This window comes from Felis catus, chromosome B3 (genome assembly GCF_018350175.1).
Source record: "Felis catus isolate Fca126 chromosome B3, F.catus_Fca126_mat1.0, whole genome shotgun sequence".
Classification (NCBI taxonomy): domain Eukaryota; kingdom Metazoa; phylum Chordata; class Mammalia; order Carnivora; family Felidae; genus Felis; species Felis catus.
Window position 1 is genome coordinate 46638301 of NC_058373.1, and position 144179 is coordinate 46782479.

Below are 144179 nucleotides of genomic sequence, written 5' to 3' on the forward strand. Positions count from 1 at the left end.
TGCTGGGACCATAGGGCAAGAAGATGGTGCTCTGGTTCCTTCCTTTCCTGCATCCTCAATGTGGAGTCAGGGGCTATGGCTCCTGAATCATAGACTATGGGAGCTGGACGGGACCAGAGCAGGCATCCCTGCCGCCACCGTGCCCAGCCCGGGCCCTGGAGCCAGCGAGCAAGCCCTCCCACCCACCTTCAAGCAGGGTGGCTCCACCTTTATGTGTTTCCTGTCATGAGGTCCTGTGAAGGATTTTGAGAAAAGGATGCCACTGCTGAAAAGATTTAAGAAGTAAAGTTTTGAAATCCACGGATTTAGTCCAAGCCTCTCGTCCTTATTTATGGATAAACTGGGGCCCAGAGGAGTTATGTGGTGAGCCAAGATAATATAGCTGTAACTGCGCAGCCGGTCCCACGCCGGGTCTCCCACCTTCAGCTAATTTCCCTCTTAAATGAACCTCCGAGGAGGAGGGGCAGGGCCACAGCAAGGGCGAGGCTGCTGGACACAGATTCGCCTATCTTCATCCTCCCAGAATCTTACAGCTGCAGGTACTTGACATGGGACCTGAGGCCCAGAAGGCCTCTCTGGTTTCCCAGAGGCATGAAAGTATGCCTTTCCAAGTCTAGAGCAGAGCAGTTTCTATGACTTTGGGGATAAAGCATCATCAGTATTTCCCTCTGAGCTGCTGGGACTGCTTATGCCATCTCTGTAGCTACACGCTGAGCTCCCTTCTCCCCGGAGATAGCAATCCTGGAAATCATTGAGAGAAAGAGAGAGAGAGAGAGAGAGAGAGAGAAAGGAAGGAAAGAAGGAAGGGAGGGAGGGAGGAAGGAAAGAATGAAGGAAGAAAGAAAGTAAGAAAGAAAGAAAAAGAAAGAAGGAAAAAGAAAGAAAAGCAAAAACATAAAAATCTATTTGTCAAATAGGACTTACGACCCTCTTATTCCTGATGAATAGTCTGGAAAATGGAGAGGTAAAGAAGATAAATGCTTTTGGCCAGCTCCCACCATATGTCAGAACTAAATATTGAACTGTAATGGGACATTTTCATTTGATAATATTCTACAAGAAGACAAAAGCAGAGAAAATGAAAACCCGGGAAGAAAACATGACGCTGAAAGTGCGCCATGGCAGGGGTGTCAGGAGAAGCCAAACATCTGGGCAGGGAGGTGGCAGGACCCAGGGTGTTGATGGAGATGCTGCCAGCCTGTGACCGGAAAGGGTGAAGCCTTCTCCCAGGACTGGGGCCGAACCAGGGCAGCCCTCACCCTCCTCCTCCCAGATGTCCTTCCCTCGGCCCAAGCATGAGCAACTTCTGCTAGCACATGGTGTTTTCTTTTTCCTGAAATAAAATATCATCACCTGATCTTAGCTAAGTAACTGTGAACTTGTAAAAGTCTGTTTGTTGTTCCCCAGAGACCCATTCAAATGGTTTTTCAGATGAATTTGTTCATTCAAACACTTTGCCATGTTTCTCTAATTATTTCTCACAGCCCTACCATGAGAGATCATTATTCCCTCTCCCTCACTCAACCCTGCTGCAGGTGAGTAAACTGAGGCTCATGGGAGGGGTGACATGCGAGGTAGAAACCAACCACTGATCCATCCTCCTGACCCTTAGACGCTTGTGGGCATTTTCCAAACCCAGAACTCGCACAGAAATGACAGATTGCATGCTTCCAGCTCACCCTGGACCATCAGACCAGGCGGCTGTTTGCTTTGGCCAGGACGCAGCGTCCTGTTGATAACCATTAAGTAATTTTACAGTGTGTCAGGAGCGTCAGTGAAGCTAGTACACTTCAATCTCAGAAAACTAAGAATTCAGGAGATGGAAACTAATGAGAACAGGGTTCTAAGGAGTCTTTAAAGATATTGGAAACACCTAAGAAAAGCATTTGGGGCAATATATTTGGGATTTGGTTCTCCTCCTTATAACTCGTGAACTACATGGCTCAGGAGCCTTCTCTGTCTCCCTTGGGGTTTGGTCCTGCACAAGTATATGGGGATATAGTAATTAGAACTAATAAATTAACATTAATTATAATATTTTAAGTTACATATTATAATGTATTATATGTCATGTATCATCATGTATTATTATATGGAATAGATAATGATAGTATATATTATATATACATTATTTTATATAGTATATATGTATAATAATGTCATTAAGTATATAGAATATGTAAATAATCATATAAATAAATAGAACATAAATATTATAGTAAAAATAGTATGATAATATAATAGAATAACGTATCATAAATATTAAGCAAATATCTGGTGCTATGTGCAAAGCACCCGTTGCTGGTGATGTGTATATGTGTCGGGAACGCAAAGCTGAATGAGCCCCTCAGAAACAGGGTGGGTGGGGCTGGGAGTCATTCAAGTCTAAGGCGGGAGAAGAGCATGGACCCACCAAAACCCTCCCTTAACGGTTGAGCTGGAACTCCCCCATGGAGGCTGCTGCTCAGCCAGGTGTCGCAGTGTGGTGACATTAAGGGCTCTCAAGGAAGAAGTCATGAAAAGTTTTCCAGGATCAGGGAACTGCACAGAAGGACATTTCCCCCCATCACCTCCAGCATTTCCACTCCGTACTAGATTGTGACCCTTTACCTCCTGGGCACAGGGAATCTTAACTGTGCTGCCTGGAACCCAGCGCTAGGGCGGGGCTAGAGGGGGAGAACAGCTATTGTAAGAGCTGCTCGAGGAAAGCGTGCCGGCCTCGTTCTGAGGGGCGGGCTGTCTGAGGCCAAGGGAGGAGGCGGTTGGCTGTCAGGGAGGCAAGAGTCAGGAATTTCCGGAGGTGGGTAGTCAGGGCGTAGGTTGGGGGAAGGCGACCTGGCCGGACAGTTCAAGGGGCAGGGGAAGGGGCAGGCTCCAGTGCGATGGAAGAGCCTTGCCCTGAAGACCTGGGAACGCCCAGGTTTATCCAGTTTCTGCCTCTAACTTACTGTGTGATATGGGAAAAGTCACTTCTTCCTGGCGTTGGTGCCCTCTTTGGTGAAATGTAAAACCCTGTTCCTTGGACTAGGACTCATTTTCCTTCCTGCCCTCAATTCTGTGATTCTGCCTGGACCCTGGCAAGAAAGAACAGCGATGCGCGGAGTTACCCAGGAGTAAAGACACTGCTCGGTTCTGGCCCAGGACCATATTTTGCGTAAAGAAGCAAACTGGCCTGGAAGCAGGAAAAAATGGGTCTGGCCCCACCTTGGATGCTTATTCAGCATGAACTTGGACAAATCATTTCATTTCTTTACTCAGCAGAAAAATGACAGTATTGATCTTCAGACATTTTGTGGCTATTTTAAACGATTTTATTTTTTAGCAGAGAAATCTCTTATCTGTGTTGGGACAAAAACAAAAAAACTTGCCCTGATTGAAGCAGCAGGAAAGGCTCTTGAGTCTATCCCTGTGACTTTGGGGAGTCATTTCATTTTGCTTGGGCCTCTATCTGTAACATGGGAATAAGAACTGCTCTTCTGATCTCATAGTTAATTGGGGAAAATGAGACAAGATATGTGGAAAGATTTTGCAAACTCTAAATTGAGGTACAAATGTACAAATTCATACTCAGGCCTGGTGTCAACCCCTTCATCACCTCTTCTGGTCCAGAAGTCAAGTCCTCCCAAAGGCATTCCCAAAGCTCATGGCCATGGAAGGAAAAGATGTCTGTTTCTCTCCAACCCAAAGCATGGTATGGGGCTGGTAGCCCCGGAAACCAGAGTCAGCATCTTCCAGGTATGTAGATGGGGCCCAGGGCTGCTACAGTTAGGGATACATGGGGACAGAAGGTGGAGCCCCTGCTGCCCCCACACGTACCCATGCAAGGGTGAATGAACAGTGCAGAAAAGGAGACTGTCTTCAGGAAAAAGAGGGTTCCCTGGGCTGGGACCAAAAGTAGGTAGAGTAGCAATGTCTGGCTATAACATGTTTCTGTGTACGTTTCATGAACACGTTTGTCTGGGATTTCTGTGTTCCTCAACTCCTACACCCCCAGCTGGTTATCCTGGTGATCACCAGCATCTCTGCCCTAGGAACTAGTTCCCCAAAGAAGAGCTGTGATTTCCCCCGAAGTCAGCCACCTTGCCTTCCTGCCCAGGCCCCGTCTGCTGCTCCCCTGGTGCCCTCAGTGCTCCCTGTGTTGTCCCTCATTCATCCTGTGCTTTGGTTTTGACTGGGCTCCAGCCTCTCGGACTCCCCAGGTTGGGCTCTAGCAAGAGGAGGTGGGTTTGGTTTAGCCTGCTCTTTGCTGCCCTCACTCTTTTGCTCCTCTTGCTTCAAACAGACCCCTGCTGGCTTTAATTAAGCTTGTGGAGCCTCCCCGAGGGCTGGCCCTCACGAAATGAGGTGACCCAGCTCACCAGGGCTGCTCCCCAGAGGCCCCTCAGCTCCGGGCTTATCACAACAATTTCTGCTTCACATTTTCCATAGAACATTGTAACCTGCACAGGAAAACATAGCCTGAGACTGCAGGAGCCAGCCAGGGCACTAGATTCCAAATAGGAAGGCTTTGGATACTCTTGGTGCCCAAAGGGCCTGGCCTTTGGAGAGATTGCCAGTGAGAGACTTAGCTTCTCAAAACCAAGGAAAATGGCTCCTGGGTAGAGCCAGAGGGAGCTCAGTCACAGAGTGTAGAGTTTTGCAACTGGGCCACTACCTCTCATAGTTCTTTCATAGATTGAATCCAGGATGTCCAGCTCTGTGGAATTCCCAGTCACCTAGCCAGTGGCATCTGTACTTCTAAGTCTGGGATTCAAGACCCTCAGCAGCTTTCTCTTCTTTGCTGTTCCAGGTTATAATCTGAAACCCTTACACAGATTCTCAGGTCTTGCAAAAGGAAGCTACTGGGGAGTGCAGCATAGTGGTTGCATGTATCAGTCAGAACAGGTTACATTATGCTATAGTAACAAACAGCCCCAAAACCTGTGGCTTAACATGCAGAAGTTTATATTTCACATAGTCATTCCCAGGCTGACAGAGTTTCCACTGTTTTGTGTTGGGATCTTGTGGCACCTCTGCCATAGTGGATAAGGACACAAGCTTTGGAGTCAGATGCCCCCTGACTCATACCATGAGTGGTTAGGGTTAGGGTTAGGGTCAGAGCTGAATTCACATCCCAATTTTACCACTCACTAATTCTGGATCTCAGTGAACTTAATCTCTGAATCTTGTGTGTGTGTGTGTGTGTGTGTGTGTGTGTGTTTTCATTAAAAAAAGTAAGATATAGTACACATACACATACAGTCAATTAACCATCTTTAATGTATAGTTCTGTAAGTTCTGATAGATACAGCAGGATAACTACCACCACAATTTAGGTCTAGAATAGTTCCATCGTCCCTCCCTCCAAAACTCCTGGCAACCACTAATCTGTTTCCTGTCCTTACAGTTAGCTTTTTTAAGAATGCCATTTAAATGGATTCATACAAGGTAGCATTTGACTCTGGCTTAGTTTAATACACCCGAGATTCATTCATGTTGTTCTGTGCATTAGTAGCATATTCCTTTTTCAATGCTGCATAGTGTTCCTTTGTATAAATATACCGCAGTTTGTTTACCCAAGTTTGGAAGACATTTGGTTCCAATTTTTGCCAGTTATGTGTAAGGCTACTGTAAACATTCATGTACAAGTACTGTGTGAATATTAGCTCTTATTTCACTTGGGTAGATATCTAGGTATATGTCTAGGAGAAGGATTGCTATGTAGCATATGTTTAACATTAAGAAATTGTCCAACGGTTTTCAAAGTGGCTGTACCATTTTGCATTCCTACAAGAAATGTATAAGAATTTCATTCTTAATACTTAGGGGGTTTTGTTGGTGCTGTTGTTTTATTATCCTCTTTAAAAGGTGGGTAATGTTAACACATTGTGGTTTTAATGAACATTTCCCTAATGATTTACAATGTTGAGCATCTTTTCATGCTTTTTGTCACTTACGTTTCTTTGTTGGTGAAACATCTGTTTAAATATTTCCCCCAACTTTAAAATTTTGTTTCTTACTAACTTTTTAGGGTTCTTTATACATGTGGATTCAAGTCCTTTATCAAATATGTGATTTACAAATATTTTCTCCCAATTTTGACTTGTATTTTCATTTTCCTGACTGTCAAAAGCAAAGGTTCTTGATTTCGATGAAGTCCAGTTTACCAATGTTTTCTTGGGCAAATCATGCTTTTTAGTGGTGTTTCAAGGAAATGAAAGTTAGCAAAGGTTTTCTTCTAAGTTTTCTTCTGAAAGTTTTATAGTTTTAGGTGTTGTATTTATATCTCACCAATTTTGAATTAAGTTTTGTATATGTTACAGGTATGTATTTAACTTTATTTTTTTCCATATGGTCATCTGTTTGGTCCAATACCATTTATTGAAAACATTGAATTGGCTCTGCACCTTTGACAAAAATCAGTTGAGGTAAATATATGGGTCTATATATGGTTTCTCTATTCCATTACATTGGTTTATTACATGTCTATTCTTCCATCAATACCATACTGTACTGATTACTGAATCTTATGGAAAGTCTTGAAATTGGGTGGTGTGAGTATCCAATTTTATTCTTTTTTTTTAATTTTTATTTATTTTTGAGGGGAGAGAAAGGGGCAGATAGAGAGGGAAACAAAGAATCCCAAGCACAGATAGCGCAAAGCCTGGCACAGGGCTTGAATTCATGAACTGTGAGATAATGACCTGAGCTAAAACCAAGAGTTGGATGTTTAACTGACTGAGCCACCCATCCAGGGAAAAGTTGAGTTCCCCGTCCAACTTTTTTTTTAATTGCTTTGACTATTCTAGTTCCTTCAGCTTTCCATTAAAAAATTTTAATGAACTTGTAGATTTCCACAAGAAGATTTCGCTGAGATAGCTTTTGATTGGAATTGCAATGAACCTATAGATCTATTTGGAGTGAATTAACATCTTAATGATATTGAATTTTCTAATCCATGAACATGGTGTTATCATTTCATCATTTATTTAGATCCTTTGATTTTCCCATCAGTGTTTTGTAGTTTTTTGTATGTTTGTCGTACAGATATTACACATATTTTGTAAGATTGATACATAAATATTTCATGTATTTCAGTGATATTGTAAACTCATTTATTAGTTCTCGTGACTTAAAAAAATTTTCCTTAGCATCTTGTAAATAAATGATCATGTCTTCTTAAAATAAAGATAGTTTCCTATCTGGATGCCTTTTATTTATTTTTTTGCTTTATTGTACCTCCAGTACAATTTGAATAGGAGTGCTGAAAGCAGACGTACACACCTTGTTCCTAATCGTAGGGGAAAGCATTCTGTCACTCACCATTAAGATATTAGCTGTTAGTTTTGCCATAAATGGCCTTTATCAAGTGGAGGAAGTTACTTTCTATTCCTACCGTCCTGGGAGTTGTTGTTAATCAGAAATGGAGTAGCATCTTCTTTTCTTTTCTTTTTTGCATTGAGGTGATTATATAGTTTTTCTTTTTTACTCTGTCAATACGGTTAATTGCATTGATTTTTGAATTTTAGACCAAGTTGCATTTCTGGAATAAGCCCCATTTTTAATGATATATTATCTTTTTTTTATGTATTCTTGGATTTCATCTGTTAGAATTTTATTATGGGTGTTACATCTATGTTCACGAGATTGGTTTATAATTTTGTAATGTTTCTTTCTAGTTTTCATATTAGAATAATGCTGGCCTCATAGACTGAATGGGAAAATGTTCCTTTTCCCTTCTCTTCAATTGTCTTGAAAAATTTATATAGAATTTATATTATTTCTGCCTTAAATGTTTCATAGAATCAGCAGTAAATCCATCTGGGCCTTGAGGTCTTTGTTTCTGCAATGGGAAGGTTCATAACTCTAGACTTTGTCTCTTTAGCATATATATAAGGATTTTCAGGTTCTCTATTTCTTCTTGAGTGAGTTTTGGTTGTTGGTGTTCTTCAAGGAATTTGTCCATTTCATCCAAGTTGTCAAATATATTGGCATAAATGTGTTCAGATTATCTTCCTTTTGTTAATTTCAATGCCTTTAAGACCTGCAGCAATGGTACCTCCTTCATTCCTGATATTCTTAATTTTTGTTATAATTTTTTTTATCAATCAAGGCAGATATTTATTAACTTTATTAATTTTATTAAAGAATCAAGTTCTGTCTTTGTTGATTTTCTCTATGGTTTTTCTCTTTTTTTGTTTCACTTATTTCTGCTCTTATCTTTATTATCATTGCTCCCTTTTTCCTAGTTTCTTCATATGGAAGTTTAGGTCATTTGTTCAAGAGCTTCGTTCTGATATAGCATATTTATTAGCTTATAATACTGCCATATATATTTCCTTCTAAATACTGAGTTAGCAATATTTATATTGCTAAGTTTTATATGCTGTGCTTTCATTTTAATTTAGGTCAAAACACTTTCTAATTTCTAATTTCTCCCTTAATTTCTTCTTTGATCTGTGGACCCATGGCTTATTCAGAAATGTGTTAGTTTCCAAATATGGGGTTTTCCAGATATATGTTATTTCTCATTAATTTCACTGTGGTCAGGCAGAGCAAAAGCTTTGTAGGATGCTAATCCTTTTAAATTTATTGAAATTTGATTAATGACTTAGAATACAGTCTATCTTGGTAAATGTTCTATGTGCACTTAAAAATAACGTGTATTCTGCTGTTGTTGGGCTGTTTCAATGACATGCAAGCAGACAGAAAACGTACAAATGAGCTTAAGCCTGGCAAACTATTAAGTAGCGCAGTCATGGAAGAATTTTCCAAACTATATTTGTAAGTTATGAACGTCAAGGTCTCTTATAATTCAGCAAAAGGACAAGGAATTTTGTTCTAAGCACTCATAGATATAATCTCATTCAATTCACATAACAGACTTTCAGGATAAAAACATCCATTCTGGTTTTATTGATTAAGTTACTTGGACTTGTAGCAACTGAATAAATTGTCTAAGTTCATAGAAAGGGGCAGGGTGGAGCTTTGAGCTAGAACCTGAAAAGTCACTCTCCTAACTGTAGTGCTGTTGTGCTTGAGGTATGGAGAAAGCCTAGAATTTGGAATCAAAAGTCAAGTGTGTCCTTTGGGCAAGTCAACCTCTTTTTGATCTATGCAATGAGGAGAAGGTTCTTCCTAACTCTTAGGATTTCAGTGTGGCTCAAATAAGATGAGTTACGAGTGCTTTGAAAGCTCTGAGGTAAATCAAGAGGCATCACTACCTGATTAACAGCACTGTCAGGAGGGGCATGTGAAGGTAGTGGGACTGGATGTGAACAGACAAATTGACTAAAGCTCAAATCTACAGAGGTGAAGGCTGGGGAAAACCATCTCCAAAATTATAAATTGTGTAAATCCAAAATTTTAAATTACACAGTATCTTTGAAAGATTGAAAGGGGCAAGTTCAGGACAAGTAAAAGAAAAAATTACCTTATAGATAAAGTGATAAATTTATGTAACACATTACCCCTGGGGTGTTGTACATGCTGAAAACACAAATGGATTAAAGAGAGTTTTGATAAACTTGCAGGTAATAGTTAAGGAATTATTAGGAGGTGCTATGATTCTTCAGTACACACCCCTAAGCTCTCAAGATTGAAATCAAGAAGATTCCTTAAAGTCTCTCAGTGCTATCAAATTAAAAACAGAGCTGGTCAGTAAGTAGTTATAAAATGAATATATATATTCAGGACTATCACAGTGGTTGATAAGAGACCCTGGAACAGAACTGGGCTTAATTCTGAATTTGACATGGGCGAGTGGGAATTTATAGCCAAGGAGTGGGGTGGAAGTCAGTGGATAGAAAATTGCTGAGAAGAAACATCAGGGATAGAGAGATTCTGACTCAACTGACCTAACAGGATTCTTGCTGAAGACAGGCCAGGGTGAGCAGACCCCCTGGGGGGAGGGGGGAGGATGTGGAACCCCATCAGATATCCAGGGCAGGGGGTCCTGGTTAAGTGACTTGAGCAGTTCTTGCTAAAACTGGATTTTACAAGAAAGTGCACAGGTAGGCCTAGGAAAAGGTTCAGGAGACTGACTAAAGTTTGGACAAGCATAGAATCTTTGTCAGTGCCTCTGTCAGAAAAGAGGGCTGGATGAGGCCTGGGTCAACCTCCCTGGACAGAGCTGATCTGAGAACAGAGCACCTGTGGCAGCTGTATCAACTGTCAGCTTCTTTCACAGGACCTTTGGGATAGCTTTAATGATAGAAATGTTGAGTTTGAATTATGGTCAGAAAAGAAGAATAAGGGGTAGGCCACCGTGCACTCCTCCATCACCAAGTGGGATCCTGGCAAGGGCCCCGGTTTCCCTACCCAAAGAGCAAGCTGTGGATATATTGTTAGTCTCATATTACACTCTTCTTTAGCTACCCACTTTTGAGGCCACCGTGGAGACTGTGTTATCTCCCAGAACTGCTCCACTTCTAAGGTTTCAAATCCCAAGTGTCTCAGCGTCTGACCCCAGCATCCTCCCTTCCAGGCCTTTGACTCTTCAACTCCTTCATGGCACCTGGTTTTCTGCCTCCTGCTTTTTTGCTGTCACCCAGCCTTCTCTGACTCTATTTCTGCCTCCTCCAGTCCAGATCCTTCTAACCAGCATCTTCAACTTCTGTACCTCATTCCTCTGCCCACCTTCTTGAGAACCTCCAACTCTGAGTTATCTCAACCAGCCCAGATCGCCATCCCCAAACCTAGGCTGCCGAGTGACATTAGCAAAAGTCCCACACAACCTTGGGTGGAAATCAGCACTCCTTCACTGGCTTCCGCACTGCTCTGCAAAGCTTCTCATCCCCTAGGTAATGCTCCCACTTCATATAGGGCCACCAAGAATCCCCACTACTTCTCAACCCCCCAGTAACATCCTCTGCTCTCGCTCAGCAGATGACTTTGACCCCTGCTGTCAGGTAGCCCCCTCCACTTCTACCTACACTCTGTCTTCGTGCACCTGCACCTTCATCCCTTTCCCATCCATCTCAGAAGAGGTGATGTCCTTCTGATGTCCACGGTTAATTGCTCCAACCGAGTTGTGTACCACAAACCATCCTATTCCCATCAGGCTTTTGCTCTATTATTCCTTCTTGTAAACATTTCCCCCTTACTTATTCAACCTCACTTTCTTCACTGTCTCCATCCGCTTACCCCATGAACACAGTCAGGTGTCCTCTATCTTAAAATTAAATAAACAAAGAGCCTGTCTTGGTTCTTGGACATTGTTAACTACTGTGAGGATCTGCATTCCTTCACAGCTGCTATTCTGGAACTTGTTGCCTACACTCACTGTTTCTGCATTTCAACCTTCCATGTTTTTCTCAGTACTTTCATGATGCTGAGAGATTATCTTTCTGAGAGCCACAGACCTGGTTGTAAGTGGGTATAAGGGAATGAGGCCCACTGTCATCAGTGATCTGTGACACCGAAGCAAAGAGGTTTGGTGCTTTAGACAAACTGTTTTGTCCCCCAATCTCGGTATAATGAAGATAACTTACTTGCCATGCCTGTCACCTAGGACAGAAGGTAATAAACGGGAAAGCATGTGGAAGGAATATAAGCCAAAGTTTGTTTTTTATGAAGCTCTCCTTTCTCTCTTGCTTCTAAGCAGCAAACACTTTGAAAATGGGATGGTTCATGGGGCGCCTGGGTGGCTCAGTCGGTTAAGCATCCAACTTTGGCTCAGGTCATGATCTCATGGTCCATGAGTTTGAGCCCTGTGTTGGGCTCTGTGTTGATAGCACGGGAGCCTGGAGCCTGCTTCAGATTCTGTGTCTCCCTTTCTTTCTGCCTCTCTCTCTCTCTCAAAAAATAAACCTTAAAAAAAGAAAAGAAAATGGGATGGTTCAATCTTGAAACAGACAACCAACGGGGGTTGTGGAATATTCCAAAACAAAGTATGGAATCTTCAACTGCGGTGAGGCATTGTTGCCTGGAGGCAGCAGAATCAGCTGGATGACCTTTTGAGGTCCCTTCTAACATGCAGCCCCTCTGAACCCCAAGGAACAAGGACTGGGGAACAGTGTGAAGGAAATGTTGTTCGCACCTGTCCAGTCTGGGGCCCAACTGGTAAAAGGTGAGAACACACTGGAGAAGTCAGGAAATGGCTTGAAGTTTTCTCATTTTCCATCCGTTTTGGATCCTGACTCCATGTGTCGGGGGTGCAGGAGCTCAGATTTCATAAACAGGGTCTGTGGAGGCAGGAAGCTCACGCCGTGTGAGCTGTTTGCTTCCCTCGCTTGCCCACGTCTTACAATTCTCTTTCCTCCTTTCCCTTTCTGGTTTCTCACCCCCTTGCCTCTGGCACTGTAAAATCTTGGCAGGCCCTGGAGCCAGATTTATTTGGGTTGAATAAACAGTTAAATGAGGTTTTATTTTCTTGTTTCTGCCCTGAATTGGAGGAAGGGGAGTTACAATGCTAAGCTGGCCTCTTGGGAAGCCATTACATAATTCTGCTATTCCTCCAGGAAGATCTCTTATAAATAACCCTTATTTACAATAAATCATCAAGATGTTGAGGAAAATCAGGTCATTTCATACAAGAAAGGTGAGCAAATTGAAGGAAATGAGCCAGAGGCCCACATTTGGAAAAGGACACCTCTCTGCATTTGTCCAGCCAGTTCTTTTGAGCAGCCGCCCTGGACTACTCCTTTGTCCTTTTCCTAAACAGAAAAGCTGCCCTTGAAAAGGGTCACTTTGACATGATTGATCATGGAAGCTAAGAGGTGTCTCATAATTTATTTCTTTTAAAAATGCTCATCAAAGAAGTGACTTAGTTGGTGGCTGTAAGTAAAAACTTGTTTATTAATCATATTTTGCTCTTTTTAATCACAATTAAAATAACTTTAGAATCAACAATATTTGTTTATTAATCAAAGACTCCAAGGGTTTGGATACATTCAGGGACGATTCCATCCAGTCATTACCACCCATTCACTAGGACACCAGAGACTCTTATGAGTATAAGGAGCGTGGGTGGTTTTGTTTCTCTTTGTACATTTCTGTACCAATGATATAGTGAAAGTGATGAAGATAAAAAAGGTGGTGCGTGTGTGTGTGTGTGTGTGTGTGTGCATGTGCTCATGCATGTTTATGAGTATGGATGTCCCAGGTAGTTTCATTAAAAAATTTTTATATTGAACTATGTAATTGACATACAGTATTCAATTAGTTTTACGTATACAACATAGTGACTCAACATTTGTGTACATTGCAAAGCCCCAGGTAGTTTCATTTAAAAATTTTCTTATCGGGGCACTTGGGTGGCTCAGTCGGTTAAGTGTCTGACTTCAGCTCAGGTCATGATCTCACAGTTCATGGGGTTGAGCTCCGCATCTGGCTTTGTGTTGAGAACTCAGAGCCTGGAGCCTGCTTTGGATTCTGTGTGTGTCTCTCTCTCTGCCCCTTCCCTGCTCATGCTGTCTTTCTCTTTCTCAAAAATAAATAAACATTTAAAAAAATTTAATAAAAAATTTCTTATTGAACTATATAGTTGACATACATTATTTAATTAGTTTTATGTATTCAACATAGTGACTTGACATTTGTGTACATTGCAAAGTGATCACCACAGTTAAGTCTAGTTATCATCTGTAACCACCAGATAGTTTCATTGACAAGGTGACTTACCCACTGTCCAAAAGAACAATTCTAAAAACACAGCAGGATCATAGATGTGATATCACACAAAATAATGGATAACACAAAATAATCCATTTCTCTTTCCACCATCATCCGTACTCCTTCAGGCTTCATCTGATGATAGGCTACCATCCAACAAAGAGTATATCCAAGTAAGACACACACACACACACACACACACACACACACACACCTCCTACATAGACATTTTTCAAAAGGAAAAATCTCTCCACAATTCTTGCCAGCGTCTAACAACCCACACTGCCCTGAGGGTTTTCAGCAGAGCTAGTCTGATGTAAAGTTCACTTGTAGCAGTTCTGTTTTCAGGGGAGAAGCCAAGTGGCTGTTTTCCAAATATTTATATTGCATTAGATAATGGACAAGAGAATGCCTAAGGGCCACGGTGAAGAATCTTGAGCCATTAGAAAGTCTAATTTCTGGTGAAGAAGCCGATGTATAAGAATGAAGGTAGCTCGGTTAAGCTCTTTCCAACCAGTGGAGGAAGTGGACAGGCCAAAGCTGAAGTTCTAGTTTGAGTTCTACAGACTAATGTGCTATCAAGTCCCTTGGTCTACATTTCCTCAACAGCAAAAATAAAACAATAAAAGAAAAAAGAAAGAGAGAAGAGGCTAGACTTGACTATCTTTAAAAATCCCTCCTCTTCCAATGTTCTGGGGTTCCAGAAAATATTCAAGGCCTGGAGACCTTGTCATTTTGTGTGGAAGAAACAATGGAGGCAATCAACTGCTGGCCTGTGAGATCAAATCTTTATGTCTTTTGAGAGCATTTTAAGAGTTGCCTCATCTGCTTGGCTAAGGAAAGCGACAAATGGCATCCTCCTCCACCCTCCTACTCCAGTGTTAGTCCCATCCGTCCCAAGAGGATCCTGCAGAAACCCCTATTAATGTCTCCTCGATTGTGGCCAATAATAATGATGGTAATGATAATGATAATGTAATTATCCTGGTTTATTGATGTCAAGTGCATGTTGATTACAAATGGAACAGGAAGTATTTACTTGCCTCCTGCTTCTCCAGGCTGGTTGTGAAATCAGAGCTGGGCTTTGGAGCAAGCATGAAGCCTGCACCTTTCATAATTGTAATGGGATCCAGATGTGGCTCAGTCCCACGAAGGCAAGTGATGAAAGCAGTAAATGGGTCCCATGCACATATGCTCTGCCCAGGTGGGGTCCACTTCCAGCTCCCTCTCTGTGAGCCAATATTGTTCTGCCTTTCCTCCAATTAACTCTGATGATGGAAAAAAGATTAAAATGCATCCCCTGCGGTGGCTTGCACATAGTAGGTGCTTGATCACATTTATTCATTTATGTTCCAGTGATGGCAGGGCATCTCAAGGAAAGTGGTCTGAAAGCCTGTGTACATGTGCTGTTCTTAGGGTGATTTGGGGTGAGATGGACATTTCTGGATATCAGAATGGATTAGTGGGAGACCAGCACCACAGTGAAGGAAGAGCCTTGCAAAGGAACCACAGCCGAATGCTAAGAACTGAGCCCCAGGGATGGTGAAAAGGGCAGAAGCCAAGTGTGAAGAGCTGGGAAGTCAAAGGGCACAGCATCTTGGAAGCTGGGAGGTGGGAGTGTCAGGGAGGGAAGGGTGTCTCTCTTGCTATTGGAAGCCCTGAACCTCTCACTGTCCCATTACATTCATTTCCCTGTTGGAAGGCAGTGGGCAAGGCTTTCCTTCTTTCCCTCTTTTATTTTCCCGTGTATTCACCATCCTGTCTCTCTACGTACCTCCACCCAAATTTTAAAGTGTATTTCTGTGATATCAAGTTCATTGTTTAAAAACATTTCTGTTTCCTCAGCTGAATACAATAAGAAAAAGTTGTGATTTGACATGGTTTATGGGCAGGCAGGTCTTCATTAAATTTTTAGGAATATCCACCTTTCACAAAAATGGGGACGAATAGGAATTCTTTTTTTTTTTTTTTAATGTTTATTTATTTTTGACAGAGAGAGAGAGAGACAGAGTATGAGCGGGGGAGGGGCAGAGAGAGGGAGACACAGAATCCGAAGCAGGCTCCAGGCTCTGAGCCGTCAGCACAGAGTGACCCAGGGCTCGAACTCACAGACTGTGAGGTAACGACCTGAGCTGAAGTTGGACACTGAACCGACTAAGCCACCCAGGCGCCCCACGAGTAGGAATTCTTAACACAAAACACTCCTAGAGAGAAATTAACAAAAAAATTAATTATTTTTTTAAACCAAAAAGAACACATTCAGAGAGTCTCTTTACTTATCATAGAGATCCAATTGCCAAATAATTTAACATAGAAGTGGTTTAATTTGAAAACCACACTATGTTGTAATCTGAGTTAAAAAATATTTGTGATTTTCAGTTTTGCTCTAGTGTTCTAGGGCAATTTAACATTCTATTTGTAAATTGTAGGTTTAAAAAAGAAATTCCATGTTGAGAGTACCTGTCTGGCTCATTTGGTTAAATGTCCGACTTTTGGTCTCTGCTCAGGTCATGATCTCATGGCTCATGAGTTCAAGTCTCACATCAAGCTCCATGCTGACAGTGTGGAGCCTGCTTGGGATCCTATCTCTCCCTCTCTCTCCGCCCCTCCCCTGCTCGCACTCTCTCTATTTCTCAAAATGATAATTAAAACTTTAAAAAAAAATTGAATTCTGGAGGTTTATTGCAATATTTAGATTATCATCAGGAAATTCCATGATTCATAGGATTGACTATTTGAACTGAAGCTGATTTGATCAAGAGGCAAATTTTTTATTTTATTTTATTATTTTTTTTTAATGTTTATTCATTTTTGAGAGACAGAGAGAGACAGAGTGCAAGCGGGGGAGGAGCAGAGAGAGAGGAAGACACAGAATCTGAAACAGGCTCCAGGCTCCCAGCTGTCAGCACAGAGCCCGACACGGGCTTGAACCCACAGACTGCGAGATCATGACCTGAGCTGAAGTTGGCCACTTAACCAACTGAGCCACCCAGACGCCCCAAATTTTTTATTTTTAATTAAAAAATGTTTTTTCCTAATATGCAAATACACATGTTTATTAATACAGAATTTAGAAAATGCAGATAAATCAAAACAGAAAAATAAAAATGAATCCCATCCTTCATAAATTATTCATTCAAGTGCATTTGTTAATATTTAGTTAATATCGGAGATATTGGAGAATGGAAAGGAGCACTAAGGGGCCCACCCTCAGGACGAGAGGCATAAATGGGGATGTCCTAGGCAAACCAGCACATATGGTCACCCTATTTATCAAACACCTACTGTGCCCCAAAATTGTTAGTGCCGTGAAGACAGCAGTAGTCAGAGCCTCTGTTCTAGTGTTAGCATTGGGTATATATTCTTCTAATCACATATATGGACATCTTTTTGTCCCTTTATGTAAAAACATTGTGTATTTCACCATTTTAATGAAAATCTTTTAAAGGGTACAGTGCATGCTCCTGACTTCTTCCACAGAGGATCCTCAACGTCGTTTTGCATTTTCTAAGGAGGCAATGCTAGAAAGAGTAGCACACCAACCCAGGCTCCTGTGTCTTGTACCAACCATGAGGCTTTGTCCTGCTAATTCCTCTTCTTTAGTCTCAGCTTCTTCATTTGCAAAATTTGAGCAGAATTTGGACATATACTCTGCTCAGGTGGGGTCGTCTTTTGGCTCTCTCTCTGTGAGCCAAACCTGTCCTGCATTCTTCCAGTTAACTCTGATGATGGAAAAGGGATAAAATGCATCACCCAACACCAAGACATCTTTAAAATCTGTGACTCTATAGTTTTGTGATCTCTTCTAACAATATGGGCCAGATTTGGATAAGCGGGGATAAATTCTCTGACTTTTCCAACAAAAATAAGAAAGAAAACATTTCTCCATTAAGATGTACTTTATAATGTGATGAATATAATGATTGTATGATGGATATGTTAATTAGCATCTATGTATGTTATTGTTCCATCAAGATGCTTTATTTTGCAAAATGGCTCTCAAATACTTGCCAGGAAGTATTTCTTACATTATTCAGGAGGATAACTTTGTAGGTAAGATGATCAAGTGTAGCAGATGATGCCAGCGCCTGAGCTCTGAGGACAGACAACAGTGTTGTCAACAGTAAACACGAGATGTTTCTCTGCTTTGGGGAGTATTGAAGAAACTCAGTATTGTCTTTGCTTGCGGTGTTATCATAAAGATGCTGACAAACATATTCTTTTCTTCTGAGTCTTTGCAGAGGGAGAGTGAAATTCCACGTTCCATCCGCTTGCCCATGGCTTTCGCCTATTATTCCCATGTTGGCAAAAATGAAGAGACTCCTATTCCATATGATTTGGCAGATTGTAACATGAAAAGTGTTTTGAAATAAATTCAATGAGCAAATCTACAATTATTTGCCAGCAAACTTTTCCTTTAAATTTAATGAGACGTAATTTTATAATGTCTATATATTTTGTAGCACTAGATTCAGTTAATTCTAAACCTGTAAAGGACAACCAGAATAACTATATGCATGCTTTTCAATAATCCTCAAATTAGCATATCCAGTCATAAGAGAAAAGAAATGATTTCTTTTTTTTCTTAATTTTTTTAATGTTTATCTTTGAGAGAGAGAGAGAGAGAGACAGACAGAATGCAAGCCAGGGAGGGGCAGAGAGAGAGGGAGAAAGAATCTGAAGCAGGCTCCAGGTTCTGAGCCATCAGCACAGAGCCTGACATGGGGCTTGAACTCAGGAACCATGAGATCATGACCTGAGCCGAAGACGGACACTCAGACAACTGAGCCACCCAGGCACCCCTGATGATTTCTTTTAGAACTATTTTAACTACCCATTAAAAAAAAATTACTATAATTTAACCTGGTTCTCAGCCTGTTATGTAATGTGTTAATCAGGAGTCTATGTCTAGTCTGCCACTCGTGTGTGAAAGTCCTGTAATTCTCCGGTGAATGGCTGAGTGTCAGTCCTGACGGGACTGGCAGGAAACTGGAGGAAGGAAATGGGGAACCAGGGTGTGCAGGCACCCAGGAATGGGCAGAAATGTGGGCCTGGTGGCCTGAGATCTTCTGATTTATAAAGATAAGCCAGAAGCAGAAGTTACAGTGAAACCTTTTTGATGTTAGCTAATTTTTAACGCATTGTACAATTTCTCCGCCCAAAATCTGTGGGCCAGAATCAGCCAGCGGGCTGCTAGGTGATGACAGCTCTTCCTTAGATGCCCAGCAATGTGAGGAGCCAGACTGGTGGAGATCAAGAGAAATGAAACAGTTGTAGTGCTGGCTGTGTAGGAAGGACCTAAGGCTTACTTGATGGTGCCGAAAGAATGGGGGTTTAAAGGCAGGAGCATAGTCGCAGTTGCCCTGGACTTAGGATTTAAAGACAAGGACTGAACATGGTAAAGGAAGAAGGGAGTCTGTTTCCTGAGATAGTTTATACACGGGCATGAAGGTCTGCCAGTGCAGGAGGGGGCACCCCTCCTCTGGCTATAGCTTCGTTCAACGCAGCAGTGTGTAACAAAGGCAGCATTTGGCCTTGCTTGGGTCAAGGGTCAGTGGAGAGAGATGACTGATGAATGAGAAGCCTGTGGGGCTGATGGACTCTGGCACCAGTCTGAGGAGAAGTCTAGAACCAGCTCAGAAAGAGAGACCTGGGGGTGGAGCGGTAGGAGGTGGGAGTGGAGGTGTTGCTGAGAAAGTGGGAAATAATTACCAAGAGACCATTATAATCATTTTGGAAGCTTCTGGGTTTCTTCATGCTTATTATTCCTTTTACCACCCCTGTTGGTGTTCCTGTGATGGTTAGTGGGAAAACCCTGAAAAGGAAGCAAGAGAGCGTGTGTGCTTATTTGGAGGGCCAGAGAAAAGACGCTGGGAAGTATGAGGACTCTAGGAAAATCTTCCATTGGGATTAGGAAGTGGCTCCATGAAAGGAGAGGAAAGCAGGCCGAGTCTCTGGAGATTTGAGAAATTTGGGAGAGGGAAGGGTTGCGTGAAATACCAAGCCAGGAAGAAGAGCTGAGCCCAGCACTGTGCTGTTTGAAGGCTGGGACTGTGCTTCCCTCCCATCTCATGCTGCCAGGCTCCATATGGGATGCCTAGTTTTGACTGAATTTCAGACAGACCCCCAAAATCTTAGTATCTAAGTATGTTCCATGTGATATCTGGCATGTACTAAGAAATTATTTGCTATTGGGGCGCCTGGCTGGCTTGGTCAGTAGAGCATGTGACTCTTGATCTCAGGGTCATGTATTCAAGCCCCACGTTGGGCATGGACCCTGCTTTAAAAACATTTTTTAAAAGAAATTACTCATTTTTTATCAAACTTAAAGCTAAGTGAGTGTCTTATATTTTCATTTGCTACATGTGGCAACCTTGCTTCTGTTTTTTTTTAATTAAAAAAAATTTTTTTCACATTTATTTATTTTTGAGAGACAGAGAGAGACAGAGCACAAGCAGGGGAGGGGCAGAGAGAGAAGGAGACACAGAATCCAAAGCAAGCTCCAGCCTCTGAGCTGTCAGCACAGAGCCCGACGCGGGGCTCGAACTCAGGAACTGTGAGATCATGACCTGAGCCGAAGTCAGACGCTCAATCGACTGAGCCACCCAGGCGCCCCACTTCTGTTTTTTAACTAGCCCTCCAACTCCACTGCACCGCAGTGTGATCAGGGGCTATGGGAGCCCCCCATCCAGGACAGAAGGCTGACTTGGAAAGCAGCCTGCTGAATTTGAAATGAACTCCCTAACAAAGGGCTACAGACCCAGGGACAGAATCCCCACCTGGGCAAAATGGACACTGAAGTCAGACACTCATTGCTCCGCTTCCTACCAGCTTTGTGACTCTCGGCCAATTATGTGATACCTCTGACTCTCGGTTTTTTCATTTGTAAAATGGAGAAAATTATGCTTCTCACTGGTGTTTTGCAAATATTAAGTGAGATGAGGAAGTAATATTCCTAAAGTGTCCAGATAAAATGCATGATAATATGGTAGGGGTAGTTCTCATTAGTCTGTTCATGGGGTATACTTTTTTGTAAATCACATTCCCGTTAGTAAGGCCTTATCAAGGAAAAACCAGTGCCAGTGCCCTCCACCAGACTTTCCCAAAGGGTGCTGTAGGCTAATTTTGTTCCCTTGGAAGTTTCTGGAAACTTGGCAGATGTAGAGAGGATGGGATAAGCTCATACTCCTCTTCTCAAAAAGTACTGTAATTCAGCGTCTCCTTGTCCATCCCCTGGTTATTGGTCTGGAACAGAGCCAGCAAATACCCTATCTTCATTCCAGGTAGTGAGGGAGAGGCTCGGACCATCACTGTGTCTTATAGTTATAACAAACCAAAGCAGACACACTCACAGTTAAATCTAACACTGAGCTGGGAGGGCAGGTAGCCTTCTTCCTCCCAACATTCCTCTAATAAACTCAGATTCCCCAAAATTAAGTGCATTGCCAAGGAATTTCAAGGCACACAAAGGTGAAGCTCGGAATTTGCAAAGAAGAAATTACTTTTAGCTTGTTTTCCTAAAAAAAAAAAAAAAAAGATTTTTGCTTGAATCTTTTCATCTCTGTCTGGACCACTGTGTTACAAAAATACAAAATTGTCAGGATTTCAACTATATTTCTTTGGGTCAGATTTTAGTAGGAAAAAAGAGGTATGTTTGGAGCCAGAGGGCAGTCAGCTACAGGCAGGGTGACAGGAGCCATCTAAGATGCTTAGATCTTAGATGCTAAGACTCTAGTTTTATGTTCCATCCACAGCACATGAAGGAAATCCAGCTGATAGAGCCTTTTCTCCCTTTCCCATGTATAAGGAGTTTCCAGAGTGATTATCAAAAATGCAGAAGCAACAGAATTTGGATAATACTGATACAGTCTTTCTCTCTAGAAGGCCATGTTGCAGGATAGTAAATGTTGCAGAAGGGGTCATACCAGGCCTATTCTTGACTTTGCTCCATGAGACCTTGAGCAAACTGATTTCTCAGAATTTCTCATCTCTCGTCTATAAAACAGACTAAAATAATCTCCATTCAACCTGCCATAGTGATTATGGTGAGGGTCAAATGAGTTAATGTATGTGAAATGTTGATGTGCCCTAGAAATATACCCTCAACCCTCTCTTCCTTGATCTGTAGTTCCTGCATGTCACCTGTCACCAATACAGTGATGGAATGCTGAATGGATCATTGATTGTATTTCCCACTAATAGGACTGTCTTCTTGGATTTTCCAAAGTTCTCTTATGGCCAACAAATTGAAAACTGAACCCATTACATCATCACCCACACACCTACCCAAACCTGCTTCACTTGCCTGTGATGGATCCAGGTTTCAGTTTGACGGATGGGTCTTGAATAGACCTGGTGCCCACTCAGCTGCTGGATGCCTTTCTCACAACAGACTTCTCCAGTCTCCCCAGAAGGAACTTGGGCAATCATTACCTTGAAGATACCCAGATCCTGTAAAAGTAATGCTTGGACTTGGAAGGTGGAATTAAAATTTTTGCCTCTTGTTTCATAAAAGATAAGGGTTCTGGATTTGAGGAAAACCAATTAAAAACTGACAGGCCGATCAAAACTATGTGGGTTGTCCTACTCTGCTATCTTAGAATTCCATGTGATAAGGGACAAAGAACAGTGCTGAACATAGAAATCTCTTAGACATATGAGTTTGACTGTCTAACTGGGGTGAGCAAAGCCAGATAGAAAATCATGCCATTTCAGGAAAATAATGTAAGATGTTTGAGGCAGGAACTTTGCTTACTCCCCTACTGAATTTCCTGTACTTAAAGCCATGTCAAGAACACAGTGGCAATCAGAAAATGTTTTTTGAATGAACAGAGAAGAGTAATGTGTTCAAAGAGGATCTCTAGGCCCATGAGCAATGGTGCAGACCTGATTTTCATGCATGCTGCACTCTATCCTGTGATCAGGGCTGGTGATATTCTCATGGGCTGCATAAATGTTGAATCCGTTTTGAAAATTACTTTCAAACTCCTACACAAACTCTGATTTCTATGGTTGGACAGTATTCAAGGTTCAAATTCCCCCCCCTGTAAGCCATATAATTTTCATTTCTTAATGTTTGTTTTCTGTGTTTTAAGTAGTTAGTTCAAAAATAATGGTGACCAGTTATTCTTTGCCTCTCCAGAAGATAATCAAGAGCCAACAGACAAACTGAATGTTGACATTTATATTGAGAATTAGGAGAGAAATATTTTTACTAATGTTATGAATGCTGAACTGTGGAATGAGTTGCTTAATCTGGTGGCCTCGACAAAACATAAACTCTGTAATCATTGGTATAGGCTAACTGGGTAGGAATTGTGCCTGATGAAAAGATGCAGGGGTGGAGTGGGGAGGGCATTTGCATGGCAAGCGTGATGGCACTGCAGCTCTCATAGGCATAGCAGTCATCACTATGACGGCAGCACTCTTCCTGCTAACCTCAGGCGATCCTTGCTATTCACGCGGGGTTTCAGGTAGCCATAACCAATTGATCACAGAGTGGCATGGGAGATTTATCCTTTTAACACATATTTACTGAATGCTGGCCATATGCCTGGACTGCAGATTTGCAGAGACTAAAACAGGCAAAAATGTCTATCCTTCTAGAGATTACATTACAGTGGGGAGCAGGAGAGGAGTCAGTAATTAAGATAAGTAAGTAAAATATGTAGTATATTAGGTGGTAATAAGGGCAGTGGAGAAAAATACCAAGAAAGAGGGACAGAATGTTGGGAAGAGACGGGTTACATTGTTTTTGTTTTTGTTTTTTTTATTAAAAAAATTTTTTTTTCAACGTTTTTATTTATTTTTGGGACAGAGAGAGACAGAGCATGAACGGGGGAGGGGCAGAGAGAGAGGGAGACACAGAATCGGAAACAGGCTCCAGGCTCCGAGCCATCAGCCCAGAGCCTGACGCGGGGCTCGAACTCACAGACCGCGAGATCGTGACCTGGCTGAAGTCGGACGCTTAACCAGCTGCGCCACCCAGGCGCCCCAAGGGTTACATTGTTAAATAGGGTAGCCAGGTGTTTCAGTTATCTTTTTCTGAGGAGCACATTATCCCCAAATTGAGTGGCTTAAAACAACATCTGTTATTTCACAACTTTTGTGGGTCATAAAATCACGTGCAGCTTAGCTGGGTGGTTCTGGGTTGGAGTCTATAACAAGGCTGCGATTAAGATGTCAGGGGCCTGCAGTCATCTGAAGGCTTGAATGGAACTGGAAAATCCCCTTGCAATATACCTTACTCTCATGGGTTTGGCAGGAGGCCTCAGACACTTGCTGGCTCTGGAAGAAACAGACCTTAGCTCCTCACCTTACAGGCCTCCACCTTGCTGCCTGTGTCTCCTCTCAACATGGTAACTGGCTTCCCCCGGAATAAATGACCCAAGAGGGCAACATGGAAACCAATGTGTCTTTTGCAACCTAGCCAGGTCATATTCTTTCATTTCTGCTACATTCTATTGGTAGATGATCCGTGTGGGAGGAGACCATGCCATAGCATGATGCCAGGAGGCAGCTATCATTGGCACCATCTTGGAGCCTGGATATCCTAGCAAGGAAGATGGAAAAGAGAAATTGGAAGGAGATGAGAGATTGAGTATGAAAATAACTGGGAAGCAGAACCTCCAGGCAGTGAGAGTAACAAATGTAGAGACTCTGTTGCAGGGACCGGCTTGCTACAGTCAAAGAATAGCAAGTAAGCCAGGATGCCTAGAGTGGAAGGGGGAGGGTGGTAGGAGGTGAGGTCAGTCAGGGCCATAACAAAGAGCCAGATTATGGGAGACCTTGTAGCTACCGTAAGGACTTTGGTTTTTATCCGATGTTCCAGTTACCTTTGTTGTGTAACAAACCACCTCAAAATGTAGTTTCATAAAATAATCATTTTATGATGCATGTGTGGGTTAGGAATTCAGACAGGGCATTATAAGGATGGATTGTTTGTGTTCCATGATTTCCCACAGTGTTTGGGGCACTTAGAATCTGGAAAGATGCAAAGGCTGGTCTAGCCTTGAAAGTTACTTTTATGACTTTTGCCATAGTCATAAGCCTATCCAGATTCAAGAGAGAGAATACAAATCACATTTCTCTAAAGTCATGTTATAAGAAGAGCCTGTGGGATAGAAAATACTGGTATAGCCATGTTTGAAAAATATAATCTCCCACACTCTGTACAATGAAAAACCATTGTATTATTTTGAGCAGAGTAACATGATATGAATCAAATTTAAACAGGATCTTTCTGGGGGCACCTGAGTGGCTCAGTCAGTTAAACATTCGACTTTGGCTCAGGTCATGATCTTGCAGTTTGTGGGTTCAAGCCCTGTATCATGCTCTGTGCTGACAGCTCAGAGCCTGGAGCCTGCTTCTGATTCTGTGTCTCCCTCTCTCTGCCCCTCCCCCACTCATGCTCTTTCTCTCTCTGTCTTTCAAAAATGCTTAAATGTTAAAAAATTTAAAAAAAAACAGTATCTTTCTGGTTGCTGTATTGAGAAAAGACTGAAAAGGGGATGAGAGTAGAAGCAGGAAGACAAATGAAGAAGCTATTACAACGGTCCTGGCAAGAGATGATGAAGGCTTGGATGAGGGGTACGGTGGATGTGTTTCAAAAGAGAGACATAGGTTGGACATAAAATGTTATAATACAGATATTGAAAATTATGAAGTAGAGTGAGATCATCAAGAGTATAGACAGACAAAAGAGGAATTCCAGGAACTGAGCCCAGAGACACACCAATATTGTGGTGTTGGAGGAGATCAAGAGGTGGTAACTCTAGAGACTGAAGAAGAATGGCCAGTGAGGTAAGGAAATGTGTTGCCCTGGTAGCTGATAAAGAGATTTTTTTTCAAGGAGTTATGAGTGAGCAACTTGTTAACTATTGACTCATCAAGGAACATGGAACTGAGAATTTCCATCGGATCTATCAACATGGAGGCCATTGGTTATTCTGATGGAGCAATTTTAGCGGAGTGGTGGGGTGAAGGCCTGATTGAAAGGGAGGCAAGATTGGAAGGGATGCAAGTATAGTTGTGCTATTTGAGGAATTTGAGGAATTTTGCTGTAAAGGGAAGGAGGGAAGTAGCTCGAGAGGGAAATGATGTCAGGAGAAATAGATTTTCCATACATATTGTCATTTGTATTACAGTGGAGATGAAGAAAGAGGTTGGGAGCAAAGGCTCAGGAATCACATTTCCTCATTTTGAATCTTGACTCCACATCTTACTATTTGTGGGAACTTAGGCAAGTCACCTCACTTATCTGTGCCTCAGTTTCATCTGCCACAGGCAGATTACAGTAGTACCTCCTTATAAGGATGTTAAGAATGAGTGAGTTGCTTCATGTAGAGCATTTGAAACAGTTCTTCTTATGTAATGTACACTCATATAAGTGGTAGCCATGTTGATAATGATGATGTGATGGACTAGCCACATTTCCACACCTCTCAGGAACACCTGGAACACCAGAGAAGAGAAGTTTAAGGCTCTACTGATATAAAAGCTGCTGACATAGTCTTTATTCCCTACATTGAATGTGGTTGACCTAGAAATGAGCTTGAAACTGAGCCTAGGGATGACCCAGAAAGAGACATGAGGCTGGGTGGCAGGTACTGGCAATTCTGTTGGTCTATCCACTCAGTGCTAAAGACATACACATTTTCTTTCTTTCTTTCTTTCTTTCTTTCTTTCTTTCTTTCTTTCTTTCTTCTTCTTCTTCTTTTTCTTCTTCTTTTTTTTTTTTTTTTGGATTAAGTACTGCTCAAGGGACAATAGTTTCATGGCAGAACATTTTGTTTATATCTCATTTCCTGAGGATCGTCCTTGGAAGAAGGGATTTGATTCTCTGCTATTTTGTCTTAGGTAGCGGAGTAGATGCTCATGGTAAGACTCAAAAAATAATTGTTTTTTTTCCTTTTTAAATCCAGCTACAATTTTATCTGATGGCCTTTAACAAGTGTGGATTCCTCAAGTGAAAGGGCATTGAGGCAGAGAAGAGTCAACAATTTCCATCAAAAAGTTTTAACTGCCTGAGAGATTTTTAAAAAATTATTGTTGGATTCCTACTGAATCCATCTTAGATCACTTTGCAAATGTTGCAATAGTTGTTTTTAAACAAATATCTTTCCCACTTCAATTTCCTAACCTGACTTCTCACTTCAAAAAATACAAACTTAAAAAAAAAAAAGACAAAACTTATATTCATTGACCTACAAATTAAAACAAAAAATCTCTATACAATTTGTCACCCAAACTGGGACTCTTGTGATTGAAAGGAAACAATCTTAATTATTATACAAGGACAATAGATGTAAAATGAGTTTGTCCTGGGTAATCAGAATATATGCAAGGGAAATCAGAATAATTAGATCTTCCAAATTATACATATCCAGCTTTCAGGAGGAAGAAGTCTCCCCACAGAGGAAAATTGTACATTTAACTCCACTGAAGTAAGTTTTAGTTGATTTAGGATCTCCAGATCATTAAAAACTCATTTCAGAAATCACTGAAAAGATCTTTTATTGATACCTTCCATTTTTTCCTGCTCAGAGAATCCTGAACAAGTATTCAGACTTTAGATGTTTTAGACCAGGAGGAGTGGTTCACTGTTCATTAATAGGACTTCCCCCCATAGAACTGGTCCTCAGAGCCTATGTCCTTCTAAGCATTAACAATATCTTCATTCTAGGCCTGAATTTGGAGGTGTATTACCTGGACCTAGGGGCTGTCCATCAATAAGAAGGAGGTGGGGGGGATGTGGGTGCTTCCTGTTTGAAGATCACCTTGACTTCAGTGTGTTTTACCATTGAGATTGATTGCTCTTTCCTTCTGATTTTTAACCTCTTGAACCAACTGAGCAAAACCTGGCTCATGATGTGAACTTTTGAATGGATGTGTAACCTCATCCTGATAAAAGATCTCTTTCCCCTTGTTGCCATTATAAAGGCTTTCAACAGGTAAAATACTTCCACCAAGTACAGAAGCTGATGGAAGAAGCCTGAGCTATCACAGTGCCATTGTGATTTACTCATTGGACCTGGCCACTCCTAAGCCTGGCCTAGGCTGTCTTGGACGTCTTGTTATAGAATTTCCTTTTAGGCTACTGCAGAGAAAGGTAGTTTGCGAGCTTCAAGGCAGGGACATTCACATGAAATAAGACAGTATATTAATGACATTAATAATATAGTGGTTGATAAGCTCCAAGACAATTAAGGTTGCCCACTGATTCCTGGATTTCATTAGACACTATTAATAGCTCTCCATTCCTCTGCTATGACAGTCCCACATAGCTGAGATCCTCAGAAAAGTAAAGGAAACAAATTCACCTGGCAAGGCTTCAACATTTCAACAATTGAAAACTCATTTCGAATCTTTGCTTATTCCAGCCTACCTTGATCTTACCTATCCAGACAATAATCTAAAATAGTGCTATTCAAGGTGTCATGGTCCATGGACCACCTACATCAAATTTTCTGGGCTACTAAGGAATTGTTAAAAAAGAACAATTCCCAGGATCCTACTGTATCAGTCTTTGGCATTGGTGTTCAGGATTATATTTCACAGAAGCTCTCCAAATGATTTTTATACACATTTAACATTGAACAACCACTAACCTAGAACTGTAGCAGTGGTTCTCAACCTTGGTTGCACATGAGAGTTACCTGAAGAAGTTCTAAAAATCCCAAATGCTCAGACCACTCCCTGGCCCAATCAAATCAAAATGTCTGGGACATGGAATCCATCTTTTGAGCTTCCCAGATGATACCAGTGTGCAACCAAGGTTGAGAATCATAGCAGATCCATCATTCTCAGAAGATGGCAAGGCTTCCCTCTCATGGGGATCACATCTATGAAAGTGACTGTGGTCAAGACCAATTCTCCTGTGTGAATGTGGGAACTGAGGGCTATCTAGGCAGGTGATACTCAAAGCATGGTCTGCAGACCACTGTCGATTCACTAATTCTTTTATTACTGGTCCTCAAGAAGGTTGTACAATCATGTGAAACAATCATATTTTTAAGGGTTTATTTTTTTGGTTTTTAGCTTTTGGGTTTTTTGGTTTTGGGGGTTTTTTGTAGTAAGACTTTCCTTATGAAGTAAGCAGTACATTGATATACATTCTGATACAAGTGACTTATCTCATCATAGACCAGTAACAACTAGTCTGTGGATGGGCGCTTTAAGCAGCCCTGGTCTAAGCCAGCTGTTCAGGCATGAAGATAGAACCTCAAGGGTCCCCATGGCAATACAGCCCAGCCATTGACCCTTGGAATAGCTGAGACCAAGCTGGAAATTCAGCCCCACCATGGAAAGTGTGCTGCATTCTCAGAATGCTGATGCATTGTCCACAGGGATAATCTTCTAGTCCAAAAGAGGCTCAGCTGGAATCTTTCAGGAAGCCTAAACACAAGGGGACAGGCTTGATGAAAATGCTGTGGTCCCAAACTCACAAACTAGGTGTCTCCTAGCTCATCACCCAGCATGGACAACAGAAAGTTGGCAAAAATGCTTGACCAAGGGCCAGAGGACCCCACAGGTGGTTTTAGGGCCTCAGAGCACAGAAACAAAGCCCTGTCTCAGCTACAAGAGACAGAAAAATCAACCTAAACTTAACACAGAAAAATAATTTTTTAGCTTATGTCAGGCTATTCCCACTTAGTGGCTAATATGGCGGCCAGCATATTTACCATCTGACATCTCCCAGATTAGCAACCACAGCAGAACAGCCATGCCTGTTTCCCAATAGTTCCAGCAAAAGTACTGGGACTGACCCTTATTGAGCCAGACTGTGTCATGGCCCTATCTCTAAATCAATCATAACTTTAGACATATTAAAGTCATGTGGTCATCACTGGATCTGGGAAGTGTGGTAAATCCCACCTGAACCACATGGATTGAGATTAAATAAGAGGTGGATCCACCAAAGGACAATTGATAATCTAGCAATAGAAAGGGGAATGGATGATGGGCAGGCAAAGAAAATAGCTGCCTCTATGAAAGCTTCTCAGAATCTCTGGCTTATATGCTACAAAGAGTCCTGAACCCACATTCCAGCACCAACACGCCTCCCTGACCAGCCCCACTAGTTTGTAGAGACATGTGGAGGCCCCCAAGCCAGTGACCAGCCTCAGGAACCATGGCACTCACTTTTGTCCCCCATTTGCTTTAGTGATGTCATTCATAATAGACTTTTTAGGGATTTGTTCTTGTTACTTCTCCAATTCCAAGCACAGTTGTCTAATTTTTTCATTCATTCACTCATCCATTCATGAATTCATTAGACAAATATTTATACTGAGTGCTCATGATGTTGTCAGTTAGAGATACCCAAATAGATAAGGCATATTGCCTTCTTTCAATACTTGCTGCCTTAGTAATTCCCCTTGGATTCAACTTCCTTTTATTTCTGAGTTTCTCTCTCCTCTCAGTCCTGGAGCAGAAACCTAGGGGGAAAAAACTGAAAGCTTCATAGGGGGTCTCTCTGGTAAGAATGTGAAAAATTCTGTCCCCTAGATTTTCTTCAGCCAAAAATGAGATTGTCTGTCTCTATGCTGTTAAATAAAATCCCTTCCCATAAGTTTTCTAAGGAAATGTAACCTGGATCTGGAAACAGTGACTCCTTCTCAAGACTGGTTAGCCAAGCATGACTTACAACTCCCTGTTAAATGAAATTTCAGAAATTATATTGGAAAAAGGTCCACATACTCAAACAAATTACGGCATTTAAAAAATATTTATTTATTTTGAGAGAGAGAGAGAAAGAAATATCAAGCATGAGTGAGCGGGGGAAGGGCAGAGAGAGTGGGAGAGAGAAAATTCCAAACAGGCTCCATGCTGAGACCTCAGATCCTGACACGGGCTCCATCTCATGATCTGTGTGTGAGATCATGACCTGAGCCAAGATTTGGACCCCTAACCGACTGAACCACCCAAGCACCCTAATATGATATCTTAAAATTTTAGACCCATGCAGAATCTGGGGACAAGGATTATATCTACGACCTTCTCCAAATTTCTGTATTTGACTTGAGATGGCACAGCAGATGGCAATGAAATCACTTAGCAAGCAGGCAGTGGAGACTGCAACCTGAGGGGTGGCCCCACATCTACAGATCTGCAATGGAGGGAAGCCTGAGGAGGGGACAGAAGGTAAGACTGTGCTGGCTGCTAAAGGAACTGGGATGGGACATTGTTAGGACCAGAAATCCACTCCATTCTGCTTATCAATTTGGCTGCAAGTTGGCAACCACACTGGAAAAGGGGTCCCTGGGAACCCTAGGGGAGTTAGTGCCCCCATTTCCACTGTGACCTAGTTAGAAACCACCTTGGTTAAAGCCAGTGCCCTAAGTTATGGGCAAAATGCCTACCCTGTTAATAGGGTGTCATTTGTCTGAATTTGTCCAGGATAGTTCCAGTTTGAACCTCTTATCCTGCAATAGCTGTCAGTGGTGTCTTTTGCTATTAGAACAGTCCTACAGTCCCCTGACTACCAGTCTTCAGCATGAATTTCCTTAGCATGAGCAATGTGGCAAGTACATGTCTGCACCCACCCCAGCATCTGGCACCAAGCCTGCCATAAGTTAGGCGCCCAGGAAATGCAGGTTGGGTAAATGAATGAATGCATGAATTTGGTTTAGCACGTGGTAATTTACAAAGCAATGCAATTCACTTTACATCTGGTCTGCCTACTGAGGCTGCCTATTTGGAGGTTCTTCTTATCACCTCTGCCTACCCTTCAAACTTGTCAAGAAGTGAGATTGTGATACCAGAAGGCCAGGACTTGGGGTGAGATGTGCTGAAACTCACTGAAACCAGCCAATGATCCACCCAGAGTGTGTACATGGCAAGAGGTAAAAATCCCAGTGTGGGGGCTCGGCACTACTGAGGAGGACCCCCTTTGGTTGTGTGGATACATGATGGGAAGCTAAGGAAGAAACATTTTCTGGACTCTAGAGAGAGCAGTTTTGCAAAAAGGGGTGTCAGGGGAGAAGGGGAAGCAGGAGGTTGTGCAGATGTGAGGGAAAACCAGAGAGAGAATTACTGTAAAAAAAAAAAAAATCTTTGTTAAGTAGCAAAACCAGCAGCTGGACCAGATTAGCTGTTCCCTTCTCTTTCCTATTTTTGGACTTGGAAAGAAAATGTGCAAAATAATTCCTGTTTTGGAGAAAAGTAGAAAAGGAGGCTGGGGGTGATGGGGATGGGCACGGGTGATGAGGCTGTGGACCAGGCCAGAGAAGCAGAAAGAACCGAGGGGCTGCACAGCTAGGGGGCTCCAATCTTCCCTGGGGGACACGGGGGCACCAGCACTGCTTTCTCTTCCTCCCAGGGGAATGTGAGGGACCAGGTCTCTGCCAGACAAGTGCCAAACCTGTTGTTCTCATGGGGCACAGCTGAGGCCAGGCACAGACCCGACAGCCAGGGACACAACCTTAGGATCACAGCGTTTCTACTGTCCCCAAGTCTACTTTCCCAGCCACAAAGTGCACAAGGTTCTCCTGCCCTGATCTTGACTCTTGTCAAAGTCTCTCAGCTTCCTGAATGAGCACTAACTCCCACACAGTGTAGATAACCAGTAAGGGCATGGGCTCTCCCTGCAGGAAGTCACCTCCAATGACGACACCTCAGATGTCTCTGAGAGGACCAACAGGGAACACATTTCAGGGGTGACAAAGCCTTGCTACTCTCTTGCACTATTGAAGGGAATGTGAATTGATACAAATATTTTGGAAGCTGGTAGCAGTATTTACTACAATCTATGCTCTCCGGGCCAGTAATTCCATTCCTGCTGAAGAGGAGTAAGTATGTACATGCTCAGCAAAATGCATGTACCAGAATGTTCAGCATTCTTTATAATAGTCCCAAATCGGAAACTACCCAAATGCCCATCAAACAAGTAGACTTGTTATATAAATAATACTTTATTCACATATGAGAATGAATCATTCACAACCATGGCTGGATCGCACAAATGCAATGATAAGCCAAAGAAGCTGGGCCCAAAAAAGGACCCAGATTTCTGATTCCATTTACATAAAGTACAAAACAGGTGAAACAGTGGATGCCCTTAGAAGTTGGCATAATGGTCACCCTTGGAAAGGGGGTATTGACTGGAAGAGCTCTCTGGGGAGCTGGTAGCAATCTCTGTGGTCACTACATAGGTGTGGGGAGTGTGTAAAATTTCATAGAGCTGTTCAATTATGGGAATATTTTTCTGAATATTTGTTGTGTTTCAATAAAAAAGGTTTAAAGGCCTCCCAAGGCCCTCTGAAGTTGTACCATGTGAATGGCCGGACTTAAGGTGGGTTCCAGATAGACAGTTTTCCCTATAATCAACAGAAGCTGATTTGTTGCCACGGCAACCCCTTGCCCTGGTCCTGCCCTTGGCAAGCCACAGACATGTGTGATCTCCTGATACCTTCATGTCCCCCTGAGTATTTGTTTCTGGGCTAAGCATGTGCCCTTTCTCAAGCCCACTCAGTGGGATAAGGTTTTTATTCTAGAAATGCCAGGTGTAAAGACCACTCTTCTCTTTGGGAGAGACCTTAAATTGGTCTTGTCAGCTGGTCAGAGTTTTTGTTTGTTTTCTGTTTTCCCTCAGCACTCACTGGAGACAATGCTCCAGCTTCTAGCCCTCCACCAGAAACTGGAGGGGTCAACTTCTTGATCAAGCAGCAAGTTGTGGACCCCCCAGCTGTCTCAGTTCCTTAGGACAAGGTGGGGGCCAAGAGGGACTGGCCCATCACCACAGCCAAGCCTCAAGGCTGGGCCTGGAAATCAGTTCACCATGGGTGGTGGTAGTGGTGGGTGTTCTGACACTTTCAGTCCTTCCCCTGGGTTTCATACTGTATTACCTCATTGAATTAAGGGGTCGGTGCCTCTCCAGGCAGGAAGCAAGCATAATTCTTGCACTGGAAGTGACTTTTCATTGAATCTTATAAACTTGGTCAGGGAAAAAGCACTCAGACCTTAGTGTGGTGGCTCTGAGGACTGAGACAGCAGCCATACTTGGTTGAGCCCATTTGCTTCCCAGAAAAAGGAAAAATAATGAATTCCTTAGCGAATGTTAGCAAGGTCTTCAGGCTCGAGAAGGGAATCTGGCCAATAGTTTCCTAAAATGATTTTTATATTCACTATTTTATTTTGTTGTTTTCTTCTAATAATCCAAATTGGAATGACTTGATTGCTGACCTATTAGGACAACCAATTTCTCATGGCTCCACTCTGCATTAGGCTCAGTCACAAGTCACTTAAAACATCCTTAAGTTGATTACTTTTTTTTTTTTAACAGATAACACAGCTTCTTTATACAGAACTTTTAATAGAAAGAAGAGCGACAACACAGCACTGGCATGTCAACAAAAGAACACTTTGATAGCCAGGTAAGACAAGGCCATTGAGTAGAAATTATACTTTGCCAACTCTTGACTGTTGTAGATTTTGTTATATAACCATCACCCACTGTCCTCTAGACAGGGGACCCCCTTGTTCCAAAATTATTTTGATTTCCCGATGGCGATGACAAACCATTAAACCAAGTCTGGAGCCCTATGTGACTGCGGAGGTTATGTACAGCCTGTGAGGCGGGCCCTGGGTGCAGAAAGACTGCCTGGATGTTCCTTTAAGGTTGAGAACCAGTCAAAATTATTGGTAGCTTACACAACAATAGAAATTCCTGGAAAAACTGAGGTGCCTGGGTGGCTCAGTCGGTTAAGCTTCCGACTCTTGATTTTGGCTCAGGCCGTGATCTCACAGTTTGTGAGATCGAGTCCCCATGTCAGGCTTTGTGCTGACAGCGTGAAGCCTGCTTGGGCTTCCCTCTTAACCCTCTCTCTCTCTCTCTCTCTGCCGCTCCCCCATTTGCTCATGTGCACTGTGAGAGCATCCGCGTGCTCTCTCTCTCTCCCCCAAAAATAAATGAATAAACATTTTTAAAAAATTTTCTGGAAAAATCAATATAATCAACAGAATAAAACTATTAGAATCAATAAGATAGTTCAGCAAGTTGACTGGATACAAGATTAAAACAAGAGTATAAACAAGTGGAGAGAGCAGAGGTGGAGCATGGACTTCTAAAAGGGAGGTGTCTTAGAGCTGCTCCCATCTTGCCACAGGGACTTGGAGGGGTGGGAGGGCTCTAGCTCCTTTGTATCCCTTGCCCAGAGAGGACCTCAATGTGTTTCTTGGAAGTTACACTTTGTATCCTCTGGAGTTTGGGGCATCTTTACACGGGGTCTGCACAGGGCTGATGGATCTCCAGACAAGAGGCTTAGTGTCTGTGGCTACAGGGTGAAGTGGGAGCAGAAGGCTGATGGGGAGAGACCTGTCTTCCTGCTGGTGGCAGGTCTTGTGCCATCATCATAAGGCACAGAATGATGGGGGAAAGAGGTGCAAACTGGGATGGGAATGTTTTGTTTAGGGTCATTTAAAAAGAGATCCAACCCAGGAGGATCACCAGGAAACAGGTATTTCACGTAGAAACTTCTGTGTGGAGAAGATCCTGATGTAGGTCAGGAGATCTTACACTATCTCAAGTCTATACTTCAAATGCTGTGTTCACAAATGCTGTGTAGAGTCAGAAATGCAGGACATAATCCAGGCTCTGCCACATTGCAGCTCTGTGAATCTGTTCAAATCCCTTGACCTCTACAAGCAAGAGTTTTCCCCTCTGTGGGTTTGATGTTATTCTCATAACAATATCAACTCCCCAGGACTGGTGACAAATAATGTAATGATTATCTCTGATAGTCACTGCACGTGGATTGTAATGACAAAGCCTTTCTATTTGTGCCCTTTAATTTCTTTAAGTTTATTGTGTGGGACTAGTTCTTCTCTGCTCCTGGATGAAATGTAGGACAAGTCTCCGGAGTTTTTGTGGTCTCTTTCAGGTAATAAAAGTAGTCTCAGCTCAATAATTCATATTTTCCGTCCAGTGAAAAATTAGACTTTACACATCATCCACAGTTTGGGCTTCTGCATGTTCACAGCCTGGGCTTGGAACAAGGTGGAGGCCAAGATTAGGAGTTTGAGTTCCTGAGCTCTGATCCCGGTCTTGGCCCTCCCAGTCTTGGGAATTCATGGTTTTTCGCCCCTGTAAGATCAAAGCATGAGAGAGTGGGGAAAGGCGGCAGGAAAACTGTGACTTCTTTGACACAGGGATCTCTGGTCTCCGTGGTTCTCAGGGGACAGTGGGTTTCTTCAGGAATAACCCCCCTCTCTGCCCCCAAACTGAGAAAAGCATCTGAAGTTTCTCCATTCAGTGTAACACATGCTGTATGTTTGCATAGATAACCTTTATTAAATCAAGAAGGCTCTTTTTCTACTCTAGGGTCTAAGCAATTGTTTTAAAAATAACACTTGAATCACTACTTTTTCTGGTAGCTTAAGATATCATGTGTTTTCTGTTGTTCAGTCTATTAACGGGGAAAATTACATTGATAAAATTTTTGATGTCAAACCATTTTCATAAACTACTTAATCATGATGCATTTAAAAAAATAATTCAGTATCTGATTTGGTAAGCTAAAACTTTTATTTTGATTTTCACATTTATGTTCATAAGTGAAATGGGCCTATGATTTCCTGCTCATATTGTTTTTATCTGAGTTTTAATTAAAATACACTGATCTCATAGAAAAAACAGGACAAATTTTTTGTTGTTTCTGTTTTCTGATACAGTTTATTTAAGATTAAAATTAACTATTTCTTGAGAGTTTGGTAGAACTTACCTGTAAAACCATCTGGGCCTGGATTTCTGGGGTAGAAGGGAGATTTAACTCTTATTTTAATCTCTTAATACTTACTAGTCAAGTCAAATTCTTTATTTTTTTTCTGGTGCTGATTTTTCCATTTTGTGTTATCTTGGGTACTTGTGTGTGTCACTAAAGTTTAAAATATATGCATGCATAGCATCTCATAATACCTTTTTAAAGAAGAGTTTTATTGAGATGTAATTCACATAACATGATATTGACCCTTTGTTATGTGTATGATTCAGTGATCATTCACAGACTGGTGCTACCACTGCCACTGGCTAATTCAAAACATTTTTGTCATCCCAGAAAGAAATCTCATGCTCATTAGCAGTTCTTCACCACTGTCTCCCACCCACCCTGCCCCCTCCCCAGCCCCTGGTAATGGTGAATGTACTAGAAAGTACATTCTATGTATTATGTAATCCAAATCTCTATGGATTTTCCTGTTCTAGACGTTTCATATAAACAAAGTCATACAGTATGTGTCTTTTTTGTGTCTAGCTTTTTAAACTTACCATAAAGTTTTAAGGCTCTTCCATATTATAGAATTTATCACAATGTCATTCCCTTATATGGTTGCATAATGTCGCCTCATATGGATATGCCACGTTTTCTTTCGCCGTTCTTCATTTGATGGACACTTGGTTTGTTTCCATTTTTGGATGTTGTGACTCATACTACTGTGGACATAATTATTAGTAAACAGTTGCTGTCTTGAGCTCTCAGCAGGATGCCTGAGCCATGGGGCCTATTCCCTAAGAGCCACCCCCCAGCTCCCTCTGAGCACAGAACGAAAGGGTTCATGTTAGGCAGGGCAGGGAGCTCCCAGATCTCTACCACAGGACTGTGGTCAACGTATGTACTGACTGGAGGGACCCAAGCACTTCTGGCTGGTAAGTATTTTAAATATCAGCCTTGGGTTTCTCAGTTGGATCATTCAACTGCTTCATGTTACATTTGAGGAAACTGAGATCCAGAAGAATTAAACCATTTATTCATAATCGCACACATAATTCATTCAGAATCACACGTCAAATAAGTGACACATTCAAGATTAGAAATGATGACTCCGTCTAACGTTCTGCCCACCCCAATCAGAGATAAATCAAATCAAGATGAAGACCTGTCAGCAAAACCCAACAGTTGCTGCTTTCTGATTTATGTCAAAATGTGGGCACGTGAGGTTCTAAAAAGATTTCTTTTCCAGAAAGATAAAACATTAAAAAAAAAAAAAAGACCAAAAAATGTGAGTACACTCACAGGTCTGTCAGTGCCAGAAGTAGGTAAACAAAATTTTTTTTTAATTTTTTTTTTAATTAAAAAAAAATTTTTTTTCACGTTTATTTACTTTTGAGACAGAGAGAGACAGAGCATGAACGGGGGAGGGACAGAGAGAGAGGGAGACACAGAATCGGAAACAGGCTCCAGGCTCTGAGCCATCAGCCCAGAGCCCCACGCGGGGCTCGAACTCACGGACCGCGAGATCGTGACCTGGCTGAAGTCGGACGTTTAACCGACTGCGCCACCCAGGCGCCCCCCAAATTTTTTTAAATTAACATTCCAGTTCCTCTATCACATAGCGTTGGTCATCTTTATCCTGAAGAGAGCCAGACAGCTGCATTCTGTGCTGGCCTGCCACATCCTATGAGAGCCCAGAAAGTCCATCTGAAGCAAATGCTTTCTGGAGCATTTTGTTTGCATTGGGCTCTGGTCCTCCCGCACGTCTGTACACAGGCTCCCGCATTTGCTGAGTTGAGGCCAAGGTCTGGGGTCTTGAATATAAGAGCTTCTTAGGGCTGCAGCATCTGCTGAAGAGTTTGTTTTTGTTCTGCTGTTTCATGTGGATGGCTCTGTGCCAGCCATGCCCAAGGAAATGTATAGGAGCAGAAAGTAGGCAGGGATGTGCTGGGAGCACTGGGGGCAAAAGCCAAGAAGTCCTGCTGGGATGCTGCCCTGGCACAGCGTTTCCCCGTCTCCCTCCGCCATTTGCCTTCCTCACCTTTGCTGCACCCTCTCTTTCCCGGGGTCTCTACCTTCTCCCGGCAGCTGTGTTGCCCTGAGAAAGGTGCGTTCATTCAACTCAAGTGCCAGACTCCCTCCTTCCCCTGGCAGGTGAGGCTGCGGGGTTCCAGCAGGCAGTCCACACGCATGCAGGGCAGGCAGTCTTGCTGTCTCTAGTCACACAGCAGTTCTGTCTTTCTGAGAACGGAGGCCCCCAGGGCAGGCATGTGTAAAAGCCTGACATCGTGTTTGGGGCAGCTGGCATAAATCTGCAACAATTTCTTTCTGGACACAGAGAAGCAGGCTTGAAAGATCAAAGAGTCTGGTTAAATAAAATAGAGGTCTTCCATTCAATGGAATATTATATGACCAACAAGGAATGCTCACTTGAAGAATTTTAATGATGTAGGAAAATGCTTATAATGTAACGTCCTTGACATGAGTAAGCTCATTCCTCTCTCTGCAAGGCTGTGAACTGATACTCTGTGCTCCCCATTTTACATAAGAGCTCACCGAGGCTCCAAAAGGAGAAATGATTTGCCCGGCATCACACGGCTAGTAAACAGTGGCACCCACACACAGATGGAGGCAGTTTGGCTCCACAATCCCTGCTCTGTAAATGTGATGGTACACTGGAAGTCACTAGAAATCTGGAAGGTGTCATTTTGAGCACCTTTTTAAAATACATGACTGCCCAGGCCTCATAGCAAGATGTGGAAAATGACAGGAAAGGTCTACATTTTTACTGCCAGTTCTGAGAAGACTTTGGCATGTTCTGACCTTTTTCTAAAAGCTTTGTCAATGTCACAAGAGTTTTGCTCATTTCGTCCTAAACATTTACTCTTCTAGGCAGGAATAGTCTCTTGATTAACTCTCGCTGCAGGGATATGTAGGAGATTAGATGTGAAAACTTTGACAGTGCTCATGCCTCTCAATTTTCTTCTCCCTTAACTAGTTGGGGTTGTTGTTCAAAATTAATTCAATAAAGCCTGCTTTTCAGAATTGGCAGCTCTTAAGTAATTTTAGAAAAGTAGTTTCACAAAAAAAAAAAAAAAAAGCTTTTTGTGTGGGCTTCACATTACAAAACTACATGCAAGGGCTTCCTTGGTTGTAGAAATAGAAACTGAGAGAGGAAGCAGGCATCAAAGCAAGGTAAACACATTAAATCTCTTTCTCAAAGGCACACAAAACAAATTTTTTTTCAAATGCCAAGAGGAGTAATGTAATGATCTAGATAATACGGGTACCAAATTCCTGCTCTTGAGAAAAGGGATGGATGGAACATTTTAATCTGTGAAGTGACCACAAGGATCAAATTCCTAGATAATTCCACCTCGCCATTCACCTTTGCCCAAATACTTTGCCTTTTGAAACGGAAGGCGTGAATTGAGAAAAGGTCCATCCTGCCCAGTCACCCGTTGTGATGAAAGACACCCAAGCAAGGTTCAGTGGCCAGAGCCCAGTTCAGCTTGCCAGCACCTGGAGTCTCAGCTGGCGGTGCTTGGGCTCTGGTTGGACCCATCACTAAACACACAAGAGACTTAGAAATAAAGCCAAAGGCCAATGTATTGCTTTTCTATGGGAGAACCATCTAGGGAGTTACCTGTAACTGGCTCTTGGCTCAGGGCACTCCTTCCTGATAGGCTAGTCCACTTCGAAGAACAAGATCTGTGTTAGAAGGTTGCTTGGTGAAGAGGGGAAAGAGTGCCCAGGCACAGTGTTCCCAATTCATTAATGTTCTAATGAATGTGGACTTCATTAACTAACCTTAGCACTCCTCCCACTGAGTCCAGTCCTGGTCACAGAATCCTTCTCAACATAGCACTCTACACAGCCAACAACATTGGGGTGTTATGGGACTAAAGAATAACCGGGACTGTTACCCTAGGAGCACGATCCACACTGACTTCTGGGCTGTGCTACATGGTAGGCCTGCAAAATCTTCCCTTCTTCCCCACCCAAGCTCAGAGCCAATTAAGACATAAAAGACAGGCAAACAATGATCAAAATGCTATCTTCTGTTAAGAGTTACCTTTTTTTGGAAGGTGAGGCTTTTGATTTGCGGGCAAAAGCCCTGCTCAAACTCCATCTCTGGATCATTTACCCACCTAGTCACCAGCAGCATTGAAAAACCACAGGCCTTCCCCACAGGAGACTCTGGCCCACTGAGCTTACAGCCTGCCAAGGTCGAAGACCGTAATGCACCCATGTTGCAAATAGCAGATCTGACGCCAGAATCAGAGAAGGCTGAGCCATTCCTTCCCCTGACTCACCCCTCGGACAAGCCCCTCCTTTCTGAATGAATAAGGGGGACCCCCAAGAACCACCTGGAGGGTTTGTTACAACACAGTTTGCTACACCCTTGCCCCCAGTATCTGAATCAGTAGGTCTAGGGTGAGGCCTGAACTTTGCATTCCTGGCACATTCCCAGCTGCTGCTGCTGTGGGTCTGGGGACCACACTTTGAGAGGCACTGCTGTAATGGAAGTTCCTCTCTTTGAAAGTTTCATCGGCGCATCAGGGTTGGCTCATAAAACAGTGCATAATTGCCAGACCTGGCATCTAAAAGAATTAGTTTGCTCAACACCAGATGAAACCAACTTTTGAAAAGATTCTTAACCATAGGTCTTCCTAGGGCCTTTGTAACATGTAACACTCCCATACGTATATTTCTTTAGGAAGGACATGCAGTGTGCAGCGTTTCCCGAGCTTATTTGGATTTAGTCAGAGAATGCCCCTTTAAATATCTACTCTTGCCAGGGGAAGGGGAGCAGCACGCACCAAAGGGGCTCATGTTCCGCTGGCCGCACTTGAGGGGCCATGGAGCTGGACTCGAAATTCCTTCAGTTGCACTTCAGCCCCAGGTGTGTCCTGATAAACATGACGATTCTCTTGCTTCCTCATTAATCCTTTCACGCAATCAGCACAGATTTTGTTCTTACCAAGTCCCTGTTTGGGGTTTGGTAAGCCCCTTGGGGGGTGGTGCTGCAAGGATGAATGACCTGGACTTCAGGGGTTTGGCCCATGAGGGGGATGGAGTCACTATGATGAGCTTGCTATGCCGCCACAGCTCAGCAGTTGCCTGAGTTGTGGGAACAGAGAAGAAGGAGGACGCCCTCCCGATAATGGGGGAATTCAGACACTTCCTGGAGGGAGACACCTGAGCGGAGTCTCAGCACAGTAATAACTGCATATGCCGGCAAGAAGGCTGCAGGAGTGAGCACGGTCCACACGTTAAAGGTCTGAACTGCCGTGTGGCACTTCAACATGTTTACACCCCTGTAGGGGGCTTGCCTCATCCCATTTATGTTGGATTTTAGATGGTCTGGTCCCAGAAGACAACTTCTCCGGGACTGGTCGGCAAGCTCCAGATGACCATGTACTGAAGACACCCTCCTTGGGACAGGCAGGCAGGGATGACTGTCATGGTCTCTGTGTTTTTTGTTCCCTGCTCCGTAGAACTAGCTGGAGATGAGGATTCCTCCATTTCATGTGTTACTCCGGGGGTGGTGCCCATGGGCGTGATGGACCAGAAAACAGGGCATACCCACTTTCTTCCCAGCATGCCCTTCCTCAGGCTGTGCCATGTGGCGGCCAGACGTCATATGGCAGCACCTGTGTGTGGGAGGAGAGCGTTATGGCTCACGCCTAGACACTAGCCAGATGTTGACATGAGCCTGCTCTTTGTCTCTTCACTGGCTAGCTAAGGACAAGGGGAAAAAGACAGTGAGAATTCTATAGAACCTGTGAGTTCCCTTTATAGGCTTGACCTCAAAGAGTATCTGATGCCTGTGTTTTCACAGGTTTTTTTTTTCTTGTTTATTTTCCCAACTAGACTTGGAAATTCTATTTCACGGCACATTTTGCCCATTTTGATTTTCCAAACCAGATTTAGCAATTACATTTCACAGTACATCAGTGATATAAACAGTTGTATTGAACTTCATGCAAACAGCCAGCTCTCTTAGGTCCAATAATAATGCAGCTTTGCTTGGAATTCTGTTAGTCCCGGTGGACAGGGAGGGGAGTGTTTTTGTGTCATTCCTGCATTTTTACTTGGATAAAAACGACACATCCCAAGTCTTGAGTCTGGCATCATTTTGGAAGCTAACCTAACACCAACTTTTATTTGTGGATTATTTGGTAGATTTTACCTTTCTAGAATCAACTGTCCAAATGGACTTCCTGAAGGTTTGAAATTGGTACCTTTCCCTTCCTTTCATATTGTCCAGTCAGCCCTTTAGGAATAGAGAAGGGAGAGGAAGTACCAGGAGAGACAAGATGAAGTCCCTCACTTTAAATAGATGGCATGGCTGTATTACTTCTCATCTTTGTTTCCGTAATAACCTTCAGAGACCAGAAGCTTTTAGGGATTCACCTTGTGTGTGCAATATATCATCCTCAAGGCCATTTTGGCCTCTCAGATGATTACAGAAAGATGAGTGTATTGATCAATCTCTTCCCTATTTTCAAATCTGTATAGATGAAAACGAGGAAAGGCATCCTTTTAGTTAGGGGTGGATTTATGATGATATCTCTCTTCAGCCAAAGCAAGGGTAACACTACAAAGACCAGTGATCACGTGGAGTGAGATGGTTATATGACTCCTCAATGGCTCTCAGAGGGTTTATGGTGGCCAGCTTCCCAGACTGGTGCATATCTCAGTCCACATCTGGTGGTAGGAAGTTTATTGAGAGTCTGGATTTTGTATTTATAAAGCTTCCATTACCTGTTTTAACTAGGTGTTAACTTGATAAAGAACTTCACTGATAGTCAGGATTGTCTTTTTCTCACTTTTACGAACTGCTAAAAATGTTTGCAAGAGTCGAAATGTGGAAGATGTTTTTTCTTTCCTTCCTTCCTACCTTCCTTCCTTCCTTTCTTCCCTTTCTAAATTATGGAACTGGATTTTTGGGTTCATGTTTTGTATTTTTTTTCACTTGCAGCAAAGTGTTTAACATATTTTACAATCCTTAGCAGAAATAGAAGAGGGCTAGCCATGAAAAAAACAGACCAACTCTTCCTTACTATACAAGTTTAAACCAAGTTCCAGCTCTGTTCCAAGCAAGTTATATCATTTTAAGCATGCCATTTAACCTCTTTGACACCGGTTCCTTATTTGAAAAGTGAGGGTAATGAAAATCTGCTTTACCTGCCTCACATAATTGTTGTGAGGATCCAGTGAGATGATCTACGGTGAATGGCTTTTGTGAAATGTTGGTTATGTTATGATTTCAAACAACCCAGCCAACCATTAGCTGTAAATTATTCCCTTTATGTTCATTCATGCCACAGGAGAGTCACATACTAACTCTATCTGACCACATGTGTTCCCCTTTTGGTCAGTATCTTTAACAAATTGCTCATCCCTCCATTATCTCATTTATATATTGAACTCTTGTCTCTTTATGTCCCAAGGCCATAAAAACCAGTTACTCAGTTTGACCACTAGAGGGAGCAAAGCCTTTTTATTTTCTTTTTCTCAAGTCAAGAGCATTCATTCTGTTGAGTCATTAGACAGCACTCTCATATTATGGTACCTACTGAAGCAGTAAATAAATATGGAGAATTACAAGATCATGGTCTGTGTCTCTTTGGAAAATATCTCAGAAGAGAACAAAATTTATATTTTTCTTAACTAATTAAAACTAAATTAAAAGAAATTTGTATATCTTTATGTGACTATATATGTGTATATTTCCTAATTCTGTCCACTGAGAAGATCTAGAAGCAATGACACCCCAATAACAACAAGCACACCTAGCATCCAGATCTTGGTTTCTAAATACCATTCTCCAATAAGAAAAAGGCAAGACTCCTTGGAGAAATGATTGATTCCAAGGCTAGGGCAGGAAAAGTGCAAGATGAGCTTAGAACATCTTATGGTACCATAAAGGATGGAAGCCCTTCAAAAAACTGACTGCGTGTCTAAAGAACACAGAGTCAACTTGAAAGAACTCCTAATGGCCAAAACTAGGACCAAATCAAATATCAAATAATATCAATCAAATATAATGTAATATAATAATATCAAACAATAATGATAATAAAATAAAATAACCACGAATACAACTGATATAAATAAGTAATTGAATAAAATTTTAAAAATTACCATTAGGCAAACACCACAGTAATAGTTATTACTGTCAAGGATCATCTGTGATTGCTAAAATCAGCGGGTAAAAGTTTATGAGAAACAGGATATCTGCACAATCGCCAAGTATCGCCCCATAAGACACTAATTATGAACGGTAAAGTATAGCTTTATAGTGGATAAATCTGGATACCACCTTTTCCTAGTGATCAAAAATAAAATCACCAGTCGTGAGACATATCAACATTGGGTACCTCCTGATACGATGCGCTGAGAAAGACCCAACATTACTTCTGTGGTATTTTTGCCAAGTATACACAACCTCAGCCTAAATCTTGAGGAGTCGTCAGACTAATCCAAATTGAAGGACGCTGTGAAAAACAACTGGCCAATATTCGTCAGGGTGACGTGAAGCCTAAGGAACTATACATTGGAGGAGATTGAGAGGATGTGTCAACTAACTGCAATGCCAGATCCTGGATTTGCCCAGAAAATAGGAGGTGGGTGGGAAAACTGGTGAAATTCAAATAAGATCTGTAAATTATTTAATAGTTCTGTATTAAACATTAACTGGTATTTAACTAGAAACTAGCCATAATGTCCTTGTTTTGATCACTGTATTGTCGATACTAGTGGAAACAGAGCAAAGGGTATAAGTGAACTCTTGTTTCAAAATAAGAAGTTTCAAAACTGGATTAAAATTAAGCATTAGGAAATATTTAAATAGTAGTACTTACCATATGCCTGGCACTGTTTTAGGTGCTTTACATATATTATCTCATTTAACCCTGGCTATAACTATGTGAGAAAGGTATTCTATTACCTCTATTTTTCAGATGAGGAAATTAAAGCAAAAAGGTTAAGTCAATTGCCCAAGGTCACATACCTCACAAGTGGTGGAGCCTGGATTGAGCCATAAGCATCAGGCTCTGGAGTCCCTGCTGTTAATACAACATTGGGCTGCCCTTTGTGTAAGCACTATATACTTAGCTATTCAGCAAAAAATATTTGCTGAGCATTTATGAAGTAAAAACTGGTGTGCTGAATCCGTAGTCTGCAAAGACACATAGAGTAAGTCCCCCTCAAGAAGCTTCTAGTTGGAAAGCAGTCAGGGCGTGATCATCAACCATCGCAACAACCACTTACTAAGCACCTGTTATGCACGTTGTGTATGTAACATTCCAGCTTTAATGGTAATCTGGTAAGTGGCAGAGCCAAGACTAAATGCAGATCTGTATTCGTGTATTTATATTGATTGAGCACCGCTATGTGACACTTAGTGTGTTCCGTGGTGGGAATGCAGCAGAGACGGAGGCATGCCGAGGGACCTGCCCTCAGGGAACCCCAAATCCTGTGTCTTTTCCGCCACTTTTATTAAAGCAGCTAGCATATTGCAGTTTAAGTCTGGTCCTTAACTTCTTAGTGCTTAGCCCCCAGCCATCCACACACCCTTTCTCACTGACTTGGCTTTCTGATATTGGGGCTTCTAAGGAATGAGCAGACACACAGTTTATTCCTTATGATACAGCTTGATGGCAGCCACGCAGCACTTCACAGCAAGGACTCCTGCTTGCCAGAGCCACAGACTGGAGCCTATACTGAACAAAGTCTAACTCCCTTAGTCCTGTTTCCAACGACCGGCTTTCTCGCCAAGTGCCTGGATCACCCTCCAACCCACCGCCTCCCATGGATGATGTATATACAAAGATTCAAGATGGCTTCCCTGAGCCTTGGGGCTTGGTCTTAGCCAATCAGAAAATGAGAGGAACAAAATCTAGCCATCTGGTGCCTTGTATAAGACCCACTCTTTGGCCTAGGCTCCAAAGGTACACTAGACCATAACATTGATGTTTCTCCTTGAAAGTAATTTTTTTTTTCCAGATGCAAATAGGCACGCTGTTCCCTTGGACCTCTGCACCTAAGCTCTACATTGCCCTCAGGGGCCTGATTCCCTGCCTCGAGACCCTACCCAGCACTTCTGGGACCAGATGTTCTGTCGCTTCTTCCTCCCTGGGTCTTGCTCATTGACCCTTGGTTCCTTGCTGCTTGACACCATGTTCTGCCTGTCCCTGCTGCCCATTGTTAGACTGAATTGCTACAGATCATCCATCTATCTGGCTCTCCAGATACAGTGGTCCCGGGACCACTCAAGTCAGTTGCCCTGATATTGGCCATCTCCAATCTGTCACCAATAGATTTACTTATAAATTTCAAGCTCAAATGACTAAGAATAATGATTCTCCATGTTGATATGAACAGTGAAGTCTGAAGAAAAAGTGAGGATGTGTGTTAAATACGATGGAAACAGCACAACTGCTAAAAACAATAAACCAGAGAGGACAATTAACAATGGAGTTTTAAGTATAAAGTTTTTTACGGAAGTTGTGAGAACAAATAAATCCTCTAAGAGACTGTAGCTCAAACCGAGTGTTCAGTTGCTCCGCAGACAACATGGAACCATGGCTCATGGGGACCAATCTAGGCTTTATGTTCAGCAGGTTTGCCCTTTAGCTCGTTTGCAGTGATACAGATTACTGGGTACCCATTCTGATGGGGCAGGTATCTGTTCTGGCTGGTCTCTGCCTTTGCCACAATGATTGTTAAGCAGTTGAGATATCATCCCTGGGTTTATCAAATAGAATATAATGATTGTCTTACACCAAAGAGATACTGCATCAGTGTTAAGCTGTCTCTCCAAATCTTGTCATATTCATTGAGGGATGTCATGTGGCCCCTAAGTACTCCCAGAAGTAAAAAGCAGAAGCAGAATTACCAATTACACAGAAACACGTATCTCTAAATTAAAAATGAAATGACTGTCTGGGCTCTGAAATAATTCTTATAAGTGAGATGGCCTTGAAATGTACTCTTAAATCATTTGCAAATCTTGAACCACTGAATGCTTCATCTAATATTATTTTGACTGGGGCACTAGAAATGAGTACTTTTGAAGTATAACTAGAAATTCCCATTTGATGAAAACCTTTAAAAATCTATGACTTTTCGGGGTACGGAGGTGGCTCAGTCAGTTAAGTGTCTGACTCTTGATTTCAGCTCAGGTTGTGGTCTCAGTTCGTGAGATCAAGCCCTGCCTCATTCTCTGCATTGACAGCACAGAGCATGCATGGGATTCTCTCTCCCCCCTTCTCTCTCTTTCTCTCTCTCTCTCTCTCTCTCTCTCTCTCTCTCTCTCTCTCTCTCTTTCTCTCTGTCTCTCTCTCTCTCTGTCTCTCTCTCTGCCCCTTCCCCACTCATGCTCTCTCTCTTTCAAAATAAATAAATATTTTTTAAAAAATTGATGACCTAACACTTTTGAAGCCAAGATGGCTGTGAACATCTTCTTAACTGGGCCAGAATATTACATGAGATCGGTCTCCTGAAAACTTGTGTTTATTTTTTCCTTAGAAATCACATTTCATAAGCAATTACTTCTTACAAACTCTAAAATAGGGGGGAAATCTAACCTTTTTATGATTTCCAAATAGCTAGTTATAGAAAAGATTATAGCTCTCTCCTCTTATGCAACAAAAATGTTGGACTATGTCCAAGTTTCCTTGCCTGACTTCTTTTTTTTTTAATTTTTTAATGTTATTTTACTTTTGAGAGAGAGGGAGTCAGAGTGCAAGTGGGGAAGGGGCAGAGAGAGAGGAAGACACAGAATCGGAAGCAGGCTCCAGGCTGTGAACTGTCAGCACAGAGCCCCACGGCTGGGCTCGAACTCACAAACCGTGAGATCATGACCTGAGCTGAAGTCAGATGCCCAACTGACTGAGCCACCCAGGTGCCCCGCCCAATTTCTTTTTTAATTGGCAATGATTGTTGAATTTTACCAAATGCCTTGTCAGCACCTACTGAAAGCATCAGTTGTTGCTACTTTAAACTATTAATGTAATAGTTTAAACAGTGTTGGATCATTGTTATATTTCTGGGGTAAAACCTTGTTGGTTAATATGTATTATTCTCCTAATACTTTATTTGGTTGAATTTGTGAAAAATTCACTTAGAATTTTTTAGAATGGTTCATATGTGATTTGGTTTATATAATCTATTTTGTTTGGTATTTATTCTGATTTTATGATGGTGGTACAACATGAGTTGCAAGCAGTGTATGTGTGTTTGTTTCTGATGCCATGGAATAGGTACATGACCTGGCAATGAAATATTCTTTAAAGGCTTTGCAGAAATTGTTTTTAAGGATAAGCCTGTGAACACTGGGTAGAATGGATTTAACTCTGTTTCAGTGTCTTATCAAACTAGTTTTGGTAATTTTTTTCTCATAGAAAATCATTTATTTTATCCAGACTTCAAATATTTGAATAAAAATTATATGCAATTATCACATCTTTTAAAACAACCCTTCAGATCCACACTAAATGCATGATAAAGACATGCTTTATGAGCGTGTCTTTGTTGCCCTTGCTGCTTTTCAACACTTTCCGGAGCGTGTATTTTCTGGCATATTCAAACACCCAGCTTTCATATCCATTTCATATCTTATTGAACCTAATAGTTATCTATAGTTTTAGCATTCAAATAAATTTCTTTTTTTCCCTTTATTCTTTTGTTAATTTCTAGTTTTACTGCATTGTAGTCAATATGGCCACATATTGTGTGTTGTTTGCACTCCTGATTTTGAGCCGTTGCAATTTTTTTTCTTAGTTTTGCTTTTTTTTCTTTCTTTCCTTCTTTTCTTTTTTCTTTTCCTTTTTTTTCTTTATCCCTTTCTTCTGTATTTTTCTGTAAATATTTTATATTCTTGGGGCACCTGGGTGGCTCAGTTGGTTAAGCGTCCGACTTCGGCACAGGTCATGATCTCACAGTTCACTAGTTCAAGCCCCGCGTTGGGCTCTGTGCTTACTGCTCAGAGCCTGCAGCCTGCTTCAGATTCTGTGTCTCCCTCTCTCTCTCTCTTCCCCTCCCTCACTCACTCACTCTCTCCCAGTGTCTCAAAATTAAATAAAACATTACAAAAATTTTTAAATATTTTATATTCTCTCTGAAGTGTTCAGGGTTTTCTCTCTAATACTTGGGGTTCTGATGTCATGTCGTCATCGGGGTTCTTGTTCTGTGTTCCAGAAGACATTCTTGACTTTATCTTTTAAAGTATTAATTTTTGTTCAACTATGTCCACGTTAGGCTTTTTACTTAATTTATTTTAGGTAACGTTTTTGAATTTCTGAGTAATTTTATGGTTCCTCTCTGTTTTCTGGCTACCATACATTCTCATATATCCTGAATACGATTGTCACAATTCTCTTCTTTTTAAGTTCTGTTCTCCTTGATCTGTCCTGCTCTTGTCTTATTGCTACTTGACGCTAATATCATCACCCTCCTCCTCTGAAAACACCTAAATACCAGTTCAAAAACACGGAGTGTTTCCTGAAGTTTTGTGGGGAAACAGAGAGGGGAGTTACATTTCAGACTGAACAACAGCATTTTCCAAAAATCCCTTACAAACATCCCCGAAGTTTCTTTTCCTCTAGGGGATGCCCATTCTGTGCACCCCATAGACACACACACACACACACACACACACTCTACACAGATACACACTTCTTGAGGCACTCTGGGCTCAGCTTTTCTGTTCAGCTTTATTCTTGGCTTCCGTGTCCACACCAGGAACGACAGCTTTTCTCCACACTGAGCACACACACAAATGTTCTTGTTTAGAGAAACTGTTTTCTCCAGTTAGTCCAGCCTAGCGCCATGTAAAGAGGGGTGTAGGGGGGCATCAGAGTGAAGGCACAGCATGAAGAGCTTGTCGCCGGCAGCCCCCTCTGTCCCTGATCATACCAGCTCTGTGATGGTCTGGGTAACTGCTCACTCTGTGTTCAGTGTTCTGCCAGGCTTGAGAAATTCTTACCTCTATAGGACATTCTCCTAGAACTGTTTTGGGACCCTGGGACTTCCCCCTGCTGCCATTGGCATTTTTCCATCTTCACTACTGCATAGAAATTCAGTTTCTGGTAGCACTCATTTCTGTCTTCCAGCACTATTTATACTCTACTTTTTTCCTGTGACTTCCAAAGGATTTTGGAAGAGAAGGGGCTTTGGAGTCAGCCTATCACCTTGAATTTGAAGTCTGAGTCCGGTGTCTATATAAGTTCACCTCAACTACTTGTACCTCTGTTTTTTCTCTTTTCTTTCTATCCCATTCAAAGCACCCATGCCATTCAAAGAATTTTGCCTTTACATCTCCTTGCTTATTACGATTCCAGAGTGTAGTGAGAAAACAGATTCTCACCTCTGCCAGCTATTCCCTTGACATGTTGAACTTCATAGTTGACTCCTTCTGCAAACACTTACTGAAGACCTGTGTGACAGGCACCTCGCTGAGCTGTCAGAGTCAGCTATAACCAAGCATTCAGTTCCTCTGTTAATAAATCACAAGAAAGCTTGCATAATAGACAATATTTGTTCCTTGAAGAATATTATGGACATCTAGAGCATGTTTCAAGGTAAAATCCTCCAAATGCCTACATAGTATTTGAATGCCATGCCTGCAGCAAAGTGAGAAGCTATAGCAGATGTCTAGGTCAAAATGATTATGATGTTTTGAAAAAAAAACCAAAAACCTGGGATTGATTGATATATATCAATAAAATATCTCTGTCTAGACAAAGAAGAAATACTATGGCTACGTCAACCTTGGAGGGTAGCCCTGAAGGCAAGAACTTGAGCTCAGCCAGGTAGGAGAAACATGAAGAATGTTCCTTATCTTGGTTCTTAATTCATTACCTCAGAACAAAGAGTTAATAATTGCCACTGACATCAACAATTGTCTGACCTGTGGAAGTTGTTCTGAGGTTCTTGGACAGAGGACTGTAAAAGCCTGGGGACTCACTGGGGGTTAGGAGATCCATAATCTCTTGGTGGCATTGCCACTTCTGTTTGGTCAGAGGGCAGCAGTCAATTGGGGGACACAGGTTTGGCAGAACCTGTTAGGTAGGAGGAAGGAGGGGGCAGTGAGGACGGCTATGGAAAGACCAAGCAGCAGAGGAGAAAAACCTGTTAAAACCACAAATATCTTATTTAACATTTCAAAGTCTTCCTCCCTGACAGCAATATCCTTCAGAGAAGGAGTGGTAAAAGAATTGAGTGCTCCAAGGCTCAAGTTTCTTGAACATATAGGACTGACATCAAGATAAGGGATTCCCCGGGCGCCTGGGTGGCTCAGTCATTAAGCATCTGACTTGGGCTCAGATCATGATCTCATGGTTGGTGAGTTCGAGACCCACATCAGATGAACTTGAGTCCCACTTCAGGTGAGCCCCGCTTCTCTCTCTCTTTCTCTCTCTCTGCCCCTCGCTCACTTGTGCCCTCTCTCTCTCTCTCTCTCAAAAGAAAAGAAAAAAAAGAAAAGAAGATAAGGGATTCCCTGGTGTCCATCACTTAACACTTAACCAATATTTGACCCATCCTTCCCTATCTCTCAAAGTTTGTGGATGGCATTACCATGCTGTCATTCACCAAAACTTCAATTTCTTTATATGAGCCTTGGCAAAGAAAGGCCAGGAAATGGAAGAGACCAAGATGTTTCACCTGAAAACAGAATAGAAAATGTGGACAACTAAATTCATTGGTATGGCATCCCCCCAAATGAAGCTGATGCGTAGTTTCGGCCATGTACCTTGTTGAAACCCAGTTGAACTTGTAATTAATGATGTAAGGGAATGCAATTGTAGGCATGAAGGATGGGTCATGGGACTTCAGTAAAACCAGCTTAGCCTCCATGCATGCCTTGAGGAAGGATGCTGTGGTGACTGGAGTAGAACCAGCGTGGGCTCCACTTGGCTTGTGCCCGTGCACAACCAGGCAGTTACAGTCCCAGAAATCAGGGCACAGGATAACCACCCCAAGTGAAATGGAGGACCTGGCCTTAAAAGGAAACAAGGAAGTGATGAGAGCCATTTGGCCTGGTGAATTCGAGGTATGACTCTTTACCTCCCTTCCAGCTGGGGAGGATTAAACAGAGGAAACTTTAGTGTTTGAATCTAAAGTTTTCTGCTTAAAGGTGATTAAAACTAACTTTCCTAAAGAAGGCTACTTGTTTTCAATGTTTCCAACACAGGTTTTGGATAAAATGCAGACATTTTAATATAAAATTACTTATCTTTGGTATTTTGAGTTGCCCAAGGGTGGAGAGAAAGTATCGACCCCCTGACCCAGGAAGTGAGCATCAGCAGCTACTCAAATCCCACTTGACTCCAGAAGTGTTCAAAGGGTATAGTGACTTTGGGATCCTAACAACAAGTGACTTAAAATAAATCTGAGCTTCTGTGTTTGCAGTTCAATCACCTTTACGGAGCACCTACTCTCTGCTAGGTGCTGTGCTGGGTGCAAGGGCTACAGTCATAATCAAGGTGGGCCAGGTCTCTGCCCTCGGCTTTTATTCACAAATGCAACTTCTTTGTCTCAGTATTCATTGCTTTAAAGTAGACACTGGTAAGAGAGACCCTGCCTGAGCCCGTTACTTTAGGTGGGCTGGCTCTGGCTCCCCTCCAGCCTCACCCCTGCACATAGGGTGAGGAGCCCATAACTCCCACCTAGGCCTCATTCCAGGTACCTGGCATCCCAGAATTCCCTGCTCAGATGATGAAATCCTAGGCTCCGAATGGCCACAGGGCAGATCTATCCTCATGGTATGGACAGAATTAGAATGTGTGGGCTGGAATATGCCCACGTGTACATTTGAGGCCTTCTGTGGTACAGGATAGAAAGTGAAAGTGAATGGGCCTGTGTCCAAGGGCCACGTGCCCTGGTACCTCCTTGTTTCAGCCGAAAGCTCCAAGAGCCTGGGAACTGTAAATTTCAGCCTGGCCCTTCCCTGTCATTACATTTGTCGAAGTAGAAGGATAGAACGCATTTTATTTAACAGGTTGTTGGTTTGATTTATAACTTTTAAATGTTTAGACACACGGTCTGTGAGCCCTGCAGAGGTGAAGCGTGGGTGAGACCTTCAGAGCAGGGGAGATGAGGCTGAGGAGTGACATCACCTTTCTTCTGGCCCCCAGGCTTTTCCCCATGCCCCGTCAAAGGGCCTCTGTGGATTGGATGTACCTCAAAGGATGCTGGTTCTCCTTTACTCCCCACTCTGGTCACCATTTGCAAGGATTGCTGCAGCATCCCACCAGACTCCCAGGGTCTGGGAGAGGCAGCTGGCTACACTTTGTAGTCCATTTTGCTCACATGCTGACTAAGTGTGCCGGGTCAAAATTCAGCGGCGTCTCCCCATGCCACAGAAATGCATTCCCTCCTTGCCCATTACTAATCAGTGCAGTAAATGTTTCTGTACAAAGCTGATATGTTCCTTTTCCACAAGGCACATTATGCCTAGAACCATGGTCCCGGGAAGTGACAGCACAGTGGTGTGAGACCTGAGATGAAAATAGGCATACTTTCTCCCAGTGACCTTTTGGCTCATGCCTGGATAGGAATCTTGGGTATTTACTGGCCATGTGACTTGGGGGACAAGTTTCTTAGCCCCGCCCCCCCCTCTGAGTTTCTGTTTTCCATCTGAAAATGGGAACAGGAGATTGAATGGGAAAGGGTGTAAAGCAAAACTCAAGAACCTGGTTCATGGTAGATGTTCAAAGGTTGGAGTGGCCTTTACACACCTCACACTCCCCACTGTTGTGTGTCCTCAGACTCAGTCTCTCTCCCTCCCTGGCCTCTACCGAATGCGGTGGGCCCTCCTTCACTCTGCTGCACGCCCCCCCCCCCCACCAGTCATGCTGCACATCTCTGCAAGACTGGCAGTATTCTGTCCCAGGACTGCAGCTACCGTCAGGAGGCTCAGCCTGCCCCATCAGCAAGCATCCTGGCCCTGTCTGCTCATCAGCCTCCAACATCTGGATGAAACCCTACTTGAAAGAAAGTGCTGCAGTGTTGAGAGCTTGCTCTACCTGGAACAATGAAGGCAGATGCAGGTGAGTGCTTTCCCTGGAAATTCGCACCTCAACAAAGAGAAGGGGACAGATGTCAAAGTGCTACGCAGCCCAGGGGCTGCAGACCATAGGCTTTGGAATCAGACTGGCTGGGGCTTGGCTCTGTAACTTAGTGGGTGCATCTGGACAACTGAATGCCTCAGAATCTTAACTTCCTCCTCTGTAAAATGGAGCAAAATCAAAGGAGATTTGAAAGACCTGATATGAGTCCTCTGCTCAGTTTCTGACAGCTAATGAATACTTGAAAGTGGCTGTTTTTATTATAATGATGGTAGGATTATTGAAAACTAAGATGACACAACATGTAAGAGCATAAACAAAATGCCACCTAATGCGGAGGCTTAATTCTGCCTACAGAGGGCAAGAGGGAGACGTGGGTAAGAATAATGTCAGAAAGAAGGTGCCCTTGATCTGGGCCTGGGAGGATGGGGAGAACTTTGGCAGGTGGCAGGGGAGAAGGTCAGGGCATTGTAGAATGAGGAGGCCCAATGCTGTGACAATGGAAGGGATTTCGTGTGGGTCTGGTGTTCTCCCAGTGAGGTAGATGAGGCTGGAGGGCAGATTTGGAAGGACCCAAGGGTTTTCCTGTGCCATGCTAAGATACCAGAATCAATTACTCTGTAATATGATGCTTGCTACTCTTTGTTAGAACACAGGCCAGCAATGATACAGACAATGAAGGGAAGGCCAAGGTTTCATATGCTAAACACAAACACTGAGGCAGACTGTGGAAAGAACTTAGTCATAATCAATATTAATGTTGCCTGTTAGCCCACGTGGGAATAACCCCTAAGAAAACAAGCTGTCTTTAGAGCTCATTTAAAACTACATAGGAGCCAAGGAATTCAACGGTTAATCCTGACTCAGAGGATTTGTGAGAAAATACATCTCTAAATCCTTAACCTAAAAAAAAAAAAAAAATTAAAAGGTCTCAGCAGATTATCAAGATTCAGCCTGTGTGAGCACAAATGTATACTATGCAAGTGTTTAAAAAAAAAAAATGGAGTTGGAAGAATTTTCCCAGAAAGCTCTTTGGTTGAGGAAGGTTGGATTTTTCTTCTTCTCTTCTTCTTTTTCTATTTTGCAGCTGCAGCAGAATAAGTTAAAAGGGGGAAAAAAAAGGAAAAAAAAAAGACACTGTGGCCGGCCAACTTCCTTTCCAAACATTTGTTCCTGAGTAGCTCTTGCAAAGAATAGTCAAGTGCAATAGACGTGTAGGAATGCAGCGATCCATTTGCTTTATTTCTCCAAAATTATTGCTGATTGCAGGTTGGGGGAGGGGATGTGTGGGAGAAATTGGCTGCTCTATTTCGTTGGGTCTCGTTTGGTAGAGGAATGTGCTTCCAGGACCTTCTACCTTTCTCTGCTGAACAGTTCTTTCAGGTCCTTCCCCTGGCCCTGAAGGCTTGATGGTTGGAGGAAATAACTCGAGGCACATTTCTGCTCTTTGTAACAAGGACAATAATACATCATGGGCAGCAGGCCAGGAGATCCTCACTTAGCAGAGAAACCCAGATTAGCCAGAGGTGGTCCTAGAATCACCATTATTGTTTAATCAGCTTGTGTGAGTGATTCAGAAATTAACCAGTAATGTGCTGATGTAGTGTATAAAATACAAATTTAAAAAGTAATGAAATAAGATGTCTATGTATTGACACAGAAGGAGGTATGTTGTGGGGGAAAAAAAGAAAGTGCTGAAGAATATGGAGAGTGTGATCCTGATTTTATGATTTCCAAGGGAAACAACAAACTATGTGTGCTCGGGTAGGCAGGAAAAGATATCTGGAATGACCTACAGATCATACACGAACCTCTTCACTGTGGTTATTCTTTTAGGGAATGAATAAGACAGGAGAGGAAGGAGTGAGGGGGTCTACGTCTGCACTTTGTACACTAAGAAGTATTCTTTTTGTAGTTAAAATTAAAAAAAATAGAATGGAGTACAAAATTATTAAAAAATATTTTATGATATTTTCATTCAGTTTTGAGGGACTCTTTATGAATTATCCCTAAGTATCAAACACACAACTTATGACAGTGTCCCCACCATCGGTGGTGTCACCATGTGTTCAGTTAAAAGAGCTGCCCAGCAAACAAGTAGAAGGAAATCAGAGGTATTTCGGACTGTATTTCCCGGTTCCTTTCACACTTTTCCGGCTTTGTTTTTCTGAGCTGAGGATATCCGTGCTCGCGGGGCTGGGGCTCCAGGACCAGCTGAAGCTTGCATGGAGTGCTGACCACTCTTCCCCGGTGTACGAAAGTGCTCAGCAGCAGGGGTGGACCCTCGGGCTGGAGCTGTGCAGTTGGTCTGTATAAATCTCCAGAACCCAGGCACCTGAAATGGAGCAGCTTGCAGATCTGGTATCATCTAAATCCGTGACACCACCCAGTCTCTCAGAACAATGGCCTGGAGGCATTTTGGTTCTTTGTTTACAGCCTGTTCTTGCGAGCTGAAACACACACACACAGGCATCATCAAAAGAGTGTAGTGGAAAGAGAGGAAAAAATAAGATTGAGCTACCAGACTTTGGAGAGGAAAAAAAAAAAAAAAAAAAAAAGCTGCTCTGGGAATCTAGGTGCTGCTTCATACAGACAGTTTCTTCGGGAATGAATTGGCTCAGTGTTTGCCATCCTAGCCTCTGCTCCATGGTCAGTCACCCTGTGGCTCTGGGAAGGGTAGTTCCTCAGAGGAAAAGCATGGTGCTCTCCCCAGGTGGAGAAGGGAATGGGCATTGGACAGTGAGAATAACAGATGTCTGCTTTAGAGATGGATGTTGCCAGTTAAAGATGCATTCCTCCCCTGTGAGGGAAGGGGAATTCCTGGAAGACTCATCACTCCTGTGGATGCCAGCTTCCACCTTACCAGCTGGACCATCACTTCAGACAGGGAATCCTTCAGGTTTTGATGCAGGGGTCAGGGTATCCCCAGGAATAATGGCACCCTTCCTTTAATCAGTAGTTAATTTATACCAGGGTTTCTCAACAAGGGTGCACTATTAACATTTTGAACTAGATACCTGGCTGTCTTATGTCTTGTGGGATGGTTAGTAGAATTCCCAGCTTCTACCCATAAGAAGCCAGTAACACCCCCTCCCCAATCCAGGATACCTCTAGGCGTTGTCAGATGTCCCCTGGAGACACAATTGGCTCTCGTTGAGAATTACTGTTTCACCAAGATGAATGTACTGTCACACATTGCCAGCCCTGAGGACTGCCAGATGACTGCTTAAGGTGCCACATAATTTCCCTCTAGATCGTCCCCATTCCTAGGCATCAACATGCCTTATCTAAGCTTCAGATGATTCAGAACCACTTGGATCATCCTTGAACACAAAAGAAAAGAAATGACACGATGTAACCAAGGACCGCAGAACACCAAATGTGACTGAGACATTTATGGTATCTTTAAAGTAAGGATTTGCTGTGAGAAGTGTTTTAGAGCCCTGCAAGGCCTGTTGCCCTTGCTTGAAGTTGTGGATGGAGTATTTAGAAACATCTTCTCAGAGCCACGGCAAAATTGTGCTTCTGCGAAAACAATAAATCCTTTTTATTTTGAAAAGTATCTGGCGGGGGCGCCTGGGTGGCTCAGTCGGTTAAGCGTCCGATTACAGCTCAGGTCACGATCTCGCGGTCCGTGGGTTCGAGCCCTGAGTCGGGCTCTGGGCTGATGGCTCAGAGCCTGGAGCCTGTTTCCGATTCTGTGTCTCCCTCTCTCTCTGTCCCTCCCCTGTTCATGCTCTGTCTCTCTCTGTCCCAAAAATAAATAAACGTTGAAAAAAAAATTAAAAAAAAAAAAAGCATCTGGCACATGGACCTCAGCTAACATTTTGAATCTATAGGACAAAAGCAAACAAAGCATTTGATGACTGCGCACAACCTGTGTTTATACCCATTCATTGTCAAGGAATATTCCTAACAAGGTGTGAACTAGAAAACCCTGCCTACCTCCTCCTTTGTAAAATGTGCCTTTTGACGCATTAAACAAACACAGATGTGGCCTGACCCAATCTAGAACTGGGAGTTCGATCAGAGCCACGCTAAATTTCATCTAACTACTTTACACACAGCTCGCCAGGACATAACTTTGCCCCTGTGGACTTCCAGGAATCCCTTTTCACAGGCTTACCTCCAAAGGTTTGATAAGACTAGTTGAAGGTAGAGCTTAATCCTCTAATTCCCAAAAAGGATGTTTTCACTTAGATTTTTCTGTTACTCTTAGTACATCATTTTCGTATGGTCCAAAATAGACAAGAGAAATTTATTTAGGATGGGAAACATTTAAACCTTACTTGCATGGGGTATGGTTTTCTAACATATCCCCCGACACTGAGACACTGGGACATTGCTAGCACTGCTCTCTGGGGGCGAAGTGGAGGTTGGGGGGTGGGGAGCGGCATTGAGGGTTGCAAGTACTCAGGGCATAGCTTATAAGTTGATTGACAGCCTTAAGCTTCCAAAGTAAATTTCTAAAACCCAAGTAATTTTTTCATAGACATGTGAAACTTCAGAATTCCAAAGGGAAAAGAAAGTTTTATTTTTAAAATAAACTTTTAAGTTTGAAAACAAAACCAGACAAGCAGTGCAGAAAAGACTGTTCTAAATTGAATTTCAAAGTGTGACTCTTTGTGTCTGGAACCCCTCTCCTTACTCCTGACCACGGCCCTAATTCTGGACCTCATTTACACTGCTGTAATGACTTCACAGCCGGTTCCTTCCCACTTAGCTATGTTACCCTCTCTGATGTACTTTATCAACTGGTGCTGTCCTCCTCCTAAAGCCCTCTTCAGATAATGCCAGTCTTTTATTCAAAACCTCCAGCCCCACCACTGCATTTAAATGAAGCCCAGACTTGGGGCTATGGCATTCAAGGCTCTCTTGGATCTGGTCCAAATTATTTTTCTAAGTTTTTGTGTCTTATGCTTTACATTCAAGATAAACATCCTTCATCAATTTGCCCTAAGCCAGAAACCTTTCTATTTCTATGCCTTTTCCAGGGCCAGCTTCCTGGGTGTGTGACCTGTGCAATCACACAGGACCCCATGCTCAGAAGGAACTTCAACTTGCTTTAATGCCCCTACTGTTGCCATGTTTAAATTCTTAAATATTTTACCTCTGAGTTGTGTTTATTAAGTGAAATCCAGTGGGTCAATGGAACATGCACAGGAGCCGAGGAGATATATCAAACGTGGGTGTCTCCACTGTTGATTTCCTACCCATCTGCACGGAGTCGTTGTGATGCACCCTTGAGCACAAAATTCTGATGGCCTCTCAATGAGTGGGGAGTGGAACCTCACAGAGACCCAAAGCCAGTGTAGAAGAAGCGTGTTACCTTTATGACTGAGAAAGAGGGTGTGCTGGCAGCCCCGATGGCCATGCCTTTTGTTTGAATGAGAAGTTGGCTTTCAACATGGAAAGAAGACAATAGTGTTCTAAGGAACACAGATGATTGAGGAAGCCTCTCATATCTTCTCTTGTCCCTGTTTTTTCCATGTACTAGCATGTGGAGAAGGAGGACATGGACGGAAAAGGAGCCCACAATTCCTGGTCCTTCCAGTCTCTCCTTACTCATCGGAGAGCTGAATGCAGACTGTTGTCTGTAGAATATGCGCTTGCCAAGGAGTGAAATCAAAGCAGCTGAGTCAGTTTTGTGCCGTGTTTCCATTGTTTCGGGGAAGAAATGCACATGCATGTGCAGACCGTGAAATAAAAATTCCGAAATTGTGATACTTCTGGCAGAGGATTAAAATACTCTTACGTTGGCATTTTAAATTGGCACTGCACGATATAAAAAGGAACCATAAAATCCATGCTAATAAATTAAAACTGTAATTTCTTTCTTTCTTTCTTTCTTTTTTTTTTTTTTTTTTTTTTTTTTTTTTTTTTTTTTTTTTTTTACTTAAAACAACACTAAATAGCAAACAAAAAAAACCCACGATGACAAGTTGGGAAACTGGAAGAAAGGAAGAAGTTTTGTATTTTGGTATCTTCAGTGGCTCTTTTTTCCCTGTTTTTTTTTCAATAAGAGGTCCCGCGTTTTCATTTTGCACTGGACCCCACAAATTTAATAGCCAGCCTCGGCCTCTGCTCTCAAACTTACCTCTTCTTTAGAAACCACCCTCCTTTTTCCTTTCCTCTATGCCACTCCTCAGTCTCTGCCTGTCAAAACCCAAACCTTATTCTTCAAAACTATTCAAATGTGTCATTTTCTAGGGCACCTGGGTGGCTCAGCCCATTAAGCATGCGACTTCGGCTCAAGTCATGATCTCATGTTTGTGGGTTGGAGCCACGCGTGGGGCTCTGTGCTGTCAGCTTGGAGCCTGGAGCCTGCTTTGGATTCTGTGTCTCCCTCTCTCTATGTCCCTCCCCCACTCTTGCTCTGTCTATCTCTCAAAAATAAACATTAGAAAAATTAAAAAAAAAAACTACTCAAATGCCTCATCTTCTAAAGCTGTCCCTGATCCCTCCAGAAAGTATTGCTTCATAGCATTGAGAAACCATGAAGTTACATAGCAGAGCAACTTGGTATATATCCCCTTACCCCTAATAGGTGCCAGTTGAGCTTTCTTGGGGGCAGTGATGGTCAGATTCCTCTTTGCTTCTCTACAGCTCTTTGCAGGGCTTGTCCTTAATGGCCCTAAGTGTCTGAGCTGAGAGTGCAGTCACATGGTCCAGGCTGCTTTTGCTGCCCACAACTCATGTGCATAGAAACAAGGTGGGACCAGAGGGTTATCTCAATTTACTGCCCCCCCCCTCCCCCGCCACAACTGGTGGCTATCCTTCAACTCTCAGGTTCCTTCAACAATATCTGTTTTTAGGAGAAACCTTTGTCAGGTAACTCCAAGACATGAAAGTTCTACTTCCACCCAGATTCAAAGTGGTCTCCTGTTTGTTACAAACTGAATTGCCCACCTCCTCCCCATTCATACGTTGAAGCTCTAACTCTCCATGTGCTTAAGGGATGTAGTTAAGTTAAATGGGGTCATAAGGGTGGAGACCTGACCCAAAAGGATTAGTGTCCTTATAAGAGACACCAGAGAAAACATACCAAGAAAGCAGATGTCTGCAAGCTGCCAATAGAATTCTTCCCAGGAACCAAATCAGCTGGCACCTTCATCTTGGACTTCCTAGCCTCCAGAATGGTGTGAAATAAGTTTCTTATGTTGAAGCCCTGTGGAATTTTGTCTGGCTGCCATGCAGACCCATACCCTCTACGATTCTTCCCACTGATTATAATAGAAGCTGATTGACATGGAAAAGCATTTTCCAGGTGAAAGCAGCTACAGCAAGAAATTTCCTCAGGAGACATGTGGGAGGAGAGGAGACTTTACATTTTGTCATTGTAGAGAAAACTGAAAGTTGTCAATTAGAAATAGCCATAGCTAAAGCAGTATTTCCCAAAGTGTAATTCATTGGTTGCCTATACAAACATATTAAATCTAAACTACGTACTAGATTTCGGGAAGTTGGGCTCCTGAACCTGCACTTTGAACACACACACCTCTGAGTCAGAGCCATGGAAGGAAATCCAGGTGAGGAGGACCCTGGGTGTGAAGGCCGAGGTCATAACTTCTCTATAATTAAGTAACTCTGATACTAGGGGCAAGTGACATGCAACCCAAGGCGGGGTACAGATCAGCAACCAAGAAAGAAGTTGGAGACAGAATGAGGAAAAACATCCTCCTCGTTGCTCCTTGATACATTTCCAGCAATACCCCAACAGGAGTGGGCCAAAGAGACACCAGAATCACGCTGTAATCAGGCCTGTATTCACTGCTCTACCTGATGCTTAAGTGACTAATGAGTAAATTGTACATTTTGAGTCACATGACTTTATACATTCTCATTTCATCTTTCATTTTTAACTTATTAAGTCCAAACATAAAAGACCCACTGGGGTATTTTTTTTTTAAACGTGTCATGCTCCAGGCAGCCCTAGCTTCTCACTATAATCTTGACTCTGGACCCTGGATGAAGGCCAAATGCAAATTGTTTCACGGGCTTATTCCTTCCAGTGTGCACCACAGGGAGCTCCAGAATGCACTTGCCCTGAAGCAAAGGGAGGGGAAACAGAATGGAAAGAGGGGGTATTGGCACACTCAGTGAGGTTGTTTCCATTTGATGCCCAATGTGGGGTATACTGCTACAGGGACCTTCACGCATGGACTATTCATATCCACCTGTCACAGTTCAATTAAGACATACACATGCTGAGAATCAACCAAATGCAAGTCAAGGTCTTGGGGAAAGAGATGCAGATGGGCACCGGGCCTCATCTCTGTAGCATAGTCCAGGCCCAGAGAAAAACAACCCAACCAATTTTAAAAACCTCTGGAAAAGTTAATTCCAAACCACATGTGACAGCTGACCCACCATACACATTTTCTCAAATTTGAATATCACCATAGATTTGGGAAGAAACAACAAAGATTCCACTCTTTGAAACGACAAAATCTTCATCTATTTTAAATTGAATCATGTTTATATGCCCTGCAATTGGATTAAATTTGTTTGGTAAGTGTGATCTTTAATGGAACAGGAATGTTCTAAACTACTGTTTTATTCAGCAGATATTTGCCTGAAGGTGGAGTGGGAAGGAGGTAAATGTAATCGTTACTTTTTGTTGAACTGGTGAGACCTGCATTATGTTAAGAGATCTATCTATTTTTTTGGAAGCTCCTTAAGATAACAGATACTTCTAACTTTGATCTTAATCTAATTTCTATCCCTAAGACTCTCCTTTCCTTTGCCAAGTTTATTTGAGCGGAGGGTTCAGCATTTAAGGTCCACCTGTAGGGAAGTCTTTTGAGTTGGATAATAATCACATTATAATTCTATTAAGTTTGGGTTTTCAGCTCTTACTTTTAGTAATCTTTTTAACCTTAATATCACATAGACAATATCTTTCATTTCTACATTGCTTTATGCATTTTAGAGATTTGGAGGGAGTCCAAAATTTAACCCTTTATCAGATATGTCTCTTGCAAATATCTTCTACCATTCTGTAGGTAGCCTGTTAGTTTTTTTTGATTGTTTCCTTCACTGTGCAGAAGCTTTTTACTTTGATGCAGTCCCAATAGTTTATTTTTGCTTTTATTTCCCTTGCCTCAGGATACTTATCTAGAAAAATGTTGATACAGTTGATGTCAGAGACATTACTGCCTGTGCTCTCTTCTAGGATTTTTATGGTTTCAGGTCTGACACTTAGGTCTTTCACCCATTTTGAGTTTATTTTTGTGTATGGTGTAAGAAAGTGGTCCAGGATCATTCTTCTGCATGTGGCTGTCCAGTTTTCCCACCACCATTTGTTGAAGAGATTCTTTTTCCCACTAGATATTCTTTCCTGCTTTGTCGAAGATTAATTGACCATATAATTGTGGGTTTATTTCTGGGTTTTCTATTCTGTTCCATTGATCTATGTGTCTATTTTTGTGCCAGTACCATAGTGTTTTGATTACTATGACTTTGTTATATAACTTGAAGTCCAGAATGGTGATACCTCCAGTTTTGTTTTTCTTTTTCAGGATTGCTTTGGCTCTTCGGGGTCTTTTGTGGTTTCATACACATTTTAGGTGCTTGTTCTAGCTCTGTAAAAAATGCTGTTAGTATCTTGATAGGGATTGAATTAAATGTGTAGATTGCTTTGGTTAAGTATAGACATTTTTAAAAATTATTTGAGACAGAGAGAGAGTGAACAAGTGAGGGAGAGGGACAGAGAGGGAGACAGAGAGAGAGAGAGAGAGAGAGAGAGAGAGAGAGAGAATCTTAAGCAGGCTCCACACTCAGGACAAAGCCTGATGCAAGGGCTTGATCCTATGACTCTGGGACCACAGCCTAAGCAGAAATCAAGAGTTGGATGCTCAACCAACTGAGCCACCCAGACGCCCCTGGTTAGTATAGATATTTTAACGATATTTGTTCTCCTAATCCATGAGCATGGAATGTCTTTCCATTTCTTTGTATCATCTTCAATTTCTTTCATCAAAGTTTTATAGGTTTCTGGCTACAGATCCTTTACCTCTTTGGTTAAGTTTATTCCTAGATATTTTATTCTTTTTGGTGCATTTGTAAATGGGATTCTTTTCTTAATTTCTCTTTCTGCTGCTTCATTATTAGTGTATAGAAATGTAACAGATTTCTGTACACTGATTTTATATCCTGCATCTTTATTGATGTTATCAATTCTAGTAGTTTTTTGGTGGAGTCTTTAGGGTTTTCTATATATAGAAAGAATTTGCCTTTCTATATATAGAAAGAATTTGCCTCATACAAAGGCAAATTAGCATAATGGTTAAGGGCATGAGGTGTGAAAATGGCATGGATTCAGACTTTGGCTTTGCCATTTAGCTGAATGTCCTTACTTAACTTCTTTGTGCCTCAGTTTCCTTACTAGAAACAATGTGTACATTAATATCTGCCTTAAATGCTACCAACAATAGCCAAATTATGGAAAGAGCCCAATTGTCCATTGACTGATGAATGGATAAAGAAGATGTGGTATGGTACACACACACACACACACACACACACACACACACACACTGGAATACTACTCAGTGATGAAAAAGAATGAAATTTTGCCATTTGCAACAACGTGGATGGAACTAGAGGGTATGTGAAATAACTCAGAGAAAACATATCTTATGATTTCACTCATATGTGGAATTTGAGAAACTCAACAGATGAAAATAGGGGAAGCGAAGGAAAAATAAGATAAAGGAAAAATAAGATAAAGAAAGAGGCAAACCATAAGAGACTCTTAAATACTGAGAACTAACTGAGGGTTGATGGGGGGGAGGTGGGTAGGATGGGCTAGATGGGTGATGGGCATTAAGGAGGGCACTTTTTGGGTGAGCACTGGGTGTCATTTGTAAAAGACGAATCATTGGGTTCTATTCCTGAAGCCAAGACTTTACTGTATGTTAACTAACTTGAATTTAAATAAATTAAAAAAGAACAAGATACAAAAGAAAACACTATAAAGTCAAAGGCTAATAAATGTGACTACATTAAAAAAAATATCTGCCATAGAGGATTGTTCTATAAATTAAATCAGAAGATAATATGTCAGCTACTCTATATAGAGAGTTAAATAAGAATTTCTATAAAGTACAATAGCCTTCAACATGCCATCCATTATTATTTCCATTGATAGTACCATCTATGTCTCCTTATTCCCTCCATATTCTTTATAACTCTGAAAGTCTGATTCTAGTGTATTTGCTTATAATCTTGAGCAACCATTTCCAAAATATAAGCAGTGCTCATGCAGTATCCATTTCCTCTGGAGAGATGGTGTAGAGGGAGCAGACTGGGGAAAAATCACCCCAAAATCTAAGGTGTTGATCAAGCCCATGGTGGAAGTGGGAGGGTCATATTTCTTGGGCCTACAAGACCTACAGCCATTGCCCAGATATGAAACATGAGCTATATGTTGAAAAGTAGAAGAATTCACATTGCAGCAAGGAAAGGAGTTCCCAAAACAAGAATAACTAAATGAAGATAAGAATATTGCCAAGTGGGTTCTCTGGAGGCATCTATTGAAAACTGCCTAACAGGAAACGGCTCAGTTACATTTTCCACAATTACTTACCAATTCACAACAGAAATAGGTTGCTACAAGAGCAACCTATAATGAAAACTAAGTAGCTGATTTTGCTTTCCAGGGGTTTCTATTGTTTTATGCCATGAACCTCTTTGGCAGTATGGTGAAGCCCGTAGACTCCATCCAGAATAACATTCTTAAATACATAAAATACATAGCATGACAAAGGAAATCCATTATATTGAGATACAACTATTAAAATAATACAAAAAACCATATTTGTGATATAGTATTATATAGGGATATATATCGTATGTCATATATCTATATCTATATCTCTCTATGTGCTTTCTTAATGCAAAAATAAGCAAGACCTAGTGGCAGACCTAATAACTACTGTAATCTTCAAAAATTAATGAACATAAATGATTTTAAGAAATATTTACAACTGGAATGTGGTATGAAAATATGTATGATGTCAATTGGTGTCACAGGTACTGCTCCCACCTCTGTGGCTGGTTGTTCATATTCATAATGAAAGAAAAGGATAACATTTTTTTTTCTCTGAGAAAGTCCTTACTGTCAACTTCTCAATAAAAAGACAACTTTTAAGAGAAGTTAAGGAAAATAGAATTTTTTTTTTCTTCTGAGTCCAAGGTCCCCAGGTTAAGAACCCTTGCTTTGGACAAATTGAATCAGAGAAAAGTAGGAGCCTTTCCTCGCCACATTCTTGTCCATTACGATCTCCTCCACCCTCGCTGTGGACAATGCTTCTCAGTAATAGCCTTCATGATTTCCCCCAATTTCGTTTGGGCTCTGAGGACAAGGCCTTCTCAGCAGCATCTTTCTGAGACCAGCTTCCCAGCAACCAGCGCAATTCCTCCGGAGCCAGTATCTAATCTGTTTCTCCAGCTTTGTCTGATGTGGACAAATGGTATTGGTCTGGTCCAACAGGTCTCCTGAAGCCCTTTTTCTCTGCCGCTGATGCTGGTATTTAGCATATCCCTGCATCTGAGAAGAGAGTTGTGGGGAACATGATGCTTATCTGCCTTGTTTCTTTGTGGGAATCTCAGCGGCCACACGTCCTGAGGGACTCCTTGCTGAGGGGACGTGTTGGGCCCGTCTGCCTCCCACCCAGCAAGCCTGAGGATGCTCGGTGCTGGCTCTCTGGGAACCAGCTCTCCCCATGTGATGCTACAGACCCCTTCCCACTTCAGTGGACTGTGGCCCCAGCTTTGTTTAAATATCTTTATCTTAAAGAGGCCACTTTAAAGGCAGACCAAGTGTGGCCATGGAGCATGACTGGAATATCTGCAAAAAATGTTATCTTCTGGCGGCTGACCTTGTCCCAGCACCATATTGCTCACCCTGAACTATCTAGAACTCATCATCTCCTAACCCCCTCCCAGGTATTCAGGGTGTCCACTGCGGGCAGCTAGTGAGTCCTGACCAGAGGCTGTGTATATGCCCAGTTCTTCCTCTTACCCAGCCAAAACCTACTCAATGCCTACTGTCCAATTTTTTTCAGACCTCTGCTTTCAACTTCCCCAGGTGAAGGCTACTTACATGGTACAAAATGAAACGTGACTTAATGGTAGATGGTTAGTCACAGAGGTCCCAATTCCCTGCCTACACGGTGTAGGTGGAGAAAACTCCCTATTTTGGTTGCTTTACTTGAAGAGGTTACACCAGTGGTGACATTAAGGACAAACCAGTGAGATTGGGGAAAGGAAAAAAAAAAGGAAGGAATATAATTATGGCTTATAATTAAAAATAACTATATATAATTTGTAACCCAAACCAGAACAATTTTGAGAATAAAAGGTGATATTCTTAACAATAACCAGACTAACCATAAGCCATGGTGTTTGATGACCCGATCCTTAGAAGGTGTTGAATATGCAAATTCGTGTGTGTGCATGTGAGTTTTTCTGAGGAAGATGGTCCATAATTTTCACCATACCCAAAGAGGTCTGAACAAATAGAAGTTAATTGTCAGTAGAGTCTACACATTAAAAGTCAGGTGGCACAGTAGAGTCAGAAGGGAGATTAAATCTTCATTCCAGAGTTTGTAATTTCAAACAAGTTATTTGCCTCTTAAGGCTGCTGTGTTACTCATTTAAGGAAATGAGGGTAATGCCTACTTTATAAGTGTATATACAAGTAGGTCCCTGTCACCATTGATGTTTAAATGTACAAGTAATTAGTGTACAAATATTGTTTGTCCCTTCATCCACCCCCTAATACTTTTCCCCTCTGATTTTTGTGCATTGTCAAAAAACAAGGTCATGTTGAGATTCAATTAAATCATGAAAAACGTTTACTTATGATTTTACCACCTTAAGACGCTCTTGTTGTCCTTCCTAGTTTCTGACTATTTTTTCCTGCCTATTTTTAAATGTCACAGTCAGTCTGTATACAGGTTTTCCTTGTGCATTATTCTCCACTCAAGGATAGTAAAAATACATTTTTCTTTTATTTTCATAGCATTTCAACAGTCTGTTGGGTTGATATGCCATGATGTATCTTGTTCTTTATATTCTACCTTAACAGTTTAAGTAAGATGGATGTGGATAGCTTTATCTTTGTTTTTCATTTTGAATAATTTCCTTAGTAGTATATCCCAATAAGGAAGTTGAGTTTTCAAAAGATATGAACATTACTACTGTTCTTGATGCGTGGAACCAAATTGCTTTTACAGACCCATTGGGTTAATTGACACTGCCCCACGCTTTTAAGGGTGGAATTAATTTCACTCAAACCTGTTCATCATTGGAAATTATTTTATGCTTTTAATTTAACCTCAGTCATGAACTCATGCCTTAACTTGGCTTAATTTGCATTTATTACCAGAGAAGTCAAATATGAACAACATTGTATATGTACAGGGCTAACTTCCTTTTATGTAAATTATTTTGTCCTTTTCCTATTTATCTATTGATTCTGATGCTTTGATAAATATGAGTTTTCTACAATGGTCGTCACTGGCCTTTTTTATTTTTGTCCTTTTCTTCTTATTTCTGATTATAAAACAAACACTTGTAAAAAAAAAAAGTATTTGTATTGAAGATAATGCAAAAGTAGAAGTGAAATCCACTAGCTGTAAAACTTAAGTTTGATATATGTGTTGATATATGTGTTAGAAAGCATTTTTCTCTGATTGTGAAAATAATGTATATGTTGGGTGCTGTTACACTATAGGGATGTATCATGGTTGTTTCTCTGGTGCAGGAAATTTAGGCTGATCACAGTTTTTTACTGTTACTAATAATGCCTTGCAGACTATTCCTCTGAAGAAAATCCTTTCCTATTTGCAAAAGATAGAGTCTTACAAGTAGAATTATGTGTCAGAGGGAAAAAAAAAAAAAACATTTTAAGATTCTGGGTATATATTGCCAATTTGCTTTCCAGAAAGATAAGAATCAATCTACAGTCTCTTTAGGGTTTGTCTGGCTGTCCCACAAAACCTGTGGTGAGTACATTTTTTTTTCCTGATGTTGCCAGTTTAATAAATTAAAAATGGTGTCTTATTGTTTAAATTGATATTTCTTGGTTGTTAGTGAGGCTGAAAATATCTTCATGGTTTGTATATTTTTTAAGAGTGTTGTTTGTTTATGTCTTTTGATCATTTTCATTTTGCGACTTCAATTTTTTCTTTTGAGAACACTTTACGAATTAAGGATATTAATCCCTTATCATTTGTTGCAACAGTTTTCTTCCAGTTTGTTTGCCTTTTAGTTTTATTTCTGTCTACATATTGATTTTTGAAGTTTTATGTAATAAATTATTTCTGATTTTTTGGATGAGTTTTTTTTCCCTATTACCTTTTGGCTTAACCATTTTCTCCCAACCATATATCAAAAGTTACCTATATTTTCTTCTGTTCTTTTTTACTTTATTTTTTATTCAACTCTTTAGTTTATTAAGCATTTATTTTGAGTTAGAGTGAAAATTCAACATTTAACGAATTTTTCAAATAGTTCCTCAATTTTTAAGGTACCACTCTTGAATTGTACTTCCTTTCTCCACTGTTGTCTTTAGCATATATAAACTCCCAAATATTCCAGGGTCTTTTTCTGAACTATTTATTCTGTTCTATGAATCTTCTTATTCTTAGACCAGAATTGCACCAGATATAGACCCACTTCAACACCTAGGAAGGCAAATTTTGTCCATTGTTATTTTTCAATTTTTTAAAAACTTTTAAAAAGTTGGTTTATACAAATTTAAACTCTCTTAGGATTGTATGTATTAACCCCTCTCCCCTCAATCCTCCTAGAAACTTCATTCTATCTATAAATTAATCTGAGAGCACACTACGTATCTCCATTCATTCAACACTGCTTTTATGTCTCCCAATAAAATGCTATAATTTACTTTGCAGAAATAGCATACTTTTCTTGCTAAAACGATTATCAGGCATCCTACGTGTTTGTTGCTATTATAAATGGGATCCCTTTTTCTGTGCTATTGTCTAACTGATTATTTCTAGGATCGGAAAGCTAGTTGTTTTTTGTATACTTCTCTTCATTGCAACCAATTTACTGGACGCGCTTATTAATTATAAAGCAGCCATTACCAAACTTGTTTGCACGTTAGGGGGGAAAAAAAAGAATCACCTGCTGATCTTTAAATTTCCCAAGCCTAAGCCCATCCCCAACCAGTTAAATCCCAGACTCTGTGGTGAGGCTTGAACACCAGGAGTTTTTCGCATATGCCAGTGATTCCAATTTGCAGATAAATCTGAGAGCCATCACTCTAAAGGATTTTCAACTGATTCTCTTGGGTTTTTGAGGAGTATCATACCATTTGCAAATAACAATGGTTTTATCTTTTCATTTCTAATCATTACATCTTTTAATTTCACGTTTTATTGTGTTACCCACAATTTAAAAGCAATGTCAAATAATAATAAAAGCAAGCAGCCACAAGCATCTTTTATTTTAATGGGAATAAATAATATGTTACCGCTAGTCCCAATGTTATGAACGTTGCAGATGTTAAAGACAAACTTTATTTTGTCAAGGAAGGATCATGTATGTATTACACGCTTAAGACTACCTTTTAAAGTTCCACTTTTTTTTTTATTATTTATTTTTGAGAGAGAGAGAGAGAGTACAAGCTGGGAAGGGACAGAGAGAGGGAGACACAGAATCTGAAGCAGGCTCCAGGGACTCGAACTCACCAATTGTGAGATCATGACCTGAGCCAAAGTTGGATGCTTAACTGACTGGACCACTCAGGGGCCCCTAAAGCTCCACTTTCACTTTTATGTTATTAGGCAGAAGCTCTTAGACTGCCTGTGGGGGTTTTCAATTGTTTCCTCTCCAATTTATTTCATGTTTCCAAAACTTAAAGTTGGTGTCCTTCCAGTGATCAAATATTCTCTTTTATCTTCAGCCTTTTATTTTGAAGTTTAGCTCTCTAACCGATCAATGATAGCAAGATAAATATTCAGATCATAAACCTGAGGACATGCTTCCACCTATGCTATGATTTGCATCACTGCACTAATGAGATACACTGTTAACCCACTGGACCATACCATCACCGATCTTGTAGGCAGCTGCCTGTGTCTCATGCCAGTGAAAGAGAAGTCCTCCAATGTGTGTGGTACCTTCAGATCCTCACTAATCTCTCCCGAGGTGCCCCTCGTCTGCCTGGTGACTGCCAACCTTTGCAGGCATTGGCAGGTGAGGGCTGTGGCTGATCTCTTTGGCGGCTCGGTCAGAGCCTGGTGACCCAACAGCCCTCAGTCTCTGAACTTACAGACCCTCTGAATTCCACCATGTGCCTCTTTCAGCTGGGCTTTCAGCTCGGCTGCAGTCACCAGGCTCCTCCCCACAAGGAGTCCCTAGCAGGATTCCTGGCTTTCCAATTCCACTCCCTTCCTTTCAGATCCTTCCCTAAGGAAGGAGCCTGGAAGAGAGACCCTCCCTGCTCTGGAATGATGCTAGGCGAGGGTACCCTCCTTTATGTTGGTGAAGGCACCACCTGCCTTGTGTAGCTGCCCCCAGAGGTCTACACAAGAGTCCTTGAAGTTCACTCATGTTAACAGATCCCTGCTTACTTATCCCAGCCATCAAAGGCCCCCAAGGAGGAGAGGTTGGAGCAGGTATCTCTTACCTTGCACTCTTTCAAACTGTCTCCCCTCTTCCCACTTCCCTCTCCCTTCCATACCCATGAGTAGGAAATGGTAGGCTTTTACTTCCTCTCTGTCAGATCCTTGCCCCAAACCGCACCCCCCCCCCCAAAGCCTCCTGCTAAAGAGCATCAGCTTCAAGGCCCAGTTGTTCTGTGGGAAAGCTTGGGGAACATTCATCCAGGCTAGTTTCCAAAAGGAAAGGGAAAAAAAGACTTCAAAACATTTCTGCACCCAGCCATAGAAATCAAATATCTGCCTGCTCGTTTGAGAGATGGAAGCCTGTCAGGGGACTGCGATTCAAAAGGGAAGTGAAATTTATTAATTTAATATTTTTCAAAGACATTTTCCATATATCTAATATAATGCTGATTAGGTCTTTGGAATAGATACCCTTCACCATTTTAGGGAAATAGATTTCTAGCCCTATTTAAACTTCTGAGTTTAACCAGTTGAGAGATATGTTTAAAAATTAACCTGCTCTAGGCGCATCTGGGTAGCTCAGTCAGTTGAGCATCTGACTCTTGATTTCAGCTCAGGTCATGATCCTGCGGTCGTGGGATCCAGCCCCGCATTGGACTCTGTGCTCAGCATCCCTCTCTTGTCTCTCTCTGCCCCTCCCCTGCTCATGCTCTCTTTCTCCCTCAAAATAAATAAATAAACTGTCAAAACATTAAATTAACCTGCTATATTAATACATTTTCTTATGTGGAACCTTCTTATATTTGGGGGATAATTACTAGATTTTGGTATATTCATATTTTAATGTGTTAGTAAATTCCATATGCTATTATGTTAATTCAAAAGAGGTTAGTCTTTTTCTTTGTCCTCACTGGTCTCCAATTTTTAATTCTTTTCACTATCTTTATCAGCTTTGGAATGAAGGCCTAGAAATCAGGCAGTTCCTCATATTTCTATACTCTGGAAGGTTTTACACAACGCAGGAACTATCAATTGTATAATGTCTGGAGGAGCAGTCTGGAAGTATTCAACAGTGAACTCCTTGTATGGGTCTTTAACATCCTCAGTTACTTCCACAATTGTTAGTTTTTTCAGGATTTCTACTTTAAGTTAATGCTATTTTTTTTTGAAAAATAATTTCATGGAGGTATTTATACTTATTAATATATCATTTAAGAAATTAGTTTATATTGCTCAGGTTGGTTGTTCCCTTTCTAATATTGTATTGTGTGTGTGTGTTTCTTAGATTTCCTAAAGGACTTCATTTTGCTAGAGTTTGCTAAAAAGCAAATCTAATATTTAGCTCTTAATTATCTTGTTTTTCTGTGTGTCTAGTTTATTTTTACATTTAACATCACACCAGGGCCTCCTCTTTTTTTTCCTTCAGAATGTTTATTTTTTCCCGAAGTTGAATGCATTTTCTTAATGTCTTAAATATCAACTTCATTCCTATATTTCTCCAAAAGGAATAGAATGAAATAGTACAGTTTTATCTATTGTTAACCACAGTAAAGTCCAAAGCTAAAATTGAGAAGTGGTGCACAAACAAACAAACAAAAAAAAAAAAAAAAAAGAAAAGAAAAAGGAAAAGAAAAGAGAGAGAGAAAGAAAAGTAGTGGACAGGGGACAGCTGGCTGGCTCACTTGGTAGAGCATATGACTCTTGATCTTGGAGTTGTGAGTTCGAGCCCCACATTGGATGTAGAGATGACTTAAAAATAAAATCTTAAAAAAAAAAAAAAAAAAGGAAAAAAGCAGAAAATTTGGGAGAGCATCCCTGGAGAATGGGGAGGAGTGGAGAGGGGATTGATGTGTGTTCAGAACTTCCCTTCAAACAGTCCCAAGATAAGCAGATAGCATGATGGGAAGCATGTACAGTACTATTTACTGTTAACTGATTAGCTTCCTCAGGTGGCATATCTTTTCACTAGTAACATATGATGTGAAGCATCTTTTCATATGCTTATTTGCCATCTGTCTATCCCCTTTAATGAGGTGTCTGTTACTGTCTTTGGCTCACCTTTTTTTTTTTTTTTTTTTTTTTTTTTATGTAGGCTTCATGTCCATTGTGGAGTCCAGCTCTGGGCTTGAGCTCATGACCATGAGCTCAAGACCTGAACTGAGATCAAGACAAAGACAAAGAGATCTTGACAGGCCACAAGGAGGGGCAAATTTAAAATGAACTTTTCCAGGACATCTGTGTGGCTCAGTCAGTTAAGTGTCCGACTTCAATTCAGGTCATGATCTCATGGCTCATGAGTTCAAGCCCGGCCTTGGGCTCTGTGCTGACAGCTCAGAGCCTGGAGCCTGCTCCGGATTCTCTGTCTCCCTCTCTCTCTCTGCCCCTCCCCTGCTTGTGCTCTCTCTCTCTCTCTCTCTCTCTCTCTCTCTCTCTCTCTCTCAAAAATGAATAAATAAACTTAAAAAGTTGAAGAGAAAACATAGTTCAAATGCATTTTGTAAACTCTCATCCCTACATAAGTATAGAGAATTATAATATCTATTCTGTCAACACTAAATTTACTTCTTCTATCTTTCCCATCAGGAAGTTATATTGTAAGCCGATCCCAGATTTAAGCAAGAAATCAAACTTAGATCATCACTGTATTTTCCCAAAGACATTCTGAGCTTTTTCAAATGTTCACATTTTCCTTTTTGCTCTAAGTATGAGTGACTTCTAGCAACTTCTCAGAACTGTGAGTTTGTTGACTATGGGGCACCTGCCAGGAATGAGGTTGGGCTCAGAATAGGTGCCATATAGGAGATAATGCTTTGGTGTTAGCCAAGGAGACTAAGGACCCAAGCAGGTTTCCATGCAGAACCACACGGGTAGGGGGACAAAGCAGAGGGTGGTTGGGGAGAGCAAGATGGGGAGCGATTCCTCAGGGAGGGGTGGGGTGCATATATGGCTCCATGGTGGACACACAGGGGGACAGCAGGAGACTGAGATGGAAGGTCTTATCATCAGGAACAAATATATGGTTTATCCTAAGGGCAAAAGAACATATGTAAGGATTTTAAAAAACACATTTAAAGTGTTCTAAAGGAATACTTGGGATTTTTTTTTTTTGTAGACAATATGAAAAAAATAGGTAAAAAAGGAGGGGGAAATCATTTAGTGTTCTACTACATAAAGAAAACTCCTGTTAAGGTTCTACGCTGTTGAAAGAGTCAGTGTCTGGTTTTCTTCTGGTGGCAATGTAGATAAGAGACCAAAGGGGAATTGAACATAAAGCAGTTGTTGCTAACACTTCTTTTTTTGTGTGTTGGAAGTTTGAGCAACTGCATATTATCTACAGAACTCACAAGTAGGACTTCCAAGGTATCTAAGAGATCAGTCCCTTTAACTCCTATGGACCGTTCCGCCTCAATCTCCCCAATTAATCACAACCATCAAGCCATGCCTCAGAAACAATGTGGGCCTCTGGCCCTGCATCTCCAGATATCATTCCCATCCCTCCCAAAGCAGCTGAACCAACATCTTTTGAGGCGACCAAATGGTGGAGACATCACCGGCACATCCAGTGTCCACATTTGGATTTCAGCCTTCTCCTGACAGATTTCTTCAGAATATCCACATAGGGGCCTTCATTCACATGACGGCCTGAAGGGCTGCAGGGTGACATTCCCACCACCCACTTAGGAGAACATCTGGAGGAATGGGATAAAGGGCATTCTTGACACTTCTCGACGATAAAGACCACCAAGGGGCTAGGGAGAGTGTCCAGCGTGGCTTGAGGCCAGTCCAGTTCCTGGGTGAGGAGAGACTCAGTCTTCCACAGTGATGTGGGCATACATCTTACCTTCACATGGGGAAAATGATTTTCACTCTCCCTACCTTGCAGAGTTGTAGTGAAGATTGAGTGAACTTAGTGTTTTGGAACAATACAAAATGCTGTGAATATGGAGAAAACTGGCTCCTTTTTGCCCCACTGCTCATGTGATTGTTGAAATGTCATTTATACCCTGTACAAGTAGCTCCAGATATAGAGGCACCTGCATGGATACATGATAAGATAGATAGATGGATAGATAGATAGATAGATAGATAGATAGATTGAAAGGTAGGTTTATATATGGCTTTATGTATATATTTTTTATATTCATATTTATATGTGAAATTCTAACTTAGGGTAGGCAAAATCACTCTTTTAAACCCCAAGCATGCCTGTTCTTTTACCTAAACTAATAGGCTCCATCCCCACCTACCTTACACACTCTGTTGTTGATCTCCTAGCTCTCTGGGTGGCATTTCCATTGGGGAAAAAAAAGTGATGGAAGAATCCCCTTGAATTAGGACTCGAGATAAACAACAACAAAGAGGCTGGAGGGACTTTATCCAAACATATGACCCTTTGGGGCTCTGAAGCAGGCCATTTGGTGACTGGCATATGCAACATCCATTCCAAATCCCATGGGTGACCTTATTAGCAAGGGGGTGGAGTTGGGGGAGGTATGTAACCAGTATCAACCTCAAAACAAAATATTTGATCAAAGTCTTTTGTAATGATCTGTTATTTCCAGTCTTTTGACTCTGCCAGATAACCTACTCTCTCCAGATGGAGAAACACTTTTAGATTGTGACACATATCATTTTTAGTATGCCCACAATTGAGACCAAATATTTGTGTGAATGAGGGTAGGGATGAGTGTGGAGAGAACATGCTGCATCTCCTAATGAATTGAATTCGACTAATGTATGACAGTGCCTGTGCTGGGTACTGGAGATACCAAGATAAATGATATATCTGGTGCAAACATTCTAGTGATGCTTCTTGTATTGTTGGGAGGGTTTGGTTTTTGTTTTGTTGTTGTTGTTGTTGTTGTTGTTGTTGTTTTTGTTTTTTAGTATAACTGAGCCTGCTAAACACTCTACAAATTGCTACCCTGCCAAAATTCTGCCCGGGCTCAGACTATCTCGGTGATGGTGTTTCTCTTGTATGCCAAGGTATCTACTTCTTAGAAACCATCTTATTAAGTCCTACTTAACTTCTGGGTTCTATGCTGAAAAAGTCTTATTTGGGTTTGTTTGTTTTTTAACATTTTCAGCTTGTTTTAAGAAATTCTTCAACAGGAATTAGGCAGGTCAAGAACTGTGAAGAAACCCATCAGGAATGGCAGTGTGTAATAAGGGACAAAGGAGTTGGGATTTGATCCAGATCTTCTGTCTCCAAGCACAGTCTTCATTCTGTGGCACACAGTAGCCAACTTCAGGACACCGGTTCTGATTGCATGACTACAGAGATTCAAGAGGCTCAAAATGAACCCTGCCACCGGTTTTCGAACCCTGTGAGTTCTTTCTTAGCCTGGGTCTCACCTTATCCCAAAGGAATGTTCTTGTGATGAAGACAAGTTGAGAAGAAAGGCTGGCCCCAGCTCATGCATTACAGTCAAAACCATTTGTTTTGTTAACCTCATGTGAACATTACAAATGTGTGATGGAGCAGAGGCCACATCCTTCTATAGATTAGCAATTTCTTGAGTCAACATGGCCCCTTTACCTTGACCTTCAAAGGAAACACTTCAAAGGAAAAAGCCAAGGTCCTCTTCAGATGGTGGGAACTCTGAGGTGGCTCTTGCTTTTGAACTCAGAGGGCTTGGGTGTCAATGCCAACTGGTTTGATTTTGCTGTATGTGAGCATCTGTGTGGGTGGGTGAGTGGGTGCCTCTCTCTCTCAAATTCCTTCTGTGTTGATGGTGTCCTTCTTTCAAATAATTTAAATGGGAAGTCCTGTGGAACAACATTCTATGGGAAAGTTTCCCACAGATGGGTTTCAGCAAATGAACTTGTGCTTTTATAGAGAGGGACCTCGTGTTTTCTGAGGACCATGTTTTAAACTACAGCAGTCAGGGAAGGAGTCTAATCCCTGGTATTAAAAAAATGTTGAGTCTGGGGGCACAAACAGCTCCATTTTCCTGTCTTTACGTCAGGGGCTCTAACACAGCCGACACCAGCCAAAGTGCCAGCACGTCCCCCACTCCTGTATAATCACAGGAATTCTGAATTTCATCTGGAGCTATAGTTGTGCCTCCTCGTCCTGCCTGTGCACTCAACTTGGGCCCTAGAAAGTTCTTGAAAAAGTTAATAGCATGGTGTAAATATAGCTGTTTTTATCATATTCAATAAGCAGTAAGATAGAAGAGAGGCAGTTAGGCCCACTGATAGTGTATCTAGTTTCTGTTGGGAGCCCCTCCCCATGGAAAGCAAGGCCTTGTGAAAAATAACAAACTTGCATTTGGATTTGTCTCTGCTCTTAATTAATTAAAACGTGGGATTGAAGTGGCAGCTACGACCTTGAGTTCCACAAGGCTTTATCAGCTGGTGAGAAGACCTCTTTTGCCAACAGCTAATCTGTGTGGAAGAATAGCTTGGCACAAAGGACAAGGAAGTGGGCTTGGATTCATATAGCTAGTGCTTTAACTACTACTGCTTTTCAGAAGTTTGATGAGAAGGGGCGCCTGGATGGCTTAGTCGGTTGAGCATCTGACTTCAGCTCAGGTCATGATCTCATGGTTCGTGAGTTTGAGCCCCATGTTGGGGTTGCTGCTGTCAGTGCAAAACTGCTTTGGGTCCTCTCTCTGCCCATCCCCTGGTCATGCTCTCTCTCTCAAAAATAAACATAAAAAAATAATTTAAAACATTTTTTTTCAATGAGAATTGGTCCCTGTCCTCACTCTTCTCTTTTACAACAGTTGCTGATACTCTCCCTTGTTCCTTCTTCCAGATAGCTTTTAGAATCCTTGAGGCAAATTCTAAGAAATTTACTATTGGCATTGGATTAAATTTGTAAATTATTTTGGGAGGCATAGACAGCTTTGTGGCGTATGTTCCCTCTTGTTGAGAAGGATGATGCATCTCTAACGATCAGTTTTTGCAACATCTTCTGTATGTAACCACATACAGGTCTCATTTGAATTATTGGAAGATGTGAGTGTGGCAGAAATGGCACTCTCCTATATTATTGGAAGAAGCATAAATTAGTGCAAATATTCCAGGAAGGTAATTTGGCAGGAAACATAAAAAACGTGGAGCTCTTTTCTAGGAATTTGACCTAAATTAACCATCAGGGCTGTGAAAGAGGGTTTAGGGGCAAGGATATGAATTGTGTTACTATTCATAATAGCCAGGAAAAAAGACAGAAGGAAAGAAAGAAAGAAAGAAAGAAAGAAAGAAAGAAAGAAAGAAAGAAAGAAAGAAAGAAAGAAAGAAAAGAAAGAGAAGGAAAGAGAGAGAAAAGAAGGAACGAGGGAGGGAGGCAAGGAAGGAAGGAAAGAAGGAAGGAAGGAGGCAAGAAAGGAAGGAAGGAAGGAAGGAGGCATGGAAGGAAGGAAGAAAAAGGGAAAAGGGAAACCTCTTAAGTGTCCAACATAGAGGTTAAATGGTTAAATTATGGTACATCCTTTTAATGGAATATTATGCAGCCATTAAAGTTCATATATGAGAGAACTTCATGACAAAGGAGATTATTCACAGTAAATAGTGAAAGAAAGAAAACAAGTTTCAAAATGGTATAACTGTGATCCTAATTCAGGAAGGAAAAAGCATATATGGATAAAAATGTTGAGGCATTCTCTCAGAACAGAAGTTTATGGGAGGTTTTCCTTTCTTCATTGTGATGTTTTAGATTTTTTTTCTCAACATTTTCAAACACAGATACTCTGTAGAAAAGAGAAAGCTTTCCTATGGCCTATAAAGTATTCCCAGGTGATTTATATTTCAGTTGCTAATAGGTAGAATTGAGGGATCTGAACTTTGAACCTAAATTTTAATAAATGCATTGTTTGAAATATATACTTTTTAGTATAAACAAACACCCTTCTGCTTCTATTTTTTGTAATACTTTTATTAAAAGAGATATCACTGTTTTTCAAATGCCTTTTTTAGTATCAAGATGACCTTGTTTTCCTTGTTAAACCTACTGTTGTACTCCATTGTTTCAGGACATGCCCTTGAAATGACCCATCCATGCATTGCTGGAATAGAAGACCTATGTAGTCCTAGAGGGTGGTCACCGTGGACCGTGGACAAGTTACTCACACTCTGGACCTATTTCTTCACCCATAAAAGGTTTCCTCACAGGATGTCATGAGGATTAACTAGTTAGTATATGTAAAGCACTCAGACTACTGGCTGACATATTGGAAGGTCTGTATGAGGGTTGGGTTATTGTCTTATTAAACATTATTATTAATTTATTTGGTATCTTCTTACAGTATATTTGCTTGTTTTTCATTTAAGATCTGTATTCCTAAGAGAGCTTGGCCTATAGGTTTTCTGTCTTTTTTTTTTTTTTTAATGATCTCTTGATCAGTTTGAAGTATCAAGGTTATGTAAGCTTCATGAAATGAACTGGGTAGCTGCCCATCTTTTGCAATGTTCTGGAACAATTTCTATCACTTACATTTACTTCAAAAAAGGAAATACCACCAGTCAATTATACCAAATGGTTAGCATGCCAAGTTATAGAACATGATCCAGCTGCTAATCATACCAGTATTCCCAGCTATGTTACAATTTGGGCCTAATAAATGCAAGTCATTTAATTATATCATTTTCAATTTAATGCCATAGACATTTATGAGATATATTGTTCAATGAGAAAAAGAACTTAGAGAACAGCCTGTGAAATATGACCCGGTTTTTCTTTACAATTCACTTACAGACTCGAATGTGTGGGTGTGAGCCTGAACCTGAAAGCTGCGTGGTCATTTCTAAGAAGGGCTAGTAATTAAGGTAATTTTAAAAATTGTTTTCTCCCTTTTTGTTCACCTGGGGTGGTTGTGTGTGTGTGTGTGTGTGTGTGTGTGTGTGTGTGTGTTTACATTGAATATGTATTATTCACATAATCAAAAGCCAAAAAGACATTTTAAATTTCTATGCAAATTTATGGTTATCTACTCACTACAGACAATGTTCTTGACCCTGCGGGGATGAAAAAGATCCGTGCAATCCAGTCCCTGCTCTCAGGAAGTCTGTAATCTACATCTGGATGAAGTGGAAACAGACAAGGATGACATAGTTGTACAGGAGTACAAGAGCCAAGAGCTGGAGGTGGGGTGACCGACCAGCCTTCTCAGTTTGCCTAGGATCCGGGGCTTTTCTGGGATACCGGGCTTCTCAGGGCCAGAACCCAGACAGTCCCAGGCAAACAGGGTGGTCACCCTGGCTGCAGGACCCTGTGGCCCAGCAGTGCTGACCCAATGTCCATGTGCTTTCCTACCTTCTCCACCCTCCTGTGTAGGTCATTCCAGGCCCTGTGATTGAGCTCCCACCACTGGAAATGTGAGCGGAAATGATGAGGCTGCTAAGAGTGGGCAAGCATTCTCCAGACCTCCCCCTTCACCTCCTCACCCCTGGAAGCAGACACTTCTGAGATGGCAGAGCGGACAGACAGAAGCAGCTGGGACCCTTGAGTCACTGTTGGGGAAGAGTTACCAAGGTGAGCTGCCTGACTCACGTGAAACTGTGGCATGAGAGGCAGATAAGTGGGTCAAGCACCTGAGATTTCAGGACTGATTTGCCAAGGAGAGCTTGATGACATCCTGACATAAAATAAAGAGCAAAGGCAAGATATTAGGGAAGACTTCATAGGAGAAGCGACGTTTATACAAAGCATGAAAACTGGGTAAGATTTCCACATGCATGGTGGGCAAGGACAGTTCAGGCAGAAGCCAGAGGAGGTCTAGACAGGGCAGGGCAGGAAGTAGTTCAAGTGCAAGAAGGAAGGGTTCCTGTGTTGGGAGATCAGGTTCGAAAGGTTGTGCTATTTGAGGAAGGCCTTGCATTCTTCCCAGAAGTGTGAGCTTTATTCCAGAGGGAACAGACAGCAACTGGACATTGCAAGCCATGATGCATCACAACCGGAAGAGTGCAAAGGAAAGTTTGGGCAGGGGTGACAGCGGAGTGGAGCCAGGGGTGAGACCAGTTTGGAGGTGACGACAACTATCAATAGTCCAGCCTGGAAGGAACGAAGGCCTAACCTAGAGCAAGGGTTAGAGCAACATCTGGTAAACAGAAATTGATAGACTTGCTGGCTCCTAATTAGAAGGTCTCACAAAGGGAGAAAGAAGTTGAAGATGATGCTGGGTCTCCCTTCTGCTGATGCTGTTCCCAGAAACAGGGAAGCAAGGACAAGTAGCAAGCCTAGGAGGGAACATGACAAAAGTAGGTTGGGACATGTTAAAGCAGGAGAAGGGAGAGAAGAGGGTGATAGATGCTGAGAAAGAGAGGTCGCAGAAATGGGGAGAGAAGCAGGAGAGCACGACATTCCAGAAATCCAAGGAGGAGAGAATTAAAAGGAAGGAAGAGCGAACAAGAGTGTCACAGCCAGTGGAGACGTCTCAGCCAATGGACCAAGGACTGAGAAGGGACCGTTGACCGCTGCGTTGAGGAAGTTCTTCAGAAGGTCGCTTCACAAGGTGGCTGATACGGAAGGCAAATGAAGATGATGATCGGTGGTGAAAGTGTCATGAATGATAGGAACACGGGAATTCATGTTCAAGGCAGAAGCAGCTGGCTAGCCTGCTCCTTTAACTCAACAGCTAGTTTCGAGCTCCAACTATTTTTTAGGCCTGGTATCTGAAGAATGTAGTGATGAGCAAGATGTGCTTGCTGCCTCAAGGAGCTTGTAATCCGTGGGGCAGAGAACAGACCAGGCGGTTTCAGTACCATCAGGTAAGTGCCAAGATGGGCCGTACGAGGTGCTCTGAGTGTACGTAACAGGGGCCTGTTCTGGTTTCTGGGAGTGAGGGAAGGCTTCCTGGAGGAAGTGCTTTGAAAATCTGGTCTGTCAGCGTGTGAGCCAGGAAGTGTGGGGGTTGGTCAGCCAATGACACAGGCAGAGGGGAGCAGGCGGAGACAGCGTTTCAGGCCATGGACTACAACAGGCGCAGAGGCCGGAAAGAGAGCAGCTGACACTTTCCGGGAACTACACATAGTCTGGTCCCGGCTGGAGCTCGGTGCTAGGAAATGCAGAGGTGAGGAGGGGTGAGTTGTAAGCGTAGGGTCAGGAAGGACCATTTAAAGAAAGGAGAGGAACAAGGGAATGGCTTGAAGGTAATGGAACTAGGCTGGAGTGTGGCTCACTGAACAAGAAGAGGCCAGGGAAACGGGCAGGTTAAAGGAGAGCACATCGTGGGGTTGTGGGGAGACGAAGGGCTGGGCAGGGGAGAGAGGCAGACATGGGTTGGGGGGGGTGGGTCAAGGTGCAGTGTGGCAGCTGAGGACAGACTCTCGTCCTCCCTACAGGAGAGGAAATAAGCAGTTCCCTGGGGTTAAGAGGATCCCTCCAGGGATGGTGGAGGGTGGATAAAAGGAGGAGTGTTGAAATAGCAGCTGCAGGGTCTGTGACAGGGCGCCAACTAGGACGCATTAAAGGCTTGCTGCAAAGTAGCAAGGCCCCAATATTTCCGAGGGCCTTTATCAGCTACAGGAAGTGAAGTTTGGTCTTTTCTCTAAATATTTATTAAATGTAAATGCTAGTACTCTCGAGATACCCCTCCCCACTGCCTGGGAAAGGAGAATCTGGTTTCCACTGGTGGTTTTCCTGTGTGCCCGGGAAGTTTCCCATTCCCTGCTCCGAGCCTCGGGGCCCTCCAGCTGGAGCTCAAGGCCTGCCCCGCCTACCTCCTGTCTGAGGGGACAGGCTGAGCCAGGCCTTCCCACAAGTGGGATCAAGGCGACCTTTCCCGGGGTGCTCTGTGAGGCTGAGCTGCCCCCACTGGAGATGACTGTTCTCTTCCATTACAGTCACTACTTGGGTCAACAGAGTGACTGGAAAAACAGCTTTTAAAATGTAACCTTCCAGGAGATCAAGTCCCAGGTCAACAGTGACGGGCCACGTTGACAGGAGTTTCCCTGGATGTGATGAGATGAGAAGGCGCTTGCCCTCCGTGATCTTTCTCCCAAGAACATATAACCCTGCTGTAATCACAAGGAAAACATCAGACAAATCTCGGCAGAGGAGCATCCTGCAAAATACCTGATAGGTACTTCCCCCAAACTGACCTTGAGGTCAACAAAGACAAGGAAATCGAGAGACTGTCACAGCCAGAAGGAGCCTGGGGAGACATGAGAACTAAATGTGACATGGTGTTGGGTGGGATCCTGGGACAGGATCTTGGGTGCTGGCTTACTCTGCTGGTTCAGCCCTGGTCTCTCCCGTCCGATTTGAAGGTGGCCCCCACCTGCCTTGACCTCTCCTCCTCAGCCACAGCACAGTCTTCCAGCTGCCACCCCGACACTGATTGTCTGGCCCCTGTGCTTCCTAGATCTGGAAGATTCCTTCTAGAGAAACCCCCATTTTATGTGATTTCCTTTTGTTTTAGAAAAGGTTTCTTTTCAGAAAAGTACGATGCATAATCTAGCACACCCACTTTTCCATGAAACGGGATGAACACTGTTGGTATTTTGTCATCTTTGCTTACTGAATTTTTCCTATGTGTACACCTTTTAAAATTATACAATATATGCTTAGATTCTTTCTTAAAAAGTAAAATATTGGGGTGCCTGGCAGGCTCAGTCAGTAGAGCATGTGACTCTTGGTCTCAGGCTCGTGAGTTCGAACCCTGCATCAGGTATAGAGATTACTTACAAATAACATCTTTTAAAAAGTGTAAAAACAGGAGCACTTGGGTGGCTCAGTCGGTACAGCTCTTGATTTCAACTCAGGTCCTAATCTCACTGTTGGGGAGATCAAGTCCCACATCAGGCTCTTCAATAATAGCAGGGAGCCTGCTTGGGATTCTCTCTCTCTCTCTCTCTCTCTCTCTCTCTCTCTCTCTCCCTCTCTCCATCCCTACCCCTCTCACACATGTACGCCCATGCACACTCTCTCTCAAAATAAATAAATTTTAAAAAATAATAAAAAGATAAAAATAAAAAGTAAAATATTGCAGATAGAATTCTCCTGAGCCAACCTAAGTCTACTTTCCTTTTCCCTCTTTCTCCTAAACCAATCACCATCACTCACTATCACTGCTTTGATTTAGTCTTTTGGTTCTCTCTCATACACGCACATCCACAAACAATATAGGATTCTCTTTTGTGTGTGTGTTTTCATTTACATAAATGTTATCACATGCTGTGACTTTCCTTTTTCATTCAACATAATGATTTTGATCTACATCCATATTGAAACATATAAACCTAGCTTATCCCTTTTAAGCATGGTATATATTCCGTCAAGTAAATAAAGTGAAAAAAGTAAAAGTAAATAAAAGCACATTTCACCTATCCATCCACTCTTGATTAAGATGTAGACAGGTTCCAGTTTTTCACCTCTGCCATGAATATGCTAACGCGTGCCCCCTTCTGCACATTAGAAGAGTTTTCTGTTGGGTATTTAACTAAAAGGACTGCCGAGTTCAATCTTTGGCTGAGGGATGCTTTGATGAGCCCAGCTGCCTTTTCTTTTGGGATCGTAGAGAGGCCTCCAATAAAGAACACTCCTCTTCCCTACTCAAGTTTTGAATAGGCTGGAAATAAAACACAGAGCCGATAGAAGCCAATATGGCACTATTGTCGCTGATTGAGCCACATTGGAGGAGGGAACAGAGGAGAGGGAACAGAGGAGAGCCACATGGGCCTGCTAAGGAAAGCCCATTCTCAAGCAGAGTGCCACCCATCACAGACAGCTGGGACCAGGGCAGGATCCCCTCACACCTGTCTTCCCAGCCACCCAGGGGCCAACCCCAAAGGAGCACGAGAATGCATGACCCCTTAGAAGTAGCCTACCCTCAAGAGGATCAGAGCAGTCACTCCCCAGGCAGAGGAGAACCAAGAGGGTATTTCTAGAATAACAGGGGTGGAGTAAAAAAAGTTTCCCCTTAACATGGTCACAGGCCACTAGTCAGCCCTCGTTCATTTGGTGGCCCTTGTGTCAGGAGCACATGCTGGTCTAATCAGGTGTGGCCAAGGAAGGAAGTGGCTCTCCAGAGATAATATATGACCACCCTGCCCATACTAGGGGCTTTGGGTGAGGCGCCTTCCCTTAGAAGAGCTGTGACTGAGAAGATACTACATGTGGGAACTGTATCACAAGCAGACTTCTTCATGATACGCTCCTGATTTGTTCATTTCAGGGACAAGCTATAATGAATGTGTAACGAAACTTGTTTAGTTGAAGCTATTCAGAAATTACCTATCCAAGTACAGTATAGGCAAAGGTGAGCTTCACCCAAACCCCAGAGCCCCTACTTCACTTCCCACCCTAGAAACAAGACCATAAAAAGTGAATATATAGTTCTATACGTTGACATTTGAAGAATAGTAACAGCGTCCTTTTACTGTCCTTTTACCTACTGTGTGCCAGGCATTATCCTAAGTGCATTATATAAAACAATCTGACCAGGAAGGTACTAATCACCCCATTTTGTAGATGAGGAAACTGAGACCCAGGTTAACTTTCCCAAGAAACAACCGCAGTGGGCAAGGGGAAGCCCAGAAAAGAAAGTGGGAGATAAGGAAGGAAGTCGCCGAAGGAACGGAACAGCAGCAAAGGAGCACCAACCAGGGTTGAGAGGAGCCAGGCACCAAGTGCTGCCCTATCCCTGTATGTATCATTTTGCCCTCCTTGGAATTCTATCTGTTACAGTCTAGTTTTGTTCAGAATGTTTCAGTTCACGTTCTGAGTCCTTCAGGGCTAATGATCTCACACCTCATTTGGACAAGCAAAAAAGAGATTCTGTCACTGAGCTGAAACTGAGGCAAAGCCTATTTGTGATTTTCCCCTGCTCAGGCCTCTGGACAGCGGTTTTGAAGACAGAGTCTGGTTTCAGAAACTAATAAGTCCCAGATGAATTTAAGAAATAATTTCGGGTCACTCAACAATGATTCAAAGATGAGCACTTAAATTTTTTATAATTGTAAACATAACAATACATGTTTATTTTGAAAATTTTGGAAATCGCCACAATGTATGAAGGAGAAAATTACCGTTGTTCCTATGGCCACAAGCAAGAAACAATCCTGCTAAAATCCTGCTGTGTTCCTTTCCTTGGTGGATGGGGGTATGTGTGAATAATAAATGACATCAGACTGAGTGTACATTTTAACTCTTTCTTTTTTCACCTAAAAATACACCATGAACACTTAGAATAAGAATGGCAATAACTCGTATTTGTTGTTTACTGCATGCTGTACTTGGGTTATCTCATTTAATTAAACAGAACCCCAAGAACAGTTTCTGAGTTTATTCTGGTTTCATAGATGGAAAAGCCAGAGCTCAGAGAGGGCTGGTAAGGTCATAGTCTTTCTCAGGAATCCTTGTTGGTGCTGAGATTTACTTTTTTATATGTTTGTTAGCCACCTACATCTCATTTTATTTCCTATTTTTCAGCTGAGGAATTCATCTCTTTCTCATTGCTATTAGGAACTTTCTTGTATTTAGGATATTAATCTTTTTGCTCTCAAATAGTTTTTCCTTTTGTCACTTGCCTTTTTAATTGTTTTTTTTTTAATTTCAGCATACAGAAGTTTTTCATTTTTAAATACTCAAACTATCAATTTTCCTTTATGATTTCTTCCCTTTCTCTGCTTAATAAGGGCCTTTTCCACCAAAATATCAAACAGGCTACATTTACTCTCGTTTTTGAAAGGTTTCTTTTTTTATATATATACTTAAATGTAGTACATCTGGAATTTATTTTATTCTGTATGTGAGGCTAAAGATATAACCAATAATTGTCCAAGCCCTGTTAATTGACTGTAATTTCCTCACTGATTTGAAATGCCGTATTTATCACATTATAAATTCTGACATATGCTGTGGTCTGTTTCTGGACTTCTCCATCTGGTGCTATGGCAAACTGTGTAGACTCTTTGCCAACCATTTTTTTTTTTCCTTCTAGGCACACGACCAGACTGCATTTCCCAGGCTCCCTTGCAGTTAGTTATAGTCACGTGATCAATGCCATCCAGACCTGGGAAAGGAATGTAAAGGGAAAGCAATGTGTGACACCTCCAGAATTGCCAATAAAAATAAGACTTCACATAAGCAATTCTCCACCATCTTTCCCCTTCTCAGCTATCTCAGACTGAAAGGATCCCGAAGACAACTTTGGAAACCCTGTGTTGAGATAGGGGATCTATAAGGTGGAAGGAGCCTGGGCCCCTGAGTCTCTCTGAAAAAGAGCTGCTTGCCCATTTGAAATGCCCATTTTGGACTTCCGGTGAATGAGAAATGAACTTCTATTTTGTCTAGCATTATATATTTGAGGGGCCATTTATTAGCCATTACTTGTTCACGATTTTTGAACAATTTAAGAATCATTTTGGGGGCGCCTGGGTGGCTCAGTCGGTTAAGTGTCCGACTTCAGCTCAGGTCACAATCTCGCGGTCCGTGAGTTCGAGCCCCACGTGGGGCTCTGGGCTGACGGCTCAGAGCCTGGAGCCTGTTTCCGATTCTGTGTCTCCCTCTCTCTCTGCCCCTCCCCCGTTCGTGCTCTGTCTCTCTCTGTCTCAAAAATAAATAAAACGTTATAAAAAATATTTTTTAAAAAAGAATCATTTTGGTTATTCCCTTTCTAAATTGTGATTTTTATTGAAATTGCATTAAACTTATAAGATAATATGGGAAGAATTGTCATTTATATGATATTGAGTCTTCCAGTTCACAAACATTCTATGTTCTACATTTACTTACATATTGTTTTATATCCTTTATTAAATAGGGTGATTTTCTTCATATAGAGCCTGCCTATTATATACGTTTAAATGTTATTTTTGTAGGATTTTTTCTTTTATATTATACAAATTATTATTATTGGTGTGTTATAGAACTCTCTCTGGTATATCTTATATCTGGCCACCTTAATGACTTCTTAATTGATTTTTTGGTAGAATCTTTTGATCTACTCTAGATCAAAGGCTGGCAATTTTTTTTTTTTCAGTAAAGGGCAAATAGTAAATATTTTAGACTTTGTGAGAATACAACCTCTGTCAAAACTATGTTACTTCTCAGCCTTTTGGCTAAAATGAAGTGTAGCCTCTATCACAAATATTCACCTCTGCTGAGTATCCAAAAATATTCAATAGCAGCCGTTAGACAGTATGGAAATGAAAGGGCATGGGTATATTGCAATGAAACCTTATTTACAAAAGCAGTCCCCTGGATGGATTTGGTTTTTAGGCCATCTAAATAAATAATCATATTACTTGCAAATAACAATACACGCTTTTTTCTGTTTTAAGATTTACAATATTATCTAGAACTTTTATACTATGTTATAAATACAAAAGCAGTGGTGATAGTATCCTATGTATTTCTTCCTTTAATGAGATTGCCTCCGGTGTCATGGTTAAGAATGGTGTTGCATGGCTATTGATTGGAAAAAGAGGTGTGTGTGTGTGTGTGTGTGTGTGTGATTTTATGGTTGTATTCTCTATCATTCTGTACCAAGTTTATTGAAAGTTTAAAATAGGAAGGATATTGAGTCTTATGCCTTTTGATCATATGGTAAGATAATAATGTGACTTGTTTTTTGACCTATTCATGTATAATTTTCATTCCTGTATTTCCCTTTAGCAAACCATCCATGAATTCTTAGGTACCATAATAAACATTCTGTATATTACTCTTTTAATACAGCTAGATAAAACTTTTGCATGTTTATTAACATGCAAAATTGGACTATAGATTTTTTAAAAATTATCTTTGTCAAATTTTTGTATTACAGTCATGCTGATTTTTAAGTGAATTTTCAAATGTTTTCCTATTTCTTTTTCTCTGGAAAAATGTTATAACCTAGGGATTATTTTGATCCTTAAAAATTTGACAGATTGTCAATCTAGTATGCTTTGTTTGAGGTGGTAATCCTTTAGCAATATTTTTCCATTTCTTCCATAGTTTTTGATGCATTTAGGTTTCCTACTCCTAGGCTGGGTGAATATTTTATTTTATTTTTTTTAATTTTTTTTTCAATGTTTATTTACTTTTGGGACAGAGAGAGACAGAGCATGGACGGGGGAGGGGCAGAGAGAGAGGGAGACACAGAATCGGAAACAGGCTCCAGGCTCCGAGCCATCAGCCCAGAACCTGATGCGGGGCTCGAACTCACGGACCGCGAGATCGTGACCTGGCTGAAGTCGAATGCTTAACCGACTGCGCCACCCAGGCGCCTGGGTGAATATTTTAGAAGAGAGTTATTAGCATGTAAATGTCAAGCTAAAAGGAAAAAGAGTAAAATAGCAAATATTTTAGAAGACACTTGAAATATGGGGAAATTTTTATGAATGCAAGATATAAGAGGCTAGTATCTTCTTGAAAATAATTCTGTTTCCTTAATTTTGTTTGTCTCACATCAGGGCTATTGTAGTCCCTTTTGTTTTAAATGGCCCTGAATAATTCCTATCCATCAATGGCTCATTTCCATAAATAAACCTCAATAGCCATAGTAGTTGAGATGAATTATTATGAAACTATACTGTTTGATGAGCAAAAAGATGAACCAAAGAAAGAAAAAGAAATCTTGAATGGAAATAGAAAAGAAACAAAATTAATAAACTTACAGACAATAATAAAGTGTTTATGTCTCGAAGTCCTTTGACCCCTGTCATGGTCTGCGCTGAGCGTGGAGTCTGCTTACGATTCTTTCTCTCTGTCCCTCTGCCCCTCTCCCCCATTCACTCTCGAGAGAAAGAAAGAAAGAAGGAAAGAAAGAAAGAAAGAAAGAAAGAAAGAAAGAAAGAAAAAGAAAGAAAGAAAGAAAGAAAGAAAGAAAGAAAGAAAGAAAGAAAGAAAGAAAGAAAGAAAGAAAGAAAGAAAGAAAGAAATATTAAAATGCCATCTGGATTTTTTTTCCCTACAAGTCTCTGTATTATACTGTTTGTTTCACCAAACTTTTCTTCATTGATAGCATAATGCTAGCCTGATTGAGCCCAACCTTTGACTAATTTATAAAAATTCCAAAATTACGTACTTCAAATTCTTAGGGTTGTCATCTGTTCTTGACTCTATTTGACAGAGAACTTGCAGAGAGAGACTGGGAATGAAAGCAAGGGAAGAATTAAAATAAGGTGACGATATATCCAGATTTAGTGGGGGTCCCTATTCATGTTGTTGGCTTGGCATGATTACTAGTCATACCTCCTTTTACTCTCCAAGTGTCTTTTTTTTTTTTTTTTTTTTTTTTTGGATAAATCATATGGTCAGATGTGGTAAGGCAACGTGGTAAGACAACAGACCTTTTCTAAATTGGAGACTGAGACTAAGTTACCAGGTTAGGTGTGTAAACTGTAAGCTGAAGAGGAAAGAGCCCACAAGGACAGCAGGTTCTTTGACACCTGTGATTAATCAGGAACTAACGCTTCCATTCACCACAGAGGTGCCGGAGGAAAAAGAAGCACTGTGGTAGAGACAGCGAATGAGTCCACGGAGTCTGTGCTTCAAGATGTGTGAGGAATGGGAAATAGGTGTGAGGGGCTGGGAGTGTGGGTAAGGAGGGCACAGCACTAGGAGGTGGAAGGGTTGGGGCGGTAGCGAGTGAAAGAGCACAGTAGGAAACCAGAGAGAGAGAAACGTAAAGTGAAAGCACCAAATGGAAATTTCTCCCTAAGAGCTGGGTTCACATTTATTATTTCCCTGAGGGGAAAACTAAACCAAGAAACACCACAATGAGAGGCTAGACACTTTAGGAGACAGAGATACTGACAAAGAGTCTCTCTGTATCCAAAATAGAGTCAGGCTCCTCCGTGTCCTCTTTCTCACTAGGCCCAACCTCACGCTCTATCCTTGGCCTGCTTCTTCCAGAGTCAGCAAGAATCTTGCTGAGTCTTCTTGTGGAAATCCCCTGCTCTTGGTCTGATCAAATGCCTTATTTCCCCACCCTCCATGTCTTCTCACCCTGGTTTGCCTTCAGCAAAAATCCGTTAGGTCAGTTTAGCAGAGTATCCTCCAACTCAGTAATTTTCTACCCACCGACCTCCCCCACCCTGATTCTTGGCTGTAAATCTCCACTTCTCCTTACTGTGTTAGGTAGGAGTTGAGCCCCATCTCTCTCCAACTGCAAAACCCCAATGTAGTAGCCCAGTTGAATAACGTCTTTCCTGCTATCTTTAAGAAGTGCGCTGAGGGGCGCCTGGGTGGCCCAGTCGGTTAAGCGTCCGACTTCAGCCAGGTCACGATCTCGCAGTCCGTGAGTTCGAGCCCCGCATAGGGCTCTGGGCTGATGGCTCGGAGCCTGGAGCCTGCTTCGGATTCTGTGTCTCCCTCTCTCTCTGCCCCTCCCCCGTTCATGCTTTGTCTCTCTCTGTCCCAAAAATAAATAAACGTTGAAAAAAAAATTAAAAAAAAAGTGCACTGAATAATTTCTTCTTGAACAACCCCATGCTAAAACGTCAGTTCTGTAGTGTGCAAGGCTATAGAAGAAAGGAAGAAGTGAGAAAATCACCATCATCATCCTCTGGCCCCAATCCTTCTACCACTGGCCAGCTTTAAGAAGGAGCCCAGCCTGACCATCCTTCTCCAAGCAAGTGTCTAAGCTGCCCTGAGCTTTCCTGGCTATCCAGGCAGAGTTTCTACATCTAAATTCCTCTCTCATAAAATACTTAAGTGTAAGTGCTGTATCTCTTCAACCTTCCAAGAGGAAGAGGAGAAGGTTTGTACTTCCCTGACTCTCCCAGCTCATCTGGGAAGAAGTCATCTCACTGCCTTGTATTCTGTGGATTTTGGCCAATGGCTAAATGCAGACTCCAAACAGAACCAGAAACCATTACAAAGCCAAAATGGAATAGTAATATCTGGTACTAGACTATAAAATTCAAGACATTTGATCAAACTGAAATTGCATTTTCTTAGAGATGACCATGAACATTTATATATCAAGATCACTACATGATTTATTAAGATTTTTAAAAGATTGAAACAACCTAAACATGTAACAAAAAGAGGACTGGTTAAATAAATATATGGAAAAGCTGTATGATCAAATATTATGTAGTCACTAAAAATCAAGATTTAGAAAAATGTGTATGGACAAAGGAACTAAGCCTGATATATTAAATGGAAAAAATCAGCTATCAAATGGTATACATAATAATTCTAGTTTTGTGAAAAATACTTATGTGTATGTATGTATGCATGCATACAAAAAATACTCTAAATATACATGCCAAAATGATCATGGCAAAATACCAGATGAGCTCTGTGTTTTCCTATATTTTGAATGTTTACATGTGTTTTACTTTAGCATGTGTTACTTTAGAAAGCAAGAGGGCTGCCTGGGTGGCTCAGTCGGCTAAGTGTCTGACTCTTGATTTCAGCTCAGATCATGATCTCACAGTCATGAGATGGAGCTCAGAGTCAGGCTCCTCCCTGAGTGTGGAGCCTGCTTGGGATTCTCTCTCGCTCTCTTCCTGCCCCTCCCCCCACTTGTGCACACGCTCTCTCTCTCTCTCTTTCTCTCAAAATAAATAAATAAATAAATAAACTTAAAAAAAAAGGAATTCAAGAAAAAAAATAGTGCCTCTTCTTTATTCATTTGGATAGGGAATTTCTGAGATAAATCATTAAATCTAGTTTTTCTGTTGGTTTTTAAAAGTCACATACATCCTTGACAGTCAAGGATTTCTGTGTGAACTGGTCCAGGTCCAATGGAAGGCAATAAATGACATGGTTCATCGTTCTTAGCCGTGACACTGAATTTCCTTAAACGTATACCACTCACCAACCTGGGCGCGTTGAAACAGGTGAAAGGGGAGAAATGAACCACTCAAGGTGCTGAATTGCTGGTAGAGATGTTGCTTGAAGGTTGCCACTAAAGCCACAACCAGGCTCCTGTCTCTTTGGCCACAGCTCTTTAAGTATATCTGAAGGCATCAACAGGACCATTTGCCCAATTTATTTGGTATTCTCCATAATACCCATTAAGACAGTTTCATAAAGCACCCCAAGATATTATTCTAAGCCTGTGTTTACTTTCTGTGGATTTCAAACCCTGGAATGAAATAGCACAGCCATTACAAGGAAGAGATAGAAAGCCACATGGAAACTTTATCTTGTACACTGACTAATGAATACTATATCTTCCACCTATTTGTACTGTTTTCCAATGCATATAAATATTGTTATGGTGAAATATAAAACACATGTTTCAATGGTAATAAATTCGTGGCAGTTTTTTGTTAATTATTTCTCAATTAATAGATTCTAACTGTAAATGTCCAGTGACTATCATTCGACACTCTTTGTGGTAAAATACGTTAAGAACCACTGCCTCAACCATTTGTGTTTCCAACTCAAGCTCCAAGTTCTTCAGAAAGTTGTGACTACTCCAGTTGACAGCGGCCATGCCTTCCCTGAAATTCCCTTTGTTGCACACGGTTCTATTCTGTTTTCTTTTTGTCTCAGTGAAGGTCTTTTCTTCCCTTACGCAGACTGGAGGCCCGATAAGGGCAGGGACCCTGTTTTCTGCGTCTTCATCTCTTCCAAAGCACATAGCCCAATGGGGACTCAATGAGTAGCGACTGACCGTCATTTCTCTAGGCTCCATTCAGTCACCTTATTACAGAATCTCCTCAACTTACAGAAAGTTTCCCTTCTAAAGGGCTATTTCTAAGGTGATTTTTGCAAGTCCAGAATTGGGGCATTTTCTTTATTCATTTGGGAAATTTGGACATTTCTAAGCAACATTAAATTCTACCTGTTGTGTTGGACAAAACGGTCATAACTTTCACTGTGGCTCAAGGCTCCACTCTTTTCCATGAAAGGCGACAGGTTTGTAAGTAGAGACCCTTCTGTGTAACGCAGGCCAAGCCAGATTGCAGGCAAATGCTCTTATCTACATTTTGCTTCGTGTCTAAATCAAGATTGTGCTCTTATTATTTCACTTAGAACTTTCTCTTACCATATGCTCTCTGGAAATTATTTTTCTCATTGTTCATAAATTCCAAGTTTGTTTACTCTAGAATACAGGAGAAGTAAAAATAGAATGTTAGGCTGTGAGGGGCAGCGTCTGCCTGAGCTGAGTTTTTTCTGGGGAGTGATAAATGATGCTCAGTTCCCTGTGGGTTAGAGGGCACCCAACTTCAAATAACTACAACATCCGATAACAAAGTTTTTCTCCATCATTTGCAATCCAAACACTAAGAACACAGCCCTGCGGACCCCTCATCCTTCATGTTCAATTGTAAATCCTGATTAAATAGCTTGCAGGTGTCAGGATTAAAGTATATGCAGTGGGAGCCTAAACAGAGGGCCAGCTGGGTTCCTCATTTGCCAGTTGCAGTTTCTTCTTTGTTTTGAAACTGTTGACAGTACAACTAAAAATGTTCCTTAGGGCCCAGGCTGAGTTAAATAACAAGCAGGATGAGTAAGAGAACAGCTGTAGATATTTTTCTGTGTTTAACATACCTGCCTTGTTGATTTATAGGAAGACCCCCATATAATGTACATTTTTGTAATCCAAAACATTTAACCTTTGGAGCCAAGTCTGTGATAGAGACATCAGAAACAGGAAAGGTCTTGATGGGCCCTGTGTTCCAAACGTTTTCCCCCCCGAAGGAAAAGTGAAATGATGGAATAACTTGATTTTATTATTCAAATGACCGTGGTGATGCGGTCTAGGCCTCATCTGAAACTCACAGCTAATCAGTGGGCAGGTGAAGCCACGGAAACCAGAGGGGCCTGCTTGTAGCAATGCATCTTGGGAATTCCCCTCCCTCTCCCGGAGCTGGATCGAGGAAGCCAGCTCCGCACTGATCACATGTCCTGCCTTCAGGGAGGGATGTGGACAAGAGCCTCAGTGGACCTGCCAAACCACAGAAGCAGGGCCTTCGGCCACTGGTGAGTTCCTGCCTGTGTGCTACAGTGCTGATAGGCATCATGAGTTTACAGACGGTGTGCAGTCCTTGAAATTTGTCTGTGCTCGTCCTTAGCTAGACTCCTATTAGGAACCTCAAAGCAGCAACTGTGCACTAATAAGAGCCTATTGCATTTATGTATGGCATTGGGGCGGGGGGCAAGCTGAAACTGCAGGTTTAATATAGAGCCTATGACTTCCTGCCCCAACACCCTTCCACCCCAAAGGACTCATTTGGGCCAATCATGGCCATCCCCTTGCCCTTGCTAGGGGTTTGTTTGGGAATGGGCTTAGGACCAAATCCTGGCCAATAAAATGTAAGGGGAAGCCTGCCAGCTGCTGAAGTCCCAAAATATAGACACAAGAGAGACATCATCTTTTTCTTCCTCTGACATTGCTGTTGTCTAGCTGAGGGAAGGCAGCCAGCGAGCAAAGCTGACATGGAGACGAGGGGGAGCTAAGATGCCTTAAACACTGGGCTCCATAGTGGCATCACTGAGCTGCTGGATGAACCCTGAGCCCACCCTCCTTTGGAACTTCTTGTTCTGTGAGACAGTAAATTTCCAAATTGTTTAAGCCAGTAGGACATCACAGCTCTCTATTTATCAAAAGCACTCTAAGATAATTTTCCTTTCAGCATGCTACTTTCTAAACACAACAAAGTATATGTATCAGTGGAGGAGGAACAAAAAGATTAGGGAAAGTAACACAGAAAACCTGATTTTACCAAAAAACGGCAAAACCTACTTTGTTTACTTCTTCAAACGCAGAACAACGGATTGGATGTATTTGTATGTGAGGCATGCTTTTAATTAATTGGCTGCCTAGAGGCACCCCAGATGTCTCCGAACTGATGAGGTGGATAGAGGTCCCTTCCCAGTTCATGCTCAGCTTGGATGGAAGAGACCAGAGCTGACCGGAGGAATTAGGCAAGTTAACATCTGCAGGCATCCTTTTGGAGTCAGGATGTTGGCTTCTGCTGGGTGAGAGTCTACTGCAAACAGAGAACTCAATTCATACGCAAGGGACAGCCACTCAGATACCTGGCCAGACCACCTTTTTGTCCGTGTCATAAAACGCTGACGAAACGGAACCGCTAATAAACGGTGCTATTGGAGGGGACGTGGCTTTCACTTCCAGTAAGGTGCTTGATTAATGCCACCGGCTCTTAATCATTCGGTTACTAGCAGCACCTTACTGTTCTGCGGGATGCGATGCAACACAAACGAGGAAAACCTAACGAGGGCCTGCAAGGGTCCTAGAACTTCCAAAAGATGCCTGCCTAGTTCCATTGATTTCCTTTTAATGATGATTGAAGAGCAATGAAGTAAGTGAAAAAGCATTTCTTGAAAAGCAATGAAGCAATCAGTATGTGAGGCATTATTACTACTGTAAGTGCCTTTCTATTTGCCTCCCTCACTAGGCTGTCAACTTCCTGAGGGCAGGCAAGGGCTGGGGCTTGTTCATGATGTTCTCTTGGCCCCTGACCAGTTACAACCGGCACACTGTAACTACGGTGTGAAGCAGGCCAGTGGGGCGACAAAAAGAAGGAGGGCAGAGTGCCGCGAGGGACAGAGATTTGCACACATCTCACTCTGTACAACAAACCGCTCAGTGTCTCGCCTCAGAACCTAAATTATGTGAACTAAGCTTGAATATATCCTTCGTGATTGAGGATGTTGCTAATGCGTGAGCATCTCGACATCTTTATTATACAGAATGAGAATGAGAATCATTGTGTGGAGTTACTATATTCTAGATAAAACCCAGATAAAGAAATGCTTGCTAAGTGAGTTTATTGTGTTAGGATTCGCCTCTTATTTACAAAAAAAATTGAGAGCAAGAAAATGACTGTTCCCCCCCCCCCCAAAAAAAAATGATGTTGATGTTATGGTGAGATATGGTTGGGAGCCCTTTTCCTGGCTGGTTACTCATCCTGAAAATGGCATTACTTTCAAGACAATGGTAATCACATTCAGCCTGACCAATAGCCTTCTCCATGGCCATGTTCACTTTCTTTGATCGTTTCCCACTAGTATTGGCTCTAGTTCTGTTGTTATTGCAATTATCATAGATAGATAGCTCTCTACAGGTCAAAATGCATGTGTCATAGTGAATCCTCATAACAAACCCTCATGGTAGATATTATTATCCATATTTTCTGAATGATGAAAATAGTCTCCAGGTCTCATGTGACAGAAGGAAGAACCAAACCTAGCCCTTCCCTTTCCTCCTTTCGTTGCTTCCTTCCTTCCTTCCTTCCGTCCTTCTTTCCCTCCCTCTTCCCCTTCTCTCCCTCCTTCCTTCCTCTATTCATTAAGCATGTACTTATTTAGCCTTAGTTAAATGACAGTTATGTTACTAAGTGCTAGAAACATCGTCACATGAAACAGAATTCCAGCTCAATGAACTCCACCTCCAGCACATTTTCCACTGAGCCATTCTGGGTAAGCCTTTTAACCGCATTACTCTGCCTCAGACCACACCTCCTGGACCCAAGCCTGAACTTGGATCACAGGGGAGCCTGTGACAGGAAAACCTGCCTATAGACCATATGCCTTTACTTCATGCAGTGCTGACCGCAGAGTCCCCGCCAGAAAAGTGTGACACTCTGGACAAAGCCTATGCTCACGTCAGCAGTGGCCCCCGTAAGGCCCAGTGAGAACTGAATAAACCCACTCCTACGGGCCCTTGGTGAGCCTGCCCAGATGTAGCAACCCCAGGAGCTCTGCAGACGTGGAGAACATTATGCCCAAGCATGCAAGGCCATTATCTCATTTCGTTCTTTTGGCAACTGAGGAAGTAAGTGGTATCATCCCATTTTACAGACAAAGAAATTGAGGCTCCAAAGAGGTGACGAACACACACCCAAAGTTACACAGTTATCTATAGCTGACCTGGGACTGAATTTAGATCTGATCTGACTCTAAAGCTCAAATTTCTCTCCCGAATTAAATGACACTGTCATCTGAAGAAGGATGGAAAGCAGGAAAGCACCTAAACGTAGGACATTCCCAAAGCTGCTGCTTGGACGTCACCACTCCTGAAAGGACACTTCAAAGCTTTGAGCTGGAGAGAACGCTAAAGCAGGAAGGGCACCTGATTTGGCCAGTCCCGCAGCCAGGTGGCGACGGATTCCAGGGCTCCAGACCCTCTGTGAAGTGCTCTGCTCAACAAACCACACAGTCATGATTCACCTGAACTTGAGTGAGTTAGATCATCAACCAAACACATTCACAGGCAAAATTTCACTTTCTTGGTGGAGTATTTACTTCTTTGAATCAACTCCCTAGACCTGGATGCACCTATCACATAAGACCTCCCCGGTCTTCAATGTCATCTGGCCTGAGATTCTTCTGAGTTCCAACAGCCCCCTGGAGCCTCCAGGAGCCGTGAGAGTCCCCATCTCTGTGCCCTCGGTAACAAGGACTGTGTCCCAGGTGCCCAGATGGAGGTCACAGGAAGCCCCAGGGCCACAGGGTTTGGCTCTCGTATCTGACCGGCATTCCCAGAATCACTTTACAGCAGGGGCCAAAGATCAAAAATTTTATGGGCGCTTGGGGAATTATTCCCCCCCAACCCATCGGCCCTTTCATCTGCACACCCACTGCCCCAGAATAGCAAACAGCTCATCGCTCCTAAGCTGTTTCTCGAAAGACTTCACAGCAGGAAAACAGAGGCTAGAAATATTTCAAAAGCTTGGCCACAGCTGTCCGCAGGAGCCCATTTGAGAGTCTTCATGCAGAAAATCTCCTTCCTTTAAAGCGCCAGCCCCTGGTTTTGTTCAGCTCAGAGAGCTATAGTGTTGCCATCACCCTTAGAGCTTCCTGCCTACCTGGATCTGTCCACGTGGCCCTGCTAAATGGCAGAAGTCACATTCAGGAACAGAAGCGTCTAGACCTCCATGACATGGGATCTGAGAGGAGACTGCTGTGTGGAACACCAGGCTTCATTCTCATCCATGGGATGTCCAAGTGACCCATTGCTCTGGCTTTTTCTGGGCTAATGATGCATTTAAAAACCCCAAGGGTAAGCCAGTGTAGATACAGCCTCTATAAAGTAGACATCTTTCTTACTTGATTCCTGGATAGCTAAATCTCCTAAGAGTAAAGTCACAGCAGTACTTTCCTTAGACCTACACAGGAGGGGTCCCTCCCCTGGGTCCTTCCCTGGCCATTCTTCTCCCCATAAAGTGAAGAGTCTGTATCCATCTGGAATCCACACCTGCCTGTCTAGCCTATGCTCTGGCAACTGGGGCCTCAGAGCTCCCCACCGAAAAGTCCCTGAGCCAGCTTCTAGCCCTTTGTGGACCTCATCCCTGGGTCTATCCTCTGAGGCCAGGCAATGATCACAACATATACACCCCAAAATCTAGGTGGGGTGGACAAGGGGTGGACAAGGACAGCAATTTGTGGGCTTTTTGGACACTGCTTGCCCGTGCAAAGCCTCTCAAGGTACGAGGCAGGGCCGGGAGTGGAGGGGAGAGCCAACCTTGCCTGCACCACCTCATCCTAGTGCAGACTGTGGAGAAGTCCAAGTTCCACAGGCATATTTGTCAAGGTAGGAAGATAACAAATATTTTCCACAATAGTTTTTCAGCTTGCTTTGTAACCTTCAAATACTCAGACACGTGGTACGTGGGATTTCTTTCTGCTCTTGCACATGGCCTCACAAATGTTTGGATGGGTCTGAGGCAGAATTCATCTCAGAGTAGACGAGATCAAGTATTTGCATTTACTCATCCATTCAGCCATAACCCACTTAACTGCTGGCATATGCTAAGCTTCATGGCAGAGGCTGGGCATACCAGGTGAACAAGATGGCTATGGTCTGGCTAGCAAGGGGGGCGGCAGCCACTGTGAGGAAAGCGGCAGAACCAGGAAATGACAGCTGAGTCAGTGCTGTAAAGGAGATGGGAGTGGGGAGGACTGGTTTTTGAGTGAGTGGTCAGAACCTGACTCTTCATGTTCAGATCAATTTTACCTAATAAAGAACTTAGAGGCCTATGGCCAGCAATTAAATTAAATTAATTCAACAAAGTTGTGTTGTCTGTTCATCCCAGCACTGTACTGAGCTTTGGGAGACCAGAGACACCCGCCCTTCTGGATGATGTCAAATCTCAAGAGGCACATGGATATATACAACTAACCTCAGGGTCAAGACAGGGAAATGGTAGCCGTGCAAGCTAGAGGTAATGGGAACACAGAGGGAGATGTGATTAATTCCTTTGTGATGTCACACCAGAAATAACATTTCAACAGAGTTTTTCAGGTTGAAGTAAAATTTACAAAGAGCACAGAAACATGGAGAGACATTCCTAGTTGAGGGAAGAGCATGGGCAAAGGCCCTGAGGCAGGCCATTGCATTGAGCACTAGGGAATGACTAGTTATCCCACATAGTCTTAATGCTGGATATGTAAGGATGTTGGAAGCAGGCTACAAAGGCAGGTTGGGATCAGATTTGGGCAGGTCTTGCCTCTCAGGCTAAGGAGACTCATGGTTCTGGAGAAGTAGGAAAATATTTTAGAATAATCATTCTGGTGACAGTCACTGCAGGCACTGAAAGAAATTGAAGACAAGGAGACCAGAAGAGGTCTATTTCAATAATGTTGGAGAGAGGATTTAAGGTAGGAAAACAAGGTTTTGCTGGTGATACATAGAGATCAGAACTGGTAGTTATGGGTTTTAATATAACTTGTAAGAGTAATCCTCTGTTTCCAATTCCTCCTTCTCGGCCGCCTTCTAATAGGCCACCTTCTAATACCGGGTAACCTAAGCAGAACCAGCCCTTTCTCGATGGCCATGCAGCAGCTCACAGAACCTAGGGGAAGGCCACAGGGGCAGTTTTGGAAGGATGGGTGCCACAGTGGCTCTGAGGCTCCAGGCAGCAGTCCCTGCAGGAAAGGGGGAGGACATGGACCGATCTGCTCCAGCTGTTTCCCCCAGTATTGTCTTCACTCTTCGCATGATGCAAATTTCACCCCAAGCTGTTGACCTCGCTTACATCATTTTCCAACTCCTCTGGTAGGGGAGACAGGTTCTTCTTGGCAGCAATCTCATGAAACCCTCCATTTGGAAGACAGAACATCCCCAAAGCTGTGGGTGTGCCCTCCTCGGGAGCAGGCACTCATTCTGTCTTGCTCACGGTGTATCCGCAGTGCCTAGAAGGGTGCCTGGCACCCGCATATGCATGATTAATATCCACTGACTGCAGGAGACCACGTAGGAAGAGTGACACATGTCACAGCCCCTTACCAGGCTCCTCCTACCCACCCCTGACATCTCTGCCCTCCCAGGGTGTGGGGAGGGTGTCTGTGCACCAAGCACACCCTCAGGGGTCTGGGGAACTGGTCGACCTACCTTCAGTTCCTCCTCCACTCAACTGATGTCCTTGTGCCAGTTCTTCCACTGTCCCAGGGTGCTGTCACTGGAATTTCCTAACAAGGGTGATGATTTCCTGTTGGATGGGATGTTTGGGATTTGGGCTGTTTCTTTAAATGCGGTTTCTATTCAAGATGTGAGTTCATTTGCTCTGGAAGTTATTTTTCATCATCTTCTCTCTCCCCAAGTTCTTGCACCGTGGGCCTTCCTGCCTTCCTGCCTTCCTGTTTCTGGCCCTATAAATATTACGTTCCTGGAGAGCTGCTGGGGAGGTGGGGGAGGGGATTACTTAACTTGGGCAGTTTTTGCAATTTTTTTTTCCTATCCAGGGCACTTTGCAAGGTATCCACAAGGGGCTGTGTCCCCTTCAACATGAGGTGCCTTTCTAGAGGTCAAGGCCACTGTCTCCAATTTCAGGACACAGACTCCAAAGGATATTTGGAAGCTGTTGTTATCCAAGGGAGAGCCAACTCCCTTGCTCCAGGCATTAGATTTAAGCATGCTTGGGGGGGAGGGGGGAGATAAAAGAAAAAATACTGCCTGTTTGGCACGAAGTTGCTACTTTTCTAATCAAACTGGCCCAGCTCTGTTTATGGCTCAGCATCAATATTAAGTCATCATAAAACTGAAGGTTTATGGTCCCTAAAAGAAACATTGAAAAATGTATGTATCCTATAACTCCTAAAATATGTTAACTAGATTTTTTCCATATGGACAGTAGGACTATTTGTGAAGGTGACAGGCTGGCTGCGACAGCATGCAGAGCAGCTATGGGAGAACTGTCCCCGGCTTCCTCTGTGAGATCCCCCACATGGTCTTAAAATTCTTTACAAATTCCCGTTGTTCTCAGAGTGAAATCCAGACTCTGGACAATGGTCTTTGAGGCTCCCCTTGAACTGGCCACTGCCCCGCTCGCTTGTGCGCTGGGCCGTACTGGCCGCCTTCCCGCCTCCAAACTCTGTGCCGCAGGAAGCCACCTGCTGTCGCTGTCCCATGCCTGACCTCTTCGCTCTTTATCTGTCATCTCTTTCACTCCTTGTAGGTCACAGCTGAAACATCACCTCCTTAAAGACCTACTCCATTCCCTGTTAGTCTCTATGGACCATCACCCTGTTTGCTCCCCTCGACTTACTACAACATAAAAATAGCATGTCTGTGCGCTCAAGTTCATCCTGAGGTTCCAATTCCCAGGGGAACTGGGAGCGCCAGGACCAGCCACCCACCCTGCCCGTTTCTTGCTGTAGATCAGTGCTTTGCACCACTCCTGGCACTTACCAGCAGCTCAGGTGACGTTTCCTGACCAGGAGAGCCTATGGAGGCAAGAGGGCCGTCATGTCCATCTAGGGAGAAATCCTGTTCATCTGGCTCTTCTGCTCAGCTTTTTAGCACCAGAGCATGGAGCGTTTTAACACCGGGCCACCCATGCCTGGAGAAAGTGACTGGGGGGACTAACTTCCGGTCCTCCGCTCTGTCATGACCTCACTCCCTGGCTGTGTGATCTTGCGTCCCTAGGACCCACATTTTCTTCATCTCGCAAAAAGGAAATTTTACTGCTTCTCTAATAGAAAAGTGGCCTGTTGTGGGTGCTCAATAAATTTTCATTTCCCTCCTTTTCCTCAAATCACTTTGCAAGAAGGCCTGAAAACTTCAAGCTCTTTAGGGAGGGAGAGGAAGTCACTCTCTTGCTTTAGAGAGAGTCACGGTGCCTGTGGAGAAAACCAAGAAAACCGTAGCTGTCAACAGGGGTGACCTCCTGGCATGCTGTGAGCACCATGTCAAGAGCGGCTTCGAGATCCATCCCTTGAAGCTTCAAAGGGATGTAACAGGGACAGCTTAACTCAACCTTGCACATCCATGTAAGACCTCAATGTACTGGACCAGTCACTGAAACCCCGAGCCTCAGTTTCTTCCTCTGTAAGACAGCCTCAATAAAATAACCCTGTCGATTTTGTAGCATTGTTACATGGCTTAAATGACACTAAGCATCTGAAAATGACTCGTCCTGGGGAGCCTGGGTGGCTTAGTTCGTTAAACATTCGACCTAGGCCCGGGTCATGATCTCACAGTTCATGAGTTTTGAGCCCCCCATAGGGCTTGCTGCTTTTGGCACATAGCCTGCTTCAGATCTTCTGTCCTCCCCACCCCCCCTCCACCTCTGTCCCTTCTCTGCTCATGCTCTCTCTCTCTGAAAAAAATAAAAAAATAAAAATAAAACATTAATGAAAATGAGTTGTCCTTGTAAAGAGCTGTCAGATATAAGGGACTGTGGTCAGGAGGGAGGGGCCCACCCCTGCTTTATATGCCAGCACCTGTATCCTTGAAAATGCCTTCCCATGTGCACCGTGAAATACAGAACTCTAGAGCAGAAGGGACCTTAACAGTCATGTAAAAGGTGACCTTTTATAGCTTTCTGGAAAAAAAATTTAATTGTGGTAAAATATACATGCTTAAAATTTGCTAGGTTAACCATTTTTAAGTGTTCAGTGGTATTGAGTACATTCACATGTCATGTGACCATCACTGCCACGCATCTCCAAAATTCTTTCCATCTTGCAAAACTCAAACTCTAGACCCAATAAATAATAAGTAAGTCCCCATTCCCTCCACCCCCCGACCCCCCGCCTCCCAGGCCCTGGCAACCACCATTCTACTTTCGGTCTCTATGAATTTCACCCGTCTCGGTACCTCATACAGTATTTGTCTTTTTGTGACTGGCTTATTTCAGTTAGCATAACATGCTCAAGATCCATCCGTGTTGTAGCATGTGTCATAATTTCCTTTTTTTTGTTTAATTTTTAATGTTTAGTTTTGAGAGAGAAAGAACATGAATGGGGGAGGAGCAGAGGGAAAGGGAAACAGAGAATCTGGAGCAGGCTCCAGGCTCTGAGCTGTCAGCACAGAGCCCGATGCGGGGCTTGAACCCACAAACCTCGAGATCATGACTGAGCTGAAGTCGGTATGACAACCAACTGAGCCACCCAGGCACCCCAGAATTTCCTTGTTTTTTAAGGTTGATCATATTGTCTTATATGTATGTACTACATTGTATTTATCTATTGATCTGTTGATGGCTACTTGGTTGCTTCCACTTTTTGGCTATTGTGAATAATGCTGTTATAAACATGGGTGTACAAATCTCTCTTCAAGACTCTGATATCAGTTCTTCTGTGTATATATCCAGGAGTTCAGTTGCTGGTTTGTATGGTAATTCTATGTTTAATTTTTTGAGGAACCACCATACTGTTTTCTAACACAGCTGTACCATCTTACATTCCCACCAACAGAGTGAAAGGCCAATTTCTGTACATCCTTACCAATGATTATTTTGTGTGTGTGTGTGTGTGTGTGTGTGTGTGTGTGTGTGTGTGTGTGTGTTTTAATAGTAGCCATTCAAATGGGTGTGAGGTGGTATCTTACTGTGGTCTTGATTTGTACTTACCTAATGACTAGTGATGTTGAGCATCTTTTCAGGTGTTTATTGGCCATTTGTTAATTGTCTTTGGAGAAACACCTATCCAAGTCTTTGCCCATTATTTATTTATTTATTTTTAATTTACATCCAAGTTAGTTAGCATATAGTGCAACAATGATTTCAGGAGTAGATTCCTTAATTCCCCTTACCCATTTAGCCCATCCCCCCCTCCCACAACCCCACCAGTAACCCTGTTGGTTCTCCATATGTAAGAGTCTCTTATGTTTTGTCCTCCTCCTTTGTTTTTATATAATTTTTCTTCCCTTCCCTTATGTTCATCTGTTTTGTATCTTTTTTTTTTAATTTTTTTAAATGTTTATTTATTTTTGAGACAGAGAGAGACAGAGCATGAACGGGGGAGGGGCAGAGAGAGAGGGAGACACAGAACCGGAAGCAGGTTCTAGCCTCTGAGCCATCAGCCCAGAGCCTGACGCAGGGCTCGAACTCACGGTCCGTGAGATCGTGACCTGAGCTGAAGTCGGACGCTTAACCGACTGAGCCACCCGGGCACCCCTGTTTTGTATCTTTAAGTCATCATATGAGTGAAGACTTAGGATGTTTGTCTTTGTCTGATTAATTTCGCTTAGCAAAATACCCACGAGTTCCATCCACATACTTGGAAATGGCAAGATTTCATTCTTTCTGGTTGCCGAGTAATACTCCATTGTATATATACACCACATCTTCTTTATCCATTCATCAGTCGATGGACATTTGGGCCGTTTCCATACTTTGGCTATTGTTGATAGTGCTGCTATAAACATTGGGGTGCATGTGCCCCTTCGAAACATCACACCTGTATCCCTTGCCTAAATACCTACTAATGCAATTGCTGGATTGTAGGGTAGTTCTATTTTTAATTTCTTGAAGAACCTTCATACTGTTTTCCAGATTGGCTGCACCAGTTTGCATTCCCACCAGCAGTGCAAAAGAGCTCCTCTTGCTCCTCATCCTCACCAACATCTGCTGTTGCCTGAGTTGTTAATATTAGCCATTCTGACAGGTATGAGATGGTATCTGATTGTGATTTTCCCTGATGATGAGTGATGTTGAGCATTTTTTCACGTGTCGGTTGGCCATCCGGATGTCTTCTTTGGAGAAATGTCTATTCATGTCTTTTGCCCATTTCTTCACTGGATAATTGGTTTTGGGGTGTTGAGTTTGATAAGTTCTTTATAGATTTTGGATACTAACCCTTTATCTGATACGTCATTAGCAAATATCTTCTCCCATTCCGTCAGTTGCCTTTTAGTTTTGCTGATTGTTTCCTTCGCTATGCAGAAGCTTTTTATTTTGAAGAGGTCCCAATAGTTCATTTTTGCTTTTGTTTCCCTTGCCTCCAGAGACGTGTTGAATAAGAAGTTGCTGTGGCCAAGGTCAAAGAGGTTTTTGCCTCTTTTCTCCTCGAAGATTTTGATGGTTTCCTGTCTTACATTTAGGTCTTTCATCCATTTTGAGTTTATTTTTGTGTATGGTGTAAGAAAGTGGTCCAGGTTCATTCTTCTGCATGTCGCAGTCCAGTTTTCCCAGCACCACTTGCTGAAGAGACTGTCTTTATTCCATTGGATATTCTTATCTGCTTTGTCAACGATTCATTGGCCATATGTTTGTGGGTCCATTTCTGGGTTCTCTATTCTGTTCCATTGATCCGAGTGTCTGTTTTTGTGCCAGTACCATAGTGTCTTCATGATTACAGCTTTGTAATACAGCTTGAAGTCTGGGATGGTGATGCCTCCTGCTTTTGTTTTCTTTTTCAAGATTGCTTTGGCTATTCAGGGTCTTTTCTGGTTCCATACAAATTTTAGGATTGTTTGTTCTAGCTGTGTAAAGAATGCTGGTGTTACTTTCATAGGGATTGCATCGACTATGTAGATTGCTTTGGGTAGTATCGACATTTTAACAACATTTGTTCTTCCTATCCAGGAGCATGGACTCTTTTTCCATTTATTTGTGTCTTCTTCAATTTCTTTCATAAGCTTTCTATAGTTTTCAGTGTATAGAGTTTTCACCGCTTTGGTTAGATTTATTCCTAAGTATTTTATGGTTTTTGGTGCAATTGTAAATGGGATCGTTTCCTTGATTTCTTTTTCTGTTGCTTCATTGTTGGTAAATAGGAATGCAACTGATTTCTGTGCATTGATTTTATATCCTGCCACTGCTGAATTCATGAATCAGTTCTAGCAGTTTTTTGCTGGAATCTTTAGGGTTTTCATATTAAGTATCATGTCATCTGTGAAGAGTGAAAGTTTGACCTCCTCCTGGCTGATTTGGATGCCTTTTATTTCTTTGTGTTGTCTGACTGCAGAGGCTAAAACTTCCAATACTACGTTGAATAACAGTGGCGAGAATGGACATCCCTGTCTTGTTCCTGACCTTAGGGGAAAAGCTCTCAGTTTTTCCCCATTAAGGATGATATTAGCATTGGGTCATTCATATATAGCTTTTATGATCTCAAGGTATAATCTTTTATTTCTACTTTCTTGAGGGTGTTTGTCAAATGCTTTCTCTGCATCTGTTGAGAGGATTGTGTGGTTCTTGTCCTTTCTTTTATTCATGTGATGAATCACATTGACTATTTTGAGGATATTGAACCAGCCCTGCATCCCAGGTAAATCCCACTTTGTTGTGGTGAATAATTTTTTTAATGTATTGTTGGACCCGGTTGGCTAATATCTTGTTGAGGATTTTTGCATCCATGTTTATCAGGGAAATTGGTCTATAGTTCTCCTTTTTAGTGGGGTCTCTATCTGGTTTTGGAATCAAGGTAATGCTGGCTTCATAGAAAGAGTTTGGAAGTTTTCCTTATATTTCTTCTTTTTGGAACAGCTTCAAGAGAATAGGTATTAACTCTTCCTTAAATGTTTGGTAGAATTCCTCTGGAAAGCCATCTGGCCCTGGACTCTTGTTTTTTTGGCAGATTTTTGATTACTAATTTGATTTCTTTACTGGTTATGGTCTGTTCAAATTTTCTATTTCTTCCTGTTTCAGTTTTGGTAGTGTATATGTTTCTAGGAATTTGTCCATTTCTTCCAGATTGCACATGTTAGTGGCATATAATTGCTCATAATATTCTCTTATTGTTGTTTTTATTTCTGCTGTGTTGGTTGTGATCTCTCCTCTTTCATTCTTGATTTTATTTATTTGGGTCCTTTCCTTTTTCTTTTTGATCACACTGGCTAGTAGTAAATCAATTTTGTTAATTCTTCCAGTGAACCAGCTTCATTGATCTGTTCTCCTGGGTTTTTTGTTGTTGTTGTTGTTGTTGTTTTTTTTGGTTTCTGTAGCATTGATTTTTGCTCTAATTTTTATTATTTCCTGTGTTCTGCTGGTTTGGGGTTTTATTTGCTGTTCTTTTTCCAGTTCTTTAAGGTGTAAGGTTAGGTTGTGTACCTGAAACCTTTCTTCCTTCTTTAGTAAGGCCTGTATTGCTATATACTTCCCTCTTATGACCACCTTTGCTGTGTCAGAGGTTTTTGGCTGTGGTATTATCATTTTCATTGGCATCCATGTACTTTTTAATTTCCTCTTTAACTTCTTGGTTAGCCCATTCATTCTTCAGTAGGATGTTCTTTAGTCTCCAGGTATTTGTTATCTTTTCAAATTTTTTCTTGTGGTTGATTTCGAATTTCACAGTGTTGTGGTCTGAAAATATGCATGGTATGATCTCGATCTTTTTGTACTTGTTGAGGACTGATTTGTGTCCCAGTATGTGATCTATTCTGGAGAATGTCCCTTGTGCCCTGGAGAGGAATGTGTATTCTGCTGCTTTAGAAGTGTTGTGAATATATCTGTTAAGTCCTTCTGGTACAGTGTGTCATTCAAATTCATTGTTTCCTTGTTGATTTTCTGATTAGATGATCTGTCCTTTGCTGTAAGTGGGGTGTTGAAGTCCCCTACTATGATGGTATCATTATCAATGAGTTACTTTATGTTTGTGATTAGTTTATATATTTGGGTGTCACACATTTGGAGCTTAAATGTTAACAATTGTTAGGTCTTCTTGGTGGATAGACCCCTTAATTATGATATAGTGCCCTTCTTCACCTCTTGTTACAGTCTTTATTTTAATGTCTAGATTGTCTGATATAATTATGGCTACTCCAGCTTTCTTTTGTCGACCATTCGTTTGATAGATGGTTCTCCATCCCCTTACATTCAATCTGAAGGTGTCTTTAGGCCTAAAGTGGGTCTCTTGCAAACAGCATATAGATGGATCTTGTTTTCTTATCCATTCTGTTACCCTATGTCTTTTGATTGGAGCATTTAGTCCATTGACGTTTAGAGTGAGTACTGAAAGATATGAGTGTATTGCCATTATGTTTCTTGTAAAGTTGGAGTTTCTGGTGGCGTTCTCTGGTCCTTTCTAGTCTTTGTTGCTTTTGGTCTCTTTTTTTCCATCTTTTCTCCCTTCAGAGAGTCCCCTCAAAATTTATTGCAGGGCTGGTTTAGTGGTCACAAACTCCTTTAATTTTTGTTTGTCTGGGAAACTTTTTATCTCTCCTTCTATTTTGAATGACAGCCTTGCTGGATAAAGAATTCTTGGCTGCATATTTTTCTGATTCAGCACATTGAATATATCCTGCCACTCCTTTCTGGCCTGCCAAGTTTCTGTGGATAGGTCTGCTGCAAACCCGATCTGTCTTTCCTGGTAGGTTAAGGACTGTTTTTCCCTTGCTGCTTTCTTGATTGTTTCCTTGCCTGAGTATTTTGTGAATTTGACTATGAGATGCCTTGTCGATGGTCAGTTTTTGTTGAATCTATTGGGAGTCCTCTGTGCTTCCTGGATTTTGATGTCTGTGTCTTTCCCCAGGTTAGGAAAGTTTTCCACTATGATTTGCTCACATAACCCTTCTACTTCTTTTTCTCTCCCTTCCTCTTCTGGGACGCCTATGATTCTGATGTTGTTCTTTTTTTAATGAGTCACTGATTTCTCTCATTCTTCAGTCATGATCTTTTGCCTTAGTCTCCCTCTTTTTTTCTGCTTCATTATTCTCCATAAGTTTATCCTTTATATCGCTGATTCTCTGCTCTGCCTCATCTATCGTTGCCTCCATGGCATCCATTCAAGATTGCAGCTCAGTTACAACAGTTTTTATTTCACCCTGACTAGCTTTTACTTCCTTTATCTCCACAGAAAGGTATTCTAATATATTTTCTACCCCAGCTAGTAGTTTTATTATGATTCTAAATTCTGGTTCAAACATCTTGCTGTGTCTGTGTTGATTAAGTCCCTGGCAGTCATTTCTTCCTGCTCTATCTTTTGGGGTGAATTCCTTTGTTTCATCATTTTGAAGGAAGAAAGAAATTAATAAGGTAAAAAAATTAAAATTAAAATTAAAATTAAAAAAATTAAAATTAAAATTAAAAAAATTAAAATTAAAAACCACACACATGCACACAAATCAAATAAATGATGCCAGATCCTTAGTGTGTTTTGGATTGGTTGTTGGAGGGTACTTGATAGATTAGAGAAAAAAGGGGAAAAAGGGAGGGGAAAAGGGGGAAAAAGAAGAAAAAGAAAAAAAGGAAAACGTTTGAAAATTAAAAAAAATGAATACAATGAAATAGAATAAAATGAAATGATGGAAGTAAAATAGAATTTGAAAAAATTTACAAAAAAGTAAAAAACATAGTATAAGAAATAAAAACATTTTTAATAAAAATTGAAAGTAAAAATAGATTTTTTCTCTTTCTGTATTCAAGAAAAAGAAATGAAAAAGAGAAAAAAAAAGAAAATCGAATAGATGGACTAGCAAATAGACTGAACTACGATTTAAATTACATCATTTTCCCCTAGAAGTCAAACTATGAATCAATTTATAGTCTGTAAACTAAGCAGGTGGAGAGACGTGTGGTGTTCCTGAAGAGCAAGCTTGGCTCAATTTGACGGGGCTTAGTGTAATGGTCCCATTCTCCACTAGATGGCACTGCTTAGCTTACTGGGGTGGATTGTTGTGGCACTTGTAGGTGTGTATGTGCATGCGTGGGAGGGGTGAAAATGACATCACCCAGCTACCTAGCCTCTAGTATCGGAACTCTGTTCTCCTAGATCAGCAATCCTGCACCTGTCCTTTGTCTCCAGCTTCTGTCCACTCTCCGCTTTTACACTGTCTGTGACCAACCCATCAGGTTGCCATGCGGCATCTCCTTCCTGAGTTTTATCTCAGATATGGCTGTTTTTCCCAACCCCTTACTTCTGAGGGACTGCAGCTTGACCCATTTTGCCCGTCTGCAGGAGGGTCTCACTGAGCAATGGCGGGGTGCTGGCTGCACCCAGGAACGTTCACAAGACTGTTCCATTGCCGATGCCCAGAGACTGCAGCTGGGTGCCAGCCCACCCCAGAAAAAGTTCACGTGATCATGTAGCAGCAGTATTTCAGGGATTGTGGGAAATTACAACACACATTTGGCTCCAGACTTCACCCTCAATGTCCTTGTTCCAGTACCAGCAAACATGGTTGTTCTCCAGGGTCTGCTGGCACCCTTGCCTGTGGGGAGTCCTCCTAGCAGGGGAACTGCCTGTCTCTGTGTGGCCCTTGGACCTCACTCTCTGCTCCTGGGGATTCACCCTTCCCACCAGAGCACCACCAGGTATCAAGCTTTGGAGTTGCAGACTCTGTGCTCCCCCTGTTTATAGAATCTTAATGGAATTTAAACCCTCTCCTTCCTCCTTTCTCCCTTTTTTGTTCAGTCCCTCTGGCTATTTCCACTTTTCCACTTTATCTCCAGCAGCTTTTGGTGGGGGGGGGGTGCTTTTCCCGTATTCTCCCCACCATCTCTGTCTTCTCTCTGTAAGCAAAAACAGGTCCCTGCCCTCCGCGGCTTCCCTCTCCCCCAGTTCAGCTCTCTGTGCTGCGTCCCCACTGAGTTCTGTGGTTCACGTTGGGAAGATTGTTGTGTTAATCCTCAAATCAGTTTTCTAGATGTGCAGGATGGTTTAGTGTTGATCTGGCTGTATTTCATGGATGTGAGATGCAAAAAAAACTTCCATGCTGTTCCGCCATCTTGGCTCCTCCCTGTGTGCCCATTTTTTTAATGGGAGTTTTTGGAGTTTTTTTGTTGTTGAGTTTTAGAAGTTCTTTATATATTCTAGGCCTTCTCCTCTTGTCAGATATATAATTTACAAGTATTTCTCCCTTTCCATGGGTTGCTTTTCCTGCTCGAGTGTCTTTTGATGCACAGAAGTTTTTAATTTTGATAAAGTTCAATGTATCTGTTTCTCTTTTGTTGCTTGTTTTTTAGTGTCATATCCAAGAAATAATTGCCAAAACCAATGTTATGAAGTTTTCTCTTATGTTCTTTTCCAAAAGTTTTGTAGTTTCAGCTCTTACATTTAAGTCTTTTTCCACATCAAGTTAATTTTTGTACATGGTCTAAGGGTAGGGGTCCAACTTCATTCTTGTGGTAAAGATGATTTTTGACAGAATAGAAAACTGAGCACAGAACAGGAAAGTATTCTGCCCAAGGTAAGGTGGCTGGATAGAGACAGAGCCAAAGCTAAAGCCCAAGCCTCCTGTGTCTTAGCCCCAAACTCTCTCTACTCTTCTAGGACATAGACACACTGAGAGTAGGTGACCCAGGGCTTTACTGTGTGTCATGTCAGAAACAACTGGAGAAACAAAATGGGACATTGGGGCTGTTGGGTTTTGCTCTAGGTGGGGTTAGCCAGCCCCAAGTCCAGATCACTATGCCAAGAGCGTGTGATGGGTTTGTTTTCCCTTAAGTAAGAGGGTCATTCTTCAAGACACCTGTGACCACCACACATGAACAGCAGCCAAAGAAAAGATATTGAAAAGAAACGGACTCTGTGTTTGGCCACATGGTGATTTGGTGGAATGTAGCCTTTAGTTACGGATATGAAGAGAAAAAAAAAATGCCAGTGGCCTTCCATGTATAAATCTTTGTGCCTAGTGGCCAGCAAACTGGAAAAAACCTGTGCTTTGAAACATTATCTTGAGGATGGAAAAGAAGATGTGGGGCTTTGATAAACCCTGGACTAAGGCAGGCGTTGGCAAACCACAGCCCCCAGGCTAAGTAAAGTTTTACTGGAACACAGCCATGTTCACTTGCTGATGTGTTGTCTATGGTTGTTTTATTCTTCAGCAACAGAGCTGAGTAATTGTGATGGAGGCATATGACCCGTGAAACCTAAATTATTTATAGCTTGGGCCTCTACAAAGCAAAAGGTTTGCTGACCTCTGAACTATGCAATAAGGGACAGTTGAATGGCGTGATGGCAGAAGCCCTATGCCTGCAGAGCAGCCCCACCCTCAGGGACCTTGCAGTGCTCATGGCTGGCTGTAGTGTGGCCATTAGCCACATCAGGAGGTGGACCCATGGTAACCCGAGGAATGTTCTAGCTGTTTTTTACTCTTACACTGCTTTCCTAGCCCTAGTCTAGAGCATATCTGATAGCTGTGACGTCATTGAGGATAGAGAAGAGGGTAAGAGTTTTGTGGGAGCTGTATCTCAGCCCTGCTACATTCATTTGTCACACTCTGGAGACAACAGGCAAGTTTCTGATCTAAAGGCAGAGAGGCAGCTTGGAAGTAAAGGTCGAAATACATGAGCTAGAGCTTGACACAGCACCTCACATTTTTGTCATTATTTTTACATTACTTTTGTAATTACTTTTTTTAAACATGTCATTAATAACTTGTCACTCTCAAAATTAGTATTAATTAATCTTCATTTCAATGTGGTTATGAGCAATTCTCAAACTTCTCAATCTCATCTGACAGAAAGTGCCAGAAAGACAAGAGTTTGAATAAATCTCAGCTCTGTCACCATGAGCCAACCTTGGGAAAATGACCTGATTTCTCTCATTTCTGTTTCCTCATCTATAAATAGGAGAATGATTCTAAGGGTTGAGGTGAGAATTCAATAAAAGGAGAGCATGAAACTGCTAGAACATTCCATGAACACCAGTTTTCATACCTTTGTCTGTTTGGCTAAACACCATCCACCAACAGCAGCGTCTCTTCTAGAGGCTGAGCCTCTGTAGCCTCTTGGTCTCTGCTCTCCTCCACATCCCTCATGCTCCCTGACTGCTCTGGACATTAATAAGCAATTGTGTTACAGTGCAAGGGATTCTCTAGGTACCACTACCATGATTTTGTTTCTTGGATGAAATGTCTGTTATTTTGAAGCTGCTGGGGGTTTAGCTCACTGGAGAGACACAGTTTCAAGAAATAAGCCCTCATTTTATTTACTTATTTTTTTTAATGTTCACTCATTTTTGAGAGGGAGAGAAAGAGCGTGAGTGATGGAGGGGCAGAGAGAGAGGAAGACACAGAATCCAAAGCAGGATCCAGGCTCCAAGCTGTCAGCACAGAGCCCAACATGGGGCTCAAACTCAAGAGCCATGAGATCATGACCTGAGCCAAAGCTGGATGCTTAACCAGCTGAGCCACCCAGGCACCCCATTTTATTTTATTTTATTTTATTTTATTTTATTTTATTTTATTTTATTTTATTTTATTTTATTTTTAAATTTTTTATTTTATTTTATTTTATTTTTTAATTTTTTTTCAACGTTTTTTATTTATTTTTGGGACAGAGAGAGACAGAGCATGAACAGGGGAGGGGCAGAGAGAGAGGGAGACACAGAATCGGAAACAGGCTCCAGGCTCCGAGCCATCAGCCCAGAGCCTGACGTGGGGCTCGAACTCACGGACCGCGAGATCGTGACCTGGCTGAAGTCGGACGCTCAACCGACTGCGCCACCCAGGCGCCCCATTATGCCCTCATTTTAAACCATCCCACTCCTCAGGATCCCCAGAGATAAGAACAGTTTGAAAGTGAGTCAGGGCCTCTCCAGTGTTGGCTGAAAGTCATGGTTTCATCTCAGAACTAACTCTGTTTTCTCGAGGCCCCAAGATGGCATCTGAGATCACTGGGATGCCACAGCTCCTGGCTTCTGGTGCCTGCTCCTGCCTTCATCAGCCACAGCCATTTCTACAAACCCAGATGTTGATGCCTCTAGATGAGTAAGTGAGAATATTTATCACCTTGCTGTTTATTATAGAAAAATACTGTTGGACATTGAGACACAGAGGCTGGAGAAATCAATCATGCCACTATGCATCCATTGGAATGTAGAATAGATCTACAATCATGGAAATGAAAATGCATTTGCCATACAATTAAGTGAAAATAGTAAGTTGCAAGACTATACAAACAAAACAAGGAAGTTTATTTTTAGTTTTATATATTACAAATATTTACTAACATGTGTATTTGCATGGGGAAAGCATAAAAATTTAAGAAGTTAATAGTAGTTTCTTCTGGTTGTATTATAGATGGATTGAGTTGTTTATGGCTTTGTGGATTTTAAGTACATATTATTTATATTTCAGAGTTTTCTTTGTAGTAGGAAAAAATATATAATTCTACCTATGAGGTAAAAATGCATCATATGAGGTTAAAAACAAAAATGGGGAGGCCCCCTCTCCAATGTAGACATATAAATAGATACAGAGGGAAAACAGACTCTGTCCTCCAGGGTTCTGCTGTGCTTGTCACACTAATAGCATACTAGCAAAAAAACCGGATGACAAAAACTCTAAGCCTTGGTCAATTATTTTCCTTGTGTGTAAGGACTGTGAGTCTCTAGCCTCTTACAGTGTGAGATGTATCAGTGAGAAGGTCCTGCAGAGGCTGTGTAACATTTAGTTTTCTGAGGGCTGGAGGGGTGTGCTGAGTTCTCACACCAGCCTGTGACCCTACTTCTCACTCTTAGCTATGTCCTCTGTCCTGGTCCTCCAACCTTTACTTCTAGAAGCTCTGACTTTGTCCCTGATCACCCTCAGCTCCTACTTTTCTATAACCACACAGCTTGGGGTGACAAATATGTGAGTGGATTCTGAACCAAAAGGAACCTTTTGTTACCATTTGGAAAGGAGCCTTGACTGGAATTTAGGAGATGCATGTTGCTATCTGTGGTCTGTGTCCTCCGTGGTGACCTTCACCTCCAGGAACCCCGGTTGCTCATGACCAGCTAATAACGTCCATTCAACCAGCAAGATCATGATGAAGACCACACCAATTCTTATCACTGTGCTTCAAAAAATCACATTGTATGACTCTTAGGTATGTTGATTATGGTAATTTAATGGATCTTCTGCTCAAAAAGACCCAACATACTGATTTTTTTTCACCAAAAGCAAGCCCCTCAAGCCAGATGCTAAAGACTGTAATGCTACAATAATATCAACTAGTGAGCTTTATGTATAGAAATTATAAGTGCTGTAAAGGAAGGGAATCATCAATATGAGTTTCATGATATTATGAATCTGTAATTATCCCAAGAGCAATCTATTCCTTACTGAAGGTCATATGAATTCTTTTTTGACAGGAACTAACCTCCTCAGGGCAACTTGCATGGTTTTCTGGGTCTCTGTTATGACCCTCATTATTTTCTATATTGCATTATAGTGATAGAGCACAAAAATGTGCATACAACTGGTGCCTCCCCTCAAGTGAGGAGGCAGAGATTAGCAGACAGTTTTGATACAGACATCAAATGACAAGAACAGATTGCTGTGGAAACTCATTGTGGGGGGATGGAACCAGAAGTGAGGGTCAAGGAAGGTTTCTTGGAGACAGTGGCATCTAAGCTAACTCCTTAATACAGGTTAGACTGAGCCACACAATGCAGAAAATTTAGAGGGTCCAGAAATCAGGTATTTCACTATCCAAATGGAAGCTTCCTAAAACCTAGAAGTTTGGGATAAATCCTAGAAGCAAAAACCTGCATAAATGATAGCCCGCAGAGCCCAGCTACCCTATGGTGCTATATTTCATGGGTTTTTCACCACAACTGCTTTCATTTCAGATCCCTGTTGACTTAAGCCCAGGCTCACCTTTGAGATCAGTGTGGACTAGAATAATGTGGGAACATTTTCTCTTACATAAACAAGAAAATTTGCAGCTCAGGTGGTGGTACCCAAAATCAGTTCCTGTCACACCCCCCAGAATGAGCCGTCCTGCCTAGGTATGAGGAAAGTCTCCTGGGAGATTCCACATGCCCCTTGATGGATGGGTATGTCAGGGTGTGTGACAGAGGTGACCGCCCATGCCATGTGAAAGTGCTGGGCAGAAACTAACAGTCCAGGTCTCCCACCTGGCTGCAGCTGGCACCTCTCACTTGCCTTTCCTTCTCACTTCTGAGCCCCATTAGGGAAAGTGTGTCAGCCTGAACCCATCCATCATGGGGCATTTGTCCAAAATCAAAGCCCCAACGTCCTTCTTTAACACTGCTTGGGCATTCCCAGATTATCACAGATTTGTTGATGAGTCAGACCAAGGCAATGGGAAGACTCCCGGGGGAGGATGTGTCAACTGGGGACAGATGCCATTTTGATGAACCTCAGAAGTTGAGACACTACAGCCAGGTTTTCAGGAGAGCATCTCCCCTCCCCCCCCACCACATACAAGGACCCATTTCAAAAGAAAACAAAAGGGCAAAAGGAGCTGAGAAGTGGAATTCTTATTTTCAACCTCAAATGCTCTTGACAGACCTGCAAGTCTCCTCACCAGTTCCTCTAATGGCCGAGAGGTGGAGATGAATTTCTGGGGTGGGCAAGAATAATATGTCTGGCAAGCCTGGGCTGGAGCCCAACATGCTGGCAACCAATCTGAGCCTCGGTTTCCTCCCTTTCAAAATGGAAGAGATCATACCTACCTCTGAGTGTTGTCATGAAGACTAAGTCAGATAAGGTATTCAAGGCCACCTGGACCAGCCTCTGGCACATAGCAAGCCTACCACATATGGTAATTATTATTACTCACATAAAATTATTAAGTTGCTGTGGAATTCTGCCAATAAATTATTGACTAGTAAGATTATAGATTTTTAAAGTTACAGTGTGACCTTCTGTTCTTTAAAACCACCTTTGATATAAACAGGAATTCTTGCTATTTAGAAGCTCAGGTACACAGTTAAATCAGGAACATATGCATTTGCCCAGATCCATGTTTTTGTTTTCTTGTTCTTAAAGCTCTCCCCAAACAAACAAAATAACAGCAATGATGACAACCAACCTCTCTTCCTGAGCTACTATTGAGTCCTACCTTAACAATAAAATATTAAAAATTGGAAAAAGAGAGTTTCATTTTCCTTGCAGGCCACAAAGCCCCATCACAAGAGATCACTTTCGCAGTAACTGAAATGACAGATGCTGTCAGTGAAACTGAAGAGGTCTCAGGAGTATTGTTGCGGTCTGGCTAAATGATGATCAGATGAAATATCGTTGGTTAAGTCTTACTGAGGATGTCTTCACATTAGAGCTATTTACAAAAAAAAAAGCGATGTGAAGTCAGCATGGGCTTGCTGTTTTTCTCGTGCATGTTTTTCATTTTGATATTATATCATGAACAGCTGTAAGGATAATGTTAATCGTCCCTTCTGGAAACATTCATCACAAGGGTTTATTTATTATTTGGTTTAAGTATTTAAAAGTTAAAGCATTTCCAAGCTGTCACTATTGAAATATTTCTAATATTGCAAAAGAGCAGTTATTTTCAGAGAGGCTGCTCATAAGATTCCCACTTAGGAAGGAAAATAATAATCCATGTCCCATAGATTTGGTAAACAAGACTGAAAGGTGCACTGGGAATGATCCTTTTTTCGTTGAGAACCAGAAATTCTGCCAGATAAAAACGGTGCTGCAAATTTTGAGGATGTGTGGATGATTGACTTGGGGGACATTGATGTGACAAATGCCTGGCACGTCTGCATCACCAAAAGAAGAATATTCTACTGTCATATAGGACTTTGGAAAGTGTTCTCTGTTTTTATCCCAACCTCGTAAGTGTTCCATAAACTAAGCTTTTGGAGCACTACTTCACTGATGAAGAGACAGAGAGATTTTGTGGCTTACACAGGATCAACCCATTGACTTTTCTTTTTAATAAGTGAAGTGCCAGACACTGTGCTGTGCTAGGCAGAGCTCCTACTGAGCCAGACTTTGTGGACTAGGTTAGAAAAGGAAGGCCCAATTCTCTTGGTTTGGCAAGCCAAGTGCAGGCTAACTTTCGACACGCTCGCACCCATGGCCAGACAGTTTTGTGCACGGCATAGCTTGTACAGCTACACAAGAAGACCCTGGTGCTAGGCCTTAGGGACACATCAATGCACCAAAAAGGGTACAGTCTTGGCCTTTAGAAGTTTCTAGTCCCTCAGCTAAAAAAAGATCATAAAGAACAGACCCACACATTTTTGGATACCATGGCCAGTGTACTCTCTTTCACTCTGTGCCTTTTTTCCTACTGGCTCATGATTTGAGTTTCTCATTGACAGTTCAATCAATGGAACCCAACTAGACTGTGAATAAACAGCAAAGCCTCATGACTACTGCCCAGCCTCCTCTTGGTATTCAGGGCCAAGAGTTGCCTTTGCTCATTGGAAATGCACCATAAAAATCCATTCCACATTTTTCAGATCCAAAGGAACATTCATCAAATTTATTTTCCACCAAGGTAAACTGTGACAGGTAGAAAGAGCGGGAAAAATTTGCCCATCCCATGTGAACTTGAAAAGAAATTAGTTAATGCAAATCTTAAGAAAGACCTATGATAAAACAGCTAATTTTGAAATTTGTCACCACAGTATAATAATTTTTAAAAATTATTAGTATTTTCTTAAAGAACCACTTGAATGGACTTTGCAGTTGTATCTTTAGAAATGAGATCCCTGGGTGTTGAGAGGTTGGAATTTTCCCTAGGGACACAATAATAAGGAAATGTAAGAATGCTGAAGGAATTTGAAGCATGACTTTGTGGAAACTGGGTTGGGACCATCTCAAAGGAACAACAAAGGATGTTCTGTTCCCCCAATGACTGTGCTTCTCCCAATTTGGATTCCTTTGAGGTTCAAACTGGGAAGTTGTCCTTGGCAGGGCTCCACTGAATGTGCCACTTTCCCCCCTCCCTGAACACAATGATAGGGTTATTTGCCCTGCTCCAGCCTGGCAAGAAAGACATCCCTCCTCAAATGGTATCCTGTTTCTTTGATCTGGGGCAGGGTTAGAGGCATAGGGGTTGAGTTCTAAAGTGAAAGTTACATCTCTGTGAGACAAAGTGGCCAGTTATGCTGGGTTTCCAAACTCCAGAGACCCCGTTTAGGTAGTTCTTTGTACCCAAAGCTCTTCTCACTAGTCTGCTCTGGGATCTGTTCTGTCTCTTGTGTGGCCATAGAGTGAACAGAAGTGATGGATATAAATGGCCTTTGGTGGCTATCAAGTCTGGCACTAATAAAAGAAGCTGTGTTCACACATGCACCAACTTGGTTGGTCATTGTCTCCAATTGGCCCATGGACAGGCTGGAGGATGGACAGGTGTGAAGAAAGGAGCTGGGCCTTTAGAGCCAACCTGGCTCATCGCCTCCCAGAGCAGAAGGCTTGGACAGGGAACCTAAGTCCCTGGAGCATCAGTTTCCTTCTCTGCAGAAGAGAGATCTTAACATCTGCCTTTAAAACAGAGAGTGGCGGTAACAAAACCTGCCCTGAGGGGTCCTTACAAGGTTGGAAGGAGATTGTGACTGTCAGGTCTTGGCCACATCGGAGTCAAAAATGAGTAGTTAGGGTTGTCATCATCTTGGCTCTTGCTCTGGGATTTGTCTGGCAGTTTTTCTAGGATCTAGGGCTGGTTCCTGTCGTGAAACAAAAAAATTTCTGTCTACCACTTCAGTCTCATCACTGTGGACTCCTTCCCAAGAGGAGGCTTGTAGAAAACAGGGGTCTGGAGTGTGAGAAACATGCACAGGGCAAGAATTATGGGCACAGAAGAGTAGCTAGGGAACTCATTTGTCTACTCTTCCTTGTTTCCTTCCTTTCTCTGAGTCTCCTTCTTGATCTGAACCAGAGCCATCCTACCACACTATGCTTTTTTTTTTGATCCTCAAAACTGGGAACAGATTTGTTTTCCTGAAAAGAGAATGTTGATGTTGCCATGGCTGGAAAGTTCTAAAGGAGTCAGGAAGCCCTGGGGAGCAGGCAGAGCTGAGCATAGACAGACAGGTGCTGAGGGCTACTACAGATGATAGACTCCGTTCTCTGTTACCTCTGCCTTTATCCCCAGGTCTGTAGTCATCCATCCGGGTCTGAATCCTCCACAGGATTCCCTGGCTCCCTCTTCCATCCTTCACACTCATTCACTCACACTTGACTGGCTTGGTTCTTGCCCCACTTTTCTTGCTCACAGCTCTTTCCCCTTTGACTTTCCCTTGGTCTTTCCCAGGCTTATGTCTCCTCTGAGCCTCAGTTTTGCTTCCATCCATGCCTTTGCCCTGCCCCCCATTCCCATATTGTAGGGCACAATGAAAATTCCAATCCCTGCAGCCTTAGGGAGGTGGGGGCCATGCAGTCCTGAGATCCAGAGAAATTAGGAGGCCCTTTGAGGTCTAAAAAAGTACCAATGGCTGGGCTTAAAACAGGCCTGTCTCCTTGGCTCCCCTTCCCCCGCCCCAGCCCTATCAATTAGAAGCAACACTAAGCCAAATACCACTGCTCACGGGGCAAACCTTCCTAACTGGAAATCATTAGCTTTTTAGTTGTTTTTTTTTTTTAATAAATCATGGTCTAAATAACCAAATAATGAATCTCTCACTAAGCAGCATAATCAATCTTCATAAACCACGGAAATACGCTCTGGAAAGATTGCATTTTACTGCTGTTGAAAACCTCGGTTTCATCAAATAAAGGAACAAATTGCCATTCAGGAAATTATTCTTGGGCTAAAATATGCAATCAACACTTAGCTTCCCACCTGCACAGTCTTAGAATGCACGTGGGGTAATGACATTTGACATGGGGCTTGTTATACTCCTGACCCAGGAGAAGGGTTTTCATATTTTCAATTTGTAATGTCTGGCAAGATTCCCAAAGTAATTTTCAATTAAAGTCCCTGGTACTTGTCAAACACGAAGACATTGCCCAAAAGATGGAATAACTTCATTAGGGGGAGACATATTCACTTCATCAAGTATTTCAGCTGAGTGTGCAAATCTTTAGCTCTTGTTCCAGTGCTACAATGGAACAAAACAAAGTCATTTTCTGTCTCTATCCACTAACTGGATGAAATTTAAGGGGAGGGGATTGACCAGTCATAACCTGTCAGTGGTATTCCTTCAATCTTCAGGAGGACCTGTTCCTTCTTCCTTAGCCATTTTATTCATTCCCTTAGCTGACTCTACTTCCCCAGATGGCTGAGGGGCAGGTACTAGAAACAACTTGGCTGGTCAGAGTTCTCCAGAATGCTTCGTACCAGACTTAGGAGAGAAGCTATTTTCTCTCAGTTGTGTTGCTATTAATATTGGTCCCGAGACAAAGCTCATGGGAGATAATAAAGCCATTATGCAGAAAAACCCACAGGCCAGAATCCAGCATAGAGGGCTCTGAACACATTTGAATACCTGGTTCCAGCTGCCCAGAAAGCCAGCTCTTACCTTGCCCTTTCCATTATGTGACCCAACACTAGCTTCTTCTTTGACTTAGTTTTGTGAAAATAGAATTTCTGCACTTGCCACCCCAAGAGTCCTGAATAATACATAAGTGATACAAATATAAGCATGTGTCAGTAGAATAAGAATCTAATAATGTTAAGGAACATTTCCTAAGTATTTTCCTTAAATATTTATTGATTCAATCAGTAACGATATATTGTGTATCTACTGTGAGCCAGACACTTGAAGTACAAAGATGACTAAAATGTGGTTACAGCCTGAATGGGATGGCTCACCCTGAGCCTGGGTGGCTCAGTCTGTTAAGCATCCCACTCTTGATTTCAGCTCAAGTCACAACCTCATGGTTTGTGAGATCAAGGCCTGTGTTGGGATAGTCTCTCTCCCTCTGTCTGCCCCTTCTTGGCTCATTCTCTCTCTCTCTCTCTCTCTCTCTCTCTCTCTCTCTCTCTCTCTCTCTCTCTCTCTCTGTCTCTCTCTCACAAAAGAAATAAGTAAATTTTAATATACATATATAGATGGCTATAGATCTCAAGTGGCTCAAGGACTGGTAAGGAATATAGATATGTGAGCAAGCCCATTGTTATAAATAGGATCATACAAAATGCCATTGACATCTAAATACAGGGAAAAAAACGGGTGCTTCCCAGAGAGCATAGGGGTAGAGTGGGCAAAATTGGTGAAGGGAATTAAGAGGTAAAAACTTCCAGGTCTAAAATAAATAAGTCACAGGGATGAAAATTACAGCATAGGGAATATAGTTAATATTGTAGTAACTTTGTATGGTGACAGACGATAACTACACTGACTATGATAAGCATTTCATAACATCTACAATTGTCAAATCACTATGTTGTACCTCTAAAACTAATATAATACTGTCAACTATACTTCAATGAAAAATAAATAAAAATGCTATAAGAGTTATGAGCTGCAGCTAGGGCATTCAGGACGGCTGTATGGAGGAAATAGCCCTTTTCTGAGTCTTGAAGGGTGAATTGCAATTGTAATAGGCAGAGAAAAGATGTAAAGGTACTGTGGGTGGAGAGAGCATGTGCTGAGTATCACAGGCCCAGACATGTGTGGCATTTCTCAGGAGCATCCAATAGTTCATTGTGGATATGGACCTTGGTACTTGAAGGGGAGAATATAGGGGATAAAAAATAACTTGAGAAGATAAGTTGGGAGCAGATGATAAAAGTTATAATTTTATCCCTTTTCATGGGACAAAGCAGCAGGACAGGTAAACAACCAGGTATGTGGGGTTTTTTTAATTTTAAGAGCAGTCTAGCAAGTGAGTGAAATGACAAGAAAAAGGCCAGGAAGGGGGCTCTTGTAATCCAATCAAGCCCTGAGAAAGGCATGAAGTAGGGCTATGGATGTGGAATGAGTGAGAGAGAACACATTTTAAAAAGATTTCAGAGGCAGAATTACCAGAATGTAGCCATGACAGAAAATGCAGAGAGGCAAGGAGGGACCAACCAAGAGCACTCCGGTGTCCTAGCTTGAAAGTCGAAGTAAACAGTCATGCTGTGAATTGAGATGAGAAACACAGGAGGGGAAAAAAATCTGAATGAACACAAGGAGTTGTGAGATTGAGTTTAATCTCATCTCTTCCATTAACCCAGCATCTGACCTTAGATACATTGCTTAATGCACTTAACTTTTCTTAACTATGAACTGAAAAGGCTAGAAAACTTCATCCCCACCTTCCTTCCTAGCTTGAACAGTGTGCAATTTAAAAGATAGAACATGAGCAAGTTTGGTCTGACAAAGTCTAAAAGTCAAAAGCATGAAGTTAATCAGGGCATGAGCTGCAAGCCAAGGGTGGATGTTCTCTTTGATCTCTCTGCACAGAGAGAAACCACCCTGGGGAGAAGGACGTGTGGGTTTGGGGAGAGTATGGTACAGTCTTCCACGAGCACAGAAGTTGTTCTTTGCTTTCTATATAGCTCAAAGGTCTATAAACACCCACTCTCCAGTGCTCAGTTGGTATATGACCAAGATGGCGTTGCCAAGCACTGGGGAAAGAAGATGCTATTCAAAACTGATGGGGCACAATTGCCGATCCATGTGGTGAATCATGGAATTAAATCCATACCTCAACGCTAAACACAAAATCAATTCTAGATGGACCAAAGACCTAACTATAAAAGGTTAAACTTTTAGAATCAAATACGGGAGAATAGCTTGATAACCCTAGGACAGCAATGGACTTTGAAAAAACAATTTGATTTTGAAGTAATTTTAGACTTACAGAGGAGTTTCAAAATGGTACAAAAAGTTCCATTATATTCTTCACTCAGCCTTCTTTATTAAAGTTAACATCTTATAGCATGCCTGGGTGGTTCAGTGGGTTAAGTGTCCAACTTCAGCTCAGGTCATGATCTCCCGGTTTGTGAGTTCAAGCCCTGTGTCAGGCTTTGCGCTGACAGTTCAGAGCCTGGAGCCTGCTTTGGATCTGTGTCTCCCTCTCTACCTCTACCCCGCCCCCCCCCCACCCCGGTTGTGCTCTGTGTCTCTCTCTCTTTCTCAAAAAATAAACAAACATTAAAAAAAATTAAAGTTACCATCTTATATAACCATGGTACAATTACCAAAACTAAGAAATGAACATTGGTACAATATGACTAACCAAACTATTTGAATTAAAGGACTTTTTTTTTAAAAAAAGACATAAACCCTCTAAATATAATAGATTGACAAATTCAACCATATTAAAATTAAGACTTTCCATTCAGCAAAGAACACCACAAAGAAAGAAAGGTAAAAGAGAAGATATAAACAGGGTGTCAGTATTCACAACACATCTAAGCAATCAAGGATTTGAATCAGAGCATAAGAAGGGTAAGAGGAGCAGCTACAAATTAATAAGAAGGCAAAAGATGGAAAAGATGAACGGGTGAAAGACGCAAGTAGGCATTTCACAGAAGAAGAGATAGACATGAATGGCCAACAAACATATAAAAGATCACTCAATTTAATTAATAGTCAAGGAAATGCAAATTCAGACTTCAAGACCAACAAAAGCAAATTCTGAAGAAGATCCGTGTCAAAATTCATTGCTCGTGGGGAGGTAAACAGACACCACCACTTTAGAAGGCTGGCATCCTTCGATAAAGTTAGCTAATCACATACCAGGGCTGTGTCACTAGAAGTGTAGTCCCTAGATTCACAGCACTGCTATTACTTTGAGACCTCCCCTCAGACTAAATGAACCAGAATCTGCATTTTAACACGATTCTCAGATGACCCAGATGCCTTTTAAAGTTTGAGAAGCCCTGGTCTTTAGAATCTCTTGCTCCAGTGGCTACCAAAGCAGGAGACGTGCAAGACAACGTTTGCAGCATTGTTTATAGTAACAAAAAGTAGGAACACCACAAATGTCGCCTAAGTGTAATGTGGGCAAGTAAATGGTGTATCGTTACACAATGGAATATTATCCAACACTGAAAATGAGTGAACTTCTCTTGGGTGACATAAAGATGAACCTTAGCCGGAAAAAAACTTAAAAAAAAGTCACAGAAGATTACATACAACATGCTACCACTCTAACACGGCTCAAACACAAGCAAACCCAAATAATGCATCATTTAGGAATCCATAAAGCCCTGAGCAAACCTTTTTTCCCCTTTGAAAAGGGAAGACAATTACAAACAATACTGAGGATATTGCTGACTCTGGCAGTAGAGCACAGAGATGATGAGGGATGGCAAGTGTGGGCCAGGTACCGGCGATAATCTAGTTCCCGGGTTGGGACTAAGCAAGCTCATAGGTGTTCCTTTGGTCATTGTGCTTTTCTTTTTTTTTTCTTTTTTTTTTTTTTTAATTTTTTAACGTTTATTTATTTTTGAGACAGAGAGAGACAGAGCATGAACGGGGGAGGGGCAGAGAGAGAGGGAGACACAGAATCGGAAGCAGGCTCCAGGCTCTGAGCCATCAGCCCAGAGCCTGACGCGGGGCTCGAACTCACGGACCGCGAGATCGTGACCTGAGTCGAAGTCGGACGCTTAACCGACTGAGCCACCCAGACGCCCCGGTTATTGTGCTTTTCAATGTATACATTATTTATATTCTCTTTTTTATATAATATTCCTTAATTTAAAAATCACTTTTTTTTTTTAATTTTTTTTTCAACGTTTATTTATTTTTGGGACAGAGACAGAGCATGAACGGGGGAGGGGCAGAGAGAGAGGGAGACACAGAATCGGAAGCAGGCTCCAGGCTCTGAGCCATCAGCCCAGAGCCCGACACGGGGCTCGAACTCACAGACCGCGAGATTGTGACCTGGCTGAAGTCGGACGCTTAACCGACTGCGCCACCCCGGCGCCCCTAAAAATCACTTTTAAAAAAACCTCCCTGTGCTTCTGTAGGAGCCAGGGTTACTGATTTGCACATGAAAGAGTTTGAGTTCATTGCAACGTGCCAATGCAGAGAAAGCAGCTGAGATGAGGGAGTACTCGAGTGGCAATAACATCTAAGGCAGAGCCACACAAGGCCAGGGGAAGAGGGCGGCCAACACAGCCAAAACCAGTGCGATGTTCAAAATCATGACCCTCCATGGGATGGGTCAGGTGATACGGAAGCCTAGTGCCAACGGCATAGTGCTTGGCTTCTCAGGGCCAGGGACAGCTCCCTAATCACTAGCAGGAAGGGCTTGATGGTTACACAGGATTTGTAATATATACATAAATACTTATGTCATGCATATGTATGTATATTCTGGAGCTAAGCAATAAAGCCCAGCTATTATTGAACACCTAGTACCTAAAATGAGGGATGTAAAGCACCCCTCCCAATGTCAGCACTCTGGGTCTACCAGGCCCCTCTCTACAATCGCAGCAAGATAAGGGCTCACCTGACCACATGTGCCAGGACAAGGCTTATGTTGAGCAGTGGTTCTCACACTTGGCTGCTCGTTGGAATCGCTCGGGCAGTTTTTAAAAATTCAACCCCCTGGGTTCTACCCCCAGAGATTCTGATTTAGTTGACATGGGATGCAGCTGTGATATTGGGAACTTTAAAAGCTCCCCAGATGATTCTAATGTATAGCCTTTTAAAAATTTTTTTATTTTAATAGAGCAGCTTCCCTTTCAAAAGTGCCTGTGTGGGATCACATAGTTAATAAGCCATAACATCTGGGGCAAAAAATAAAAGCATGTGAGTCCCGAGGGATGTGGGATACAGCCTGCACATTTGCATAAGAGTTCACAAATATATAGCGTGGAGTAGCAGTAGGTGTGCTGACCCACGATTGAGGACAGGAGGATGAGATGGAATTGTTAGGGTGTCCCAGGAATCATGACATCCCTTGCCTTTTGATCAAAAGCTATTTACACCAGAGTTTCTCAGCCTTGGTGCCATTGACACTTTGTGTCAGATAAGTCTTCGTTGTGGGGACTGCCCTGTGCACTATGGGGTGTTCAGCAGCATCCTGGCCTGTACCCAGTAGATACCTGCAGCCCCTTCCTAAGTTGTGACAACCAAAAATGTCACTAGACATGACAAATGATCTCTAATGGATGAATCTGCTGCCCCAGCAGACATCCAACTGGACAACGGAATACCAGTTTCCTCTTGCAGGCAGAGCTAGTCTTTAGATGTGATTTTTGTAGCCCCTCACACTTTGTTTTGGGAGCCAATAGAGCAAGGGAAGGGGTACAAACCACAGTGTCCCGCTAAGATGGTGAGACATAATTCCAAAGAGCTCTCTCCTTTCTCCTCCAGTGTCAGGTTGGGGTGGACTGAGGAGGGGCTGGTTGGTTGTGATAGGCTGACCCTGGAGCAAGGTTTGAGCCCAGTTCTTGGGGGCTTTCCTCAGAATGAGAGGCGGGCAAATCTCTTTGCCCTCAGTTTGGGGTCCTAGTGACCATTTTCTGAAGGAACAAGGAAAGTGCCTTTCAACATCCTGTTACCCAGGTAACTTTTAAGGCTGTGTTCCAGGTCCTTGCACCAGGCATGTTTGAGCAGGGGCTTTGCACAAGTTGGCTTGATATATTAACCTGTCTGGGAAGGAGCCTGTGTGCTTCCAGTTGTTGTAAAATAAACATGGGGCTCTGAGCTTGAGGGAGGCTGGCTTTTGTCAGGATCCGGGCTGATCCACGTTGTCCTCACCTCTGAATAATGAGCCAGAGGCCCAGAATAGGAAACTTTGCTTCAGCCACAATACCCGGTAAAATTTGAATTTGAATAACTTTTGCAAGTTCAACACAAAAACGATTCATTGAATGTGATGCCTTGGACTGGCACAGAAGTCACGGCCCCCGGCTTCTCGCAGTTTCCACTTGCACACACACACGTGCACAGATATGGCCAGTTCTGTTACCAGGTATGCTAGGTGAGGGCAAGTGTGGAGAGGATGGTTCAGGAGAAGCAGAGTGCAGCAGCAGAGGGGAAGGAGAGGTCAGCGGGCAGGCGCAGCTGGGAACGACCTGTGCAGTGAGGTTTGAGTTAGCCCTGCGGCAGTGGGGAGAGTGGGAAGGGGTGAGAGGAGCAAAGGAGATTGGTCTGGGCTGGTCTGGAGAAGGCCAGAGTGCTCTGCCTCAGACCTCGGTGTTCCCCAAAATGTCCATTGTTGGTTGTTGACCTGTTTTGTTTTGTTTTTTTGACCCAAGATCTCATTAAGAAGCATGTGTCCTATATCTCATTCTCATGCCCTTTGATTTTCCTCTCGTCTAGAACGGCCTCCCCATCTGGCAGGCATTTTAAACAGGATTCGATTAATGAGTAGGAATCTGGTCCAACTGGGTAAATAGGGTTAAGAGATGACAAGTGACAAGGTGGCTCTTCGGATACCCCTGGGGAGACTGTTGGCATGTGTAAAGGGCTCTGGATTGCGAATTATCACCCACTTTACAGAATAGTCTTTAGAACCTATAGGAAAAAAGGAACTTAGAAACCATCTGGCCTAACTCCTTAATTTTACAGAAAGGTTGCCTTAAATGTTTTTGGGAACAAGACGGGAAGCCAGTGAACCAATCAATCATTTTACAGATGATTGCATGGAGGAAACATGACTTGCATATTATCGCTTGCTTTTAAAAAAGGAAGGCAGAGCCTATACCAAAATCTGTGTCTGCTTGCTCAGAGGTGGGACTCCCGATCCCTGCCTAGCTAGGCTCCTTTTGCCTTCTAGAGCCTGTGATGGACTCGGCCACCTTGCGGGGGATGAAGGAGGCAAGACCCTTGCTGGCTTTATTTACCCCATGATCGGATGGCTGACACTGACTCAACTCGCTCCCTTCAGGGCGAGCCCGGGGGTGGGTAACAGCTGGGAAGCCTGCTGCAGCTGGCTGAAGTCTCCCAGGAGGACAGACGGAAGGGCCAGAAAAGCCGGCTAAGGCATCCCACATACCAGGCCGAGTACGAATGACCTGCAGTTTCCACTGGCAGACTAAACTCCAAATCTCAGATAATTGACTTTGGACAGAGATTTTCATGGATTTTTTTTCCTTACCCAGAAAGGCAGTCATGTCTGGGGAAAGAAAAGCCCCAGTCAGCTGCACCGTACAATCCCTTTCTGGCCTCAAAGGAAAGGACATTTCTCAGAAAAGTCCATCACTGGGGGCCAGGCGGCAGAAATATAACAAAGCAGCGTCCTGTGCTATCTCGAGTCCCTTCCTTTCTGTGGGGCTCCCCTCTTGTGAGGTGCCCACCCCAACCCTGGATCACCAAGGCAGTGTCAAAGCTATGAAACCCTCTGTCATTTCTGCCATCAGGCTCCCACCTGCTCAATTTTCTGCTCTCTCTGAATTGTGTCAGAGAGGGGCGTTTTGAACTAATTCAGATGAAATGACCAGTAGGGTGATGTGCACTCTTGATGTACAACTGGCAAGAAAGAAGTTTTCTTGAAAACCTTGAAAAGCACTTGAGAGAGGATCTGGTTCATGGCCTTCCCAACTGTGTTCTGTGAAGCCCCAGGGCTCTGCAGAGGTGCTCTGGGGGCCCCCACCAGGCCGAGAGCACTCCCAGCAAGGCAGAAAGTTCTGCCCTGTGTCCGCTGGAGGACCTCAGCTTCTATCTATGGTGTACACCAAGGTTCTACTCATGGTTTCTCTTCAAAGCATTTTGCTTTTCCAAAGAAAGTTTAGAAACCAGTGATCGATGCTTGAAGGAACCTTGAAAACATTACACTAACTGAAAGAAGCCAGTTACAAGGAACCACATATCACACAATTCCACTTCAATGAAATATCTGGAATGGGAAACTCAAGAGACACAGGAAGTAGATCAGTAGGTGCAAGGGGCCGGAAGGAGTGGGGAGTTGAGAAGGACTGCTAATGGCTACGGGTTTCTTAAGGGTGATTCTAGTAGGTTCTAGAATTGGATAGGTGGTGGTGATGGTTCCACAACCTTGTGAAGATACTAAAAAAGCACTGCACTGTATACTTCACAAAGAGCGAATTTTATAGTATGTGAATTAAATATCAGTTAAAAAAAATTTTTTTAACGCTTATTTATTTTTGAGAGACAGAGACAGAGCACAAGCAGGGGAGGGACAGAGAGAGAAGGCGACACAGAATCCAAAGCAAGCTTCAGGCTCTGAGCTGTCAGTACAAAGCCCAACTCGGGGCTCAAACTCACAAACCGTAAGATCATGACCTGAGCCAAAGTCGGACGCTTAACCAACTGAGCTGTACAGGTGCCCTTTAAATCTCAGTTTTAAAAAGTCAGTGACATAATGCAATTCCTTCATTTTTCAGTTGAGAAAACTGAGGTCTAGAATGATGAAGAGACTTGCTGAAGACCTGCAGACATGTAAGGAGCAAAGTCCAAAGTGGCTCCCTAATCAGATGCTAGACTTCATGGTAGAGTTGCACGCAGGTCCAGGTTTCCCGTGTCCCTCGAGCCACATGAAAGAACTGACAGCCTCTATTGCCTACACAGGAGCCTGGTCGTAAACAGAAAGAACAGTGGCTCTCTCCCCATGTCTCTCTCTCCTATAACTTTACCAGAGTAGTAAAAAGACACTGCCGTGGTGAGCAGGAGTTAGACAGAAAGCCAGGATGAGAACACACTGGCCCCATGGGACTGTGTAGGCTCGTGCCAGCGAGAGGAGCAAGTGAGGGTCTGTGTTCCACCGACAAGCCTCGGCCTGGATGCAAAATGGTGTCTACACTGATGCTCACCCTCCCTGGCCCCAGCGCCTGTGCACTGTGCAACCATGTGCAAGCCACTTCCCCCCCCCAAACTACACTCCTTCCCTACAAAATGTGCTTGATGATAATAATAATGTCTTCAGCTAACTAATAAGGTAACAGATGTAAAGTTCCAATACAGGCATTATTATTTTTATTACCATGTGAAGATGTCTTAAAGGGTCTCATTGCCCAAGGGCTGTGTTCTACCTATCAGGTAGAGAATTGCATGTTAGAAATGACCTGTGGCTCAGGTCATGATCTCATGGTTTGTGAGTTTGAGCCCCACATCCGGCTCTGTGCTGACACCCACCCCCTCTCGTGATCTGTCTCTCTCTCTGAAAAATAAATAAACATATAAAAAATAAATGACCTAGATCTAAGTCTAAAAGAGAGAGGATTGAGGCAGAGAGAGCTCTCATAGAAGAGCATAGTTTTCTTTAGGATATAAAAGAGTTACATTTTCCAACACAGAATCTCTCTTTCTCATCTTTCTGCCTTCATTTTTTAGAGCTGTGGCCAAAGGAATGAGGAGAAGGAAAAAGTCTGACAGGCCAGATTCTATAAGTGAATCTGAGGGTCTGTGGATGATGTGGTGTTGGGGTCAGAGCAGAGCCTTCAAGAAGGTGGTGACGCTTGATCTTGCTTTGGAAAGACACAAAGAAAATTGTAGAAGAAAAGCCCACAGGTGGCAAACTTGGTGGGTGGGCAACCAGGGGGTGCTGCCTGGTTGGGCAGAGAGAAAAGGGGCCGAGTTCTCGAGTTGGCTGATGATGATGGGAAGAACCAGCACAGAGACAAATTTTACATTCCTCAGGCCACCCCCAGGCTCAGTCTTCCTAACTGTCCTCCCAGATGTAAGAGTCTGACAGAAATGCCAGAGCCTCTACTACATTCTGACCTGCAGTCCTCAGCAACTTGCCCTGAGGAGAAGGACAATGACTTCCATCCAAATCCACATGGTGTTCACCCACAATTCTAGAAATCAGTTGAATGGAAACATTTCTATTATACTGAGGGACCTAGTAAGAACCCACTAAGTTTAAGAAATTTTCCTTGAGGAAATGTGGGCTATAGCTTCGAACTTCACAACGTCAATCAAAGGAGGCACCAAGAAATCCACGCTCGGGAATGACCCCCATGTTCAACCTCCCAACAATCTGGTGTTCTTGTGAATGTGAACAGTGGGATGAGGAGAGGTCTAGGGGCATTTCCAGGCATCATGTATATGTTTTTTGAATAAACAAAGGAACGAAATCAGGCTCAGACTCAACTGGCGCCTTAGTACCATAGATTATTAGACCTCTCAGTAGGAACCATACGTATCATGACATAGAATATGCCACTTGGGCCCTCATTAGCAGCAGACAGAAGACTTTTGTGAAATAAAATCCAGACCTTCTATTTGGGGAGTTGGATAATGTGGAGAAAATCTGCCCTGGCCACCCTGGCTATCTTTTAGGGAGCTTCAGTTTTTAGTTTAGTTTTTATGGCAATTTACACTCATAATTATGAAAGCAAACCCCTAAGTTCCCGCAGGGGTGGACAATCAAGAGAAAGGAATTATCCCGTAGCTTAGGAGAAAAGGGCTGCAGAGGGTTGCCCAGCCTGAAGAGGGTGAGTATCCTCTTTCCATGTCACCCTGATGTCAAGTTCACTGACAGGGAGGGTGTACAAGCTGTAGTTCAAGGCCCCTAAGGATAGGAATTGTGTATGTCTCATTGTGGATGGACACCCAGTGCCTAGCATGTGCTTGACCTATAAGAGGAGCTCAAAAAATCATATTTGGATTCATGAATAAACACATGGTTGTGGCTCAGTATTAATTTCAGGTGCGTACACACAACCATGTGAAACAGAATCACTATGCTGGATCATGTCTAGATAAATAAAATGTATTTGGTTCCTTGAAAGGGTTGAATACATAACTTACTTGGACATGTAAGTGATAGCCACACATATTCCTCTGCCTGGGGAGAATGTAAATCAATCTCCTTCATTTTCCAAATGTCAGTTCAACTGCTTGAACATAGAGCTAAAACATTTGGAGCCACAGAAATGTGGGACTTCAGGCATTCGTCTGAGAAATTGGCTGAGAACTGACAGAAATCTGTAACTTGCCAAAGATTCATTTGAGACCCTGTCTCTCAGACTGAGACAACCCAAGGACATGGAAAGAGGGCTTTGTTGGGACCCTCTGTAATAAGTTAGATCTGGGTGCCTAATAGAGTATCCCATGGCCACACATGGCCACACATGGCCACTGAGCCCTTGAAATGTGGCTAGTCCAAATGGAGATATGCTATTAATATAAAATGCACATCAGATATCAAAGATTTCATACTGATATTTACTGACATTTACTAACAAATGTTTTCAATTGATTATATGTTGAAATGATAAAATTTTGGAGATATATATATATATAATGTTTTAAAAATTAATTTCACCTATTTGTTTTTACTTTTTTTAATGTGGCTACTAGAAAATTTTAAATTTTTTTTTCAACGTTTATTTATTTTTTTGGGGACAGAGAGAGACAGAGCATGAACGGGGGTGGGGCAGAGAGAGAGGGAGACACAGAATCGGAAACAGGCTCCAGGCTCTGAGCCATCAGCCCAGAGCCTGACGCGGGGCTCGAACTCACGGACCGCGAGATCATGACCTGGCTGAAGTCGGATGCTTAACCGACTGCGCCACCCAGGCGCCCCGAAAATTTAAAATTTTAAATGTGATTGATAATAGCCAAAAGGTGGAAGCAACCCAAAAGTTCAATGATCAATGAATATATAAGCAAAATGTGGTGTGTGTGTGTGTGTGTGTGTGTGTGTGTGTGTGTGTGTACACACTATTCTGCCTTCAAAAAGACAGAAATTCTGGGGCGCCTGGGTGGCTCAGTCGGTTAAGCGTCCGACTTCGGCTCAGGTCATGATCTCACGGTCCGTGAGTTCGAGCCCCACGTCCGGCTCTGGGCTGATGGCTCAGAGCCTGGAGCCTGCTTCCGATTCTGTGTCTCCCTCTCTCTCTGCCCCTCCCCCATTCATGCTCTTTCTCTCTCTGTCCCAAAAATAAATAAACGTTGAAAAAAAAATTTAAAAAAAAGAAATTCTGACACATGATATAACATGGATGAATCTTGAGGACTTAGGAAAGGTGACATAGGCCAGTCACATAAGGACTTGTATGATTTCGCTTATATAAAGTGCCCAGAGTGGTCAAGTTCATAGAGACAGAGCAGAATGGTGGTTCCCACTTCTGGGGGAAAGAGGGAAGTGGGGAGTATTGTTTAATGAGTACATTGTTTCCATTTGGGAAGAGGAAAAAGTTCTAGAGAAAGATAGACCATGCTGATGGTCACACAACATTGTGAATGTACTTAATACCACAGAAATGTACACTTTCAAAAGATTAACGTGGAAAAGTCAATGTTGTATATATTTAACCACAATTTTAAAGAAAGGAAAATAGGGGCACCTGGATGGCTCAGTCAGTTAAGCGTCCGACCTCGGCTGAGGTCATGATCTTGTGGTTCCTGGGTTCAAGCTCCACATCAGGCTCTGTGCTGAGACAGCTCAGAGCCGGAAGCCTGCTTTGGATTTTGTATCTCTCTCTCTGATCCTCCCCTACTCGCACTCTGTCTCCCTCTGTCTCAAAAAATAAATAAATGTTAAAATTTTTTTAAATTAAAAAGGAAAATAAAAAGAAAAAAATTAACTGAAAGGACTTCTAGTGAGTTCCATAATTAAAGAAAATCTTCATTTTATTAGATCTTTGGCCTCCAAGTCAATAAATATGTTACTTCACTACTTCACAAACGTCAGCCCAAGAATCTCTCTACAATTAAGGGAATCTGTCACTGATTATGCAGTAGAGTTTTCTAGGTCACTCAAAAGGCAATTCTCAGGTTTGCCCTTTGAGGATCTGATGAGCAGGCATCCCCGGATGTGAGTGGAGACTTCTGGTTTGTGACTGGGAAAGAGGAGAATCTTGTTGACTGTGGGGTATGCTAAGAGAAAGGGGAAAAATGAGAATGAGGAAGGCTGTCATGTGGGGGCCCATTCTGTGCCAGGCCTTTTGGGACTCCAGGAAGTGAGAGAAGTTAGGGCAGAGGGAAAAAGCAGCTTTTGTGAAAAGGAACTGTGTGACAAAGGCAGGGCCACTTTGGGGCCCAGGTAACAAAAGTAGCACAGAGCAGAGGAACGGTGTCTTCTCCCATGGCTTGGGTGTGCAAACCCCTCTGAGGTGGCTACGGGAGCAGAGTCAGCTCTGGGCAGAGGCTGGCATTGCCGCCCCATCAGAGACTGAGTAAAGAACAGCAGAGGGAGGACCAGGACAGGAGGAAGATGGTGACTACAGACAGGCGGCTAGTTTGTGGCCCCGTGGGGGTGTTCTCTTCGTAAAGTCACAGAAATGTTTGGAGAGGCTTTGCAGGATGCTGGAGGACTCTTGTGAGCCTGCGTGGGAGCAAGAACAGGAACTCGAGAGTTATTGACATTAGTGTGACTTAATTTGTACTCAGGCTGGTAAAGCCTGGGAGAGGGATTATATTACAGGGGCATCCAAAGGTGCCTCAGTTTTGCTCTACAGGGAAAATTACTCCATAAATGCCAGATAATGGTTTGGTAAAATAAATTTAAGTTCCTTAAACAAACACAAATCCAAAGGCAGAATGACTTAATTCCGTTTGAAAGGACTATAAGGAGTAACAAAGAGGAAATTCACTATACAGAAGGGATTCTCCTAAGAAAGAGCTCCAAAGCCAGAAGCTGGGAGCATTTTTCCCAGGAAGAGAGCCATTGAGAAAGAAGACAGTGAACTCAAACATTCTCTGATAGAGCTCACATGACCCTGTGCTCCTGGCCACAGCCAATAGGACCAAAGATATTCATCCCATCTAGCGCTTGGGCAGCTGACCCAGGGCCAACCAAACCCATGAGCTGTGGCCCACTTGAAAAATTACCAGAAGCAACCATATTGTAAATAATGCAAGTAAAGAAAAAGCCACACAGCTGGGCCACTAAAGCAAAAGTATATATTGGGAGCTCCAAGATTGTAAAAGAAAGGGGACATCCTCTGTCCCTCTCCCCACATTCTCCTCTCTTGTCCAAGAGAAGGAGACACAAATCCAGACTCCTGGACACTGACTGGGCCACATTTCCCAGGGACCTCATCCCCATGTATCAGGCAGACATGTTCTTGACTCAGTCGTCCTTCTGTCACTCCCAGGTGATGGTAACCAGGGGCTTTTTCCAACATGGGAAGAGATCTCATGTTTAGTATTTTTCCTATTCTCGTTGGAGCATTCCTACCCTTGTGATCTCCAATCTATACCTCTAATAATGCATAGAAACTAATATATGCAAATTCTTCTGAATTATAAAAAGCTGTAAGTAAATACAAGGTTTGATGGCTACTGCTGTTTTTAGTCATTATCATCCCATTCATGATTACCATTATGGTCCTTAACAGAAGTACCCTAAAAGTCCCCAAATGGAATGTGTGCTGGATGAGATATTTCCACATGAAAGAGAATAGCAAGATGATCAGAGGAAATTCTCTGTTCTTTCTAGAGAAGGATGAGAGCCAAGACTTCTGCATCTCATCAATGCCCACTGATGCTATTATGTTGATCCTGCAAAATCTTGAAGGCCTTCTGAATCATTAAAGAAAGCTTAGATTGTGTCTGGTTTATTTGTTTAGTGTTAAGTGTATTTCCTTGTATTTGAATTCTTTGTAAATTCATAATCTGCCTGTGGTGACTGAGTTATTTAATTTTGGAATGTTCACTCCATTACCCAACCAAGCCAGATCCACTTTGGTTTTGACCCAGACCACCTGAGCTTTCATGTCTGGCTCTGAAATCCTTCCTGTGCCCGCACTCCCCCGCACCACGTGATCTAGGGGTGGATCCTCCTGACAGTCTTCCTCAACGTGTAAATTAGAGCAAAACCAGTTCCACAAATAATTTTGCTGTACATCGAAGTCCTTTGGGAAAATCAGGGCAAAAGCACAGCACATAGGGTCCTCCCAGCGGAGCTCACAGTCTGCCTATAGCAGAACCTCTCAGGGACCTACTACCTGTGCAGAGCTGGGATCCACCCTTTACTCAGGAGGAGTGCATGGGTCCAATCACCCCTCATAGCAGTCTATACATTTACATTCTTTTTTTTTTTTTCCTGGCTTCTCAATTTAAAATAATTTCAGACTTACTAAAAGATTGCAAACATAGTACAAAGAATTCCCATATACCCCTCATCAGATTCCCCAAATGTTAACATCTTACATAACCATACTGCAATGATCAAATCAGAATATGAACGTTGCTGCAATACTTCCTGTACACACTATGGACCCTATTCATAGCTCATCGATTGTTCCACTAATTGTCCTTTTCTGATCCAGGGTCTAATCCTGGGTCCCGTGTTGTTTTTAGTGGTCATGTTTCCTTAGTCTGGGGGAGTCCGTGATCACCTCCCTAGTTTCTTGCTCTGTGGCCGCAAATAAAGTGGACATTCCACCTGCTTCAGGGCACGGGCAGTGGGAGGAGCCCAGGCAGGCCAAGTGCTGAAGGAAGAGAGACCTCGTAGCCAGTGGGTGTTCAGGACGCTCTCCCCCTAGGAACCAAAGAGAAGGTTGATTTCACCTCCCCACCACACCACGCAGCCATGAAGCAGCATCAGGGGCTTCCTAGCGTGTATCAGACGTGGAGAAAGTCTTCTGGGCTTTCATTCACCCTCATTTCAGAGTCTTTGCAGATTACCTTATTACTTCTTTTTTTTTTTTTGACCTATTAGTTGGATTTTCCACAGAGAAATTTCTCATCTTTTAGCAATGCTATTTAACCAATAAAGACACCTTTTTCTCTATGTTTTCCCCAACCAAAACCAGAATGTAATTATATGTCAAAAGTTATTCTCTCTTTCTCTCACTCTCTCTCTGTCACACACACACATCTTCTGAATGCATATTATCTTTTAATTGTTGTTAAAAGGCAAGATGGCAGAGTGGTTAAATGCTACATTCTGGTACAAGACTGAGTTCAAAACCCAGCTCTGTCCCTTACTAGCTTTGTGACCTTGTGCCTCAGGTCTCACCTATCAAATGGGAATAGTAATAGTATAGATCAGACATGCCCGTTAGAGTAAATATTTGTAAAGCATTTACAGTAGTTTCTAGGATGGTTAACATTATATGGGTATTTGCTAAATACACGTTTAAAAATAAAGAGGCCATGGGGCGCCTGAGTGGCTCAGTCAATTGAGCGTCCGACTTTGGCTCAGGTCATGATCTCACAGTTGATGGGTTCGAGCCCCACATCAGGCTCTGTGCTGACCGCTTGCTCGGAGCCTGGAGCCTGCTTCAGATTCTGTGTCTCCTTCTCTCTCTGCCCCTCCCCCACTCACGCTTTGTCTCACTCTGTTTCTCAAAAATAAACAAATGTAAAGAAAAACAAATACATAAAGAGGCCACTGAGACTGCTGTAACCAATTAGCATCCTTTGTATTAACATGCTATTGGACACAAATCTTTCTAAAATGTAAATTAGTCACATCCCTGACACCGTTAAAACTCTTTGGCTGCTGGCAGTTCCCAGATGGAATCTAGTCTACAAATGTGTGCTAAGTACATATGTGCATGTACATTTTTTCCTTTGTTATCAGGCAAACATTTAAAATGAGAGATTTCACAGGAAGCAAATTTTTCCAAAATTCTCCAAAATTCAGACTTCTCCACGTGGAGCTTATGTCCCCTCAGAACAACAACTCGAATGGAGCTAAACAGAAGCAGATTCCCGTAGGCAGGGACTGGATGGTGTGGGTGAGCCATGGTTCCCACCCTTCCCTATAGTCTCCCTGACAATGAAAGGAAGGTGAACTGCCATATATGATCCCGTACATACTGTTGTTTTTCTTATAGTAGAGAAATAGTTCTCTTTACCTCTACCAGGAGTAGAACAGATAGAGAGTTTATGAGGGCCACATTTGAAGAAAAACATGAGAATGTGTAGTACTTTGCAGGCATGAAACTTTTTCCTACACATTTTACAAGCAAATTGTGTCAGATTTGAAAAAGCGTGATCAAAGATAGATGCCTTTTCTTTAAAAAAAAAAAATTATTTTTGAGAGAAAGACAGGGGGAGACAGAGACAGGGAGAAAGATAGAGAGGAGAATCCCAAGCAGGCGTCTGCACTGTCTGTGCTGAGCCCAGTGCAGGGATTGAACCCATGAACTGTGAGATCGTGACCTGAGCCAAAATCAAGAGTCAGATGCAACACACTGAGCCACCCAGGTGTCCCAAAGATGCCATTTCTTACATTGGACCTCATCATTCGCTGTTGCCTGGTCGCTGTAGGTATTCCAAAGTGGAACCCCTGGTCCACAGAATAAAGCACCAATACTCAGACCCTTCATGACTTCATTCCCGTGGACCCCCTCAAATTTACTTCCCAATGCACACATATCCTATATTCAGCAATTTTGAACTATTTGGGGTAATGTGGCTGCATGTCTTTTTCTTTGATGTCTTATGAATGGAACATCTAGCTACAAAATAGAAATTTTTGCCTGGTGTTCAATCTCAAACCACTGGTATTCATCAGCATTGTACATTCCAAAATACTCATTAAAATAAAAAAGAAGATAACATTTGGTTTAATCATGTAACCAAAGTCACCCTGATGATAAATCAAAGCTAGACGATCAAGAACAAAAAGGACCTACAAATCTTCAAGCATAATTCATCTTGACTACAAAACAGTAAAAACATTCATAAGGAGTGCAAATACAATCCCATGTGCCACACAGTGATTTAATAAACCGACATACACTATGAACTGGAAAATACATGTGACAGTATATATTTTGAATAATATAAGTAACATGCTGACCTTTGCTCCTGGAGGATCAGACTATGTATATATTATCAGAATCATCTTAGTCCAAACAAAATTGATCCTGATTTAGGAAAGAACTTCACTTGGTTGAGAGTTTCAGAGAGAATGAAGACGGTGCTGAAAAGAATTTTGTATTTAATGGATATCTGTGGGGACAAGATGGTTACTGATGGTGCTATCCACATGTCAGGTCCTTCAGGCAGTGGAAGAGGCCCTGGGCCATGGAGCAGAGGGGAAGGAGGGACAGAGGAGAGGCTCTCATCCCAGGTCCTGGCAGCTTGGTGGCTTAGCAAGGTGACAGAGTATGAGATGAACAAAGCTTCAGTAGGTCTCTGAAAGACACGAGACCTGAAAAAAAGTTCTCTCTTCATGTTCACATATCTGTTGACACACATATATAATTTTTAAGTTCTCTGGTTCCTCTGATGAGGAACCTGAGTCCCTGAGAATTTGACTTGGCTGGAGACAGCTGATAAGAGCTCACCTACTTGAGCTCCAGGGGTTCTGATAACCAAGCCACCACTACATTGCAGTAAAAGGGGGCATTTCAGAGTTTCAGTATTTTATTAACTTTTCCCTCTCATCTTAAAAACTACTTCAGTGCTGGGGCACCTGGGTGGCTCAGTTGGTTGAGAGTCCGACCTCAGCTCAGGTCATGATCTCACAGTCCGTGAGTTCGAGCCCCGCGTCGGGCTCTGTGCTGACAGCTCGGAACCTGGAGCCTGCTTCGGATTCTGTGTCTCCCTCTCTCTCTGCCCCTCACCCACTCGCATTCTGTCTCTGTCTGTCTTAAAAAGTAAATAAACATTAAAAAAAAAAAACTACTTCAGTGCTAGAAGTCTATGATCCTTTTGACCTTGGATGACAAATGATACAGAAGTAATGTATGCCTCACATGTAACTAATTACCACCATTTGTTGAGCACCTACTATGTACCAGTCACTGTACGTAGGTCATCTTGCTTAATTCTTACAATAATATTATGAGCTAAGTACTATCAGCCCCATTTTACAGATTAAAACAACAACAACAACAACAACAGAGGTTCAGAATGGTACAATAACCTGTCCGTGTGACATAATTCCTAACTGGGAAAGCCTGGATTTTTCAGGTTTCTCTGACTCCCAAACCTGTGCTCTTGGTATTTCACTAAATTGCCTCTTCACATAACAGTGTAATAATCGTGATCTTTCATAGACTTTTATAGGTCAGGCCCCTGACCAGATACTTTACCCAGACAACCACAACACTGTCAGGTCCCTGTTACCGCCCATTCGTGTATGTGGAACAGACCTTCTGAGGGAAGCTGACTTGCCAGGGTCCCAGGAGACTAAACCAGGCTTCACCCTAGAAGGGTTCAAGGCCTTTGATGGAAAATTCTAAATGTAGCCAGCAACAGTCTAAAGGAGTGGTTCTCAAACTCTACTGCATTTAGAATCAGCTGGTCGGCTTTTTAAAATTCCACGGCCCGTATTGTTTAGTGGGTACAGAGTTTTCTGTTTGCAGTGATAAAAAGAAATGCTGGAAGTTGATAATAATGATCGGTACACAACACTGCAAATATACTTAGTGCACTGAAGAGTAAGTAGTATGCTTAAAAATGTCCAAAATGAGAAGTGCCTGGGTGGCTCAGTCGGCTGCGTGTCCAACTTTGGCTCAGGTCATGAGCTCACAAGTTCGTGAGTTCGAGCCCCACATTGGGCTCTGTGCTGACAGCACAGAGCCTGCTTCAGACCCTCTTTCCCCCTCTCTCTGCCCCTCCCCTGCTGTGCGTTCTCTCTCAAAAAGAAATAAAACATTAAAAAATGTTTAAAATGATAAATTTTATGTATATTTTACCATAATAAAAAAAATCCATCTCCCGGACCTTAACTGCTAGGATCACAGGGACTGGTACCCAGATATCAGGATTTTTTTAAGCTCCCCAGTCACTTCTGGTGTCCAGCTAATGTCCAGCACTGTGACTTAGAACCGTGCTCCTCAAACTTAAACGTGCCAACGAATCACCCGGGGAATTTGTAAAATGCAGCCTTAGATTCAGTTGGTCTGAGGTGGGGCTTGTAATCCTGCATTTCTAATAAGATCCCAGGTGATGCTGCTGGGACCACACTTTGAGTAGCAAGACGTCAACCTGTCTGCACATTAGAACCACCACCTGGAGACCATTCATTTCTCCCAGGAGTTAGGTGGAACTCCACTTCCCTGGGACGCTAATAGTTTCATGGATTAAAAAAAAAGAGATTCTATGGATAAATAAATTTGGTAGGGGCTGAGGCAGCAAAGTTAAGCTAGTGTCTTCTTGGATGCTTTAGTTTGCTCACGTGTGTTGTGAGTCTTCAAGAGGGAGATGGAAGTGCCCAGCGTTTCCCAAACACATCTGACCCAGAGTGTTTATCAGAGCAGAACAGTGCCAAGGATGACAGTCACTCCTGTAGCATTGTGCACTGGGAGAGGCTGTCAACTCTGCTGAGAGCCACAGGGGATGCCCTGAAATCAGCTTCTGGTGCAGACAGATACACCTTGGGACAGGCACAGGGAGGCTAGGTCTTACATTGACAGCCCATACAGGAGGCCAAGAAAGATGAGATGCCCCACATATTTTCACCTACCTTGAGGTCTGTGACTTCAAATGCACCTCTTCTGGGTGCCTGGGTGGCTCAGTTGGTTAAGCATCCTACTCTTGGTTTTGGCTCAGGTCATGATCTCACAGTTAGTGAGTTCAAGCCCTGCACCGGGCTCTGTACTGACAGGGCAGAGCCTGCTTGGGATTCTCTCTCTCTTCCTCTCTCTCTGCCCCTCCCCTGCTTTTCCTCCCCCTCTCTCTTTCTCTCTCTCTCAAAATAAATAAATAAACATTAAAAACAAATTTTTCAATGAAAAGATAAATGCACCCCTACTACTGGAAGGGCCTCAACTTCTTCATGTGTGCAAGAAGGAGGCTGGGTATCGCTGTCCGGCGTCCCTTGACAGTGTTAATACCGCGAGGTGTGGTGGTGTTCGGTGCTAGAATC

At 42.4% G+C, this 144179-nt stretch overlaps 3 long non-coding RNA genes across 11 annotated transcripts; all 3 read left to right on the forward strand.

Annotated features, from left to right (window-relative positions):
• Positions 1 to 2742: 2742 nt before the first annotated feature.
• LOC109500657 lies at positions 2743 to 60217 on the forward strand. Of its 7 annotated transcripts, none has more exons than XR_006599194.1 (6): positions 11783 to 12049; positions 30553 to 30738; positions 33878 to 33968; positions 44642 to 44935; positions 51053 to 54364; positions 59880 to 60217. It is a non-coding gene; the product is annotated as an uncharacterized LOC109500657 (long non-coding RNA). The 7 variants fall into 7 exon arrangements; XR_006599195.1 differs by lacking the exon at positions 59880 to 60217 and having other exon boundaries at positions 11793 to 12049; positions 51053 to 51124; positions 54083 to 54584; XR_006599196.1 differs by lacking the exon at positions 59880 to 60217 and having other exon boundaries at positions 11793 to 12049; positions 51053 to 51124; positions 54165 to 54584.
• Positions 60218 to 74366: 14149 nt separating this feature from the next.
• LOC109500656 lies at positions 74367 to 88413 on the forward strand. Of its 3 annotated transcripts, none has more exons than XR_006599199.1 (8): positions 74367 to 76974; positions 77076 to 77315; positions 79968 to 80172; positions 80690 to 80760; positions 80935 to 81078; positions 81269 to 82701; positions 83834 to 84014; positions 87876 to 88413. It is a non-coding gene; the product is annotated as an uncharacterized LOC109500656 (long non-coding RNA). The 3 variants fall into 3 exon arrangements; XR_002158346.3 differs by having other exon boundaries at positions 74374 to 76974; positions 81269 to 81466; positions 87876 to 88411; XR_006599200.1 differs by having other exon boundaries at positions 74374 to 76974; positions 79968 to 80126; positions 81269 to 81466; positions 87876 to 88411.
• Positions 88414 to 95671: 7258 nt separating this feature from the next.
• On the forward strand, positions 95672 to 137964 carry LOC123385919. The gene is made up of 3 exons (XR_006599201.1): positions 95672 to 95806; positions 115547 to 115664; positions 137844 to 137964. It is a non-coding gene; the product is annotated as an uncharacterized LOC123385919 (long non-coding RNA).
• The last annotated feature ends 6215 nt before the right edge of the window (positions 137965 to 144179 follow it).